The 127319-nt window shown below is 34.7% G+C and overlaps 3 protein-coding genes and 1 long non-coding RNA gene across 6 annotated transcripts; 2 read left to right on the forward strand and 2 right to left on the reverse strand.

Moving 5' to 3' along the window:
* Positions 1-2115: 2115 nt before the first annotated feature.
* LOC147393282 (uncharacterized) lies at positions 2116-6993 on the forward strand. 2 transcript variants are annotated; one of them, XR_015182285.1, is made up of 5 exons: positions 2116-2482; positions 2623-2716; positions 4375-4491; positions 6036-6355; positions 6444-6993. It is a non-coding gene; the product is annotated as an uncharacterized LOC147393282 (long non-coding RNA). The 2 variants fall into 2 exon arrangements; XR_015182284.1 differs by having other exon boundaries at positions 6036-6993.
* An 18441-nt stretch (positions 6994-25434) lies between these two features.
* LOC147393283 (haloacid dehalogenase-like hydrolase domain-containing protein Sgpp) lies at positions 25435-29607 on the forward strand. Its single transcript, XM_086455294.1, has 5 exons — positions 25435-25758; positions 27704-27818; positions 27938-28092; positions 28181-28442; positions 29133-29607. Exons 1-5 carry the CDS (start codon positions 25589-25591, stop codon positions 29322-29324), a joined length of 894 nt encoding a protein of 297 aa, XP_086311420.1. The 5' UTR covers positions 25435-25588; the 3' UTR covers positions 29325-29607.
* A 541-nt stretch (positions 29608-30148) lies between these two features.
* On the reverse strand, positions 30149-36853 carry LOC147393284 (phragmoplastin DRP1E-like). 2 transcript variants are annotated; one of them, XM_086455293.1, is made up of 15 exons: positions 36611-36853; positions 36431-36494; positions 36260-36367; positions 35279-35380; positions 34653-34703; positions 34492-34553; positions 33608-33698; positions 33429-33493; positions 32975-33169; positions 32773-32892; positions 32608-32678; positions 31579-31804; positions 31432-31482; positions 30980-31348; positions 30149-30518 (listed from the first exon to the last, which is right to left on the reverse strand). In XM_086455293.1, the coding sequence occupies exons 1-15, from the start codon at positions 36746-36748 to the stop codon at positions 30390-30392; spliced, it is 1842 nt and encodes a 613-aa protein (XP_086311419.1). In that variant the 5' UTR covers positions 36749-36853; the 3' UTR covers positions 30149-30389. The 2 variants fall into 2 exon arrangements, with proteins under 2 accessions (XP_086311419.1, XP_086311418.1); XM_086455292.1 differs by having other exon boundaries at positions 36260-36494.
* An 11994-nt stretch (positions 36854-48847) lies between these two features.
* On the reverse strand, positions 48848-90075 carry NAD-ME1 (NAD-dependent malic enzyme 1). The gene is made up of 19 exons (XM_086456174.1): positions 89792-90075; positions 89536-89632; positions 87993-88111; positions 87631-87798; positions 85792-85920; positions 85404-85464; positions 84957-85060; positions 84756-84839; positions 76394-76500; positions 75047-75158; positions 67128-67241; positions 64409-64474; positions 61607-61679; positions 61443-61529; positions 51116-51170; positions 50964-51035; positions 50787-50849; positions 50593-50707; positions 48848-49443 (listed from the first exon to the last, which is right to left on the reverse strand). Exons 1-19 carry the CDS (start codon positions 89975-89977, stop codon positions 49369-49371), a joined length of 1887 nt encoding a protein of 628 aa, XP_086312300.1. The 5' UTR covers positions 89978-90075; the 3' UTR covers positions 48848-49368.
* Positions 90076-127319: the final 37244 nt, after the last annotated feature.

The following is a 127319-nucleotide window of genomic DNA, read 5'->3' on the forward strand; positions in this document are numbered from 1 at the left end:
ATATCGAATCAGATTAATACTTATCAAGTCTAGACTTAAAAATCACAGCTCCAATTGGGTCTGGGTCTGATAAATTCCTTATTGAATCGGTACCCATCTGATACCAATCCAAAACCTTTTGGGAAAAATCGAGTTAAAATTTATTTTTAATGGAATAACCAATCTATATGAACCTTTTAATTTGGCTTTCAATATCAACTATTATTCAATCTAATTCTAGAGAATCATAAAAGACATACCTTATATAGAAATGATGGATCTTGATGAATTACCTTTTCTTAGATTGAAACTTATACCCTTCAAACTCTCTAGAGTGTCCCCCATTAATATTTTTTTTATTTATATTTTTGGAGAAAATGTTCTCTCTATGAAAAATGTTGGGAGTAGTTCTCTACCCTTTGAATTATACATATCTTAAAAATTGGAGAAACTTAATTATCAAAATCTATCGATATAGATTTAGGGTTTTTTTGGTCTTAAAAGATAAGGTAAATTCTCAAGTAATTACAAAAGTTTTCGATATTTTTGATAATTTGATAATATTTTGTCAATATTATGCGGTAGTTATGTCAATAATATACCAAACATCTGATTTTAAATAAAACAACCTCAAAAAACTAATCAAAAATAACATATTGAAACACTCAAATTTGATTTTAAACCAAATAATTCAAATACATGATCAAAGACAACAAATTTAACCACTCAAATATGATTTTAAACAAAATAACTAAAAAAACCTGAACAAAAACATCAAATTGAAGAACTCAAAAACCATATCAAAAAAGCAAATTGAAGAATTCTAAAACCTGATTTTAAATAAAATAACTCAAAAACCTGATAAAAGAATAAAAACGTGCAAAAATCCTAAGACGACTCAATTGTGAATATCAAACCCATGAAATCCACAATTTCGCTGAAAATCAGAGCGAATAGTAGAGAGAAAAATAAAATAAAATTTGCATCAAATCATCTATTGTACCTTCAACGTCAATTTTAGCTTCAAGAGAACTCAACGATAGGTTGAAACCCGTCAAATACAATGCGATTTGAGGGAAGTACGATGATGAAGAGAGAGAGAGAGAGAGAGAGAGAGAGACTCAACTATTTCTCTGCGATATCCTTCTCGACTTCTATGCAAAATAGAACAGTGCAGCTTATCAAGTTCATAAGTGAGAGGTGAGCTAGAGAGATTAGGGCTCTTGAGAGGGAGAGATTAGGGTCGTGAGTTCTTATTTTCTTCTCTGTAATAGCTAAGTTGTCTCATGGAAGAAAGGGAGATTTGACGCGCGATGGCACGAGCGAATATTTCCCTCGTTTATTTGTTTTTTTCTCCCTCTTTAAGAATAGATAGTGTTTGGCGAAAACGGCATCTAATACTCTATTGTTTATCTTTAATAGCATTCCCCTCTATGAAACATAAATTATTAATAGCATTTTTCCTGAACGCTATGCATTAAATGTCATGAAAAGTCAATTTTATTCTAGTGATAACTGTATTCATGCATATTTTTTTTTATTTTTTTATGTATTCAAGAGCTTGATCAAATATAGATGGTGTATTCTTTAGATACATTCTTACTCTTTGATTTCATATATATATTTTAAAGAATTTTTTATATATATAGACAAGAGTACTACAACACCTATTTTTAAAACGGTTAAGTTATTTTATTAAAATTAGACAAAACTCCACTTCAAGTGACATTTTTACTGGGTAATATTGTTATTCTAAAGAAACGCTATTTGAAGTGACGTTTTGGATTCATATCCCTAATTTTTGAAAAATGATTACCTTTTTTATAAATATTTATTTAAATTAATTTTTTTATTTATAATTTTCACTAAATATTTTAGGAAATGCCCAAAGTGCCTTTAAGCTTGTGGGCTTAATAAAATCACACACTACGTCATATTCCAATTTTGACGACGTCAAAATTGCGCTTAAAACGACGGCCTTTAACCGTTGTTTTAAGCGACAGTTTTTAACTGTCGTTTCAACCCACTCACTGACTATACTAAGTAAAAGTTGGGGTGCCAATAGCCACTCTAAAAAACTTACAAAAACTCGATTTCAGCGGAGAAAGCTTCTTCTCTCTCGACTTTCTTCTCGATTTACTGTAAAATAAAGGGACGAACGAAGCTGGATTGATCTCAGTTTGGTACTCACTCGATTGCTCTTCTCTCTCGTCTGTTTATCTTCTCGCTCTCTCTCGAATCTTCGTCGCTCTCTCGATCTCCGCCACAGACAAAACTTCTTCTCTGTCGACTGTCTATCGTCTCAACTTACTATAAACTAAAGGGACGAACGCCTAGTACTCACTCGATCTTTAAGTTTCGATCTGTGATTTTGATCATATTTTGATTTGCAATTAGATTTCGATTTGAAAGTTTTAGGGCAGAATCGATCGGAATTTGATCGAAAGTTTTTGTTATTTGTTCGATCTCCCTCCCTTTGCTTTGTTTGTGATCGAATCTTCAGGTATGTTAAAGTTTTTGATTAAATTTCTGATTTTCCTTAATTAATTTAGGATTTCAAATGTTTTCTTCATTGTTATAGCAAATTTTAGGGTTTTGTTTGATCCTCCATTCCTAATTATTTTAAATTACTTTCTATCGCAGAGGAAATCCATATAAGATAGCATTTCAGCAACTAAGTTTCGATCTCTCTCGGATTTGACGCGAGTTTTGGCTAGGTTTCTTATCTAATCTTAAGGTATGTTAAGGCTTTTGATCGGAACTCAGATTGTTCTCAATTATTTTAGAGTTTCAGATTCTAATTTTAATGTTATTTGTCAAAATGCTATATATTCTCGGATGTTAGTTGTTTAATTGATATAATTATAAAAAATAAAAATAAAAAAGATTAGATTTCAATTTTTAGGTTTATGATTTTATATGAGACTAATCCTACTTGTGGACAACTGCTGAAATTGTTTGAATGAGTGTTACAATGTTTAGTAACGTTGAGATAATAATTTGAGCAAAAACTTTGTAATGCTTTAATAGTGTGTTTTAATCTTTAATTGGCGTATTAAATAATTTTAGAAATTGGGGTTTCAATGTCTACAATGTTGAGATAATAATTTTTACTAAGCAAAAAATTTGGCGATAAGCCAACCGATAAACATTTGATTATCAAATTTGTGGTTTGCATAAGAGAAAGTGTCATTCCTAGGTCTATACTGACCACTGATACTCAATATAAGGTGCAGAGTCTAATCCATGACAGCTTTAACAGACGATCCAGCCTTCATATTAAATGTCATGGATGGCCCTTAATTTCAAGTTGTTTGATCTGTAAATGATAACATGCACCCTATGACACTGTTGAGAATTGAGGCCTCAAGTCATTACGTAGAGCTATAGAATAATTTCAGTTCTTTCTATAGATATCTTAGACAAAAGAAATAAAGAAAGCTAATCAACTAGAATTCAATGGAGTGCCAACTATACAAATCAAAATTATAACAACCATAAAGAAAGCTAATCAACTTCCTCATAATTAATCTCCTGAATTTTAATAACACCTCTATATCTCTTAGGTAAGGTTTGTGCTAGAAATATTCAGATTTCACGTAAAAACCAGTTCTCTTATTCCATTAAATGTTTTAATCGAGATCTTCGTTATATATTCTCTCTTCTTTAATTTATCAATCAAATTAGCTTTTTTATTTTTTATTTTTATTGTTTATTGTATTTGTTTGTTGTGATCACTCTTGCAAATATACAAATCAGATAATGCTTTCAAAGTGTAGTAGTAGTATGGAGTCTAAAACAGGAAGTTTAATTCAACCTATTTACCTATTTTAAACGCGACCACACTTCGCGTTGGATTCATTGATCAAGTCATTCACAATATAACCTGAGTGGACTTCAATGCATTGACATTTCAGAATTACTTGGACTCTTACCATATTTAAATAGGAAATAGTTTAGGAGAATCGGACCGCTAACCCAAGCTTTCTTAAGACCAATCTTTGATGCCCTGTATATTTCTTTGAAAATTTAAAATTATATTGGCACGTGACACATCATTACAAAATTTAATACGATCTTTGTGAGGATGCATTGTCCCATTTGCATCCCAGAAAGGTCTGTGATTTCATATGTCAACTATAAAAATGGATTAAGAAAATGAATAATCGGTGCTCCACATAATATTTCAAATTTCCATTCCTACATAAATTTCAAATTTCCTTGCAAACATTCATATTAAAGCATTTTTGCTCTGCGTGTGACATTAATGTAAACATATAACCATTACACGTAATATACAAAATTCATAGGGATGACAACATGTTTTTTGTGGAATATAGCATCTTTTATCAGATCTTTTATCTGTTCTTACGGTTGGTTTTTTATCTTTTACAGTTTCAGCTAGAAGATGCAATTGAGAAGGAGGACTTTCAGGAAGCCGTGAAACTGAAAACAGCTATTGCAGAAGCAACATCAAAGGATACTGTATCTGAAATTATGTGTCAATTGAAGGTCAGTTCATTTGTTGAGTAAATAACAATATGCTTGCTTGCATGAATTATGGATGATATTTACCAATGCTTTGGTCACATCCTTGACTAGAAAACCAAAATGATCATTGTTTAATTATTTCAGTTTATTTTTACTTTTATCTTTTGTTCATTCTTCTTCCCCAACGAGGTTTGCCAACTGTTACATGATGTTTATCTAATTAGTTGAGTAAAATGCTTGGTTTGTTGTTTCATTTGCTGTATAGGTTGCAAATGCATGCCTGAGGGGGTTGAAGTTATTTCAATTGGACCACCAAAACCAATGTGTTTTGTTTGGACTTGTTGGTATGTGAATACAAACCAATGTGTTTTAAAGGATTGGGATTAAAACACATGAATTATCCTTGTCCTGTTGTTCCAGCTCTAATCACAAGCTCTATCCTCAGGACTACCCATCAGCGTGAGCCATAAATCATATAAAGACTTAAACCAACCATCCTTGGGTTACTAAACAAGAAAGTAGGACAATTTCATCCAAAATCTGAAATATGGACTATCTAGTAATGTTTTTTTTTTTTTTTTCACATATGCATGTAAGTTTAACTTTCACATCACATTAAAATGCTACTTGAATATTTGAACTTTTTACCTTATATGGATAAGATACCTAGGAAATATTGTATTGACTGTACAGTATGCGAAGTTTGTAAAGCCTACTTTTGATGATTTTGTTCTTCCATCAAAGAAATATGCGGATGTGATCATACCCCGGGGAGGTGATAATCATGTTGCAATTAATTTAATACCATTTATTGACTCCTAATTGAACAAATATGAAGAATAAGTTCCTTCTCATGAATATGTCTTATTTCGTAATCATACAATAAGCTCCCACGGGTCTTCGATGTCTCCACACAAGCTCTATAAAGCCTCTCTAACTATCCTTATTTTAGTGTTAATTTTGCTTTGGCATTAGCAAGCAAGGCTGCAGATGTTTGGTAACATTTCTTCCAGAATTGATTCTGCATTAATGGTTTTTGGAAAAACCAATTCTAGAAATATAATCAGTTCTATTTCTATCTACGTTGTTACTTTTTTTTCCTTTCGTTTGATTCAATTCTGAAGAAGGTGCAGTAGGAAAAAGATACAACGTTAATTTGCCAATTAGAAAATAAAGAAATATTTTCTTCCTTTGATAATATTTCTTTATTCTTTTTAGATCTGACAAGTTTCTCTTAGTTTGTTGGCCAATTATATTTGAATTTAATAGACCTCTTTTACCATTTAATTTTACTCGATTCATAAGGCAGATCGATACACATGTAGTATGATGTTGACTATTGGAAGTTTGAAACTTCAAATCATATTGGAGGGAAGGAATTAAAAATGTTGAGCTCAACAAAGTCAGTTTTAATGCTTTAGTGCCTATCAGTTGGTTGGAATTTGGATAGTATTGTCAATCACATTTGAAATTTTATTTTTTGGGTTTGGAGAGCTGGTTTGTCATACTTTAGTTGATGTTAGGGTATCTGTAGTAATCTGATGGACAACCCTCAAACTTTGCAGGTAATGGAAAAGTGGGGCGCATTGTGATGGCTGCCGCCACAAAGCACATTATGCCTGTAGTTTTAGAGCTTGGAGGAAAATCTCCTGTTGTTGTTGACTCAAACATCAACTTGTTGTCCTCTAAACTTTACCTACTCTGGATTTTTTATATCTTTGTTTCCAATTACATTACCTATAGTGATCTGAAGAAGTATATTTATTTTTGTTGGTTGAAGGTTGCTGCAAGGAGGATTGTTTCAGGTAAATGGGGATGCAACAATGGACAAGCCTGCATTGCTCCTGATTACATCATAACCACAAAAGCTTATGCTCCAAAATTGGTAAGACTGTTTAATGGATGGAATGCAAACATATGAAAATGCTGTATTTCTCTCTTGGGTTCATCCATTGATGTCATCTTTCTACCAGATAGATGCTTTGAAATGTATATTGGAGGAATTCTTCGGAGAAAATCCACTAGAATCTAAAGACCTGTCTCGTATTGTGAATCACAATCATTTCAAATGCTTGTCAAAGCTCTTGGATGATGACAAGGTTTCGGGTAAGATTGTCCTTGGAAGCCAACGAGATAAAAACCGCCCGTGAGTTCTAGCTGTCCATTCGCCACTCAATTTCTTGGTTTTAAGCTTAAGGTAAACAGGACAAACCCCTTAAACCAATTGGGGCTGGGCTGGCCTCATACCCTATTGATACAGTGCGTCGAAGGATGATGATAACATTTGGAGATGCGGTCAAGTAGAAGAGTTCATTGGATGCATTCTCTCAGATTCTCAAGAATGAAGGGGCCAAGTCCCTCTTTATGGGTGCTGGCGCAAACATCTTGCGTGCAATCGCAGGTGCTGGTGTGCTATTTCAGAATTATTCTTTGTGATTTTTAGTTTGAACTGAATGTGGGTGTTAATTTGAAACATGAGTGGGAGATCATTAATGATTTTTAGTTAGATTTATGAAAGTTGAATACGACGGGTATTTAGGTCTTTTTATATTGTTAGTTGGGATCTAGGTCATCAATGTCAAAACATAGGGGTATCTTTAATATTCAGTAACATGTGAAGGGGGGCAGGTGTAAAAATTTATAATAAAAAAAAAAAAAACCCTATAGCGACGTTCGCCGACCGTCGCTATATCCCTATTTTACCGTCGCTATATCCCTACTTACTGTCATTTTTCCCTACTGTCTTTGACAGTCATTTTTAAAAAACCACTCATTTTAAAACGACTCTTTTTGCGACTGTAAATATCTTATTCCAAATTAACTTCTATCAATTAATGATCCTCAATTGATTAAGTAGAAGAATTATAAGTAATCAGTAATATGTATATTATAATTGATTATTTAGAATTAGAAATTTAACTAAAAGGTCCCTCTCACAAACCTACTTATTAGATAATTCATTCTAAATTAAACAATATCCTATAGAGAGATCTTGGAGAATTTTATCTACTATTTAATCATTACTCTTTGCATATGTGATTAGGACTCTTGGATGATCAATGGATAAAAAGAAAAACTCTTTTTTCAAATAAAATATACCTTTAAAAAAAAAATTATTCAATGATTAAAATTCACTTAATCATGATTTTATATCTCATGAACATCTATTCCGAATATTGGATATTCTTTAAATTAGTGGTTGAAAATTCCTTGTTGAAGAATTATCATCTTCTAAGTAATTCACTGGTTCCATAATTAATCTCATTTGTAATTCATCATTATTAATTATTGTTAGCAAAATCAAACTAAAGAGTAGGGGTGTCAATGGGTTGGTTCTTAAACAACTTAGAACTATAACCATTATATTTATTTTAGTTCTGATTCTTGTCGGTTTCAGGTCCGATTCTGATTCTCAACAATTGAATGCTAAAAAAAATATTTAGATTTGTTTGAGTCATCATTTTTTCCCTTTTATCATTGCCACATCATCATAAATTAAAACCCTTGGATCTGAAAAGATCATTGATTGAAAAAACGAGTTTACGCATGAGTCCCTTTTGATGAGTCTACAGATCCAAACCTTTAACAAAAGCCAGTTCACATACAATTAGTTAGTCAGTATACTAATGAGCACCCATATGTCGTGTGTGTGATCAACATGATGATATCTTGAGAATATGATACTATATTTCAAATGGATACATTCTAATACTATAGCAGTCATGTGAATAAAGTGTCTAACTTCATTCATGACTGTGTCAATTTCAAACAAAAGAACTATATAACTAATTCTCCCGCATCAATCCCAAGTTGATCACTAAGTTATATTACAATTTTATCTAAGGGCCTTACGGTATCTCATACCGCATCAACCATTTCATGATTAATGAAACTTGGTCATATATTTTAAATAAAACTTAAAATCCTTTATTGAAAATCTAATTTATAAAATGGCTTTTCCATGGCATTATTCCAACAAATTGGGCTAATTCACAACCCTGTTAACTTGTTTGACTTGACTCAAGATGATTGAATTTCCATGTCACTTGTCCTTAAACTCTTATGAACCACCAACACCCCAATTACAATCAGAAATTTAGTAAGCCAACTTAGAAATATGTGGAGTTGGATTAAAATTTCACTTACAATAATATTTTTGGAATTTTGAAATAAATATGTTTAATTGGCTTTGTGAATAGAAAATTAAGTTGAGAAGACCTACTCCATGAAAGAAGAAACAAAAATAATTGAGTTATGAAACAATTGAGCAAAGACCAGCAATCCTAAAGTTATAATATCTAATTACAAAGAAGCTCTCAATTAAAAAGAAAATCTTTTGAAATACCTTTTTAATATCCTCAAATTGCTTGCAACAAAAGAACATGAAATCCTGAAAATGTCGATAATCTCATGAAATACATGCTCCTTCCCCTCAAAGACCCAATTATTTTGTCGCTATCGTGAGGCTCAACAATTGTCGATTGACATACCTGCACAAATTTCATGCTGATAGGGAATACCTGATTTCTTTATTTTAATTCAATCTGATGTGTTTTCTCTTATGTAAAGAACTTCCACAACATTAACCAAGCATCAAGAAATGATTTTGATCATATTCTAATCATGCTAAATCAAATTTCATTTAATCAATATTTAATATACAAATTTAATTATGTGGTTAATTGATAGATTAATTTTTCAATATGAAATTATTGGGTAATAGTAGATAAGAAGTTGCTTGGTTGGAACCATAACTATATCCTAGACCCTGGCATGAGTTTAGTTAAGGCAATATTTCAAAAAAAATTGTGATAAAAAAAACTTGATTAAAATGATTTTAATCAGAAATCATGGAATATCGGTTACTTCTTTCACACATTGATATGAATGGGGGTTGTTCCCTATAGAATCAATATTATGAACACCAACATTTGCTTTCTAATTTAGTTAGAACTCTAAGGGTATGTTTGGTAACACTTCTGAAGTCTAGTTTCTGTTTTCTAAAATCTGAAATCTGATTTTGGAAAAATTGTTTGTTTGTCATTTTTAAAAGGTTTTGGTTACAAACATAATTTAAAAACATAATGGTCATTTTGACAATATTACCCTTTTGTAATTTTAATAAATTGTTAATTGAAAAAAAAAATATGTTATGCATAATGAAACCATTTATATATTTAATTTTGATTTTTAATAGATCAAACACCCCAAAAGTATTGTTTTCAAATTGAATTCATAATTGAGAAATTATATTCCAACAAGATAATATTCAAACAATAAACAATCATGCATTTTCTAGTTGATTTGCAATCTGATCACGTAAAGTGATCATATTAGCTTGTGCTTGTGGTGAGAATATTTTATTATAACATGGTGGATCTTTTGACAGTTCACAGTTTACTAAAGGATTGCTTGCTTCATCAACATCAACTTTATATTGTAGAAACAATTCATCATGGAGAGAAACAAGATGTAAAAAGTTGTGTATTATCATGCATGTAATAACAATATCCCATTGGGTGTAATAATGATATGAAGGTATTTTGATCAAAATCTGAAATCTTTTTTTCCATACACCAAAGGTCCTCCTAATCTGAAATTTTTCCTTTCTATATATTGCACGTGTTCCTCGATATGTCCTTAGCCAATACCGTGTGTTACGATATAGAGTAATAAAACCCCTAATGTGTGTGTATACAACGTCGTACAAATAATACATATTTACAACAAATATAAAAAATATGTAAAACTTATCCTATTAATTGTAAGATTAATTTTAAAAACATAATTTGAAAACACATACTTGGGGGAGGCATTGGAAAATTGTTAGACGAATTATGAAATATCTTATTTAACATCCTTGAGTCATGTGCAATTCCTTCCCATCCTGCCATCACATATATGAACTTTATGTCGAAATCATACACTGCCATTACGTTTTGAAAATATTTTCCCTGTCCCTTTTCTCTGAATAAAACTTGTTGATCAAGCGGAATGTAAGCATCAATTAGTGTTCTATCCAATGCACCGACAACACCTTTAAATGACCTTTCTCTTAAATGTACATGAGATTGAATATCTCCCATTGACTTGCCAAATGTCGAGGGGACTATTATTTTTCGTGCAAACTGTATCATTACATCCAACACTTCATGAAAATACCTGTAGACATTCTATTTTTCACTCGTCTGATTAATCAAGTCGTCAACTCGATTGTTACGGTTCCCAATGATGAATGAATATTCCAATATTTTTTATTTGTTACTAGATATGTTTCAAAAATTTAGATGAGGTATCTCAAGTAAGTAAAACTTTAGAAACTACGCTACGCTAGGAAAATATATCCCAAAAACATAGAAATTATCATTTTTAGACAAAAAGAAGCTTTACAAAAAAAAATACTAAAAATTACCAAATTACCAAAATACCCCTAATGTCAAAACATCCCTAGAACCTTTATTACACTTAGGAAAATCTTTTTGAACATATAAAAAAACAAATTAAAATCAAATAAACTACTTCGCCAATTTTCACAAAATTCAACAAAATTATAAAAACGCCCTCATAATGTCCACGACCACTTTATGCCAAAAACCCTTAAATGACACAAACTGATACTCTCATTGAATTTCTTACGAAAAAATGATTTCAAAACATCAAACGACTTCGAAATGCAAAAGCCCTCTTTGAGGGCAAAACGATAATTTTTCAATTTTTAAAATTTAAATTTCAAAATTAATAATTAAAATATTAATGAATTTAAAGTGAAACCTTAATAAATTAAATTTAAAATTTTAAATAAATAAAATCAATTAATTAAGCCCACGGGCCAAATTTGAAGTAGTGGCCCATTTAAGTGGGGCTTACTTGATATTTATTAAAAGACCCCTCCATTTGAGGGCCCAAAGAATTAAATATATAATAAAGGGGGTTCTCCTAAAAAGCTTAGAAAATATTCTTTCATTACAAGTAAGAATGAAAACGTTAATTCCAAACCCTAATTCACCTTATCTAAAAGAGACTTAGTCAAACTAAAAAGTTTTCAAAAAATTTTATAAATAAGAGCCTCCACAACCCAATCTCGCAGGTCAAGAGAAACCTTAAGAAAGAGAGGTTAGAAACACCCCCAACCTTCCCAAAATCCTAAATCTGAAGGCCCAACTCCCTACCTAACATCCAAATCCTGATTTTTGCTCAAAAAATACCCAGAAACTCTCTAAAAATACCTAAAAACCCTCCAAAAAATAAAAAAACTCAAATCTAGGAGGAGGATACCTCGTCTTAGAGATTAGAAGTGGATCCAATAACGAATAAAAAGTAGGAAAACTCATACGATGACGCTTTCCGCTAGCTCTGAGGGAGTCAGTTGTCGCAATCAACCATGTCATTTTATTTTTAGGTATGTTTAGCAATGTAATTTTTTTTGGGAAAAAGTAGAGACTGGCGTTTGTCGGGCAAGGTTGGTATCTAACACCTTCCAACCCCGTAATGTGATCTTCAGACCTGTTCTTTTTGTAGATCAATGTTTTTATCTATTTAGAGTCAATATTTGATTCCCAGACCATAATAGTTAGGTGGCGACTCCTAAATCCAAAAAAAAAAATGGATTCACAACCTACGGATCGAGGGCGCTTTCAATACCTACTTACTGAAATCACCTCGACCATTTTTTATTGAATTTAAAAAAAAAATCTGATTGGTAAACGAGGATTTTCTGAGTATTGGGAGTCGCCACCTAATCTAGGAATAGGAACAAAAAATAACTCCAAAATAGAGTCGAATCGATCCACAGATAAGAGAAATGGGTAAGGGGCCAGATTACAGGTTTCAGAAGGTGTTAGGCATTGAACCCGTCCGATCAAGATGATTGATCTCTACTACGATCTAAAACTATCCTATGATCAACGTGCAAAGGCTAGACTTAAACTAGAGTCCAATCATCATCAATTTATGTTGGGTTTGCTAAATAAATCTTACGGGTAAAATTCTCTTGAATATTTAAATGATTTCTTGAATTTCGCACAAAAGGGCAAAACATGAAAAAGCCCTAATAATATCCCATGATCAAAAGTCAATTACAAATCAACATATGTAAATATTTTCCAAATCAACAAAAAATGAGAATTATGAAAATTTTCATGAATGTAAAAACTACTAAATTGACAACTTATGAAGTTTCTAAATTTGAAATTTCCTAAATTTGAAATTTATGAATATATGATGAATTCCCAAATTCGAAATTTATAAAAATAAAATTTTCAAAATAAAAAATTACAAGTATCTGACGAGTTTCCAAATTAGAAATTTGCAAACCAATTTTTCAAAATAGAAAGTTTTAAAAAAATATGAAAATTCTGAATTAGAAAGTAAAAAATTTTCATGAACATGAAATTTCAAAATAGAAGAATGCAAACTCATAAATTAGAAAATTACCAAAAATGTGAAATTTCTAAATTAGAAATTGATGAATATGAATTTTCTCAAGATAAAAAATTATGAAATTCCCATATTAGAAAGCTCTTAAATACAAATTTTCCAACATAGAAACTTTTTATCATGAACTTTCCAAAATACAAATGTGAAATTTTAGTAATTTTCAAATATGAAATTTTCGAAAATAGATATTTATGAATATGAATTTTTTCATTGAAGAAAATCAATACTACATAAACTTACCGAATTAATAAAATATAGATATATCTGAATCTCAAAATTAGCAAAAATCAATATCATGTAAAATTATCAAATCAGAAAAATATGGGTGTGTGTACACATATGATAATCATCAAAGTCAACAAAATATAAATATGAACGAAAAATTCGAACTACGATGCTTGCTAAAAAAATTCTAAAATTAACAATCCTAATACAAGCAATGATTCGACCATAATATCCATGGATTTGAAAAATAAAACATGTATTCACTAATTTTGCTAAGGTGAGATATGAAAAATAAAAGAAATAAAAAAAATAAAATAAAAAAATCTTAACCAAACTACGTGGTAATTCTAAATAAAACGGTCATTGAAGAAACAAAACTAGAGATGATGAAAACAAAAGAAGAAAAGGAAAAAAAAAAAAAACAAATAACTAACTTACCTTTACGACAAAGAAATGGTTGGGTATTTCTTCAGGCTTGATCCAACGAAAGCTTATAAGGGCAACATGTATGGCTGACCAAAAGAGAGAATGATGGGTACTAGTGCACTATTGACATAACAAAGCTGAAAGGCCAAAAGATAGAGAGTCGTGGCTACTCTACGTGGTTGTGAAGGAATACGAAAGCAAGAGGAAACTTTATGTGTTGGATTGAAAGAGAGGGAAAGAGGTGAGAATGCTTGTGACCAAGTTTTTGTTAAAGGATTTAAATAAAAAGTAAAGAAGAGTATTGAGTGTTCTGCTGGGTTAGAAGGAGAAAAGGGGAATGAGGTGAAGAAGGTTCGGTTGGTTGAGGTGTCAAAAAATAAGAAAAAAATAGTGGGGGGTACAAGTTCGTGAGGTTGAGAGAGGAGGAAAAGGGAAACAGGTGCTTCTGGTTGGACTACATAGAAATAAAAGAAAAGAAAAAATAAGAAAAGAAAGGGTGGTGTCACTGCTGGGGTGTTTAAGAAAAGATAAAAAAAAATATGGTGGTTGTGTTGGTTTAAGACTTGGTGAAGAGATAATGGAGCAGAGAGGGGCTGTTGTGGAGAGGAATGAGGGGCTCCACGTGTGGTTAATGGAGAAGAGAGTGTGGTGGTGACGCTAATGCAAGAGAAGACGCGCCTATCAATGAAGGAGAATGAAGGCGTTGTACATCTTGTTCTTGGTTGATTCTTCTCTTTCTTCTTCGAATCTTCTTTCTCTTATTCTTCTAGTGTTTTTTCTTTTTCTTATGTTTTGCCTTTTTTTTTTCTTTTTGTTATGTATTTTTTGCTGCAGTTATGTTGTCAAAAAAAATGAGAGAGAAGAGTTTGAGAGAAAAGGGATGTGGGAGAGAGGGAAAGTTTGAGAGAAAGAAAGAGGTCGGAGAGAGGGATGGCAGTGAGAACATGTAGAAAGTGAGAGAGGGAGACTCTAGCCAAACGAGAGAGCGAGGGACTTTTTTTTTATAAAAGAAAATTGTTTTAAATTTTTTATTTCTATTATTTATTTTATTTTATTTTTGCTTCTTTTAACAATTTTTAATTTTCTTTCTTTTTCTCACATTTTTTATCATTTTTTTCTTGCCACATTTCTTATAGAGTTAAATGGGTAACGATCCCACATTATTTGCAACTCGGTAATCCTCTAACGATTGAAGATTGGTCGATTTAGTTTGCATTTTGATTGGTTGATTGAATCTTAATTTTTATTTTGATTAGTTGATTGAATTTTAATTTTTGTTTGATTAGTCCATTGAATTTTAATTTAATTTTTTATTCGATTGGTCGATTGAATTTTAATTTGATTTGATTGGTCAATTGAACTTTAATTTAATTTTTGGTTCGATTAATTTTTCATTCGAATTTAAATTTGATTTTGATGAAATTTTAATTTGAATCTTTAACTTGGTTTTACATTTTAATTGGTCGATTAATTTTTAATTCAAATTTAAATTTGATTTTGATAAAATTTTAGTTTAAATTTTTAACTTGGTTGAAAATTTTTCAATTTTTTAGATTTCTGATGCGTGTAATCCTATTGATAATTTTCTATTCTATTTTCCTAAGAATCATGGTCTATAGGTCAAAGTTGGATATTGAGGGGTGTTTCAATCATTTTTATGATTTCTCGTAAATTTATCTGTTTTCATCGATTTGGGTTTTATTAAACTCGAAATCATATTCTGAATGCAATGAAAGTACTTTCAAGATTTATATGGGGTATTTTCGTCATTTTATTGATTTTTATAATTTTTTATGAATTTTGGCGTGAGGTTTCTTTTAGTTCCAACGTGATTATTTCTAAAGTTTCGAGGTCATATTTTCCTAGCGTCATAATGTCTCTAAGTTATCAAAATGCGTAGTGAACTTAAGTGTATGTATTTGCTAAATCGGGTGTAGGGTGTAGGGTGTAGCGATCCTAAGATTGCATAAATTTCTATGTCGATTCTTAATAATTGAAAGAGATGAAAGGACTAGAAACGGTTGGAAAATGTACTCTCTAGTTTTCGAGTTCTTTGCGCTCGTCATTAAGAATCCACTAAAATCGGGTGACGAATTATCAAATTGGACATATGCAAAAATGGGGTGTCTACACTTACGATTTCTCTAGAATATTAGAATCGATATTTTACTAATCGATTCTAACAATTATGACATATTGTCATCAAGAATATTGCTATTTTCCCTTCTACGTCTATATATCTATTATCACTTAGCCAATTTTTATGTCGAAAACATTCACATAATTGTACGAAAACACTTTTATCCATCCTAAAGATCTTATACATTTGTGTTGAGGATCTTTCCAAAAGTTCTCGTACATATGCCTTGTTAGAAAGTGATGAGGTGCACAACTTTTGTCAAACATTCATACAATTCTTTAGTTTAAACATAAAAAGTAATGTTATCAATCTCATTAACAATCATTGCTTTGATGTTATTAGCACTAAAACACAATGAAAAATTATAAAAGTTAGTACTAATTGAAGTAATAAAAAGAGATTTTTCAAACATGCAATTCCTATAGTAAGTTATAACATGCCTATTTGATTAAGTAATAAGATAATAATTCCAATTAAACAATCAAAATTTTCGTAGTATCATCCATGATAATAATCCCAAAATCATCCATAATAATTATCCAAAAATATCAAAATAACCAATACATTATTAATTTTCATAGAAAAGAGAGATGTTCGACTTCAACTAATTGTTTACAATAAACTCAAAAAATTGAGCCTTCTTTGCTTCATTATCCAAGTCCATAAATGATTGTTTCAATTCTGGTAGTTTTGTAAATTTCAATTTAAAAACATGGTAAATATGAATGCTTATCACCCCTAAGTTCTTCAAATCCTTCATAACTTTATTCACATCTTTGAAATAAAGTCCCTTATTAGCATTTTTTTTATTAATCAATTCTTCGATGATATTAATAAGTTTCTCCAATTTTTTCTCAATGGTGTCACCACAATTCGAATTCCTACGCCTCTTCTTCATCGGATCTTATGATATGTTCACTTCAAATGGGATGACACCGATGTCACTATTCATTATTAGGGATACTTTTCCCACTTACACCTTAGAAGTATGTATCCCTTTCTTCTGAAAATGGACCACCATAAGTGTCTTTATCATCCAAATTTGTGTACTCTACAGATTTATGACCATTCGCATCTTTATCAACAATGGAACACGAAATCAAGTAGAATGAGCTTCATGATTTATCTCCATTTGAAATAGTGCTTTCAAAAATACTCATCATCATTTCAACATCTACGAGAGGCTTGTTTCTAAATTTCTTAGCTTTGAAAATTCTCTATTTTAAACAATAATATAAAAATAATTAAACTAAGACTAGTTAATCAAGTTAAAAATATAAAGTCAAAGGTAGAGACTTTCCTCTGGGACATCATCCCACTTTTATGAATGCTAGTTTATATTATTTATATCCGCACTCAGCCCATGTCCGGATAATCCAAGAAGTTTTCGCCATATGTTGTAATCAAACCTTAAGTAATCATATTGATTTTTGAACATCTTATGCTTATAATTCACCCCCATACTTTATTGAATTCAGATTATAGTCTTTTCCATGAAGTAGTGGTAAGGGATACTCCTCTATACTTTTTCTTGTTCACCTCACTCAAGCACAACTCAAGGAAGTGCTTCATTTTCGAGTGGTCCGTAGAAAAATCCGTTTTATCAACACTATTTTCTTGTTAAGAGTTTTGGTTACTCTTTTCTTTACCCTTATTCTTGTAAGTCATACCTATGAATAACAACGAAACATGATCAACTTTTGATGAAGTTGGAAAATCTTTTTAATTTCAAAGTATGTATGGTCAATCTTCATTTTTTTCAATTTGCCATGTGGAATTCGTTTATGTCGTATATTACAAATCTTAAATTTAACAACTTTTGGTGTGGCGTCCCGCCAAACGCTAACACAAATCCTCATGTCAGATCTCGAGGTACTAGGTGGCACCTCAAAATTTCAGCATGGTCTCCTCTGTTTATGTTAGCATTCCAAGGCATTCAACCTGCACCTGATAAATGACATACAATCCTACATATAACAAATAAAATATAATACTAGCGGAAGCCTATATACGTCTAATCATGTATGATAGATCAGAGTGCGGAAGAAGAAAAATTATATACAGGATTATACAGGAATTCCTCACTCTAATAAAATTCCTATCACTCAGAACAAAATTTATATTACTCTCAGATAAATCGACACCAGTAGGGGTAATAACCCCAATACTCACCAAGTGACGAACTCTGGCTGTCTATCTGACCCACCAGATGATTCTCACTCGTGCCCTATATCTGCCTCGCCAAGCTTAAGATCTGAAACTAAAAAAATGGAGAAGGAAAGGGTGAGTAACAATGGTTACCCAGTAAGGAAGAAAACAATTTCTGCCAATAACCTCTCCTAACATGAACGAATAAACATACTGAATCATTTAAAAATATATAAAATTTTACATAAGAAACTACGAATAACTGGTACATATAGCCAGGGATGAGCAACTAACCATTTTAAAACTCACATTACATCGATCATCATTACTCACTATAACATTCTCTTTTTATACAAATCTAATTGATCAAATGGAAATAGTAAACATGGATTTCATTTTATATATCAAAATAAGCAACAGATACATAATACACAATGGTGGAGTATTGGAATTAGAAAGTTGGGATTCACGACTGGATCGCTTCCAGTCGGGACATGATGTTACAATTCTTCTCTGGCTTTTAGTTCATAATTTTGTAACTGGTCGCTGTTTACCACACTTGGTTGACCATTTATCCTGCTCAGACTAGCCGTTTGACGTGATCGTAAGCAATGGGTCTCTTTTCGATGTGTCAGAACATTCGACTACTATAAATTGTTAGTGATCACTGACTAATCATCTTCGTCTATGCCTATCAGGCGTGCATGTGATTCCCAAATATACAAACCATTCGTATACGACCACCTTTACATTACAAGTTCACTGATAAATATAGAGAGGAATATCTCGGATTCCAGTTGTGACTCCACTCTCATACGCGTCCCATACTACGTATGAGCTTGGTGGTTCCTACCGTACATCCCAAGATAGTACACCACTCCGGATGATATGATGCACTATCCCTTCAGGCATTCACAAACTCTTTAACAACTCACAAAATAGTTACATATATATATATATATATATATATATATATATATATTATATATATATATATATATTATTTTCATTTGAAAACAAAAGAGAAATTAACAATACCAGGTTGAGAATAGATATCCAGTTTCCTACCATGCAAGTGTGGCCACCCGGCCTAAAATAAATAACATAACGGAAACGTAAACAGCGCCTCACGCTAACAGAAAGTAAATAAACATGCAACCAGTAATATTATCCCTGGATATTTGTTTACCAACCTACACACAACACAACAACGTAAAATGCAGACATCACCCTCGGGTGTGACTCTAACATTTTACCGTTTCATACCCTTTTTCCCTTTTTTCGATTTTTACAATTTTCAATCTCTTCAATAAAATATCCATTTTCTAATATTCATCAATTCAATATGAGTTCATTGAATATTAAATCACATTTTCCAGCTAAAGAATTTATTTTTATCAATAATATTAAAAAAAATACAAATTATTTTTCAAAACGGGGTCCGAGCAGTGCACAAGACCCAATTGATGGAAATAACCCGTTAAAATACCCTACCAACGTATAATTTGTTAAAAATACAATTAAGCATATCAAACATGCAATTTCTGGCGTGAATTTTTTAAAATAACAAAAGAATTCTATATTTTGGAAATACATCCAAATTTTTTTTCGATAAAATCCTAAATGCAATTTTCACAATCTACGATTACTAATAGAAATTGAAAGTTCCTTACAATCTCTAGGCGAAATGATAGAAGTACGTGTGCGGAAATTGAGACGATTGGCATGGAAATCGAGACGGACCGAATTTCGAAGTGGCTGATTTTTGAATCTGGCCTGGTGGTTTTGAAGATCTTGACACCTTCGTCCTTTTTCCCTTCTGCGACGGAGGACGGTTTGACCCCGAAACTGATGAAATTCGAGGTCGAAATTTTCAAAATTCCCGTATATAAATATGGCTGATTTTTAACGATATCGGGTGAAATAGAAAGTGAAATGAAAAAAGGTTGGATAAGTTTTGTAGATGTTGAGGCTGCGAACGTTTCTCCCTTCTACGTCAGAAGACGGTTTGACCTAGAAACTGACGAAATCCGAGGTCAAACTTTCGAAATTTCCGTATCTAAATATGACTGATTTTTGATGATACCGAGTGAAAGAGAAGATGAAATGAAGAGTTCTTGGGTGGTTTTTATAGATGTCGAAGCTGCGGATCTTTTTCCCTTCTGTGGCGGTCGTCGACGACTAGCCGTTTGCGAGAAATCTAAGGTAGAAGATCGAAGAAAAAATGAATTTTTCGTTTATATATGTCGCGGCTGTTTGGGTGGGTTGGAGGAGACGAAGTTAAAAAAGAAATTAAATTTTTTTATTTATATAAAATTTGGGACGAATTCGGTATTTTGTCAATTGTTTTGATCGACGATAACTTGACCATCCGGACTCCAAAACTGACAAATGAATACTCTATTTCGCCTAATTTTTCGTTCCGGATCTAATGGTATAGTCAATTTCTACAAATTATGTCTCCATAAAAAATTTACATTTTTGGTCTGAGGTGACCCTTAAACTTGATGTCGTTTTCATTTTTGACGATAATTCGACTTCCTGATCTCCAAAAATGACAAATAAATCGTCTATATGCAATAATTTTTCGTTACGAACCCAATGGTATAATCAAATCTTACTAATTCTTGCTCTAGAAAAAAGTTACTATTTTAGTCTGGTCCGACTCGGTAATCGAGGATTTTGCAACTTTTATATTCGGACTCGCATTTGAGCATGCTTACAGGTTAAAGTATGTTTTTCAATCATTTTGAATTCAATGGTGAGGTCAGATTCCATTAAAAATGATCAGAAACATCCTAAAGTTTTACCCCTAAGTCCCACTTTCAAGATTTTCTCAAAATTTCACTATTTATTTTTTCTCGAGATACGAATCAGAAATTCGGGGTTTTACATTTGGCCTAATTATCAAAAGTACATGGAACATGGATGATGAACATCATCCAATTATTCATTTGATGATCAAGACTTGTCTATCTATTCAGATTCTTGTTTTGTTCATATACCCATGGATTAAATTGGCTCTTATACATGTGAGGGGTCTCTTCATCCATAAAAGAAAAATGTTTGCCGACACAGAATACAATCAAATAGAGACTAAGAAAAAGAATAGAAATAAGGGAGTCCTACAAGTAACCCCACCATAAGCTATGTAAATCTGAAAAGGAACTGTTAACCAACAGATCAAACCACCATGGACTAATAGTTTAGAATTTCATCACCAAACCAAAAAATTTACACAATTTGAAAGAATATCCAACAAAACATAATCTCAACTAGCATAAACCCAAAAAATAATGCCCAAGAGCAAAATCAGAACATGGATTAATATACTTCATAAATGTAATTATTTACAACCCACCCATAAGACAAAAAAAAAAAAAGTGAAACCTTTCAGGTTCCTAAGTTTTAACTCAAAGTTATAAAGAAGTCTATAAAGTCTATAAAGAAGCATATCAAGCAAAGCTCATCATTTCCACAGCTCATAATCTTTTTTTGGCAAATTTTGATGTTGAGTTCTGTTTTAAAAGCGTAATTGATTAGATTTTCAACATAATGTTTCAAATCATGATGATATAAACTTGCAACCTATCTCACCTCATCAAAATCAAAATTCAAATCTATCAACATATATAACCAATCTAATCAATTACAATCTTTATAGCTTTATTTGACGAGCCTTACTTGATAGGCTTTACCTTCTAAAATATGGTTTTCAAGTCCTATAGAAGAATCCCCACAAACATCACAGACAACTCTGCCATGGATTATCTAGCTTATTAACTTCCTTAGATAGATTCTCAATTCCATTAAACAAATCATGAAGTCCCATAATAGAAAAACCTTAAATTTGGTAGATAAGATATAGAATAGCAGATCTATATTTTTTTTAATTGAAACAAATCAATAGGAGGACCCCATCAGAAACAAAAATGCATGATTTCAAGCTCACCAAATTCAAAGATAGAAAGAGATCTTACAGTGTTAGGAGAGAGACCTTGCCATCATAGTTATAGAAGAATGAGATGTAAAAGAGAAATGAGGGGTAGAAAAATTAAAAATAAGGGTTTTATGGTTCTTATAAAGAAGGGATAAGTGATAAAAATTAAAGGTTTTGGGGAGGTTATTTTAGGAATAATATATATATATATATATATATACCAGATTTCAGAAGTTTCATCCAGCGACTTTCCATCGCCGATTTTATTTGTCTGAAATCTATTTTTTGTTCTGAAGTCTGAACCTAAACAAGTATGTTTCAAACCTCTGAAGTCTGAATTTTAATGGTGGACCACCTCCATTCAGACTTCGGAAGTGTTACCAAACACACACTAAATTGGTTTCAGTTTTGGAAATCAATATGGAATTCCTAAATCAAAGAAAATCAGTTTTCCATCTCTTCGGGACCATGGTCTTTTGGGGTAAAATGGAGATTGATGACTTCTTAAGGAGGAAAGAAGAAATGATGTATTCCTAGACACAAAGAGACTCATTCTCCGAACAACCAATTGGATTTCTTGTTTATAGAGGACCTTAATGAAATAGAAATCATATAGAAAGTGTGCTCCAAAGCTATTGCACTGAGAGTTTTGTTTTAAGAACACTTTACCTGACTTCTACAGCTAAGACGGATCAGAACGGTAGTGACTTGATCCTTTTGGTTTCCATCAATTATAGCTTTGATCCCTCTCCCCCTATTCTCTTTCTTAAGCTTACGAAGATGCCAACTTAGCAAGTTGGTAAGATGTATGGAAAGTGTTCCCACATCTTATGTTCGACTCTCTTAGAACCCAACTTCATGATTACCTTCCCAAAAAAAAGTCTTTCTTAATCTTACAGATTGATCCCTATCTATGGTTAACTTGAATAGCCTGACTTTTGTTACGGTTTGTGGAGCCTAATAGTACTGATCAACAAGGAGGTATTGTAAATCAAGCCATGCCTTCATGTCAGTTGAGCTCGACATTGAGCTCACTGGGGGGTTTGAGGGCGAAACCCTCGAAGGAAAATTTTCCAAGAATATTTTCATAATTTCACTAATATTATGTAAAATCCTAGTTAGGTTTCTTAAGATATTTATATTTCTCGTTTTTGGTGAAAGGTGTAATTTGTAATTGTGACTTTTCTCTTCATAGTGGAATCGATGTGATATGTCGATGTACCTCAATCTTGAGGGAACCACATAAAATCTCTTATGTTTCTTTGTGTGATTGCATCTTGTTTTATTTTATTTTTTCGATTTGTTTTCTTGCTTCTATTGCACCTGTTTTCTTAACAACTTCTTCATCCATTAATTCTGAATTAATGAAGCTCTCCCCAAGAATAGAATTGGGATGGGAGAAGAATCATTTTGGCTCTTATTGGTAAGTTGATGCGCACCCCTCATGTTTCTCTCAAAGGGGGTGTGTGTGTGTGTTTGTTGTGCGTGGCATTTTCAATTTGTTAACATGGTTCTTAGTTCAAAACTTATTTATATGGTGTGGAAGAATGAAAAAAAGATCATTATCCCGTAAAGGATAAAAAAGAACATAAAGATTGGGGCTATGTAAGTATTACTACTTCGGACAAAAAATGGAGTTTGGTTTAAGAATTAAAAGCCGCATTATAGATGTTGATTTCATGTTGCTAAGGAAGCCTGGTCTTTCTTGTAAGTTTAGATGCAAAAGCCATGCCTTTGAATTGGTTTAAGGGATTTACTACTCCAAGTCGGCATATGAAAATAATTCCTTTTCCTAAGGATTGCAAACTATCAAAAACCAAAAATCCATCATCTTCTACTTCCCAAAATTCCTGTCTTGTTCATGATGTCCTACGATTGAAGGAGATAGAATCTTAAAAATGAAGATGATGGAAAAAAATTGATTTTGGAAACGAAAAAATTGATTTTGGCTAAAGGTTGTAGCATGGGAATTTAGGTCATTTTATATTCATCTTCCAGAGTATAACAACATCAAAGGATGTGTCAATAGTTTGAAAGGAAATGGCGTGTATCTTATGTCATTCCATTTTGAAAGAAAAAGAGAGATTCTATTGGCACCCCAACTTTTACTTATCATATCCCAATTAAAAATAAAGAAAATAAGGGAATGGTTGAGAATAAGTAAAAGTTGGGGTGACAATGGAAGCTTTTTTTATTTTTTGGGGATTGATTTCTATTTTTGGGCATAATTGTAAACAACTACTGAAATGTTTGAATGAGTGTTCTAATGTTTTGTATTGTTGAGATTACTATTTGCCAAGCCTTTGTAATGTTTGAAGACTGTGTTTTAATCTTTAAGAGAACTGCTACTGCCAGACAAACTTTTGCTAATGCCACCCCAAGATGTGTGTTAACTTTAGTGATTTACATATGAATTCGGGTGGCATTAGCAAAAATTGGTGTGGCAATATAATTCATCATCTTCAATTGGACTGTGATCAAGGTATTAAATTTCGATTTTGGTGTCCACTTCGATTAGTCTGGAAATGGAATCATTTTGATCAATGTGGAAATGAACACAAATTATGGAAATGATCGAAATATTGAAGAAATTTTCATTGAACTCGTAGGAAATGATAAAGTAGGCATTAAAACACCTTCACCAAGTCATCAAAATGCAATAAACTATCATATGGAGCGTGAAATTGAATATTAACAACATTTTGTTACACATATGCACATGTATTGAGAGGCTGACAGTGGAAATAAGAATAATAATGTTGCATAACCTACATACAGTTGTAAGACATTAAAATGAAGAAATTATGAAGTATTGCATTCACGGATTATTATATTTCTCTTATTTTTTGAATAAGTATATGAATAAATTGTTAATGTATCTAACTAATTGAAATATGGTTGATTGTATGCGTGCTTAATCATAATAAATTTATATTAACGAATGAATATTATATGTAATTTTTTATTAGTAAATACTATATGTAATTTATTAGTTCTTTTTAAAAGCAATTATAGATTTTTTTCAAAAAGAATATTTCTAATGAAATTTACTATTCATTGAAATATTTTCATCGAAATATTGTATTTTTATACTTAAGATTAGATAATTTCAGTCAAAATTCACTATTCATCGAAATATTTCATGAAATGAATAGTGATTTCCACCGAAACATATAAAAAAAGAAACTATTGGTTAAATTTCGTGTCGGAACTTGTGGAAATGAAAATATTTCGTGGAAATATGTCGAAATTAAATACTTTAACTGATAAATAAATGAGATATTTCCCAAAACGTGCACAACTTATGATAAAATTCCAATTCTGGTACGCTGTTCATTTTAATTCCCAAAACATGTTTTTACACTAAATTCGTCACTTTTATAATCAACGAATTCACTGATAAATTACCAACGAGATCGTAGATATGGAAAAATCACCGATTTTTTATCAACGAATAAAAATGACGAATTCACTAGAAAAACTTGTTTGGGAAAATAAAATGAACAGTGTACAAGACTTGGAATTTCGTCATATTTCAGCGCACGAAATAGAGATTCACTCTAAAACAATTTAAGAAATTGGTATGTAATAAGTAAAACTTGGGGTGCCAATAGCTTCTCTCAAGAAAAACTGCGACCAAACAAATGGTTGGTTGGTTGGTCGAGGTAAGAAAGAGAGTGGAGGAGGAGCTCTGAGCCTATGAGGAGAAAACTTCCCAAATTCAAACAAACAGATATCTCTTTTGGAACGAGAGAGAGAGAGAGTATCTCTCTCTGCTTTACTAATTCCCATTTTCCCTCCATATGATGTTGTCTCTCAGTTCTCTTCATCTTTATCATCACCAGCACATTCTCCCGTATCTACCCTCAAAAACCCATCTTCAAAGAAGAGAAAATTTCAGAGAATTTCACAGTAGAATTATACTTACCCCTCCAAAGATGTCGATTTCATCGAATTCTAACTCTGTTGAGAGGTAATTTTTTTTGCTAGTCAGTACTATTTTGATTTAGATTTTATTTGTGTACTTCATTGTTTATCGTACCCATTGACTGGAAAATAGTTCTCAGTGCTGTATTGGAGGCAATGGATGTAACCCAAGATGATTTTGTTTAGAAGCTGAAGTGTTTCTGTCTTTCCGGACAAATCCATTTGAGTTTTGATCTGTCGAATTTGGGTTTTCTGAAAGTTGTAGATGTTTATGTTCATTCACAGTTATTAAAAAATGGAGTATTGGGCTGGTAATACTGAATTGGTGCTAATCTATGTAACAAAATAGGATTTGTTCTCTAGATGCTAAATTTTTATGTTTTAGGACAACCCCATTGGAGATTTGATCAGGAGAAATATGTTTTCTGAAAAAAAAAAAAAAATGTTTTTATTCATAGGCATGCTACCTAGAGATACGTTCGACTGGATCTGTATACTTGAGAAGTTTGGCAGACTGGAAATTCGATTTCTCAAGCAAAGTACATTTGAAGTCGGCTTGGAAGAGTGTTGGCAAGAGAAGTCGGACACGTGAAGTCTGCTGACACACATCCTGGCCATCTCAGACAAGTTTCATGCGGCATCTTTCAATGACGCCACAAGATGCAGTAAGATAAGGAAAAAAATTTAAAATCAACTTTTTTTTTCATTTGATGAAAGGTATTTTATTGAAGAAAGATTATGAAGGAGCTCCAAAGCGAAGAAAGAAACTATAGAACAACTTCTATACTGAGGAAGTATTTAAGGGCCCCTAGGAATTTTGATGTCAAAGACCCAACTCAGAAAAGTCTTCCGTTCCCAAATGCCTAGGAAATCATAGTAAGAAATTACAATACCATCAACATATACAACCGGATTAACAAGTAAAATTCATTGAAATGGATAATCTGCATCATATAACACCTTGCACATTAATTTATCAGCTCGGGTTGCTTATGTGTGTTCTATTCTACCTTGCCTTTTGGTAGTTCTGTGGATGGTATTGAAAATTCTATTCTCAATTGTTGCTTTTCCATTTTCAAAACCAAGTATTTTTCCATCCTAGCTTAATATACCATTATCATTGCTTGTCTAAGACAGTTCTTTTCATTAATAGAAAAAAAAAAAAAGGAAATCACGTGTCCCTATGTAACCCCTTGGGATTGGCCTAGTGGCAAGCCAAGCCTTGATAAGCTCCTCAGGAAGGGTAGGTCAAGTGTTCGAAACTCTACAAATTAATGAATTCCTTGGGGCCGCCCTCCAGGGTCTGGTGGACCCTCGACTCAACCAGTTACATGTAGGACTTTCCAAAGGGGGAGGTGCGTGTGACCATGGGATTAGTCTCACCTGAAGGATGGGGATAGCCACGGTAAGCAAAAAAGAAGAGAGTATTAAATACCTAGGTGCCCAATTTGTGAAAAATCCTAGTTTCCAAGGAAATGTTTTTCTTGGATTCCCTGTATGAATCATTATCACTGATGGGTCAACTGCTCTAATCTCAAAATGTGCTTTTGCAGTTTTTCTTTTTGTGGAATTATAAATTGGGTTTCTCACTCTTCACTATTGATATAGTATTTTAGAGTAAAGAGCTACTAGTTGATTTTTGGAGTTTCTTTGTTTCTGCATATCATCCCATCTTGGCTGGTGTAGACATGTAGAGTCCAGTTGGATAGAAAGTAGAAAGTAGAAAGTAACTAGGAAGAAAGTAGAAGGTAGTTTCCTTTTACTTTTTAAAAAGGAAGGATTTTTTACCTTTTACAAGTAATTTTCTAAAATTCATCCAAACAGACTTTTATAACTTTTTAAATTTCAGAAGTCAAGAAGTTACTTTTTTGTGTGTATCCAAATGGGCTCGTAGTATATAATATGATCCGCATAAACTTATTCTGGATTGACATTGGATGTTATTTTTGTATGGGTAGCATTAACTGTTAATATTTGTTTCTTGGAAGCAGCATATGTTCTCTTTCTCACATAGCACCTCTTGAAGCCATATTGTTTGATATCGATGGGACGCTATGTGATTCAGATCCTATCCATTTCTTTGCTTTCCGTGAAATGCTTCAAGAGGTATTTACTTGGACAACTCTTTCTAAACACACCAAACTTGTAAACCAAGGTTTCCAAGCGTGTTAGAAACTTGTTTTGCCATTGTTTGTGAGACCAATCGATGTAAAAGTGTTTCACAGGTGGGTTTTAATGGCGGGGTCCCCATCACCGAAGAGTTCTTTATCAAAAATATTAGTGGCAGACATAATGAAGAGATTTGTGGCATCCTCTTCCCCGATTGGGATCTCCAAAAGGGCCTACAATTTACGGATGATAAGGAAGCCATGTTTCGGAAGTACCCTCAACTACCCATATACATATTAGTTTTATCCCAACTACATTTATAGTATGTATTGATTTGTTCATAATTAATGGGTATACAGGTTGGCATCAGAACAATTGAAGCCTATGAGTGGCCTACGCGACTTGTGCAAATGGATTGAAGGTTGTGGCTTGAAGAGGGCTGCTGTGACTAACGCTCCAAGACCAAATGCTGAGCTCATTATTTCAATCTTAGGCCTGTCTGATTTCTTTCAGATTATTGTGATTGGTGATGAATGTGATCGAGCGAAACCATTCCCTGATCCTTACTTGAAGGCTCTCCAAGCTCTCAGGGCATCCCCAGACCACACTTTTGTCTTTGAGGTTTGCCTCCCCCCCCCCCCCCCCCCCTACTTTATGGGTGATTTTGAGGTATCCCCCAGGTTTTCATGAAAATTTGAGATACCCCTGGGTTTCCAAATTGGATGATATATCCCCTTGACTTTGGTCTTCCATGAGACCAACATATAATGACTGAAATGCCCTCCTTTCAACATCTTGCCAAAAAACCCTTGTTTTTTTCACCCACAAACAAATTGTCTTCTCCTCTTCGACTTTTTTTGTTTTGTCAATTTCTCTAACCTATTCAACCTCTTGACAAAAAACCTTAATTTTTCTTCCCACAATTCATTTTCTTCAATTTTTAGGTTGATGATGAGGCCAACTTTAAAAAAAAAAACTTAGATGGTGAGGAAGGTGTGTTTTTTGGGGAAACAAATCTAGGGTTTTTGACAAGAAATTGAAGATGAGGGTAACATATATATTTTTAACTTAGGGTGAAAAAGATGTGTTACTGGAAACAAATCAGGGTTTTTTGGCATTTTGATCATTTTATATAAAGTCTTGTGGAAGACCGAAGTCAAGGAGCTCTGTCATCAGTTTGAAAACCTGAGAGATATCTCTAATTTTCGCCCAAAACCTGGAGGGGTACCTCAAAATCACCCTAATTTAATTAGTTTTCAGATGTTTCAACTTATTCCTATACCCAACTGTTGTGTTTTTTTGCTTGTTAAGGATTCTGTTTCAGGAATAAAAGCTGGGGTGGCAGCTGGGATGCCAGTTTTGGGTATAAGTAAGAGGAATCCTGAAAAGATATTGATGGAAGCTGGGGCTACATTCATTATTAAGGATTTCTCTGAACCAAAATTGTGGAGCGCATTGGAAGAGCTGGAGAAAGAAGCTGTCAGAACAACGGTTTCTACTTGAAATGGTAATATGGTCGGTGCAAAACTATTAGAAGATGCCGAGTAGAGTTTTATGTAGATAATTAAGTTAAAGAATGAACTCTTAAAGAGTCCTTTAACTCCAGCTGATATGAACAGATCTACTTATACACAAAAAAATTATTAAGATATGGGAATAAATTGGTTATTCTATTGGACAGTACAATGAGACACTTATGGTGGTTTTTGTACTCTTTACTCGAATATTGTTAGCGAGCATGAGTTGTAAAACCATCTCCTTTTTCTCAATTTTGAAGTTTCAATGCTTCATAGAATGTGTCGTTCGATGGGTGACTGGCATTGCAAGACTAGGGATGGAAAATTGACAAGATTCGTGTACAAGTTGAAGCCTCTCAAGAGCAAATGAAAGGCCGAATAGTTTGCTTGTAATTGAATTATATTCACCTAGGGCTAAGGTTGATTGAATGCATTTGCTTTCAGTTTCACTTTAGCTTGCTTTGATAGACTAAGGTTCTGCTATTTCCTGTGTAGACTGAAACTGCAGATTCATGCCTATTATTGTTTGTTTCAGATCTTCTGATTTTCTGTTTAGATAGGTAGATCAGGAATCGATAGTAGTAAGATTTTCAGCTCTTCCATCTCTAGACCCACCACCCTTGGATTGTGACTCTTCCTATTCCCATAGCAATTGTAGATGACCAAAAACTAAAGCTAACAGGTTTGTTTCACACAAACGTTCTTCGATGAAGACAAGTTCATCCTTCTGTAAGAAAAAAACTCCAGCTAAGCCCACCAACTTTGAACACTAACCATCATTATTGTATATCATATCTAAGGCAAGCTGTATAGGTAAAAAAGAAAATTTTATTTGGAGTCCAGTAAATTTCAAAGATGTACAAAGCATGACAGAACTGCAAACTGCGTCCTTGACCGACCCAGAATAACACACATAAATATTCACAACAAACAAAGAGAAATTTGTATTAATCACTTTCTAACAAAATCAACAAGGCTGGAAAATCATGTAGCATAGCATGCCTCGTGATGTTTAACTATGATACACGGTATCATTAAGCATCCATTGATTTCATCGTGCCCACGACACAGAATCAATCTCATCCCTTGCAGATTTGTACAATTCAAGCCTCTTAGCACATTGCTGCCTACGCTCCATTAATGCTGGGTCTTCATCCAACAATTGTGCAAGCTGTTTGCCCTGTGGAACAGGTTTTTTTGTATAAAAGTGTAAGATTCATTAAAATATGGAAAAAAATGAAAAATAATAAAAAGATGTAGAGAAGACCCAAAGAAATCAACCAAAGAAAGAACACGAAACCAAGAACAAGAAATCAAACAAATGTCCTCCCTACAAAAAAGCTCCCTCCCATCTAAAAGTAAAATCCTCAAAAATTGAAACCCCGAGTCTTTGGATATTGCAACAAAAGAAAATGAGAGCTAATTTTTTTTTAGGACTACTTGTGCTTTATGGTCGTAAAAAACTCGATCATTACACTCTTTCCAAAGCCCCTAACAAATCCCCAAATAGGTCACATTCACAATATCATATTTTAAGAAAAGCAAGAAGAAGAGATCACCAAACTGATTACTATCAATCGCCAAAAGATACGCTCAAAACTTGTACTGGTCAACATTTGGGAGAGAGTAATATTGGATTACCTCTTTCTTCCCTATTTGTGTATAAAAGTGATCAAGTAGAGACCGCTTTGCCTCCCGAACTTGACAATACACAACTGCTTTTGGGATGGAGTTCTTAAGCGTCTCAGACACCATACCCACATAAGAGGAAACATTTGACCCTATCCTCCTGAAGTGTGCCTCTGCATATCGGTCCACAGTAGAAACAGCTGGATTCCCTCCCTTCTCAGCTTCCTGAGGGAGCTTTCGGAAGAAATCCACCGTCAGATATGAAGACTCCATGTCCACCAATCTCAAAGTTGTCTTGCGACTGTCTTCGCGGAACCTTTCCAGTGCTTCATTTGCAGCAGCTGCTAATTCAGCTTGAAGTGTTGGAAAACGTCTCAACTCCTGCTCCGCTTTCGAAAAAATTCAATCAATATTTTCCTCATTAGTATAAAAAACCAATAAAGAGGAGTTACCATATATCTCACCTGAGTTTCCCCTATTGATTTCCTCACAAGTTCTTTCAATACAAAGTGGACCTGCAAGACATGACCTTAACAGGTAAATTACATACAGAAGTGACAAATTTGATAACCTTAAGAAACAAAAATGTGAGTTAAAGAGGAACTACTTACTGCATCCACTGAAGCTTCAGCAGGGCCTCTGAAATAATTTAGACCACTCTCGATAAGGCGACGATAACCTTGCTCAGGAGCAATTAAATGTGGTTGGTAACCATCGGCTTCTGAAATCACTTTCCTTACATTCTGCAGAGAGAGATGCCGATCAAATGGAAGTTTCCTCAAAGCAGCTGGGAGCTGGTTGTCAAATACTCCATATATCCGATCACCACCAGTGCGCCTAGGCATAGAGGATATTTGTTAAGGAATTTAAGTTGATGAGTATATCAAAACCCAACATACTAGCTACCCAATTACTGTTTCAGATGTAAACAGATACAGTTTTTGTTGAGAGTATATTTTCCTCCACTCTCAGGTGTGTCATACCCCCAAGTTCAGCCCCATGACCCCCTTTTATATTCATAGTTCTCCCTCTCTCCAATCAATCAGTATTTTGGAGAAGTTGGTTGGTTAACATGGTATCAGAGCACTAGGTTTGTGTATAGGCCACAGGGTCGATTCTTTCCACCCTTATGGGTGAGGGGGAGTATTGATTTTCCTCTACTCTCGGGTGTGTCACACCCCAGTTCAGCCCCGTGGCCCTCTTATATTCATAGTTCTCCCTCTCTTCAGCAGATCGGTCTTTTGGAGTAGTTGGTTGATTAACATTTTTTTAAACGGGCAGGTTAGTGGTAATAATTAGAGGGTGAAGGAGGGATTTGAACCCAGCTGCTAACAAATGTTAATCAACCAAATGCATGTGAGTCCGGGTAAAGCCAGTATCCACTCTTCAATACAATTCAAGAAAAGGACCATATTATTGGATTGAAAGAGCACCCATCATGGACTTTAATTGTTGGATACTAGAATCTCAATATCAAAGAACAATTTCATCAAGAAGATCTATGGTATTCATATATTTGGAAATCCAGATTATATTTTCAAACTGATAAGAGTCCAAATGAACACAAAATGCATATTATTTATTTTTTTCATTTACTAGAAACTGAGAGAGAAACCCATTGAAACTAAGTCAAGTCTTACCCTCCATCAAGATGCTCCTTGAAAATCCGGTCAAATGCACGGCAAAGTTCTAAGATAGTGTATAACTGAGCCTGACATATATAAATATAGCAATTTAAAGTTCTGAGCTTAAACTAGGTTATGTCCTATTTATGAATATAAATGGAAAAAATGTAAACTCCTCACCCCTGCATCAACAGCAATTGGCCTACCAAGGTGGTCCATCTCTGATTCAAGTTCATCAATGCTTTTGTTTATCAAAGATGTGATACTTGGTATGCGTGCCCTAATCACAGACTCCAAGTGCTGAAACCATATTGTCACTCATTACAATGATCAAAAGACAATCCGCACGTTTAAATGGAAAATAAATTGAAAGAAATTTTACCTTGGAGAGAAGTTTTGCAAGATATTCCGAACCCATGGTATTTGCCAAGTGACCATAGTCAGGACTAGTAGCAAAGTATTCACGCTCCTTACGCCGGGCAACAATCATGTCAATATTTTTATTGATATCAGCTTGGGAACGGTTCACAATTCCAACCCAGGGATGTTGCAGCCTATAAGATCTTCCTTCAAGAACCTTTAATAATAAAAAAAAAAATGCGAACTTAGATACAGTCAAAAAACAAATTAGGAGAAAGCATGGCGCAAGTTTTTGAAGAAATCTAATTGTTTAAACTGCTTCATGTAATGCGAATTCCACATGAATGACAAAAATACATGGGGCTCACATTACAGAAATTTACGAAAAATAGCATGCAATTATAAACTGGTCATGCAAGTAGTTCATGACAAAACACGGTTAAAAAAAGTACAAAAAAATAGGTATGAAAACTTACATCCCGTGCATTTGTTCCCTTATCCATTAAATCTAGTTTTGTTAACACACCAAATGTCCTTTCACCTAGGCAAAGTTTCACAGAAGCTCTTCAGTTATAGAAAAATTAACATCAGTGTATATTATAAAATGCACAATTTGGTCATATATGTATATATATATATGTTTAGCAGAGAGTACCTGTGGGATCAACTTCTCTAGCAAGTTTGATAGCATCAGATGTTGCTATATCTTGGTTGGCTGGAGATATTGCCAGAATGATGCAGTTAGGCTGTAAAAAACATACGATCACCAATTAGAATTAAAATAAATAAATAAAGTACAATATAAGATTTTTCAGCAGAAGGGGAAATGTATCTTAAAAACTTGAGTGAATGGCAAATAACTTTATAAATGCAAATATTTTAAAAGAAAAAAGATAGCATACAAAGGAAACCTGCCTAAGGAGAAATGAAAGAGTTAAAAAGAAAGAGAGGTAGAAAAAGAAAAAGAAAAAAAAAAACAGAAAAAAGAAAAAGAAAAGAAGCAACAAACTAATATCCTCCATGATCACAACAACCCACCTATGAACAAAGTCTACAAAGAAAAAGGCTCTAAATTTTTGGAAAATCTTACACCAGAGTAAGATAAAACCTAATACATCGATCACTTCATAGGCTATCTACTCCTTTCAGTAAAAAAATGCTCATGGCCCATTCCTTCCAAGGACTAGCAAAGCAACGGACCTGGGGAAGAGTTCAGTAAATACCTAGGGGGGGGGGGGGGGGGAGGTTAAGTTAATGGATTCGTTACTAGCTTTGCAAAGAGGTCAGGAATTGACAATAATCATAACCAGCAAGATAAGGTGGTCGATAGTCGAGAAATCATCCAAGATACCGCAAAAAATAAATAAAATAAACAAGAGGGTACATTTTCCAACATCTTCCTAGAAAATAGTACAAACTTATTATCATTTGTTGCTCTAGATCATATTCACTAATTTAAACATTAAAGTGCTGTATATCTCAACAAAGTAAAAAAGGCAGCCCCATCACTGCCTGTCACAGAAGATATTTTGCCCATACCTTCTCAACATAGGATCGAACCATGTTCTCAATGTCTTGAACAATACTATCAGGCTGTCCCTCTGCGAAGAACAACCATATTTGGATTACAAATAAGAAGTATGACACTCAGTAGAATGGAAAAGGTCAATGAAAGAAAGTAACAATTGGAAAAAATTTACCTACAGCGACCTTTGTCAGACCAGGCAGATCTATCAATGTTAAGTTGACAACTGCCAAAGGAAGTAAACCCCAACATTATGTCAACAAAAAGCTTCGGGCACTAATTAAGATAAGGTCGAAGAAGTGTTTTGGAAAGATGGTTGGCACTACAGGGTTAGGATGTCACAGATGCAGAGATAATGTAATATAAACAGAGAGAAGAAAATGAAAATTTTTGAGGTTAAACATGTTCGTTTATTTGACAGATTTATCTAGAAATCACAATATCCCGGTTTGGTCAATAGTTACAGAATTGTTCCTCTGTTTTGAATTGAACAGATGAATTGGAAATCTTTCTCATTTACTCCTACGGTAAGCGAATTATTCAAGAATGTACTGCTACGGTTAAACCATGTTTGCCTTTTAAATCACGGGACAACTTATGCTGTTTCTGTTATTTCTTACACACACAAAAAATCCCAAATGGATATTTGTTTCTTTTTTCCCATTCATGAGTATCTGTAGAACATTAATATATTATGCTCTCTGACTCATTGATGTAAGCATAAACAATAATAAAAACATAAATCTGAAAGCATAAGTCACAGCACCTCTTCAAGAAAGCAAGGCTATTAAACATACACACCATTTGGGGAGTAAATACTGAGATGAATAGGAACTGGAGAAATCTGTTTTGATCTCCCAGTAATTCTATCAGTTTCATCCTGAATTTCTTTGCGCACCGTAGCTGCATAAACAAATGAGATTGTCAAACGGTCAATTCCAACTTCCGCCGCACATAATTTAGAAATAAAACGAAATGTGCAAAAAGGTACAATAAACAGATCTTTGAACTTTTGACAACAATTGATGAGTGAATTACCATTTCCTGAGCTGAATTTGACGAATTTAAAATTCTGGCTTAATGCTCATTTTAATTACCAAAACATTAACAGTAACAAATTCAGAGGTTTTAAAGTGACTATTTCGCAGGTTTATCTTGCAGGTTTTGCTATTTTTAGCGAGATATTCACTTTAAACCTGCGAAATTGTCACTTTAAGCCTGAGAAATAATCACTTTAAACCTCTGAATTCTTTACCATTCATGTTTTGGTAATTAAAATGAACAGTGAGCCGGAATCATAAATTCGTCTAAAGTTGATCATGTTTTCGTAAATATCTCAAAAATGTTTGCAGTACACTACTGGTAAAAGATACTGGCTATTTCCATGCAATAAAGAAAACCCATAAATCATAAAGTGGTCCACATTGAATAATTGCCGAATTAACCAAATTGATCCTCATTGAATAATATTCTAAAGCATATTTTATTGCTTTAAGTACATCATTTTTATAATCTCTAAATTTTCCTGAAACTTTTTAGAATCAACCAAATTGATCGCCATTAAATAATTCCCAGATCAAAACTTGGTTACTATGCTTTGTTCCCATGTTGACTGTGATTTTGCCACCTCACTTATGATCAATCAACGTGGCATACATGTTAAACAATTCATTTTATACAACCTACAAATCTTAATAGCAACTATGAAACAAATCATCAAGCACAAGTTCTCAACAATAACAGTATTAAAGTTAATGGAACCCAAAAAAAAAACTAGCATACCAAAATCAGAAAATCTCCTTTCGGGCAAGTGAAGAAACTCTGCATACTCCGTCTGTCCCGCATCTGTCTTATGAAGCTGAAGCACTAATGGCCGCCTAGTAACGATCCCTACAAACACCAAAAAACCAATCAAAACCCAATAACAAATAAAAAAGATTTCAGAAACCCTACCTGATCCTCTGGGAAGAAAATCTCGCCCAACAATGCTCTCTAATACTGAAGATTTCCCAGAACTCTGTTCTCCCAAACCAAATCAAGAACAAACCAGATTCAAAATCGACGAAGGAGACAGTAATAAAGACGAAAACCTAATAAATTTGAAGAGTAACTGAAGGAAGAGCTCGAAGGAACCTGTCCTCCAACGACAGCAACTGAAGGAAGAGCTTCCCAAAGAGTAGGTAACGCGTTATCGCCACCATAGTCTCCAAGAACCGTACAGGCCCTCTGGATTCTGTTAACGAGGCCAATTAAGCTCTCCATTGTCGTCATCACTTCGAAACCCTAGATTCTTGCCTACAAACCCTAATCACTGTGAGTGAGTGAGAGAGAGAGAGAGAGAGAGAGAGAGAGAGATGAGCTTTTCAGAAGAGCAGTAGAAACTCTGCAACAAATTTTTTTTATTTTTTTTCTTATTTAAGAGGCACATATATGTCCGTTGGATTGTCTCTTTATAATAAATGCGCCACGTGTCCAACGTTATTATTCTCCACTCTCTCCAAATAAGTTAGAATTTGAAAGTTAAATTTTGTTTGAGAGATTTACCTGGCAGACCCAAATATTGCACTTTTATTACAAAAACTCTGTTAAAGTTCTGACAATTCAAAAAAAACCTTACTTTATCAAGCTTTTTACTCACCAAACCTCACTTTACCAAGTTTGTTACGGAGCAACGGCGATCCACGTCATAAAAGTCAAATTTATGATACTAATTTGTTACTTCACATACATTGCAGTGGATTCTAATCGCATCAATTAGTGGAATCCAAAAATATGATTTGATATTACTGGCTTATACAGGACAAAATTATAAGAACTTTGAAAAAAAAATCAAAAAATATATTTATTTTCACCATCTAATTTTAGTTTTAAGTTTGGGAGTTTGGTAGTCATTCATTTTAATTACCTAAGATCAAGCTCAAAAAGATTTTATTTTTAAAAATTTTTCTTTTGAATATGGGATTTTTCATGAAGACTAGAAGGGTGTATTGTTGGATTGATAATTTAATCATTCATGTGGTTTCAATCACCCTTAGTAAGGTTTGAAATCTTACCAGCTAAGTCATGGTAGCATGATTCATAAAGTAAATCTGGTTAAGTAACGAACTTGATAAAGTAAGGGTGTTTTTGTAATAAAATTGTAACAGATAGGTCTCTCTGGTAATTATCTTTTATTATTATTATTTATTCCTTCGACGCTCTCTTTTCTGTCTTTCACTGTCACTTGAGAGCCTCCCAACCGTCGCTTTATAATCTTATCGTTTTTTTATTTTGAATTTTTTTTGTTATTTTAGTATTCATCCCTGTAAAGTCTTAAGATTTTCTAATACCTCTTTTCAAATTCAATTATTAGATTTGGGTCCATTGGCTAAGGAATGTTTGCAAACTTTTGTGTTTTTAAAAATGGCAATACGGTGTCTTTGAGGCATTCGTTGTTAACAAATTTTTGTGCTAAGCTGACGAGCCAATGACATGTGACGCCATGTGTATTTAAAAAGCAAGCATGATTGGTTTGGTGGGGGAGAGAATTTAGGGAGAAAATTTTCAAACAGTTAGGAGTTCGAATTTTAAGGGTACTTTGATTGTATGGAAAGTGACTTTTTAAGAAATTTGAAATCTATAAAAAATTAATGGTGAAAAATAAGTAAAGTTGAAAAATCAAATTTCATTATTTGATTTTACTTGAATAAAATCATGAGAAAAATATCCAAGTAAGATGAAGAAGAAGAAAGAAAGGAGGAAGAGGAGAAAGAAGATGAGAGGAGAGGGAGAGACTTGGGGCAGAGCGAAGATGAGCAGGAAGAAGAAAAAGAGGAAGAGAGAGTGAGAGAGAGAGAGAGGGAGATGACGATGATGCGATGACAACGACGATGGACAGAGTGAATGTGACGGTGGTTATGGAGGTGATAGTGATGGAGAAGAAGAAGATCTGGAGTTAGGATTTAAATTTATGATGGAAAATGAAATCTAGGATTTGTGGGACTTTTAAAAGAGGGTAGAAAATTATTTTTCATACAAAATTGAAATCAAACATATGAAAAATGTCATTTTTCATGGAAAACGATTTTCCACCCTATTTTCCTTGTGCAATCAAACATACCCTAAGTGTTTGTTTAGTAAATGTGATGTCATGTCATTAGTTCATCAGTTTAGCATAAAAACTTGTTAACAACAAATGCGTATTTCGTCTCTTACTACAAGTCGTCTAATTTCATCTAAAGCCAGTCTTAGCCACTAATCCTTTTGGACATAGTCACAAAGTTGGAGTACAAGTTTAAAACGGCAAGGGAAAATTTAAATTAAAAAAAAAAATCATAAAAAATTGATAAAATATAAAAGATAAAAAATATATTAAAAATTAAAAAAAGAAATGTATATATACTAGTGAATGCTTGTGCCTACAACACGAGTTGCTCTTGCATGTGTTACTTATGCGTTGAATATCTCTTACTCATTGAAAATTTAAATAAATCAATAAAATATCAAATTTAATTAAGTCGAACAATTGTCAATTGAAAATCAAATCCCTCTAGATGTATTGTAATGTGTCCCTAACGCGTTAAAAATTGATCATAAGGCAAGTGATTTTAGAGAAAATATTTTCTTCAAAAAATCAATTTAATAAATAATATTTTTGATAAAATAAATTTTCTCAAGATATATTTGTTGGTGCTTGATTGCACCTAATCTAGATCTACAGGTCCAACAACAATTATCACTATAGCATTTTCTTAGGTACAATTAAGAAATATTTTTGAAATTGGGAGGCTTAGTCGGCCACATGCGACAAAATGCATTGGTGTACATTTCCACATATATATATGTGGAAATGTATATGGGAAATGTTCAACACCAAACATTTTTCTACAGCTAGGAGATCATCATCACCAAAAATCAGCCCATTCCAAAACTTCTAACCCTATCAAAAATGGTTTACAAAAAATTGACGGTCCACGATTTTTCAACTTGTAAACATGGGGCTAGAAGTTTTGGAATGGGCTGGTTTTTGGTGAGGATGATCTCCTCACCATAGAGATCATCCTCACCAAAAATCAGTTCATTCCAAAACTTCTAACTCATGTAAGACAAAAATGGTTGGCTAAAATGTATACATATGTGGGAGCGGTTCAACAACCCTAAAATTTGCCAAACATTGTGTCAAATATTTTTCAAAACATGGGTTAGAAGCTTTGGAATGAACTGATTTTTTGTGAAGATGATCTCTATGGTGAAGAGATCATCTCTCCAAAAATCAGCTCATTTTGAAATTTCTAACCCTAGTTTACAAATTTTTATAAATCACTTTTGATGGGGTTAGAAGTTTTGGAATAGACTGATTTTTGGTGTATAGAGATCATCCTCACAAAAAATCAGCTCATTCCAAAACTTCTAACCCATGTTTTGAAAAATGTTTGACACAATGTTTGGCAAACTTTTGTGCTTATGTTCATTACACATAGTAAATGTAAGAGTCGTGATAAATGCACGCAGTCTTAGTACACGGTTGAGTACGTGGCAAGGGCACAAAACCATAAATTGTTTACATCGGGATACACAAGAAAAAGATGTGCGGTTCATCATTATTCTAAATGTAATCGTGTACTCTAATACTCAAAAATAAAATTAATAATAATAATAATAATCAGTGGCCCATTCATATTCTAAAGAAACATTGAAGGTGTAATTAAATTCGTAAAAAAATTGTGAAAAAATTAAATAACAAATATTTCAAACCTGACTAACTAATTAAAGAAATTAAAAAGTTCAAAATTGTCAAAGGATATAGAGTCGTCAAGTTGATGGCTCACGATTCAACTCGGATGAGTTAGATAAATATAGTAATGTTTAACTCATTAAATACTTCAAGATATTTTTAAATCTTAAGTATTAATAGGCATATTTGTATTTTAGAAAACAACAATAAAAATATATATACTTTTAAACTCGGTTAAGATTTTAATTTGACTTAACAAATTTTTAATTGACTCAATTGAATGTCTGAGTTGGTGCAAGATCACACATACAAGAGTGGATCTTTAGAGTGAATCATGAAAAAACCACATAATCAAAATCCGATTCATCACCCATTATCACATATCAAACTCGTGACCAACCATCGTATACACCATTGTAATTGTTCATTAAGCCCACCACACTCCTCTTTTTTATATTCCTAAAATAATAAACTTCATATATAGGTAGCCTTATGTTGTGAATTTCTTCACACATGCAAATACCAGAAACAGACACTCCAGAAACAAAACTTGTAAAAGCCCTCTAAACAAAAAAAATTGGCTTATACATTTTGGCTCTTGTGTAAATAATTTCAAAAATAAAAAATAAAAAATAAAAGAAAAGTCATACCATTACAAACACTTAGTTAAACCATAAAGATGTTGATAGAAATTATAGAATCACTTGATATCAAATATATCAAATAATAATAAGAAAATGAATAACCAAGCTAAGAATAAATTCCTCATAGATCTCCAAAACTTTACGACTTGGTCTCGTGATGGAAATCTTGCAGGTCGGGATTTTTAGATCTAAAAATCCAATGATTATGTAACACACCGATAAAATATGGAGCCATCACAATCGACAAAAGCTAATAACGGGATCTTCTAATTTGGATATTATTTGAGTACCCATTGCTTTACCTTCTTTTGTTTTTTTTTTTTTTTTCTTCTTTGGATTTTTTGGTTCACTTTAATTATTAATTTGTCATCTAACATTTAAATATTAGTGTGATTTGGTGTGCTTATAGATAGAGAGGGAGATATTGGGTGGCTATGAGTGGTTACCTTTGGAACCAACATGATCTTGAGAAAGAGAGAGGGTTCTAGTTAGTTAGGTTAGTTTATGAAGGAAATGATCTAGACCATTAGATATTTCCAAATTCATCTCATACCGTAGATTGTGTTTATGTCTGGAATAAAAACCTTGTTTTGTATGATAGATAATAGGAAAAATTATAAGTAAAAAAACTTAAAATAAAAAGTATTTATAAAAAAAAATAACATATTTTGTTAATCACCAAAAGAAATCTAAATCGACACTTCAAGTCTCGAAGTTTGTTTTTTTTTTTTTTTAATAAAATTTCGGTACTTTAAGCACTGAAATTCAATTTTATTAAAAAAATAAAATTTTGACACTTAAATTGCTTAAATATTTTGTACCTTCTGATCGAATTCTCTTTTTCTTCTTTTTCTTCTTCTTCTTCTTCACTTCTCCTGGTTTCCCTCCTTTCTTCTTTTTCAGTTTCTTTTCCTTCCTCCTTCTTCTTCTTGCTCCTCCTCCACCTCCTCCAGCGAAGCAAAACTTCAAAAGGTGTGTGTTACATACATATTTTTTAGACAAAATGTGATTAAGATCTAGATCATCAAGGTCAAGATATTGATCATCAAAATCTTAATCATCAAGATCTAGATCATGATCTTGATTAAAATTATTAATCATGAAATAAATTAATTGATGTTCATGATAATCACCTTGATTATCAAGATCTATATCACGATCTTGATCATAATCTAGATCATGATCAAAATTATTAATCATGAACTAAACTAATTGATGATCATGATCATGATCTTGAACATCAAGTTTTAGATCATGATCAAAATCTTGATGGTTCATTATCATAATTTAGATTATCATGATCTTGATCCGAGATTTAGATAAAGATATTTATTAATAATTTAATAAGTAAAATAAATGTTTAATTGTTTATTTATATAATTATTTTTATTGAAATAGATGATAACTAATGACGTACACATTCATAAAGGTTTGATTATAGACAATATTATAAACGATCATCAGGGTTATATATCGAGTGATATTTGTATGAGACATGTTAGAATTTTACATTTAAAAATTAATAATGAAAATTTATTAGAGTTATATAATTTTTTAATAATTAATTTTATATTAATGCAGATTGATTACGATTATCCTTTATAACTGCAATATCATTCGTAAATTTTTAAAGATTGGGACATTAGTGGTCTGCAAGAGGTCATTGTTGTTACTACTGATTTTGAACATTATCAGCGCATCAAGTGGCAACATCACGATTCTTGTCTGTGTTATGCTTTAGCTAAGAGATTTTGACCACAAACTTGTTGTTCCACCTTCCATTTGGAGAGAGGACAATCACATTTAAGGACACTCTTCATTGTCTAGAACCTAGGATTGACAGGTATCCTGTTATTGTGTTGCGTACGGTGATAGACGATTATCCCGATCTCATTTATAAGTGTCTTGGAATTTTACTTTTTTTTTTTTTATAGAAGTTCTTAATTTGGTACTATTATCATTACATGGTTACATGATACATTTGAGAGATGGTCAAATAGAAAAATATTTAAGCATGAGGTAAAATTTAATTATTTATTATTATAAAAATATTAATATATATATATAAATTTGATATTATCTATTAATATTTTACATTTATATCATGTACATCATTATAGTCGTGCCTATCCATTGGCATTGTGTGGAGCCACATTATTTCCTTATGCATATGGTAAGAGTATTGATAATAGCTTACTACATTTATTTAGAAATTTATCTATTACATCTTGTTATGCTTGGGATGCCGTTATTCTTGCTTATTTGTATTATGCTCTTAGTAAATTTGCAAGCAATGAGCAAAAACGGTCATCAAGACTTATGGGATATACACCATTATTACAAGTATGAACACACAAGTGATTGCCAATTGGCAAACCCATACTTAAGAACCAGGATGTTATATTCCCTCAATCATGTAGATGAATACAGCCTAATAGGACATATATTGGAGATCCGCGTCATAACGACTTACCATATCGAACGTAGTTAGATTTTCTTCTTCCTTTTATGATAAAAACAAATACTTTTTATTTATATGTTTAATTGAAAATTTTATATATTATTATTATTATTAGTTTTTACATTTAATCCTTTTAATAATTTGTTTATTTTTTTTTAAGTTTTCTAAACCCTATATATGCATACTGATCATGAGTAATTTTTTTTTACATACTATCTTATACCATCCCGTGGATCGATGCATGAAACAATTCGATTGACAATAGATTATCTCGAGTCCTGTTGTAATATGGGCTACATGAGGAAGGAGAAGTGCAGTATCACCTAAGGTGATGTGAGATTAGGATGAAAAATTTGATAGATTTCGCATATATGATCACTTATGTTAAAACTTAAAAGATAATCTTAAATATTAAATTTTAATTATGTAAATTATGCAAGATTTGCGAGGTGATTTTTAATTTTTAATTCGCAGTCTGTCAGTCATGTTAAGAATATAATCATGAATTCCCCGTGCCCTATCGTGCTCCATAGTCTTCAACTCAGCCATCAAAGTGCCTACAAGTAATTTGTCATCAAATTTAAAATTTTCTTCCATACTCTTCAGATGCTTATATGCACTATCAGTTGGGGGTAGAGATATGTTGATATTTTTAGCGATCGTTATCCTCATAAAAACATTAAATTGAGCCTATTTGATCTTTTCTAATCATGAAGGAAATTCTTTTACTCTACCTTACTGTTCTCAGTAAGATCTGTAGGTTTTTCAAAAATAAATGTTAGGTCAAGATCTTGAACACCTAGAGTGAATTGGATGTGCTCATACTATTCTAAAAAAATTAATTCGATAAAGATCAAGATGCTAAAAGCATAAGAGTGCAACAAATCAGAAATTAAAATTAAACAAGGACAATACTTTAATAAGTACCTTGAATTTTATTTGATAATGATGAATTTATTAATATCACTTAAATTTATCTTTTGGGTTAAATTATGTATATTTATTATTTACTCATTTTTAAGGTAATAGTGTAATTAGGTTATCCCATAAGATTAATATAATTTACATAATTTATTGAGTCAGTTTTGCTACCTTTGGGTACCCTATCCTAATTCTGTTAAATTCATATAGATTATATTATCTTAACCTGATTTTATTTAGTTAAATCAAATTTTCCTTTAGGTTAATCTCATTTAACTAATTGATTATGTCATTGTAAATATTATTATTCTTTAATGACACTTCAATGACCAAAGTTTGATATAATTAAATATTTTATAAATTTTACTAATTTAGGCTATTTTGACAACTACAAAATTAATAAAATTTATGTAATCTGAATTGACCAATAATAATTATTAAACTTTTATGTTATTTTTAAAATATTCCAATAATAATATTGCATATAACTATTGTATGGTCACAATTATGAAAACTTAATGAGCAAGAAATATTAAAACAATGGTAATAAGAAAATTAACAATACTCAAGAAACAAATTATTAATGATTTGAATAAAGTTATTGATTATTCCAAATATAATATTTACATATTTTGTCAATTGTTAATCATAAATATAAAATTATACGTCTATAAGATCCAAACTAAAATCGAAATATGTGATTTATAGGCTTATAAAACCCAAATTAGAATATGAAATTTATGAGTTTAATATGCAAAACAAAATCTGAAATTTATGAGTTTAGAACCCAAAATAAAATTTGAAATATATGGGGTATGATACCCAAAACGAAATATTAAATTTATGATTTTAGTACCCAAAATGAAATCTAAATTTATAGATTTGATACCCAAAACAAAATCTAAAATTTGTGGGTTTAATAACCATAGAGTTTCTACAAGATTTCAAAAGGAATCCAGACAATATAATAATAATCACGCATGAATAGACTTTGATCCAAAATATAGACATTCAACAATCTACGCTCTGATACCACATATGAGATTCAAATCATTCTAAATATTTATCTACATAACTATTAATCTATAATTTTTCAAGATCAAGAATCATTCATATATCTTAAAAAACCTATTCATGTTCCTAAAGATCAAAGATTAGAGTACTTACCTTATGCCATAAGTTAAATCGATGATCCAAGATTATGTTGGGGGTGTACCTTTCGTAATCCACGTGCCAATGATCCGATGTGCATAAATCCCCAAGTCGTGAACCTTTTTCCACGTGTTCTCTAATTTCCAAACTCACCTTCTCTTTCTTTGTTATGTTGGATTAGCGAAGACTCTAGTGATTGATGGAGATCACCACAATTCAAAATCCTATCTCTTCACACATTTTGTGTCTATCTATTATAGGATGCTGATTCATTTAAATAAATGGAAATAAAGGGTCTAAATATCCTCTTTTAGTAGGATTCCTATCCATAAAGGTTTCCTCCTAAGACTTAAAGAGTATTTCTAATTCTAATCAAATTGGGATTTCAGTTAGTATTGACATCTCTTCTTTATATAGAATCCTTGTACAAGTTAAAAAACTAAAAATCGTGTAGGTCAATTGGACTACATGTTATTGATTTCTATCACTATATTCAGATACAATTGAAGAAGATTACGTCATGGAGTAGATTGAATTAAGTAGTGAAGGATTAGTCTTAGATCATTCCTTACAATCATCGTCCTAGAAGTAGAAAAAATGTTAACATCACCAAACATATTGAAGACAAGATGGTTCTACTATGAATAAAGGCAACATTGATGCAATTGATATTTTTGAAGAACATTAAATAGTGAATTTTGTGTTTTCAATCATATTTAAGGTGTATATTCAAGTCAACTATTTTAGAAATGTCAAGATGTGAAGATTCAATATACTATTTGTGAGGATGTCATCAACTTCAAGAGCCAAGTAACTTACAAGAAAAGTGTTAAGATGGATGTAATTCCTTCCTTTGCGATTTGGGGTCCAAGAGGGCTCGACCTTGATGACAATGTCGATTTCAAGAGGGGTGAAAATTACGTACCTAGATATTAATGGTAGAGTGTACAGTAATACAATAGGTCATGTTACATAATAGTATTGTTAGTTGAGATTAGGATTACGATTGGAAAATAATTAATTTGAATTTAAATAGGATCAGGATTAGTTGATTTTTATCTATAAACACATGTATTTTGGTTTTACATATAAAAAAGAAAACTAATCAAAATCCTTTTGGGTTTAGGAGATTGACCATATCGAATCGGTTGATGTCCAATCTGCCTCTAATTAGATTAATCTCTCATCTCTTTTGTTCTTTGTTATGATTTGATCTTCAAAGTCCCCGATCCCCCCGTGCCGTAGTCCCATTGAACCACCCGTCTTGTTGCAACTTTTCGTCCGTCCAACATAGCAAACTCACCTTTATTTTCTCTTCGCATCGTCAGAGCACCCCGCCTCAAGATGTTGGCTACTGTGTACATGGTGGAATTTGGCATATCTTATCCAAACCCTTTTGGCTGGGCTCATTGTGCACTTGTATGGTATGGAAAGGCTTACTTGTCTTATAGTTTAGGTGCTTTATCAAGAGATTTCTTGGTGACACATGATTTGTCATAATCTCTTCGATCCCTGAATATAGAGAGATTTGGTAGGGAAGTGGAAGAGACTCTTTTGTATATGATAATCAAAGACTACAATCTAAGGTTGTAACAATGGATGCCATCCTAGTTGGAATGTACTCATACTATTGTCATGCAATTCCTCACCATAATCTCAATTCTCATATATGTAATAATCTATCAAATTTGTAATGTCAATAATGTACATTGAATAATTGAAATTAATAAAAATGCATATTGAGATTTGTTACAATATAATTAATTTTTTTTTTCTAATATTTTTTACGTTATAATAGTTTTGTTAAAAAAATAAATAAACTATACTTCTAAATTAAAAGAGTATAAATATTTTGAATTTTAAACTATATATTTTCCTACATTTTTCTAATGTAAAATTTATATATTTATACAGTTTTAAACTTTACTTTAGAAACTAAACTATTTATGTAATTAAAAAAGCTACGAATTTTTTTTGAACTAAAGTATTTTTAAATATAAGTATATAATCATTTAAAAATCTAGTGTATTTAAATATACCCAAATCTATGAGTATGGGTACGGTCTTTATAAAATAACTCGAACCGGAACCAAAGCTTATAGGTTCGGTTAGGGGTGCACATTGGATTGGGTAAATCCGAGAATCGAATCAATCCGAAGCCTTTTGGATTGGATTGGTTCAGATTGCGCATGGTTTGGTTCGGGTGCGGATTGTATATAAAAAAATTCGATTGATTTGGTTCGATTCCAGATTAAGGGTATAATAGAACCAAATCAATCCAAGAACCAAACTAATCCGAAGTATCGGATTGAGCATGGTTTGGTTCGAGTGTGGATTGTATATAAAAAAATCCGATTGATTTTGTTCAAATCCGAATTAGGGGTATAATAGAACCGAACCAATCCGAGAATATATATATGTTTATTTATTTAAAAATAGAACCTTTTCTTTGTTTCGTTCTTCTATTATCTATTTGTCTCTTCTTCAACTTCTATTATCTAGTTTCGTTATGGTTTCTTATGAACCCGATCCAAGCCTGAAAATATGTGTCGGACGGGTTTGATTATGGGTGCCTAAATGTGGGCTTCATGAATGATTGATCACTGGTGACAGAGACAATTGATGTTATCGTACGTGATCAATATTTTTTCAATATGATAAATTGAAAACAAACATGAATGCATGTTAAATTGAGTTCAGTGACTTTGATTTCCATCTAAAATAAAATATTTATCATTCAATCACACTATCACATTAAATACAAATAAATAACAAGAGTGGTGCAAGGGCATGGAAGATGGCTTAAAGGAAAGATCAACCATAACATAAGAAAAAATTTCTACAAAGCTATGATTATCCACGTAGTGTCTCCCTTTCCATATTACCTTCAAATCCTACTTTTATAGTAGCGTAAGGTAACGTGAATTGATACAAATTAAATGTTAACGACATACGATCAGTGCCTCAATGCACTTGTCCAAGTTTGACATGTTATTAATTCATTTCCTACAAGTAACCTCACAGATTTTTTTTTTTTCGTTGCTTGTAGTTGACATTGCAGGATAGCCAGACAGCGAACTTCCCCAAACCATCATACCATACATTTTTTTTATTTTTGACGTCCAGGTGAATAGATCAGGCCTACCAAATTAAGTATGTTGCTGTGGTACATCTTATTCACTGGATTATTGTATTTGGCTCCAAATATATTGTATTGCATCACCCTGGTATATATGGTGAACCCAAAGCATAGAGATGACCTAACTATTCAGACATTTAGAAATTCACACCATGTAGCACACAACTCAAAATGTGATTTCGACAAATTTCACTTCAAGAAAGGTGAAATCTTGACCATTGGATGATTCAGTACCATTCAACTAATACAGTTTAATAAACCATAGAGGCATATGAGTCATAGAAGTAGCCATTTTCTCTATCCAATAGAAGCAAGAGAAATTGTAGGAGAACTCACAATGTACACGCCAAAGTCATTTTGATTTATCAGACAATCATTTAATAGATTTTGATCAGTAAAAAGCACAAAAGTTCTCAATTAAACAAGTCAAAACCAGCAAACAAGCTTTTGGATGTGCAAGCTGATTCATGGGACCTGTTGGCCCAAGGACTGCCAATTGAAATTTTGAAGGGGCCCAAGATTTTGAAACAGCCTTCTCGTAGAGATAGTTTCCCTTAATCTAGATCCGTGAACTAAAACTGTGTTGAACCATGAAAACTGTAAGTTAAATCAACTCACTTGGCCTAACTTTGTGTTAAGTCTTCAATAATACAATGGGGACCCCCACAATCCATGATTAGCATGGAACAGACACTGCAAGGCATACATACATGGCTGCTACATCACTTGCCAAACGGTTAATGATCCAGCTTATGAATCAAAATATAATGATACAACGGAATTTAACAGCAATGCTCATGACTGAATCTTTCTCGCTTCTCCCGTGAACAGATGGCTTAGGAATGGATGCAAGAGAGGAGTTCAATCCTCCTTAAATACCAACGTTGGATAGGCGGGGCTCCACATGTTGTTTTTCACATAGGTTGCAATTTCCTCCTGCAATTTGTCGACATTAAAGTGAGACAAATAATACAATTGGAGAAATACCATCAAGCCTTTATGTCTGCTCAGATCCTAGTTTGGGACTTCTCAATCCAACTTTTTTACAGGTGTGAGGCAAGGTGCTTCAATAGCCAAAGCCTTGACATGCAAGCATTGGCGCGCACACACACACACACACGAAAAAGAAATCAACGAGATAATCAAAACCATCTACATCACATTCAATAATCTCAGATGGTTATGGCCATCTAACTTGGTTGAGTAGAATAAGAGGTATGGTGCTTTAATCTACACTAAATCACTACAATGATATATATTGATATAATTATGGTAATAAGACCCAAACCATATATCATTGATGCAAACACATTTCAGAAAACTACTAAATTTAATAAGGTGAAGAAAAAGGTGACAGCTTAACTGATTTTTAGAAAGCAAGAGTCTTATTTAGAAATAAGATCAATATCTGACCATTGGGTTAGGCTGATTTGTCAATATGTGCAAGCTTGGAGAATCTACTTGTACTGTTTAAGAAGCCAGTTTAATCAGATCAACATAAGGCCATCATCGAGAAGCTCAAAGGTTTCTGGTCAAACAACATTGTTCTTTGTGCTTCAACTAGTTATTTCCAGAGCTTGTTATGATTCCTAATTTGGTAATTTCAAAGTGTACTAAATTCTTTTCTGGAAAACTTTAGTTAGTTAAATAAGGAAAGAAATTGTTCGAGCAATTGAGTCTTCTATGTTGATAATTAATGATATGAATTAGTTGAACTAGGGAAGTACTTTGTGGTCTTCTAGTCTGACTAGAGTAGACTTTATAGATCCTTCTAGTTTTTGCTAAGAGGTCTATAAAAAATGTACAAGAGTTATTAAATGTAGCATCAAGAACAAAATATTTTACATATTTTCTTGAGTAAATCTAGTTCCTTCTACAAGTTTAAGTTGCTCGGATTAGCAACTTGTAAGAACTTTCACTTGGTTACCCTCTAAGAAACCTTGGCTCCAATGGTGATTGTTTCTCCAATTTTCGTTAATTATGTTTAGATAAATAAATGTATCGACATGTCAAAGAGAAGAAAATTAACAAGTAGATAAATGAATCTGTAAATGTTTGAGGTATTGCATGCAAAAACACAAAAACCTGGTTTAGTTTCCTGAGCTCCCGAGCATCCATGTCACGATACCCTTCTGCTAGATCCTCTTTTATAGCTTCTTGCACCACTGCTGCAGCTACCTCCTTTGTTATGTCACGGATGCTACACATATCAAACACATCAACACGCAAGCATTTGGTTTGTACAGTTGAACTACAAAAGGAGTTTCCATGTCACAAACCTGGATATTGAAGGATAAATGACCCCGTTAAGAACCTCGTCTTCTTTCATATATGCCGCCAAGCTATGATTTTCAAAAGGAAAGGCGGCAACGATGAAAATATCAATTAAGAAAAAAAGTGTTCTCAAGCCTAGGTTTCAGTAGCTTAGGCAGAATGGAGTTATATTGGAAAGTTACCATTCAGCTGCGGCCTGTAGCATACCATCAGAAATGATTCGAGAGCCAGATAAAAGAGTACCGAGCCCTATCCTGCATGATCAAGTAGATTAGTTCAAAGATGAAGCAAAGAACTAGATAGGATAGCCTGACTACAAATAAGAAAAACTGACCCTGGAAAGAGGTACATGTTGTTTCCCTGGTTGCAGTGACCAGTCTGACCATTTCCTAAAATGTTAAACAGGTTCTAATGATGAGCTTGAGAGAATAAACAATATATACGATCTAATCAACCAAGAACTATATGTTATGCATGGTCTTGTAGTAAACCCCTTCATCGGATTCCAAATGCATCACGCATCTGAAGAAAATATGAGAATATATACTCCAAAATTAAATTAAATACCTCACTTTCCAACACATTACAGTGAAAACATAGTTGCAACAAAAAGCATGGTAGAGCACAGTTGGAAAAGCCAGAGCCAAGATACGACTTGGCCAAGTCAATCAATTTCTAGGATTACCAAGTCTGAATTCAGGTGATGAGCCCTGATTCAGACAAATTTCAAGAGTTTTGGCATGTCTCAATGACTCACCCAACTCAATTATGATTCAATGTGGCCATAGTTTAAAACCTCAGCATCGCTAGGTTGTTAATAGGCTGATAGAATAAGAAATGCCACTACAGAAGGTACAATACACTAAGAAAATTAAGATACAAGTTGACACTTTTTCTTTCTTCGCTAGGCAAGCAAGGGATTAGTGATTAGCATGCAAGTGGGTTCCACGGGTTACCCAGGTCGTGGGATCAACACTCCTAAGTCCTAAGTTGGCACCTACACTCAAGGACAAGATACATTAGACTAAACTTTGATTAATGCTCAATAAGATAACAATGTGATGTTTAGATAAAAAATATCACCATTCACCAATGAATTGTTTTGGTACATAACCCTCTGTATCATATTGGTACTGGGATGGAACAATGGGAATAGTTAGTCATGACAATTTTTATATAAGGTATTACATCTATAGGCTGTTATATAGGTTACAAACAAATAATTAATTTCTCATCTTTTACATTTTCAGTAATCAGTTTAACAAAATCATTAAATTAATTCATCTATGTCAAGTTTCCATGTTCTTACAAGTTTATTATGTCCCAAGTTTTCCCTACCTGTAGAGAGAGCTCCACAAGTCCAAGGCATTCTACAACGTGGAAAACTATCTGAGTCTTATAAAATTAACAATGGAGGAATAAAGATTATACCATGTAAGTTAAAGCAATTTAAATATTTATACACCTTCAATTAAGAAGGAATGAGAGAATATACACTGATCAATCGAGAAATGACCACAATTTGATACATAGATAAAAAATTAATGAGCAAATCAATAAGCTTATTGAAATCCCAGTTAGCTTAAATAAGATTAGGCATATAGTTGAAATAAATAGTCGTTTGAGAAAGCTTACTAACATAAATGCTTTCCTAGTGTAATGGCAATTAAAACATCATTAGAATAGTCAAGGTGATAGAAATAATAAGTGATTACTTCATCTCAACATGACAACTTAGCTAAAGTCATTAGACGTGTGATATCTATAACAAATTTTCCACACACATTATTCATCCAGAAACATAGTGAACAATGAAATGAAGTGGAAAGTGGCAGTCAAAGAAGTCATCTAATGAAAAGTGGCAAATCAACCATTCCTTTCTCGAGGTATTTTCTTACCTAAAATCCATAATGTTATAGACATTAAGTGGAGAGAGGAAGGGTCAAAACTTTTATGTGGAATCATGAAAGAGAATGCTCCTTTGTTCCTTGAATAATCATGAATGAAGCTACCAATGAGCAACAAACCCATTTAAACAAAGAATGTGATCTAATGTCAACATAACCATCCAGAAAGGGTCCTAGAGTTGTACCAAACCCTCAAGAGTGCATCAGGGTTCAGGCTTTTGGTCTCATGGATGTCTCAAACTTCAGTCAGCTGAAAAGTGAGCAAGATGTTACAAGACAAACCAAAGCAAACCAGATAATAGTCCCAATGTTTTCATTTTGATCACCCCTAAGATTTGTTGACAAACCATTCACCCCAAAAGACCAATCTGATGGGGAAGGTGCAACTATGAATATAGAGGGTCACAAGTTGAATTGGGGTACGATACATGAGCAAGTGACACCCGGGAGTGGAGGCGGATAACATAACACTCAACAAGATTGAGACGTCTGAAACATTTTGAGGCAAAATGGAACTTTATATCATTCAAGTTCTATTCCATAAAATTTCATTAAGTATCATTTAAACTTTTGGTCCCTTGATATGTGAGACATGATCCTTTTTTAGAAATATTGATGTAATTTATTCTAAAGGAAAATTTAACCAAGGATGCTGTTCGAAAAGGCAAAGTATCCCGATTTCAAGTCAATAATCTTTATAAAGAGTCTTATATTGTGTTATATAGAGACATAACAGTTGTACAATGCTTTTGGCCCACAATGTTGTGTCTAAAATAAGACATTTTTGGTCATTGATAGATGTACAAGCAAATTAGAATGGTCCCAAAAAAAAAAAAAAAAATTGAAGAAATTCTAAGGGAAATTGTAAAAAACAAAGTGCAAAGCAATTTCTAATCGCTCTGACTAAAGTGATCGCTCCACATTAAGAGCAAACGACATAAGTTATTTTTTGATTTTTGAAGCCTATTTTTGTAATTTTTTGTAACTAATTCCCCCTTAGTGACCTTATAAATAGGGGGACTAGAAAGAAAAATTACAAAAATAGGCTTTAAAATTCAAGAAATAGCTTCTATCAATTGCTCTTAACGTGGAGCAATTGCTCTAGTAAAATACAATTGCTTTTAACTAGAGCAAGCAAAATCACTCTTTAAGCGATCATAATTGCTTTTAAAGAGCGATCGCACACGCTTTGTGGGGTATTTCATCAAACATATTTTGTGCACTCGCTTTTTTCACATTCTCCATTCGCTCTCTCCCACTTCTCCGCTCGCTCTGATTCGTCTTCTCCAAAATAACCATTTTTCGGTTTCACCTACTTTTCACAATTTCAACCCTGATTTTCTTTATTTTTTCATCGTTTTCACATCTCCAACCCTTTACGACCCCCCTAACACCATATAATGGCCCCTAATGATTCAACCCATGAACCTTATATTCTCATTTTTTTTTTCTTCTTTTTCATGTTCCCAATTACTCATCACACAACAAAAACCGAGTTCCACCAATTTTTACCGTAAACTACATGTTAAGAACTAAGGTTTGAGGCAAAGCAATGAAAGATTTTGAACGACTTAAGGCAAGCGTGTTGATGAAGACAAAGGGCAAGTTTTCGACAATAGAGAAGATGGAAACAGAAAACGATTTGGACAGTGAAATCAAATACAATGGACTCTATTGGATAATGGAAATAAGATTTGAAGGTGCATGATATTAGAAGGGCTTAGCATTTGAAGTAAAAAAGATGACCAAACAAGATATTTTACCCCTTCTAAACAAAATTTTAAAATATCCTCAAGATGTGCATAGTGTGATCATGAGCTCTTTTGGACTTTTTTAAACTGTGTTGTGGGCTTCGACCTAGTCACACTTACTATAGTATTGACTCGCACGATATGGCCAATAGACTACTTGTATTGGGCTTTCCTTACCTTTGGGCCTGCATCTTCATTGGACTAATTCAAATGGGGTAGCTTCTGATGGGCCTAAAATTCTTGCCCATTGCTCTTGGTTCTTTGGATCTCTTTTGCTTCACCAATCTTGATTTCAATGGGAATAATAATATACATTTTGGTCTGATGCTTACCCTTGAGCTTCTCTCTGGCAGGTAAGTATCAATGGGACTTTATGTCGTACAATGCTTTTGGCCCACAATGTTGTGTCTAAAATAAGGCACATTTTTGGTCATTAATAAATGCACAAGAAAATTAGAATGGTCCTAGAACAAAATTGAAGAAATTCCAGGGGAAATTGTAAAAAGCAAATTGCAAAGCAATTTTTGATTGCTCCATCAAGAGCAGTCAACAAAAGCAGTTTGTTGATTTTAAAGCCTATTTTTGTAATTTTTTTGTAACTAATTCCCTCTACGAGTCTAAAAGGGGGGGGGGGGAAGGAAAAAAAAAGAAGATGAGAAACTGTGAAGGGAAAACTCTGTCAAATTCACACCACGGAATTATTGGATCTCTCTCTTTCCTTCTAATCCTTCTATCTTTAGTAAGAAGTTACTTAGACTTTTCTTTGTAATTTCATTTTCTAGAAAATTAATGTAGTTAAAGCCATTAGAATTAGGGATTTAAACCAAAAAGTTCATTTTTTATGCTTTGCAAGAAAATCCAAGGAATTACTCCATTCCTTGTGAGGTTGGATCTTTGATCAATTATCCTTGTAATGGGAACAAGGGGAAAAGAACTCGGCCACTGTCTACCTCTTAATGTCTCTTGAATTGGTTGCCTTGAAGGTCCTGAAGAACAAGAGGAAGTAATACCCCACATCTCAAACTCTAAAGGATTCAAACATGGATCCAAAAGAGGGTGAACAGTTACACAACTTTAGTAGCTATGTTTCTTAAATTAGTTCTTTGACTTAAGATTTACATGCATTGGCCTTTTTCTCATGAGTAAAAATGACATTGTCATTGTTAAGAAAAGAGGAACGTAATAAAGTATTTCTAATGTCTAGTGACTCAAATAATGGTTCTGAATGATTGCACCACCCAAGCATTTACTACTATACGTAAATTGAAAATGACTATTATGTCTATTATGGTGACATGTAACCACCCAATTCCAACTTCTCCAACATCCAAGAACACATTCTTGAATACTCAAGAAAAGACAATTTGGGTGAAATGCTCACTTTGGACCAACAACATGGCGCTACCCCAGACATAGGCTCAGGTACAAACCCAACTCGGTAACTATCCAAAACTCATGTAATCAAATTATGTTCAACCACCAGATACCCCTTAAAAAATAAAAACCCAACCTCAAACCTAACATTTGAGAAAATCGTTCTTTTGAAAGAAGATAGTAGACATAAAATTCTAGGGAAGGAAGTTACATCGAGCTTGCCAAAAGTATTTAGTAGAGTTAGAAGATATCATGTAGAACTAGTATGAGAACTCGAATAGAGGTCAATCTACATCCGAAATATTTGCCAATACTAACAACTCCAATGATTTTTATAGTGAAGGTGCCTTCAAAAGAGAGGACAAATTCTTGGGCTTGTGAGTACAACAGTTCATGAGTGAGATCCGAAGTTTTAGTAATTGTGGGCAAAATTAAGATGGAAATTACATTTACCATATTAATTGGGGCTTTCTTGATTATCAAATTGGGAGTTTGGAATTCAGTCTAAAGGAAGAAGATAGATTTAGAGGTGCATTTTGGGTCTCTTGCAAGTTACTTTTAGAAGTTTACAGGTGGTTGAGGCAAGGGGATCCCATATCTCCATTTCTGTTTATAGTAGTGGTGGAGGCAATTAGTAAAATGATGGTGAGAGTGGTTGATACCAGCGATTTGGAAGGAATTAGTTTCAAGGAAGAGGCTATTCAATTTCCAATTGCAATTTGCATATGACAACTTGATTTTCACAAGTGCTTCACATTCTTGGCTTAGAATCCATCTTCTATTGTTTTAAGGTGATTGTTTGCTTGTGTATTGAATTTAGCCAAAAGTAAAGTATTTGGAAGTGGGGCAGGTGGCAAAAAGGTTTTCGTAGGTAAGCTGGGTTGTGTTGGCCTCTTCCCAGAGACATATCTTAGCCTTCCTTTGGGGTTACGCCATTGTTCCAAGCTATACGGGGTTATGGAGAAACTTGGGAAAAGATTAGCTTTGTGGAAGTTTAGGCCATGTTCTTTTGGGATTCAGGAGTCAGCTTTTTTTGCTTTTCCTGCACTTAAGCCAAAAAAGCCAGATAAATGATGTTCGTTTGGGCTTTTTTAGCTCCTATGGATTTCAATTGAAACCCAAAAGTAGTTCCTAAAAGAAGTCGCTCAAGAAGGGCTTCTTGAAATAGCTTTTGCAGGAAGCCAAAAACGTAAAATGGCTCTAGTGTAGTTACCAAAATACCCTTCATCTTTAATCAAATTTAACCTTAAAAAATGAAATGAGATTACTAAAATACCCTTCTTCCAAAATACCCTTAATTTTTACAAAAATACCCTTCATCTTTAATCAACTTTTCAACCAAACTTAATCATAAAAAACAAAAGGGAATTACCAAAATACCATTCATCTTTAATCAAATTTCCAACCAAACTTAACCTTAAAAAATAAAAAGAAATTACCAAAATACCATTCATCTTTACTAAAATACCCTTCATCTTTACCAATTATCAAAATATCCTTCATTTTTAATCAAATTTTCAACCAAACTTAACCTTAAAAAATAAAAGGGAATTACTAAAATACCCTTCATCTTTACCAAAATACCCTTCATCTTTAATCAAATTTTCAACCAAACTTAACCTTAAAAAATAAAAAATAATTACCAAAATACCCTTCATCTTTACTACCAAGATCAAAAGTAATTCATCATCCTACTTTATTATCAAAACACACTTCATCTGTATGTGGATGTAGGATTGTGTATTATGCAAATATTTTCTTTATCATATGTTCATTTTTAAGAGGAGATGTTGCCGAAATTTCAATAGAATTATAAAATTTATAAATTTATTTAAATTGAAAATAATTATTTTTATAATTTTTTAATATAAATTTATTATATTTATATATATTTAGTGTAATTATATATTTATTAAGGTATTCTACTAATTTCTTGTGCATTTTAGGTGCATTATCAACATTAAGGGTATTCTGATCATTTTATTAGAATCCAGCAATAAAAAGCTATAAAACGAACATCAATTTCCGACTCATGTGCTTTTGTAATGAACAAGTTTCTACTAGATGTGGCTTTTCAGGCTTTGGGCTTCTGCTTCTTCCAGAAACCAGCTTCTAGAGCTAGAGCTGGCATCTGTAAAGAACAGACCCTTAGTTTCTAGTCCAAAGGGGGAAAATGACCTCGGTTATTTAGCTTTTCTATGCATTTCATGTTTTCACTGCATTGTGAAAAGGTTGGAGAAGATGATTAGTGACTTCCTCTGGAATCGTAGTGGAAACTCTTTCAAGTACTACTTAGTGGATTGGAGAATGGTTTGCATGCCCAAGGAGTGAAGTTTGGGGATTAGGAAGCTCAAAGTCATGAATACAACTCTCTTTGGGTAAACAACTTTAGAAGTTTGGTAGTTTGGAACCTGGATTTGGGTGGGATTTATAATGGTATGTTCTTGATTTTAGTAAGGCTTTTGGTACAAGGTGGTCAAATGGGATATGATTTGATTCTTGGGGGACACTTGGAGCAAGAAGGTTCCTTTGAAATAGGCTTACCTGGGCTTGTTCTCTGTATTGGACCATACAATCCATTTTTTGGAGGGAGTTCAATTATTAATATGGCAACTTGTCATGGAGGCTTGGCTTTAGAAAAAATATCCACGCAATTGGGAAGTGGATTCCATGTCTAGTCTGCTTCCTAGTGTTGAAGGGGGTCTCTATTTCCTCAACATGGAGGAAAAGAAATGGTGGAAATGGAATTGTGATAGCAGCTTCCCAATTATCTTCTTATGCTGCCTTGGATAGAACTTCTAGATTAGTGTTTCTAGCTTCTATAATGTGGGGCTCAAAGATAATGTCTATGTTTTAAACTTCTGCTTTGAATAAGATCTAAATGTTGATGACCTAATTAAACAAACAAAAAGATTATTGTGAACTTTTGCAACCTGTGCAACATGAGTGATTAGTAACTGCACATTTTCTCCTCCATTTTCATTGGGAAATGCAAGTTTGGAGGTTTTGTTTCTCCATTTTCAGCACACATTGGAATGTGACGATATCTGTTTCAAAGGTTCCTAAGGGTTGGTTTCTCTGTCTTCTTTCTCAGAGGTCACGTCTTATCGAAAATGTCCCCATTTGCTATTTGGTATGGCCTATGGAAACAGAGAAACCACATAACATTTGCAAAGAGGAGATAAACCTATTGTTCTAATTATCAACACTTCATTGTTCAAGTGATCATCAAAGATCAAAGAATGTAGTGGGTTCTTTGATGATTTAGTATTTATATAAGACTTTCCTCGTACGAGAAGGGGAGTGGTGTTTGTATTTCTGTCCTAAGAAGGTTTTATCAAAATCTGAAGACTGTTGAACAATTTTTTTGGGGATTCCTCCATTTCAATACAATCATCCTTCTGAAAAAAGAAAAAAGGTTTAGATTGATTAGTAGGTGGGTAACTGGGTTCACATTGTACACCAATTTCATCATCCCTTACCAATTCTTCAGTAGTGCATCTAGTAGTACAATTACTATGACGCTAAGGGCCTGTTTGGATACCAGGAGCAGAACTACTCTTCCAAAGAACAGGAGCTGAAGTACTCTATGGAGGAGCTGGAAAAGTAATTCTGTGTAGAAAGGGCGTTTGGCAATCAACTCTGTGAAGTACTGGCAGAAGTACTTTTGTGCTGGAAGTCTGTTGGGAACCATACTGACTTCTCATGACTTCTAGAAAAAAGACCAGAATACCCTTATATTATACCAGTTACTGTTTTTTATCTTTTAGTGTCATAATATGCCTTCAAACTATACTGTTTTTGACATTTTAACTATAAATATTAATATATATAATATAATATAATAAATATAATATAATATAATATTTTAATTATTAAATATTAATATAATATGTGTTAAATCCATTATACTCAAAATTTAAAAAAAATTGACAGATTGTTTTTGACATAGTATGACATAATATTAAAAAAAAAATTGACACACTGTCTTTTAGTGTCATAATATGCCTTCAAACTATACTGTTTTTGACATTTTAACTATAGATATTAATATAATATAATATAATATTTTAAATATTAAATATTAATATAATGTGTTTAAATCCATTATACTCAAAAAAAAAAAAAAAAAAAAATTGACAGACTGTCTTTTAATGTCATAATATGCCTTCAAACTATATTGTTTTTGACATTTTAACTATAAATATTAATATAATATAATATAATAAATATTAATAAATATAATATAATATAATATAATAAATATTAATATAATATAATATAATATTTTAATTATTAAATATTAATATAATATGTTAAATCCATTATACTCAAAATTTTAAAAAAAATTGACAGATTGTTTTTGACATAGTATGACATAATATTAAAAAAAAAATTGACACACTGTCTTTTAGTGTCATAATATGCCTTCAAACTATACTATTTTTGACATTTTAACTATAGATATTAATATAATATAATATAATATTTTAAATATTAAATATTAATATAATGTGTTTAAATCCATTATACTCAAAATTAAAAAAAAAAAAAAATTGACAGACTGTCTTTTAATGTCATAATATGCCTTCAAACTATATTGTTTTTGACATTTTAACTATAAATATTAATATAATATAATATAATAATATTAATATAATATATATAATATTTTAAATATTAAATATTAATATAATGTGTTTAAATCCATTATACTCAAAATTAAAAAAAAAATTGACAGACTGTCTTTTAGTGTCATAATATGCCTTCAAACTATATTGTTTTTGACATTTTAACTATAAATATTAATATAATATAATATAATATTTTAAATATTAAATATTAATATAATGTGCTTAAATCCATTATACTCAAAATTAAAATTTTTTTTTAATATTAATAAATGTTTCTTTCATTTGATTTAAGGGCAAATGAATTAGGAATATTTTCATAGAAAATTAATAAAGTTAAGGGTATTTTGGTAAAACGAACCGTTAGATTTTGACTCCCCGCAAGATGAGTTTTGAGAAATAGGTTTTCTCGACTTCTTCACAAAGAGTAATTTCTTGCTCTTGCGCGGAGTAACTCTTCGAAGGAGTTGTTCATCAAAACGCATCCAAACGACTTCTAACTCCCCGCAAGAGTCAGAAGTAGCCAAGGAGTCCTATCCAAACGCCTACTAAGTTTCTATCTTGTCACAAAACTCTTCCATGTTCCTTTTAGATGCTTACTAAATGCTTGATCAATTTTGTTGTTTTGATTATGAGCATTAATCCCATTTCTATATACCACTTTCTAGTTCTCATACATAAGAATTCTCACTGGTCATTCCATCTCACTAAGTTGGTAAAGTGTATAGGTGTCAATACCACGTAAAACTTGTCTTCAGCCACTAACCAGGGACCTGTTTGTCTACCAAACCCCCAACCTACACACCCCCATAACAACAATAGAACTAACAATTGGCTTTTATGGTAACGATACTAATATACAAAATAAAATCATGCATCTCATGCCTTACTTTCCAATTGCAAAAATTTAGGAGAAATGTTTGAAAACGGACAACAAAAAACATAATAATGGTGCATAATTTTTTTTCATTATTTCTTAAACACATAATGATACGTACCAAGACTCGCGTCTTTGAAGGGGCTTCCACTTGCAAATACAATATGGTCACCCACAATGGAAAAAGCTTCTTCAGGGGTGCATTCAGCTGTTAAGAAAGATTTCACAACGAAAATACATCAACAACTACGCATCAAAATTTATGAACTTGTTGAGTTTACATACCATTTTTGGTAGGGTTTGACATTGCAAAAATAGCTGGTCTGGTGGATGTTGAGCCTTTGAGGGCCTCTAAAACCTAAAGCAATACAATATACAACATCAATTGACAATAATAAGGCCAATAAACTTTTGTTCTTCTCTTATTTTCCTGTGTAATTAATGGAAAAACTATTCAAAAAGTTGAACAACAAATAGTGGTATTACTTATTGTCATAAATGAAATATTTTTTGATAAGTAATTATGAATGAAATATTGGAAAATAACAAGCAATATTTTGTTACTTTCGGGAATTCCAAGAAATGTGTTTGCATATCTCAAGATGGAAACTTTGATCTATGGGGATGACAATCTTCTAGGGACCTTCCCCACTTGATGTTAAACTAGATGGTTTGAGTTTGGCAGTTTAGGAGTGTTGGGTATTACAAAAGCAGATTTCTAAAATGGACTTCATAATTCCACACGAAGGCATACAAAACAAACTTTTACTTCCACCCTTATGTATCTTTGTGCAAAGAAGGAACAAAAGGGCTTTAAGACTTCAAACCATCTCTTCTTTGACATATAAGAGGTCATTGGATTTGTAGGGAAGGTATATAATAAATGAGAGTCCTCATAACAAACAAACACAAATGATCAACCATCTAGTGGTCATGCTATGCTATGCAACATCAATATGGAAAAGTATTACAACTATTTTAACAAGTGAACAAACTTAAAAAAAATTGTAGTAACATTCTAAAAAATGTTTTAAAAAAACTACTTTCTAAGAGAGTAAGAATATTGGAGAGATGTGGTTGGCTGCAATGAAGTGGAATCATGTTAATAAGACATGCAAGGAGCCATTACATATGATATTCAGCAATTCCATGTAGGATCTAACTTGCACAATCAAATTAGAATACTCCCATAAGTCACAGGTCTACATGGTTATGATGCCCATAGTCGTATGGTAGTTTTTTTCATTTTTTTTTTTTTTTTTTGGCTTTTAAATATTTAAATAACATATTATCTATAAACATTTAAATGTCTCGACTCTCAAGTACCTATGTTAGAATGTACAATGTACAATATACAATATACAATTGATCTTTGGTTTTCTTACTCATTACCACTGTTTGTTATATTATAATGTGTTACTTTTTCTATCCATCTTCTTCTATCATTTCTGATGGGGACATCAAATATTGAAGAGCAGATTTTAAATTTTATTTAGTTTTTTATTTTAGAACTTTGATTTTATGTTTTTTGGACTTGTTTTGATGTTTTATTGGCCCATGGTCTTAGTATAATATTTAAGAGCAGGTTAGTAACTTTAGTTTGTCTTTTATTTACGTTTATCAGGATTTGAAAATTAGCAGAGAGAATTACGAAAATAAGGTTAATTTATTTGGTATTTTAGTTTGATTAAGATTCTTGAATTTATTTTCTTTATATAGATTGTATTAGATTTAAAAAAAAAAAAAATTAACAATGAAGAAGAATAATGAATAAAACGAAAGCTTGAGCTTGATCTTCCCAACAATGGATGTGTGAGGTCATTTTGGAGTGAGTCCAATATAACATTCTTTTTTTCTAATCTTTATTTTTCTTTTATGTTCTTTTATTTTTTCTTGATTCTCTCTTAGTTCATTATTCTTGATTTTCTTGATTCTTGATTCTTGAAACTTACGAACCTCAACCCTTAATCATTTCCCCATTTTCTTTAACCCTTATTTCATTAATCTCTTTTCCAAATATTTTCCCCTTAATCTTTTCCTTACCCTACAAACCTTGGACCATTTCATTGGGATTATAGTCATACCTACAATCATTGATCTCATTCTACCTTTCGGGTTTACCCAATCCTAACCCAAATTCCCTAAACCCCCATATTTTCTTATCTCCCCTCATCATCTTGCATCAATTTCTAAATTACTAATACATGTTTCTAGTGTTTTATCACTATTTCCATAATGCTTACATAATTCCACCAAACAATCGATCTTTCTTTTTTACAAAACTATCATTGTTTGTTAAATTATACTACATTATTTTTTGTATCATCTTCTTCTATCATTTCTAATTCTCACTGCATGTTTCTTGTGTTTTTTCAATATTTCGATACAGCTTCCATAATTCCACTAAAAATTTACAATATTTCTGCCTGGGAGGAAGTATTGACATTCCGAGAAGACACAAATATACACTAGTATTGAAATTTACAACTATCATGATAATAATGACTTGAGCATGGTAATGAAAAACCATTTATGATACTAACTAGGAAAATTACCCTTTCAAGCATGAGACCAGCAGTTCTGGTTAAGGAAATTTTAAGGCATTCTTTAAATTTTACAAAATAATTATATAGACAAGAACACCATTCTAAAAAGGTAAATTTTCCTAAACTTCTTGTTAACAAATGACTTGTGCTCTATGTTGCAATCCTCAGAGGTTCAACCAAGTGTATGCAACAACTAAAAAATGTCCATTGGACAGCTTGGGCCTATGCACAAGATTAGTTATTTACCACAGCTTATATATAAGAAAATCATAATCATAAAACACTGTGTAGATAATAGAAACAATGATCATAAATTCAACAAAGGATCATTCATTTTTATTTTGATAGGTGTGGAAAATTTTATTTGAAACGTGGTCAAGATGACCAATGAAAGGGATACAAGCAAAAAGAGAGAAAAACACCAACTACCCAAAAGCAATTCTACAAACCCGATCCCATCTACCAACAAAATCCTCAAAGAAAACACCACCTCTAAGTAATTCTACCAAGGATCATTCATTCTATTTGTGTTATTCTTTACCTCTTTAGAGAACAAGCCTCCGACTGCAGACAATCCAAGAAGTACATCAGGCTTTATTTGTCGAACCTGAATAAATTGGCAATGATGTGATCAGTACAACAGAAGTGATCAACAACAACGAGGATTTTCTTTCAAGCGGTGTCTGCGTAAAAGGCCTCATTAGCTAAGAATTTCAGCCAATGTTGTATGATCAAAGACATAATTGCCTTCCTAAAAATGCACACAAACTTATCATGAAAATTATCAATAAATTCGTAAGACACTAACAGCACAAATAAGAATGAGCAGCTGGGCAGCTCTGAATAGCCAAGGGAACTTAGTCAGATATGAAGTAACAACAACCTTATACAACTAAGAAAATCAAATACATTGACCAAGCAATAGACACTTCGATGAACTGTGTAATTTCTCAAGCCAATATGCCATAACACTTTGGGTGTGAAAGAGCTAGATCTGCAAGATTGCATGAAATCATAGCTAGATCCTTATAAAAGAGAAGCATTTGATAGAATTTCGAAGTAACTTGCTTTATTATTTATTCATAAATAATAAAAATAGCACTTCAAATTAACTAGCAGATTTCTAGCAAAATGAGCCAAATTTTGTAGATTTATAACTATTCAAAAGTGGAGTTTACTCATAATATTCAAGGACTGAAACTTTAAAATAAATAAGAAGTGTTTAAAAGCATTTTTCCCCCTATCACTTCCTCATCTGTCTGCTTTTGGGTGGTTGTTAAGTTAAAATGATCACTCCATTAATGCCTCTCTACTCAAAAACTTGTACGGTTTGAAATCAAGATGAAGCTCTCCTTAGGTACACTCATTCGACATTGTTCTTAGATAAAGATCTTTTTTCTCAATAATTTCATGTTTCTTTTTATGTATTAAGCTACATTATATTGCAAGTGCAAGTACAACAATTCTAGAGAACTATAATGTATTTATACATTAATCTTTTGGATTTTTAAGGCAATAAAAATCATCTTCTCTAAAATGACTTTCCCCAACAAAGTCTATGTCTTCTCAACAAATCTCCATAATCACTTACCAAGAAGGACCCAATTCATTTTCCTAAACCAGAAATAAAAGATAAAATAAATAAATATATAAAAACTGGGGAAAACCACAATTTTCTTTCTTTCATTCTAAACAAGCACATTAGTGCCCTAAGTCAATTTGGCTAAACTAATGATATAATTGAATTTTCATTACTTAAATGGAATTAATTGTAACAAATTAATTCCAAATTTTGCATATATTCTCCACTTTCAGATAATTATGTCTACATGTATAAAGCTATTCACATTGCATGTGTTTCTCCATACCAAGGTTATTTAATTGTTCAATATTTCAGTTTGTTTTGGTTTATCTCTGTTAAGAGATCTTGGAATTTGGCACCTCCAAAACGAAATGGGTCAAAAACTTTGTTTCTCTCTATAGTGTTATTTGTCTCAAAATGTTTCACTTTGTACTGGTGAGACAAACTAAAACATACAAATCCAATGAATAAATTTATTTATTTTTTGATAAATATAGATTTTATTAGAGAGAAGAAAGTCTTGGTTGAGCCGACCAAACCAAAATAACACACACTACAACCACCGACCCAACAAAAAAGTGGTATGGAGATGCTACAGACCCAGTCCCATCTCCCCATGATATCATCACAAAAGATCCTTTTGGATTCCCCAAAAATGGATGTAACAATTTCTTGTGCCGAGCACTCCTTCTTAGGAAATGATCCAACTTTTATCTGGTATCCAATACAATAAGAATAAATCGGGTTTGGATCGACAAATTTTTGGATCGGGTTCAGATCAACCCCGAACTATCCACTAAAAATCCATTCCGATCATAATGTTTTTCTTAATAATAATAAAAAAACTCTTTCGTCTCCTCATTGTAATATATATAGTTAGAAGCTTCCCCAAAATCCGTCGTCTTCCCCAAGCCAAACCCTTTCCAAGTACGCCGTCTCTCTCTTTCTTCTTATCTTCCTAGAAACAATTCAAATTCTCATAAGAAAACCTCTCATTAGTATTTCTATGTTGGAGAACTCTCTGTGTTAAATTCTATGAACCCATTGGACTTCATGGGCTTCTATAACAAGATGAACCCAAACAAAAATGATCAAATGGCATTATCATTCTTCAGAGCTCTTCATCTAATTAGAGGGTGGTCTCTACACGTCAATGGTAGATGAAGCTCCCCGTGATGTTCATCTCCTCTCACAAGAGGTTGAGAATCACAAAGGATCATAAATCAAACCCTAAATTTCTCCCCAATCTTTGGACAGATAAGATCGGTTTCCGATTGGTTGAAACCTTATTCGGATCGGATTGGTTTTGGATCATAGTGTAAAGATTTCGGATCGGTAGTGTTCAATACTGATCCGGTACAAACTGATCCATTGCCAGCCCTGATTCTTGTGTTCAAAGACCCTACCATTCCATTCATCTCAGATTTCTTAGGAATGTGAATGGGCACAAAAGTTGAATATTTATTATTCTTAGTATGCTAGATAAACTTGATAGTGCTTTTGACATATACCTGTTAAAATTCAGAATATGTATAATAAAATTCTTCACCTATACCTTGTGAAACTAGATGTCCACAACAAAATCAAAGAGATACAAAAGCATAGTTTCCATTTAATATTTGCCATCCATCAGTATGAACTATGAATTGTTAAATATTCATGCCCAGAGCCCACATACCACTTCTACTAAGCTTGCCCCTTCACTTAATCCTTGATGACCGGCTTCTTTGGCCTTTCGTGCAAATGGCAGTGCAGCTGGATCAATATTTGCACGAGCCTCTGTTATCAAACCCTGTGTTTCCAGCAGAAACTGAGCTTTTAGTTGCATGTACCAAGTTAATTGAGGGAGAAAAAGCTTCAGTAAATCAAAATAATGATATGAAAATCAATGTGAAATAATTGGAAGGTCACATCACGTTTTAACATTATGCAGGTCATTAATGAGGATATGGCATCTTATAGATCAATACCAAGCATGTTAAAAGGTTCTTAAAGCAGCAACCTTGACAACAGTAAGAAAGTTGGAACAAAGCATTGTCAAAAATCAGCTTTCATGGCATGTTTTTAATCTGTGTTAGAGGATTTGCTCCAATTATGAACCACAGACTGTCACTATTTGCAGGTAACTGTGAACCTGCTATACCCCTGTTTTGATCCATATTAGATGCCCCCACATTTTGACATACACTAGTGATACACCCACATTTTGGTCAATATTAAAGACACCCCTGTTTTGGATTTGGTCAATATTAGAGATACTCCTTTCTTTTCAAATTGATGACATGTTCCTTGACCTAGGTTTTCATATATGAGGCTAATATAAATGACCCAAATGCCCTCTACGAAACTACCTCTACAAACAGGGTTCTTTCTAGAGTGCAAACCAACATAGATATTAACTTTTAGCCTCAACCAAGACCTAAATATAACACCTTGGATGTTATGGTCTCGACAGAGATCAAGACGGTATACATATGTTACATAATAAATGTTTTAAGTATAAAAAAAATCATATGTTCAACATTCCAGTGGAATGTCTTGGTGGACAGTGAATCTATTGAAATCAAAATTTTCAACAGAGTCAAACTATGTCAACATTTAAAACTGTGGGTGGAAGCCAACAAACTATTTTACACAAATACTTCAAAATAGATGCCGTATACATGATGGATACTTCAGTTTTTAAGTGTGATTTTCACACCCTGGTCATGTCTCTGCTATACCCTAGTAATATAGCCAATACACTATGGGGATTTGGAGAAAAATAAGCGTCTAAAGTAGTTCAAAATTGAGAGAAGAGAATTAAACTTAATTATTATTAATTTAGCCCTAATTAGGCTTTAAAGCTATTACATAATCTAAGTAGATAAAAAGACTAAAAAGGACATCTAGACTTCTTTTAACACTCCCCCTCAAGTTTGTGCGTGGATATCAATAACGCCCAACTTGGACAGGACGCATTCAAAGGTGGTTTTGCTAACACCTTTGGTAAGAACATCAGCGAGTTGTTGAGATGTAGGAACAAAAGGAGTACAAATTTGTCCCGAAACAATTTTTTCTCTAATGAAATGACGATCAACTTCGATATGCTTCGTTCTGTCATGCTGAACCGGATTTGCCGCTATGTTAATAGCTGATTTATTATCGCAAAATAGTAAGAATGGGACTGGCACAGGAAGACACAAGTCAACTAGTAAGATCTTTAGCCACAACAACTCACACATTTCAAGTGCCATAGCTCTATATTCTGACTCAGCACTCGACCGAGAAACCACATTCTGCTTCTTACTGCTCCACGTTACCAAGTTGCCACCAACTTTAGTACAATACCCAGAAGTAGACCGTCTATCATTCACTGAACCAGCATAATCTGCATCTGTCCATACCTCAACACAAAGATGACTATGATTACTGAATAAAATACCTCGACCAGGACATCCCTTAAGATATCTAAGAATACGATAAACTGCAGTAAGATGAGATGTTCGAGGCAAGTGCATAAACTGACTTACAACACTAACAGCATAGGCAATGTCAGGGCGAGTCATAAACAAATAGATCAATTTTCCCACAAGACGCTGATACTGACCAATATCTGACACACACTCCCCCTCAGAATCAGCCAACCTGTGATTCTGCTCAATAGGAGTATCAGCGGGACGAGAACCAAGCTGACCAGAGTCACGCAGTAAATCCAAGACGTACTTGCGTTGAGAAATAAATATACCGGACTGGGACCGTGTAACCTCAATACCCAGAAAATAGCGAAGATTTTCAAAGTCCTTAATCTCAAATTGACGGCCTAAGTAAGTTTTTACCTTGGTAATACCATCATCATCATCGCCAATAAGAACAATATCATCCACATAAACAATCAGACCAACAGTTTTACCCTGGGAGTGACACAGAAACAGAGTGTGATCAGCGGAACTCTGATGGAATCCAAACTGATGCATGACCATAGTAAAGCGCTTAGACCATGCGCGAGGGGACTGCTTCAAGCCATAAAGCGAACGGCGAAGACGACAAACATGGGTAGGAGAAGCAGATGAAAGAAACCCAGGAGGTTGGACCATATCTACTTCTTCCTGAAGATCTTTATTGAGAAATGCATTCTTAACTTCTAACTGATAGAGAGGCTAGCCCCTAATAGCGGCAACAGAAAGGAGAACACGAATGGTGGTCATCTTGGCAACTGGAGCAAATGTCTCCTGATAATCAATCCCATAAATCTAAGCATAACCCTTGGCCACCAGACGGGCCTTATAACGAGCAATAGAACCATCCAGATTATGCTTAAGGATGAAAACCCAACGACATCCCACAGCTTTCCTTCCAGGGGGAAGAGGAATAATTTCCCAAGTCTGAGTCTTTTCAAGAGCAGTCAACTCATCAACCATAGCCGCTCGCCACTCAGGATGGGTAATAGCATCTGCAACAGTAGTAGGAAGAGAAATAACAGAAACAGAAGTAAGAAAACTCCGATAGGAGGGTGAGAATGCAAAATCAGATACATAATTAGAAATGAGATAAGTACAAATGCGCTTACCCTTACGAGTGGCAATAGGACGATCATCACATGGAACAGAAGGAGGCGGAGCTGGAGGCGAGGAGGCGAGCTGGTCTGGCATAGGAGTGATGGTAGTATCACGTTGACATCGAGAGTAAACCTGCAGGGGAAGAGGTGACATACGGACAAGGGGTGGAGAGGGTAGAACAGGTAAGGGAAGAGGAAAGGGGACAGGTAGGGGATCATCAAGAGATTCTAGGGGAAACCACTCAGAATAAATTCCAACGGACCCATTGTAGTAGGGGGTATGTTCAAAAAATGAAACATCCCGAGAACTGAAATGCCGTCGAGAAGGAGGATGATAACAACGATAACCTTTCTTGGTAGAGGAATAACCCAAAAAGATACATTTTATGGCCTTAGGATCAAGTTTAGTACGAGTTTGGTCAAGAATTTGAACAAAACAAACACATCCAAACACACGCGGAGACAGGAGAAACACGGGACGATCTGAACAGAGCTGAGAGAGAGGCGTGGCAAACTGAAGAACCCGAGAGGGGGTTCGATTAATAAGGTATACAGCAGTAAGAACTGCATCGGCCCAATAGGATTGTAGCACATTCATACCAATAGAGATGGCACGGGCTAACTCTAGAATATGACTATTTTTTCGTTCTGAACGACCATTCTGCTGAGGGGTCTTAACATTAGACATTTGATGCTCAATGCCAAACTCTAAAATTTTTTTTAAGACCTCACTATAGGTGTACTCAGTTCCATGATTAGAACGGAAAGTCTTGACTGTACGACCAAACTGGGTATGGACCATAGCAAGAAATTGCTTGAAGATCCCACAAACTTCACTTTTGTATTTCATAAGATAGACCCAAGTAGTGCGACTGTGGTCATCGATGAATAAGACAAAATAGCGAAAACCAAAAAGGGATGCAACTGGGGAAGGTCCCCACACATCTGAAATTAGGTCAAACAAAGCAGGTGTAGTAGTATTCATACTAACAGGATAAGAAGAACGTACATGTTTAGCTAATTGGCAAGTTTCACAAGAAAAATCAAGCAACTTATTATTATTAAATAAAACAGGGAACATGTGTTGCAAATAACCAAAGAAAATATGGCCTAAGCGTAAGTGCCAACGCATTACAAGAGCCTTATTAGACTGACTATTACTACTAGTACTAATAAGTTGAAAAGCAGAATGGGTGCTAGATGAATTGGGTACGTCCAAGAGATACAATCCATTCACTTCACGTCCAGTTCCAATCGTTCTCTTCGACCCCAGATCCTAAAAGACACAATGAGAGGGATAAAAGGTTACACTGCAGTTCGAATTTTTGGTAAGACTATTAACAGAGATAAGATTAGTACTAAGTTGAGGAACATGTAGTGTGTTATTTAGGGATAACGAAGATGTAACAGGAAAATGACCTTGACCAGCTATATAAGACAAAGACCCATCGGCCAGGCGAACCTTGCAATGACCAGAACAAACGCTATAGGTTTTAAAAAAGAAAGACGTACTGGTCATGTTATCTGAGGCACCAGAATCAATGATCCATGGTGAGGAAGTGGTGGAAACACTGTGTGCAGATGCAAAGGTACCTAAGTGAGCGAAGGTAGAAACCGGCTGAGATAAGGTCTCCATCTGATTGAAGAATTTTCTAAACTTGTCAAGCTCGGCTTGGGATAGAGATACCGAATCCGATAAGGAAGTAGTAACTGAAAGATGTGCTAAATCAGTTGTCTGCTGAGAGACTACATGAGCTGAAGATCGTTGAGATTGTTGACAGTTCTGATTAAGACAACCATGAAGTGCATAACAACAAGCCTTCACATGACCCAACTTTCCACAATGATCACACTTATGTAGTTGACGGGTAGGCAGAGATCCACTAGGAGGCTATGGAGAAGGTAGGCGAGCAAGTATAGCAGAATGATCTCCTGAAGAAAGAGGTAAGATAGCTGTGCGACGACTCTCATCAGCCAAGACATAAGAATATACAGTCTATAAAGACGGAAAAGGATCCATACCCAATAAATGAACTCTCACAAACTCAAACTCATCCCGGAGACCCGCTAGAAATTGAAAAACCCGATTCTTATCCAGAATTGACGCATACAATGTCTCATCAAGAGGGTCCTTCCAGGTGTAATACGAAGAGTAAAATGTCAACTCTTCCCACCGAGCACGTAATTGTGATATATAGGTAGTAACAGAAGAGTCACCCTGCAAGAGACGAGAAATCTCACGCTCTAGGTTAAAAATCCGGACATTGTTTTGATGTTGCGAGTAAATGCTCTTTGCGGAATCCCATATCTGTTTTGCTATCGAGGAGAACATAAAACCGCTGCAATGTGTGGTTGAATAGATGTAACCAGCCAAGAACGGACTATTGAATCATTAGCAAACCAATGTGAGTAAGAACTGTCAGTCTGTGCAGGTTGTTTGTCTGCCCCTGTGAGGTAACCGATCTTCCCTTTTCCACCAATGAACATTTCAACCGATCGTGCCTAAAGGAGATAGTTAGGACCATCTAATTTCACGGTAGTGATTTGAATGCCTGGAAAGTCAGTTGAATGAGAAGGAAGACCACTCGATCCATTACTAATACCAGTGACCGAGGAAGAGGATGACTTCTGCCATCAAATAATCTAAGTACTTTGGTTTGAAGAGAGTTCAAGAAGATGAGAGTATGACTCCCTAGGATAAAGTGATCGCAGCACCCTAAAGGTGACAATGCACGATCAAAGAAGCTGTAAAGGTTGATTAAATGCTGTTGTGGTTGCCCCAAGAAATCATTACCGCAAGTATAAGGAACCAATGAGCAAGATAAGCGTGAGAATAGCCTCAAACACCACCCTGTTGTGATCGAAAAATTCCGTAGGTGTTCAAAAACACTGCCGGCACCCTCATATAACCACTACGGGAATCGAAAAAATAAAACACAGGTACCTGCTATGTCGCACAAGACAGAGCAGCCACCTACAGTCACCTGGTATGTCGCACAGGTCAGAGCAACCACTTATTGGTGTCGCCTGCTCACGATCAAACTATCTGTTGTGGTTGTAGAGCTCAGACAGCCACCTGCTGTGTTGAAAAAACTCAAAAAAATCCACCTCCTGTGATCGTAGATGTCCAGGCTGTTACCGTTGGTGTCGCAGGACTTCACTATAGGCACCTTGGGTGTCGCAAGGCTGAGAGACAGCCACCTTGGGTGTCGCAGGCCCTAAACAGCATCGTTGCTGTAAGTACAGCCTGATCACAGGCTTTGAACCTTGTTTAACTTCCTATCGCATGATGTGATTAGGGTTTTCAACAATAGAAAACCCCCGTAGGGGTGATATGGGTTGAAGACGAGTGGTGTAGAGGTTTGTTTTAAGGACGAATAGGTCGATTGAGTTTGTAACAGATGAAGAAGAAGAGTTCGATAGAGATACAGAGAGCAGGCTCTGATACCAAGTTCGAAATTGAGAGAAGAGAATTAAACTTAATTATTATTAATTTAGCTCTAATTAGGCTTTAAAGCTATTACATAATCTAAGTAGATAAAAAGACTAAAAAGAACATCTAGACTTCTTTTAACAAAAGTAATAGAACAGAAAGGTTCAATGACTTTGATCAACTTAGGATTTGGAAAATCTGAGAAAGAAACTATTATCACAGTCCTAATATTATGTTAACGCAAGAGGAAAAAAGTATAATAATCAATTGATGATAAACAACCATAGTTTTAAAACTCGACTCAACTGTCCATCAAGTGAGTCAAGTAAAAAAATTCACGAGTCAATTTGGACGAGTCAAATAAAAATATTAAAAAGATAATTTAGACAACCTTGGTTAATATTTGAGATGCCTCCTATGTTTTCAAACTGGTGATATAGCTCTTGACCTCATTCTTCACTGAGCGACTAACAGAAAATGACATAAAATACCCTCATTGTCAGCCTCTAGACAAAGGCCCTTGGTTTTTCTCCCCCAAATATGTCATCTGCAGCTTTTAGATAAACTTTGTACCCTCCTCTTCAACCTAAAGATCTATATCCTCCAGCCTTCATACCTAACAAAAAAACATAAGAGTTCTAGGGAAGTAGAAGACAATGAATCTTGGTTTTTTCTCCCCAAAACCGATATCACAAAATTCTACAAATTTTCTAAAATTTCAAAGAAAAAAATGCCGAAAAGGATATAGGTCAATTAATCTGATGACTCATTTAATTGCCCCATTCCCTATTTAAGCGTTCTCCTCTGTGTTTGATGATATAGACCGCTTAATTCGATGACGCATTTAATTTCCACCTTCCCTACTTAAGGGTTCGATGACTCTGGCTACCTCTAACGAATCTCCAACGAGTGGCAACCTTCCCATAAGCGGGAAATTGAGTTTTTTTTCTTTCCGTTTCTTTTTTTTCGTTTCCTGTTTTTGGTTCTTGATTTATTCCTAAAAACCCTTTGGCCTAATTCCTCTTCCAAAATTATTAAACATTCTTTTATTCTTTATTTCTAAAACAAGAACCTTGATTAATTATTGAATTTGTTTTTTTCGAAACTTTCCAATATTTAAAACTATGGTAACGACAGGAAATGTCATCAATAAAAAAAGTGGTAACAACAGGAATACTATAAGTTTACTAGCAACGAGCAATGAATTAGTGAAATAAAATATAAAATGGACAACTTTAGACTCATCAGCTGAACAAAAGGAAAAAAGGGGCAATAAAACACATGCAAGATGCATAATCCATGCGTGGAGGCTTGAGCTTGTGTGAGAGTCGGAGATATACAATTTCTATTCAGTGTATTTTAGATCCAGATTATGTGACAAATATATATAATTAAATAACCTTGCAATTTTGATGTTAAAACATCGATAGGCATTTCAATTTTTTTTTTTTTTTTTTGCTTTGTTCAGTGTGAAAATGAATTAAGCAATCTTTAGATTTATGTCCCATGATAATTAACTTCATCAACTTTCACTCTTGAGAGACTGATACCTAGTTTCTTTAGATCATAAATAAAAGTTGCTCGGAAGTTCTGCTATATCTGGAAAAGCTAGAAAGTGAATACTCACATTGGCATCCACCACCCAAAATTGACTCCTCGCACTGTCAAAAGCAGCAGCATTATTGCCTAACATCCTTGCCATGGTTTTCCTTGCAGCATTGACAACACCTAGTCCAGCACTGCAATAGCACAAATTCAACAAGTTTCAAAATCTAGTAAGACTGGAAGGATGTTATCACATAATGCAAATTCTTTCAAGCTTGTACAATAAACTGCCTGAGATATTATGACAACTGGAGTTTCAATGATTCTAGCATTCATGCATGTTCATAGCAACAGAAAACAGAAGCCAGCAACAAAAGACGTTCAGATTTGATGCAAATTACTCCTTACAAGTTACAACCAATAATTCATGCAAATCTATCATCACATAGCAAAATACAGGACCAAATTTTCCAATTTTTATAGAAGTAGTAAGGATTTTTTAATCCAACATGTGGCATGTATCGATCAAATTTCCATGATTGCCCCAATAAGAGGAGACAAACGTCCATTGGAATACACTGCAGCACTGCACCAACACCACCCACATATTCTTTTATTGAAACAAAAAAACAAAGCAATGGTGAGAAACAGTAACCTCAATCTATCTTTTGAACGAGGAAACCTAGTACGGCTTTGAATTTCAGGAAAAGTTCCTAAGCATTGGAATTTCAAAATCATTCACTCACCTGGGACAAAACAACCGACATCACAGAAAAGGTTGCCTTCATGTCTATTCAAAGCTACGAAAACGAATGCTCTAAGATGCTCAATTTACCCATGTCCACATGTACAATACTGATACATATAGATGGATATTAGTCATATTAATGAACTACAAATTTCTCATTTCCTTGTGCATTTTTTTAAATTATTTTCTTAACGCCCAATAATTTGCTTGTTTGTCTCAGTATATTAAAAAAAAAGTATTTAAATAGCATATTATAAGAGGCCTAAAGAGCCAACTCCAAATACTTGTGTGGTTTTGATGAAGATGACAATTGATAATAATAAGGGCTGTAATGAAAAGAAAATTTTAGCAATATTAGAAGTTTCATTGCATTTGACATGAGTGAATACAAAAAATTGATACACAATATAAAAAACGATCTCAATTTTAGACAGTACAAAAATGTTTGTATTAGTTTTCCTAGTTTTGGGAAATGAAGAACAATGTCCCCATTTCTTATACCTATCTTCAGATTTAAACAGGGTTGAGGACATACTTGGATATAAAAAAAATATAGTCCAACTAACAAAAATGATAAATAGAAAATTTTAGAAAATCAAGATTTCCCAAACAACTTCCTTTTATTTGCAGACAAAAGATGCCCAACAAGTCTCAATTCAAAATGTAGGGAACATATCAAACCTTCCAGCACCAGCAACAACAATCTTCTGCTTTGGGAAGTCTATCATAGGTCTTCCTTGTGCTCTTACAGCCCCTAAAAGGCCAGCTATTGCAACTCCTGCAGTTCCCTACGGGGTATATTGACATATAATCATGTAAGCAATTAGAGATGAGTATTTCTCTAGATGTTAAAAATTAAATTGTTACAAATATTCTCTTTTTGGGTTGGTGATAAATCTTTGATGATTATATATAGTTTAGATGCTAGTTCAGATAATTTCCACAACACAGAAATCTAGAAAGCCCATGTTTGCTATCCATAAATAATAGAAGTGAAGTGTACGCAAAAGCATCAACTGCAAAGTTTAAACCCACTTTAATCATAATGACATACAACCTTGAGAAGCAAATGTGATAGCCCCATGACTCCAGCATTTATTTATGGATCGAATGATAAGGTTTTACATTATTTTGGTTGCTGTGAAAGCAAAGCGATTCTGTGAGAGTGACTTAATGAATCTTAATGACATAAAACCTTGGGAAGCAATGTGATAGCCCCAGGTTGTTAGACTATCATGAGCCCAAATTTTATTTTTATAGTTTTTGATATGTAAATGCAACTTGTATTAAAATGTGGTCGAGATGACCAACAAAGAGAACAAACGAGACAGAACAAAAGAAAAGAGTACAAAACAAAATACCCAGGCTACAATCAAGACAGCCTACAAACCCACTCTTCATATTTTACTGATTTACTTCATATCTTCCTCTTGCTTTTCTGTTGATCCCTTTTCTGTATTCTTTTGCTAGTGTCAGACATTCAGCTCCTTATTTTCAGTGCTAAGCAGCCCTAGTTCCAGCCTGTTGAACCCTAGAATTAACTTCAAGTTGATGAAGCCCATACTTAGATCAGCCATTTTAAAACCTCATATAAATTCCCTTTTAAGCTGAAAATCCTAACCAGACCCAGTGCCCAGAAACCTTACCTTAAGCCATCCCATTCCCATCCAAATCCTAGCCCTAATTTCCTTAAATCAAGGAGACAAAGAGGAAAAATCTTCTAGCCCTATTGTCCACCATCAGTTTTTGGTAGAGGAATGAATTATTGTGCTAAATGGAAGCTAGTATATCAACCAACAGAAATGTTGTGTAGCCAGACAAGTCAGTTTAGATCGCACCCTATAGCAGGCCATGCGTCAGTCAAATTTTCTCCTCTTTTCTCTCTATTTTGTCTAGAGCAAACAGTGGTTTACATTAAGAGTCTCCTGTGGAATAGCATTGCAGTCTTTCCAAGTTGGTCGCTTATTTCTCCCCAAATAGCAAACATTTAATCGTGCTTTTATTGGTTCAACTCTTGAAAGTAACTAATGTTCACCCTCTTTTTGGAATATTTGTTCGCTATCACAATGTCAAAATGCCATTGCAAATTCAAATATCACATTTCCCATTTTAGTTCTTTCTCCAAGTCTTCCTCCATGCAGGTCAGATCTTTTATTTTCCTTCCTTACATGACAATTTAAGTCTCTTCCTAACCACCTGAGTGGTAGAGTAGTGGTTCAATGACCTGGGAGTGCTCCCTAGGGTCATGCAATTGAGTCTCCCCACCTGTGATTTAACCTAATACTCATGTTTGTGGTGGCTGGGTGTATCCGGAGGGATTAGTACCACTTCCAAAAGGGGTGGAGACACCTTGTTGTATCCAAAAAAAAAAAAAATTATGTCTCTTATAAATATCCACTCCATAGGGAACTCGATTTTTATGACCAAATACTCCATAGGAAACTCTTAAATAAGTTCTGTTTTTTTTTTTTTTGCTAGGCAAATGAGATTACTAGTCAGAAATTAGTTGGTGAAGGCAGGTTTTGAACCCACCTTCCTCATCAAGGTTTAAAATCTTGTTTAAAAACAATGTTTTGTAGGAGAAAATTGGAGACAGCTTCGACCAAAATATTTTGAGAAAATAAAAAACATTCAATGTTTCAAGGCCAATGCTCCATTTTGGTCTCAATCAAAAGTGGAATATTTTGCGAAAATATTCCAAAAAGGCATGAAATTTTGAAACATGATTATAATCATCATCATCAAATGTCCACTTTGTAGTAGGCAAAGGGGATGGGAATTAGTTTTGGGAGGAAAGATGGTGTGAGGAATCAACATCTGCAACCTAAATACAGATTCCTCAAAAGGCACTCTAAAATTTCTGTGAACTCTGAGGCACAGTGAAGCATAAGACCTTTGACATAGCAGATAATGTCTGGAAGCTGAACTTCCTTTCCGTTGCATACCCTACTATTTCTCTACTTCCATACACCCCAATTCCCAAAGAACAGGGAAGGGAATAAGCCAAATTTTTAGATTTAATAAATCAAGTTTACTTTATTTAGATTCTTAGCTGCAAGAGCCATAGGTTTCAGAAATAAGTTCAGGAAACTCTTTTATTTTCGATAGTTGCTTTGTATTAGTGTGCTTATTTTTTTGGAAAGAGAATGTGACTAGAATTATAAAAGTGAATCTAATCATAGTTAACAGTCTAGGGCAGATTCTAATTCTGTTCTAATTAAAATTGAAACAGAAGGAGAGCACAAGACTGTTGTTCAGCCAGCCATCTACTTTTTCAAATTTAGACTAATTCAATGATATATTTTGAAGTTATTCTGGCTGTAGTCCAAATCTACTGCATTAGAAATAATTTTGTGCTTGTAATTATTATTTATAATATTCCATGCAGCATTCTAGTCTTATGAGCTTGACAAATAAATAATATCAAAAATTGAAAAGCACTTGCCAGGATTATTATAAATGCAGGTCCCTTAACATCTATTAACCCTCTTGTCGTCATGGAAAATTTCATGAAGTGATGCTGATAAGTTCTACAAAGGGGAAAAAAAAAAGTAGAAAGAAACTACATGGCTATTGTTGAATAACTCTTATTTTATTAGTTTTACAGATTTTTTGTCCTTTTTAGTCTTTTCACTTATTAGACCATGTAATTCTCTTAAAGCCTAATTAGGGCTTAGTAATAAACACTTTTTACAATTCTCTTATTTTAACTTGGTATCAGAGCCATCTCCTCTCCTTCCTCCTTGCTACAACCCCTCCTAAATCTACGTCACAACCTCTCGGTTCAGTGTAAATAATCACTCCCACGGGGGTTGTTTTACTCCATCCCTAATTGCAACATGCGATAGGGTCGTTAAAACTCATTGAAACTTTACAGCAGCAGCGGGGTTGCTGTTCTTAGGCCAACTAATGGCTCTAGAGACTTGCGACAATAGGTTCTAGATAGTTTTGGAACTCACGATCACAGTAGGGCTGCTGTTTGGAGTAGTTTGGGACCTACGAAGACAGCAGGGTTGCTGTTTGGAACCTATGAAACCAGTTTTTTGAACTCACGATCACAGCAGGGCTGCTGTTTGGAGTCGTTTGGGACCTACGAAGACAGCAGGATTGCTGTTTGGAACCTACGAACACAGTAGGGTTGCTGTTTTGAACCCACGCCATAGTAGATCATCGTCTAGGGTCTGCGATCACGAAAGATTGGTGTTTGTAATCATCGACCACAGCAGGGCCATCGTTTGAGGCCTGCGATCACTATAGGAGACCTGGTTTGAACCTGCGACCACTACAGGGACCCTGTTTGAAGCCTACGAATACTGTAGGGACATCATTTGAAGCCTACGATTAGCACAGAGGCCGTTTGAAGACTCATCTGAGGTCGGTGATCAGCACAGAGGCTGTTTTTGGAGTTGTAACCACTGTAGGGTCATCGTCTAAGGCATACGATCAGCACAGAGGTTGTTTTTTGGAGTCTGTACTCACAGCAAGGGTGCTGTTTGGACCTGTTTGGAGACTTGTCTAAGGCCTGCGATCAGCACAAAGTGTTTTTTTTTATCTGTTTGGAGGGCTGCGATCAACACAAGGGCTGTTTGGAGCTTGTACTCACAGCAAAGTTGTTGTTAAGAGTCATCCTCTCATCCTCTTGAACTCTCTTCAAACCAAAGTACATAGATTATTTTATTTTATTTTTTTTTGACTTCTGAGATGTCCTCCTCCTCGATCACCAGTAATAGTAATGGCACAAGTGGTCTTTCTTCTCAATCACTTGACTTTCCAGGAATTCAGATTACCACCGTGAAATTAGATGGTCCTAATTATCTTCTTTGGGCACGATCGGTTGAAATGTTCATTGGTGGAAAATGAAAGATCAGTTACCTCACGAGAGCGGACAAACAACCTGCACAAACCGACACTTCTTACTCCCCCTGGTTTGCTAATGATTCTATGGTCCGATCTTAGCTGGTTACATCTATGCAACCACACATTGCGGCTGGGTTTATGTTTTCCTCGACCACAAAACAGATATGGGACTCTGCAAAGAGTATTTACTCGCAACGTCAAAACAACGTCCGGATCTTTAACTTAGAGCGTGAGATTTCCCGTCTTTCGCAAGGTGATTTTTCAGTTGTCATCTATATATCACAACTACGGGCTCGGTGGGAAGAGTTGACCTTCTATTCCTTGTCCTACGCCTGGAAGAATTCGCTTGATGAGACATTATATGCGTCGATTCTAGATAAGAATCGAGTTTTTCAGTTTTTAGCCGGTCTACGAGAGGAGTTTAAGTATGCGAGAGTTCACTTATTGGGTATGAATCCATTTCCGTCTCTACAGACTGCGTATTCTTATGTCTTGGCTGATGAAAGTCGTCGTGCATCTGTCCTACCTCATTCTTCAGGAGACCACTCTGCTATGCTTGCTCGCCTACCTCCTCCACAGCCTCCAAGTGGGTCTCTACCTACCCGCCAACGACATAAGTGTGATCATTGTGGGAAGTTGGGTCATGTGAAGGCTCGTTGTTATGCACTTCATGGTCGTCCTAATCAGCAACGTCTACAGTCTCAACGATCTTCAGCTCATGTAGTCTCTCAGCCGACTCCTGATTCAGCACCTCCTTCAGCTATTACATCCTCATCAGATTCGGTATCTCTATCTCAGGTTGAGCTTGACAAGTTCAGAAAATTCTTTAATCAGATGGAGACTTCATCTCAGCCGGTCTCTACTTTCGCTCACTCAGGTACTTTTACATCTGCACACAGTGTTTACACCACTTCCTCACCATGGATCATTAATTTTGGTGCCTCCGATAACATAACCGGTATGTCCTCTTTTTTCAAAACCTATAGTGTTTGTTCTGGTTATCGCAAGGTTCGCCTGGCCGATGGTTCTTTGTCTTATATAGTTGGTCAAGGTTATTTTCCTGTTACATCTTCTTTATCCTTAACTAACACACTGCATGTTTCTCAACTCACTACTAATCTTATATCTGTTAGTAGCATTACAAAAATTTGAATTGCAGTGTAATTTTTTATCCTTCTCATTGTGTTTTTCAGGATCTGGAGTCGAATAGGACGATTGGCACTGGACATGAAGTGAATGGCTTGTATCTTTTGGACATCCCCAGTTTATCTAGTACCCATTCTGCTTCCCAGATTAGTAGTAGTAGTTAGTCTAATAAGGCTCTTGTAATGCATTGGCACTTACGCTTAGGCCATATTTCTTTTGGATATTTGAAACACATGTTCCTATTAGTATAAATACTACTGCACCTGTTATGTTTGACCTTATCCATTCTGATGTGTGGGGTCCTTCCCCTATCACATCAATTCTTGATTTTCGTTATTTTATCTTGTTCATCGATGACCACAGTCGTACTACTTGGGTCTATCTTATGAAACACAAGAATAAAGTTTTTGGGATTTTTAAGCAATTTCTTGTTATGGTTCGTACCCAGTTTAGTCGTACCGTCAAGACATTCCGTTTTGATCATGGTACTGAGTACACCTACAGTGAGGTCTTGAAACTTTGTTTAGAGTCTGGCATTGAGTATCAAATGTCCAATGTTAAGACCCCTCAGCAGAATGGTCGATTAGAAAGAAAAAATCGTCATATTCTAGAGTTAGCCCGTGCCCTCTGTATTGGCATAAACGTGCCTCAATCCTATTGGGCCGATGCAGTTCTTACTACAGTTTACCTTATTAATCGGACCCCCTCTCGGGTTCTTCAGTTTTCCACGCCACTCTTTCAACTTTACCCAAATCGTCCATTGTTCCCCCTTCCTCCACGTATATTTGGGTGCGTCTGTTTTGTTCAAATTCTTGACCAAACTCGTACAAAACTTGATCCTAAGGTAGTCAAATGTTTTTTTTTTGTTATTCATCTACCCAAAAAGGATACCGTGGTTACCACCCTTCTTCTCGCCGACGTTTTATTTCTCAGGATGTTTCTTTTTTTAAGCATACGCCATATTATAATGGGTCCGTTGGCATTCAATCTGAGTGGTTTCCTCTAGATTCACCTGATGATACTTCCCCTATTTTATTTCCTCTCCCCCTGCCTGTTCCTCCTTCTCCATCCCTATCAGTTCATCCCCTGCTCCACTGCAGGTTTACTCTCGACGTCCTCATAATACTGCCATCACTTCTATGCCAGACCAGCTCACCTCCAGCTCCTCCTCCTGTATCCTGTAATGATCATCCTATTGCCAGTCGTAAGGGTAAGCGCACTTGTACTTATCCCATTTCTAATTATATATCTGATTCTGCCCTCTCACCCTCCTATCGGAGTTTTCTTGTGTCTGTTTCCACTGTTTCTCCTCCTACTACTGTTACAGAAGCTATTACCCATCCTGAGTGGCGAGAAGCGATGATTGATGAGTTGAATGCACTTAAAAAAACTTAGACTTAGGAACTTGTACATCTTCCCCCTGGTAGGAAGGCTGTGGGATGTCGCTGGATTTTCACTCTGAAGCACAATCCGGATGGCTCTATTGCTCGTTATAAGGTCCGTTTGGTAGCCAAGGGTTATGCTCGGACATATGGGATTGATTATCAAGAGACATTTGCCCCCGTTGCCAAGATGACCACCATTCATGTTCTCTTTTCTGTTGCCGCTATCAGAAGATGGCCTCTTTTTCAGTTAGATGTCAAGAATGCATTTCTCAATGGTGATCTTCAGGAAGAAGTTTATATGGTCCAACCTCTTGGTTTTCTCACATCTGCTTCTCCTACCTATGTCTGTCGTCTTCGTCGTTCTCTTTATAAATTGAAGCAGTCTCCTCGTGCATGGTCTAAACGTTTTACTAAGGCCATGCATCAGTTTGGTTTCCACCAGAGTTCTACTGATCATACTCTTTTCTTACGTCACTCCCAAGGCAAAACTGTCGCTCTGATTGTTTATGTAGATGATATTGTTCTTACTGCAGATGATGATGCTGGCATTGCCGAGGTCAAAACTTACTTAGGACGTCAATTTGAGATTAAAAATCTTAGGCATCTTCGTTATTTTCTGGGTATTGAGGTTGCGCGGTCTCAAGTCGGTATATTTATTTATCAGAAAAAGTATGTTCTTAATTTACTCAGTAACTCTGGTTAGCTTGGTTCTCGTCCTGCTGATACTCCTATTGAGCAAAATCACAGGTTGGCTGATTCTGAGGGGGAGTGTTTGGAAGATATTGGTCAGTATCCGTATCTTGTGGGAAAATTGATCTATTTGTCTATGACTCGCCCTGACATTGCCTATGCCGTTAGTGTTGTAAGTCAGTTTATGCATTCGCTTCGAACATCTCATCTTACTGTTGTCTATAGTATTCTTAGATACCTTAAGAGATGTCCTGGTCGAGGTATCAAGTTTAGTAATCATGATCATCTTCGCATTGAGGCATGGACAAATGCAGATTATGTTGGTTCAGTGACTGATAGACTATCTACTTCTAGGTATTGTAGTAAGATTGGTGGTAACTTGGTCACTTGGCACAGTAAGAAGTAGGATGTGGTTTCTTGCTCTAGTGCTGAGTCAGAATACCGAGCTATGGCACTTGGAGTGTGTGAGTTGTTGTGGCTCAAGATCTTACTAGCTGATTTGTGTATTCCAGTGACATCCCCCTTTTCACTATATTGTGACAATAAGTCAACTATTAACATATCGGCAAATCCGGTTCAGCATGACAGAACGAAACATATTGAAGTTGATCGACATTTCATTAAAGAGAAGATTGTTTCGGGACAGATTTGTACCCCCTTTGTTCCTACATCTCAGCAACTTGCTGATATTCTTACTAAAGGTGTCAGCAAAGCTGCCTTTGAAGGTGTCTTATCCAAGTTGAGCGTTGCCGACATCCACGCACCAACTTGAGGGGGAGTGTTGAATAACTCTTATTTTATTAGTTTTACAGATCTTTTGTCCTTTTTAGTCTTTTCACTTATTAAACCATGTAATTCTCTTAAAGCCTAATCAGGGCTTAGTAATAAACACTTTTTACAGTTCTCTTATTTTAACTACTATTATATTGTAATAGGTATATAATACGATGCATTGTGTTATTTACCTGAACATCGTCATTAAACATCCGGTAGGTATTTCTATATCGCTGCAATAACTTGAAGGCCCACTTGCTCTGGAAATCTTCAAACTGCAAAAATACTAAACCTGTTAGTATTTCCTCAACAAGATCATAAAAAAGTACACTAAATTATTGTAACCATTAAATGATATTGATAAACGTGATGTAATTCTAAATTCAAACTACCTGTACAATCACATGAGGCCAACGAGTAAACACAGCCTCCATAAATTCATCAACAACAGAAAGGTAATCTTCACCATCAAGGCGGTGTTCCTGCAATCCGAGGTCTACATACAAGCAATAATTAAATAATGCTTAAAAAATCTCAAGCCACCGAACATAGACCATTAATTTACATAGTTTTAAGCCAACAAAAACCACTAGAAAATTTTCTCCATGCCCCACAAGTCCCACCATAATTTAAGCCAGTGCTTGATGAAATTTTTAAGGAAAGAAAAGCATAGGTTGAGGGAAAATATGCAGGAAATAACTGGTAAAAAATTTCAATTCAAAATAGGATATATCACCCCACAAACATGACAAAATCAAGCATGGTATCTAGCAAATGACAAATTTAATGAACTGAAAACCAAAATTATAAATCACATTAATACATTGAGAAATACTTACATAAGGGGTCTTTGAGAAGCTTCTCATTGTTAGTTCCAACATCAATCATCACAGGAAGTACCTATTGTCAGGGGGGAAAAGTCAATCTTCATGCTAGAACCCCACTTTGTAAGAAGAATAGGAAGTAAGAAAATATTATAAATTCTTTATGGGAAAGAATGATTATGCCTCATTTTCATTCTTTATCCAAACCAAGATTCCAAACTAGTTAAAGGACCATGTAAGATAGAGAAGAAAAATTAATAAAGCATGCCTATCCAAAATCTAATAATAAGAATTTTCCACGAGATAAGAACTAATGAAGAATAATAGGGGAATCGTTTGTCAAAAAATGTGCCAACCTATCCCAACCCATACACACACAAACAGAGTGACAGCAAGAACTTACCCTTTGAGGATTTATTCCAGCAGCAGCAACATATAAATCCAGTTTCCCAATCGCTATTCCAATGCCTTGAACCCCAAGATCTCCAAGACCCAATATCCTGCTTCCATCTGTCACCACAATCATATCAACCTACAATAAAAAGTGATTCTTTTCAATGGCTTAAACTGACGAATCATATAAGGTGATATAAAATCCTTTTCTTTTTTTTTTACAATAAACAATGTTAGAAAATTCAATATTCAAATCTGAGGAATTCAAGCAATAGTCTGGCAATTGCAAAAATAAAGGACCTCACTCTCTTTACTAGACACATTTTCCATATATAGGTTTTTTGACAATTTCAGAAACGCTCTTGCATGGACAAGGGTCAAACAAGTAAGGTGGGCACCATCTTTTATTTTATTATATTTTCCTTTTCTTCATTTTTCAACTGCACATCTGTCACTAGGATTCTTCTTCAGTTGAAGTATGAAGTAGGGGATGAAAATCCAAAAAGATTAAAAAAAATGATATATAAACAGATATCTGAGAAGTGAGAATGAGTTAGGCATATTAAGCTCCTTTCCAATTATAATTTCTTTTTAAAATTATTTTGAAAGAGACTATTTAGTGCTATAATTTTGTACGAAGTAGATCAACACATTTACGTACTGATGCAAGTGGTGGATATGAATTATTTTGCAAGGTTTATTTTTAACTTTCATGTAGTTTGTTGGGTGCTTAAGGGTAATTTCGTAATTTTACTTTCTTAAGTCAAGTCTCTACAAAATGGTCAGTTGCAGGGAATGAAAGCAACTTTTGGCTTTTTTGTTTTGAAAGAACACTTCTTGCTAGAGAGAATTTAGGCTTGTATACCTCTACCCTAGTGGTTTCCTACTACTCACCTCCTCCAATACCCTAACCTACTACAAAAGTATCCCATAACAGAGAAGAAAGAAATGTTGCTGCATCTTCAACATGCATTAATGATTCGGTGGTTAAAAAATTTGAGTCATTCTGACAATCTTTTAGCCACCTAGAAGCGGTTGATTTTTGCCACTAGCAAATTCCTTCCATCCTAGCCAACCTTTGATACAGCCTCTTGAAGTCCGCCATCTTTCTCCACATCTCACTGATCTTACCTCAATGTTAGAAATTATTGCAATTTCATAATAAATAGCTTTCATCGTTTGATCTACCATAACAAACACATATTTGCTAAACTGAATGATCTTTTCCTCATACCAAGTACATATCCCGCCTTTCCCTTAAGTCAGAAAAAGAACCCTTCCACTCTACTACTTTATCTTTCAAGTCCGAGGCTTGTAAGTTGTAACCACCTACTTTCAAATCTCAAAGGAGTTGGAGACCAGGACATACCCCCACAATCCAAAAGCTAAAAAAAAGACATGGTCTGATGTGAGTGTAGGGAGGTGGAGCGAGAAGTACTAGGGAAGTCTTCCCCTGACTACTAGAGACGAAAAACCAATATAATTAGAAACATGCCTTGAACAAATATATGGCTCATGATAAATTGAATTGCAAAATACAATTCACATTGACGACCCATGCTTTCAAAGAAATAAGACTATCCAACTATATTATTTTCATTACCAAAAAAGTCTGACCCACCACCAAACAAGGTAGGACAAGGATAATCTCATTCATAAAAGCAGGAATAAACAATATTATGGGGTCAAAATTTGCATTCGTATGGAAATGTCTATTTTGAATCATAAACAAGCATATGGGCATCAGATGGTAACAAATTAGCAAAGACAGCTATTCTCCTACTCACATCAAACCCAGATTAAATTAAAACATAATACTCAGGTTTTTGCAACTAAAAGTGCCAAGTACCTGGTCAGCTGGCCAATTGTACACCATTGACATCATTTCTCCACGATCTTCTGCACTGAAATACATTCCTCTTGGCCTTCTAAACAGGCCACTATAGTTCTGGCAAACAAGCCCAACAGTGGGTGTATATACTATAGGTGCATATTCCTCGATATTGTCAATTAAAACCTGAAAAAAATCAATCAGACCAATAAGCTTCAGTAAATAATCTATAATCCACAACAAGGGAAAATTGTTGGATGCACATAATACGTTTTTAATGCCTCTACCTGCATAAAATACCTCGTCCATGATAGACTAATAGTTTACAACTTCATCTTTCAAATATATTAGAAAATGAACAAACTAAAGAAAGTATATACCTTGTAGTACATTGTCTCATTTCTGTCATGTAATCGGTTAAGTATCCGCCACTTGGCCAAAGCATATGGATCAGATGGTCCATCTCTTGCATGTACTTCAAGCCTTTTCAAGTCAACCACTGTCAAGAAATAAATTTCAACTATGATTCTCACGAAACATAAGAACAACAATTTAATAAGATTGAAAGAAACAAAATCTCTTTTGTAACTTGTTTTGTTGGTCATCTCGACCACAATTGATAAAATTTGCATTTACTTATTAAAAAAAATTAGATGAACCTTCAAAAACTCTAGAAAGGGAGTCTGTAATGTAGATGTTGATCTTACATATGCTTCTGACTCTAGTACAACCTAACTAACTATCTAAATATAAATATTGTCCAATTAACATGCTCATACATAATCATATCAAGAGAAACTAAATGTTGGATGATCAAGAAGAACTATGCTAATAGATTGAGTGTAGCAAAAGATGATCAATGCTAAGATGGATGAGCGGGAAAGAACAAAAAAATTACAAATGAATGCATCTGTAGAAATGCATAGTTTTGTCACATCTAGTGATGACTGATTACAACCCTAGATAGAATGAGCATGAAAATTGAAGGTTCTAAAAAGTGAGATTACCACCCAAATGAGTGTGGATTAAGGTATTGAAAGTGAATAGGAACACACTTATAATAATATAAAACATGGCAATATATAATTAAATGCTTTTTCGTTTGTTTAGTAGCTTTCAATAACATTTGACTAGAAATGATATCATTTCGAAGGGAATTCCTTCTGTTATCTCTACAAAGCAAGTTTAGAGTCAATCGACCACTTGGTAACTCTCTGCAATTTTATTCATGAAATTTATGTGGATTTCCTATCTCTCTGCAATATGTCATGTTATTTTCATAGCTCTTTGATTTACTTGCTATCCAATTGGACGATCAACGTCTTTGGTACTAAATTAAAGACTTTGTAGTAGCTAATCCACTTTGTTGTGTGTTGGGGCATATGGAAAGAGAAAAATAACAAACTATTCCAAGGAAAAGATGTTCCATTTAGGAAGCTATTACCAGCATTCTTGGTTTGTGGTTATTTTGTTCTCTTTTTTTTGGGGGGGGAAATTGCAAATGGATTTTTAAAGGGATATTTTTCGAGGATGTTTTAGTTAGGTGGGATTCGTTTTGTATGTAGAGTTATCATATCTGATGACATGGAGGTTAGGTAAGTTGTTTTCTCTTGTATAGAATTGGGAGGTCCCTGCATACTCCTATTTCCATTATAAACTCCCCTTATCTATCAAAAAAAAAAAAAAAAAAATGTAATGCCTTTATACACAAACCAATAGTTGTAAGCTACACTCAACTCAAATATAGTAAGCCATTATATACCAATTCATGTCATAATTCACCATAAAATCATATCACTTTCATGGAAACGTGACATACAATATATTAAATAAATTATTTAATAAGATTATTACATGATACACACAACGATAACGATATCTAATTGACAACAGCAAGAAAAAATTAAAAAGAATAAAACTTACTGAAACGCTCAATTTGCTGTTGAGAACTCATAACATTTGGAGGAAGAAGACCACGAAGATCGAGCCGATCTCGTTCCGTCATGGAAAACGCAGTTCCCTGATTTTCAACAGTAACAATTAAGGATCAAAAAGTGTTTCACTCTCCAAATTCGAATTTACTGTGATCTTGAAGTGTTTTTTTTATTGAATTTGAAATCAAGTTGTTGTAAAAGTGAGATCTGGATCAAGAGAAACACTAGAACTGAAGAATTATTACCTTATTGAACCAAGGATCATGAAGGATGTCGATGCTTCTCTTGTGGACGATAGTGGGGCGAGATCCTTCAGTCGTCGTAAACGATCTTCTCTCGATCATTTCTGCTGCTGTTGTTGTTTTCATTTTGTGCTTAAGGCGTTTGATTACAGATGAAGAAAGGCGAAGCTGAGAAGAGAAATTCGACATTTTTGGAGCTTAAGGGTTTCTGCACAAGTTACAGAGGGAAATTGAGAGAAGCAGAGGAGCTATACAGTCTCTAGAGAGTAGAGAGAGATGTTTTAAAACTCGACTCGAAGACTCGGGAGTCGGGAGTGGACTCGACAAGTCAAATGAATAGATATTAATTTTAAGGTGGCCCTCGTCATTTTAGTGAATATTAGAGATACCCCTGAATTTTTAAACTGATGACATACCCCTTGACCTTGGTCTCCTCTGAAATATTATTATATAATTATTTAAATACCCTCGACTTCAACCTCTGGCTAATGTCCCTTGATAATCTTCCTTTAAAAACCAGTTATCTTTAAGCTCTTCAATCTAGGTAAATCATTTTAACTTATTCAAACTATCAACGTGAACTTCTCTTTTTTGGAACTGATGTAGTCGAACCTCTTAGGGCACCCGACTAAACCTCGAGGCACCTAAAATCCCCTCCCCCACATGCACCAAGTAATTTCTTGGATATCTTTGATGGTAGTCCCCTAAGAGGGGAGTAGAACTCAAGACATCCGCTTCCTTGAGCACAATTTTGCCCATCTCACCTACCTTTGGGATTATCAACGTGAACTTTATTTTCACTTTGTTATAAATCGATCTTGACTAGCCCTCAACTACTCTTTTTCATGGGTGAAGAGGATGCTTTGGAGTATCACTCACTCCACAATTTGTTGGGGCATATGGAAGGAGCATAATACTAGGATCTTTGAAGAAAAGAGTTCGACATCCCTTGACCTTATTCTGCTAGTCTTAGGTTTCTTGTTTCTATGAATTGAAACTTATAAAGAGCTTAGAGAGGTTTTCTTTGAGGATATTTTAAGGAGATAGTATGGGGTATGTGGTATTGCGAGAGATTAATTCCTTGTATTTTTTATCAATAAAATTTTTGCATTAAAAAAAAAAAAAAAAAAAGGCCCCTTTATAGAAAATCCTTGATTTTTCTACCTAAATTTTTGTTGTCTTTTACTTCCCCAAAATTCTATCTTAGTCTTGGAGTTTGAAGAATGAAGGAGATAAAATATTGACAATCAAGATTAAAAAAATTATACCATAGATGACTTGTTTTCCAAAAATCTTATCTTATCGTCGTGCAGAACTTAACTTTAACGGTGTTTGAGTACAAAACAAATACAAAAGATAGAGAAAATGATTTGCCACACTCATGAGATTTGTTCCATGAGGTGGTGAATCTTTTTTCTACCCCCTCCCCCAGGCCAAGAAAATGATTTGCCACGTGGCACCGAATCTTAATTTCATAAATGCCCTTATTTTTACATTTAAACTTGATGTAAGAAATGTCATATATAAATTGCAACCAATGGCACTATTATTTTCAATTTTTTATTATATAATCTTTAAAACTTTAATCAATATTTTAAATTACAAATAAATCAGTTTGATACATGTCCATTTGCTCATACCCACCAAGCATTTCCAAATATATTACTCAAAAGAATCGACACCCCTTCTAATTTATTTAGGGAAAAAAAGACAATACTTCCTCACTAACTTAATAAGATTTCAAATATTACTAACTTTACTAATCGATGAGCTCAAATGGATTGCCAAATTCACAATCAAACACTACAACCTTGTAGATTTCATGGAAAAACTCAGATCAACCCCAACCCCCCCCCCCCCCCTAAAAAAATGATTTGATTTAAGATTTTTAAAATGGACGGCTATTAAACTTTCAAATTTAAAATTAAAATTTAATGGTGAAAAATAATACTTTAAAAATGTTTATTTTAAAGTTAATATAATTTTATCCTTTATATCCCTATGGCATCAAATCATGTTTTTTGATGCCACAAGGTGATTAAGATTTGAAATCTAAGCAAGTTAGTAAGGCTAGACTTACTCAAAATATATATGGGTCATGTTCAAGAGCCAACTATTTGGCTAATGTGTGTTTGCCCTACATGGGTTAGAAGTTTTGAAATGAGCTGTTTTTTTTTTGGCGAGGATGATCTCCATGGTAACAAGATAATCATCACCAAAAAATCAACCCAATTTGAAACTTATAACCCCATCAAAAGTGGTTTAAAAAAAAAAAAAAGACAGTCTACGAATCTTCATCTCATAAACATGGGGTTATAAGTTTCAGAATGAACTGATTTTGATAAGGATGATTTCCTTACCATATAAATCATCATCATTAAAAATCGACGATCATCCTCACCAAAAATCAGTCAATTCTAAAACTTATAATCCATGTAAGGCAAAATTCATTGGGCATGGAGCATTACCTATGTATATATAGGGGAATGTTAATGTTCAAAACCTTATGGGGACATTAGTATTATCCATCATATTTTTTTTTTAAATAAAAACCCTATATATTTTATCTTTTAGTAAAAAAGACAAGGGTATTTTTATTTATTTTTACATAATAAATGTTTGTCTTTTACATATTAAATGTTAAAGGCATTTATTCTTTAGATTTAAATTTCTTACTTGTAATAAATGTTTTGACAACCAATACATATAAGCATTTATTATATAAAAGACCAACATACCCTTATATTTTTTTTTACTAAAAGCCAAATAGGATAGCGGTATTATTAATACTAACGTCCCCATGAGATTTTGGATGTTAGCATTTCCCATATATATATATATATATAAGAGAAAGAAAACCTATACCCGAGGTAATGTAAAGAAAAGGGTAAAAGGAGATTTTCTACATGATGATTTTTCGTAATGTACTCAAACAATAAAAAATGATTTTCCAGGTAAATATTTTTTTTCTATAATCAAGTACGTCCTTAAAGTTGAAAATGAAGATAACAAAATTGTACCTACATGAATGATTCTGGGTGAAACTCAAGGAGTTTTGGCTAGGGTTGATACGAGGTCATTTAGTTATTTTTTATGAGTATTCAAGAGTAAACTGAGGTAAAGTAGGGTAAGTCATCATTTTGAAAACATAGGAGTGGGGCTTTATGCCCAAACCAACCCCTTTTTTCTATATCTTAAAAAAGTTATCTTTGAAATTATTGTCTTTTTCTTCCAAAAATGACATTAAACGCATGTGATATTGGATATTTGAGAGGCTCTCTTATGTTCTCAAATTGATGACATACCCCTTGACTTTGATCATCTATAATAAATTGACCTAAATGCTATAATTTCATTATGCAATAAATAAAAAATCTTTGTTTTTTCTTCGCGAAATCAATTATCTATTTATTTTCAATATATTGGATATTTTCCCCCTCTAGGATAAAGCGAGGTTGGAAGTCATCGATTGAAGAGAAGGATGAATAGATGACTTAAGTCATTTTATATTAGTCTACAAAAAAGACCAAGGTCAAGAGCCATGTCACCAAAACATGTTATCTCAAGGATTTACCAAAATCTTTGATAGTCTATTCAGTAAAAAAATTTCCTTTTAATGGCCCGCACATGCACCCTCTTTAATTGGCAACATCGACAATTCAAATTTTCCAAATAGACAATTCAAATTGTTGAGATGAACCTTTGATCCAATCATCAAGATTAACCTCTTACAACCGTTGAGATCAACCACTCAAATCGTCGATTTCAGTGTTTGAAAGTGAATTACTGAGATAAATGATTCGAATTTTTTGAGATTCATGATTTGAATAGTAAATCTCAACAATTTGAATCATGGGATGATTTGAATTTTATCTTTTATAGGGTGAGGGGCATTAAAAAAGAAAGATTTAACTGACTGAATTTTTAAGATTATCACCCTAAAAGTCAGGGTGTATTTAGAAAGATGTCTCTCCGGAAGGGTCTATAACATAATTTTCTCTTAAATGTGCCACACAACCGGGTCGAGTTTCTAATATTATCCGATGCGCTTTTTAGTTGACTCGGAAAACTTCTGAACAACATATGGTTTTATCGAGTTGCGTGGCTCCTTTAATTGGGGATGACGAAGGATTCTGACTAGCCTTACAAACTTAGTAAGATTTCAACTCTTGCTAAGGGTCGTTGACTTCATCTCTTGGCATCCAAAAGCAAATTTTTTTTTCATTTGCCAATAGAAAATTACCACGTGTAAAATTAAAAAGCTGGATCAAAATGTGTCTTCATGTGTCATTCGTATATTGGTGATGAGTTATGCTGGGGTGATACAGGATTTACTGTGATTCTCACAATTCTGACATGAACCTGCATACATAACCGTAGATGATTTTTACACGTATGACGATGAAATAAATCTATGGTTATGCGCACATCTCACGTCAGACTTGTAAGAATCGTTGTCATTTCAGCATTTTCCAATTGGTGATAAGGGAAGGAAAGAGGAGCAAAACTTTTCTCATTGGGAAATTTTGGACCCCACGCTTTCTTTTTCACGCCTATCCATTCAATTATTTCGGTCGTGTGGGTCACGGAGTAATTAAGCCATAACGATACACTATATTTGAAAGAAACTGGTAGTTGGATATTTTTGAATTTTTAAGAGTTTGGAACCTATACACCAAGGGTGGACGATTGAAACCTTCCTCTCACACCTCAATACATGCCACTTAAGACACAATCCAACTCTCGTGTACACGATCTGGATTCCTTTTTCAATCAGATCCAATGGGGCTGTCAATGGGTGGATTCAGGTCGAGCTTAGTTGAATCTAAATCGATCCTAGAGAGGCGGGTTGTACATTAGATCAGTCTTTTATTTTTATTGGCTTTAACTGGGCAAAGATAGAATTTGGCTCTAAGAGGTTTAAAGTTTGGACTGAATTTATAGTGATTTTTAGATTTACAATAATAAATCAAGAGAGTTGCCATTGTCACACCAATTCTTTTACTAATACCATACTAATTGTGTGCAAACTTTTGGTGATTTATATAGGAATTGGAGTGGCACTAATAGCTCTTCAAATAAATAAATCATACTCTTTTCAAAATCATTTGGAGCTATTTCATATTGACCTTTTAATCAAAATGGGTCTAATCTCTATCCTACTTGTAAAATGATTAGAGATGAGAATAAATTTGTTATTTTATAATATATTTTAATTATTTTTTATTTTAAAATTATTCATCTTTTCACATAATGTATATAATAAAACACAATGATGGATCCCATGATCTTTATTTACCATCAAAGGAATTACTATTTAATCTCATTGCCAATCTCGATAATTTTTTATTTTTCTTCCTTTCTTAAAGAGTAATCTTTCAACTTTAATACCTTTTCACTTCTTGTCCTTTTCAAAAACACTTTTACAACTTTACCATCTTCCTTCAATCATCCGTTTTTCAATTTTCTTGTTGACTTACCCTTTGTAGGTTCAAGATCGAGATCCTAACCCTTGTTTTTTTGGGACGAGCATGATTGGACTGGTCAACCAACATTTCCCAACTAACACCCCTACAAAGGAAGCTGTAAAGTTTAGATAAATTTTTTATCGTATATTATTATTGTATTTATCCTTATTAATACGTGGCATGTGCTTTTGCACATGAATTAGAAAGTTAAAACTAATATAAGGTTGGAATTATTTTATTATTAATTAAATAAATTATTTATAAATTTTAAATAGATAATCTAACTTTTTTTTGTACATTGTCATTGATATAATGCAATGAAAATTTTATAATTTCATAAAAAATAGGAATTTGCACCAGAAGACTAACCTAAATAATGCAATGCAAGGCTATTTTTTGTTAATTATAAATTAATTAATATGAATTGCATCAACAATTCTAACTCTACTTTTATAATTATGGTAAATATTTTAAACTTTTTGAAGAGATATTATAACTTACTAGAAGGTGGCGTGCACAAAGGCACATCTATCATTTAAAATAAAGAGTTTTTGAATATTACATATTAAAAAGGATATTTTTGTCATTTTGAAAATAATCCAACATGATTCTAGGGTCATGTGCTGCAATTTATTTGATTTTTTTACCAAAATGACCTTGATCATATAAAGTTTAAATGTAAATATGGGGGCATTTGTGAGATCCAAAATTTGGTGTTGAATCACTTTTACTCCACCTATGCTCATTATAATAGGCTCGATTCTCACACTAAACCAAACTAAAATATTTAACCATTTTTATCCTTACTCAACCATAAGAGTACAACTTCATTCTCACATGAATAGAGTTGAAAGATAATCTATTTCTTTAACTTAACCAAAAGTTTAAGGCTCAATTTCATATTAAATCAAGCTAAAAGACTTAATCTTTCCTAATCTCATTCAACATAAGTAAGAGGGCTCAATTTGCTCATTGAATTGAGTTGCCTTATTTAGCTATTTTATTTTTGTTCTTTCATCAGAATAGGACTATGTTTCCTCACTGGACCGAGCCACATTACTTAAACACTTCAGCCATGTTCAACCAATCGAGCAAGGTTCGATTCTCTCGATGAATCGAATTTAAACCTTCCTAAACCTACTCAACCTCAAGAATATGACTCAATTCTCTTAATGAATTAAGTCTTAACCTTTTTGAACTTACATAACCTTAAGAATAGGGCTCGATTATTAAAATGAACCGAGACTTAACATTTTTGAACCTACTCAAGCTCAAGAGTAGAGCCCGATTTCCTCAATAAATTAAGACTTTGCTTTCTTGAACCTTCTCAACCTCAAGTATGGGACTCAGTTCCCAAAATGAATTGAGACTTCACATTCTTAAACGTACTTAACCTCAAGAGTATGGCTCGATTCCCAAAATGAATTGAGTCTTAACCTTCTTGAAACCTACTTATGCTCAAGAGTAGACCTTGGTTCCTAAGAGGAATATAGACTTATCCTTTTTGAACCTACTCAACCTAAAGAGTAAGACTCGATTCTCTCAATGAAACGAGTCAACTTATTTAATTACTTTAATCAAATAGAAGTAAACAAAAAGAGAACTGTATTTTATTGATAAATCTTTTGAATAACATGGGTTTAATAATGCTAACCATAACAACTTCTATTTACGTTATTAAAAATATAAATAATAAGGATCTATTTACCTTATTGAAAACTTAACAACTTTACTGATAGGTAACACCCAGTCCAAGTCCTCACTAATTGTACTCAGATTAAGCCCCAAGTAATAATTAACAATTTTTCTTGATGGGCTGAACTTAAACTAAGCCCCAAAATAGAATTTAATAATTTTACCTCACAAACGGGCTTACATTGAGTCCCCCAAGTACACCATTTAACTCGATGGATCAAATTTCCACCTTGTGCACTGATCTACCAATAATGAGGCCATAGTTCTTTTTTGTGCAATTGACTAATAATGAGGTCGGATTCACTTTTTTATACCCCTAAAGACCCTAAAATTATATTTGCATCATGTCCCAAGTAGAAATTAACAGTTTTACCTTACTGACCAGGCTTACACTAAGCTCCCACATCACTTTTATGCTAAGTTGACTCAAGTAATAAATTGGGTCATCTGGTACCCTTATTATGGGCATGACCTAAGCCCTCGAACAATATAATTGCTCAGAACCATAGTTGGTCCCCTATCATTTTTACATTTATCTATGTTCAAAGATATGGATTTGGTGCACATCAAAATATGGGTTATGAATCCAAACCAATCCTTTACTTTTTCACTTCAATAGTATGGGTTTCAAATATACATAAGAAATATTGTTATGCATACCTAACACCCCAATACATTTTTAATACCTTTTACACACTATAATAGTCCATGTTTACGTTTTTTAAATTTAAAGAAGAGATTTCTATACACAAAAAATGATGTATAATATACACTAAATCTAGCCAAATTCTCACTCAACCCTTTTTATCTATTTCTTTACTTATGATTTTGATGAATAAGAAATTCTCATACATCTAAATTGAAGTATAATACATGTACTGAATTTTACCCAACCTTTTCATGTTTTGTTTACCAATAGATGGGTCTATGTACATCATTCTTGATGTTCATAGACACAGACATCAACTCCCACCGTTACATATCCATTACAATTTATGCATATAGGATGCATTCAACTTTATCCAATTCCTACAAGTTGTTAGATGTTACTGTTTGATTTTACCAAAAGAAGATTTCAAGGAATATGATAAAATGGGGGTGAAGATCTAGTATTGAAGTCGATCCAAACCTCAATTAACCCTTTCATGCTCCTGCTTAGATTTTTCAATAGGAGTTTCATTGCACACCCCAAAGATGGATGGACATGTGATGCACCTAATAATGCCTTTTAATTATTATCCCACTTTAAGTAGGTGTGAGCGTAAACAATACCTTACCTTACTTTTGGACCTTAGTGTCATTGTCTAGCATGACAACCTTTTGCATGTTCGAACGTCTCCAACATAAACCTGAATGTAAATACCCAAGTCTTGGCGATATCATTCTTCAAATAAAATCCCATATACTGGAAGCTTTTTCCACATGTTCGCTATACTGCACACGCACAAGTTGTTGCCAACTTTTTCGATACCACATACGTGCACAACAAACTTCCTCCACACGCTACATGTATCACACATGGCTGCCACTAACCATCATACATGACTTTTCATCTCCAATTCTTTTGCAGACGAAGAAATTAGAGCTCTAATGTGGAGAAGACCCAATCATTATCTCTCTTGATCCCCTCATTTCTTAACCATTGAACACATGGTTCTATAGCCATTGTGGAGGAATAAATCCTTCAACCACAGGAGAAAGCAAATTGGGTTGGAAGAATGTCCAATGGTTCGCATGGTTCGGTTGTTCCCGCTTCCAAACCAACATAGGTCGGGTATGATCTGAAAGAATAATAACCCCAGAAGATAAGACGCATAGATCCCTGGATTCTCAAGATTCAAGCGCAATATCTTAGGAAAACTTCTAACTTCAAGGGGTTGAACATTTACCTTTTCAAAGGAAGAAAGAAGATAAGAAGGAAACAATAAAAGAGGAAAGAGGGCACTCTATAAATAGAAGAATGAATACATAACAAAGGTATGCGATCTTAATAGAAAAAAATATGTGAAATTTTGTAAAACTTCCTAAAAATCTAACTTTGGCATCAGAGGTTCTGTTTTTCAGGAAAAAAATGCCAATTCGGGAGAACAATTGTGAATGTGCGCTTTTAAAGACTTGGGAAATTGTCGAGGTGCAGCTTTCGTTATCAATTCATCACAAAAGTGGCCTCCACAATTGGAGCCGTCCGTGGGAATGACAAGAAGAAACATGACGTAAATTTGGCCAATAATAGGAATATCGGTAGAAGAATGGTGGCAAGGGTGGGTGCTTTGGGAGCTGTAGAAACTGCTAACTTGGCAGTAGTAGTTGGGGTAATAAAGGAAGTACATGCCCAAGGTGAGCAAGACAATCTACCTACATTGGGCATTTAGAAGTTGTTAATACAAATCAAAGGAGATTTGCAACAAAATTTGGACCGCCAGTCAGAGGAAATACGGGAACTCAGGAGGGAGAACGAGTACTTGAGACAGCAAAGGGGAGAAGAATCGGGGAACCATGGGAGAATTGAGAGAGGAGGTTAACATTCCGGGGACCACAATCCCGAGGTAAGGAATGAAGGAAATCGAGTCGCCACGGAGCAATGCGCACCACCAAATCCCCTCACTATAGGGGAAGTAGAAGATCTGCTCAAACATAGAGAAGAAGACGCTGCAAAATGAGGAAAGGTCTGGAGACTTTCCCAATTGATCGTCAGAGACTTGAGAACCTCCCAATTCTCTATTACGATTAGAAATGCAGTACAACCGAAGAAGTTCCACATGCCGAAATTTGACTCTTTCGACGGGACAAGGGATCTCGTGGAGTATGTAAGGCATTACAGAAACATGATGATTTTGCATTAGGGAGACAATGCACTGATATGCAAGTTGTTTCCCTCTACCATTCAGTCATGAGCACTTTCTTGGTTTCAGATCTCCAATCTAGGTTGATCAAAAATTTTCAACAACTAGAGGAAACCTTCATGGCCCAATATATCCATAACAAAAAGAGGAAGGTTAGGGTCAATGTTCTATTCTATTTGCGACAAGAAGAGAAAGAGAGTGTCTGAGATTTCATGGCCCGGTTCAGAAGCCAACTTCTTTCGATCAAAAACCCAGATGATGGTATAGTAGTTTAGGCATACGTAAACGCAATCATATTGGGAACCAAGTTGCACGAGGAGCTAATAACGAACCCTCCAAAGAGGATGGAGGACCTTTATGTAGTGGCCGAAAAAATCATTACTTTAGAGAAAACTTTGAAGAGCAGATCTTGAAAAGTTGTAGTAATGGTAAGCACGGTACCTCTGGTTAGCCTGGATTAGGGGAAAAAGAGAAATGAGGTAGCCACGGGGTAGGAGAAGAAGAAAACAAGGAAGACAATGAGTCGAAGTTTATAGAACTCGAAGTGAGTCCTGGCGCCACTGACAATGAGGCATTTTGAGATATTGAGGCACATCCATGATGATCCGAGCTTTCAGCCAATCCCTCCGAAGTATAGGGGGCAGCCGAGAATGCCTTATTGTGAGTACCATATGACGAAAGATCATCCAACCGACAGTTGTTGAAAGTTGAAACATGTCATTCAGGATATGATCCATAAAAAAAGTTCCAAAGGTACGTAGCAACAGCAATAGAGGAACCGAGGAAATGAGAGTTGTTGTCCTCGCTTCCACGAAAATTTCCAACTCAAGAGGATAAAGGTCGGAGAATGGTGAATACAGTAATTGTTGAACTAACAATCGACAGAGCATTAGGGGGTTCCATATCACTCAAAGGTCAAGAAGTCACAGCATGATCGGAAAATCTATCAAGTTATGGAAGGAGTTATAGTGGCTCGGGTACTAGAATCGATTTGGGGGAGCAAGGCAACGGTCTTCAAACCTGAAGATTTGGAAGGGGTGTCCATCCCTCACAACGACGTTCTAGTCATTACCCTATAAGTAGGTCTGGTAGATTTGAGGAGGATACTCTCGATGTAGGGAGCGCAGTTGATATTCTATTCTTATCAGCTGTCGATCGTATGGGGTGCTCGAGGGGGGGGGGGGAAGGGGGGTAGAGTGATCTGCGATCAGCATCTACGGATTTAGTGGAAGCTCAGTAACGCCCGCAAGAGAAATCACCTTGCCTGTATCAGCCGACCCAATGTTATCATGACCAAATTCGTCGTAGTTGAAAGCGCCCTCCATCCGCGGGGTGCGCGGATCCACTTTTGAATCTTGAGGTTTGGGAGTTGCCACCTAGTTGTTGTGGTCTAGGAACTAAACTGACTCTAACATAGATAAAAAGAATTAATCTACCACAAAAAATCCGAATTCGGGGATCATGTTACGGGGTTGGAAGGTGTTAGGCACCAACCCCGCCCGGTCAAAGTCGGTCTCTACTAACTTCCCAAGTAAATTACATTGCTAAAACCTAGATAAAAATAAATATAAAAAAATACATACCTTTCAGATAGCAAGGATTTTGCTCCCTCAGATCTGACAAAAAAAATTCCTTGTACTGTACTCCCTTGCTTCGTTCTGTCTCCGGATTTGACTTCGGATCTCCTAGATCAAGGTATCTCTCTTTGTTTCTGAATCTGAACTCTTCAAGTTTGTTACGGATTTATGGTGTTTTTGAAGGGATTTTAGGGGTTTTCTAGACTAAAATTGAAGGGGGGATGTTAGGTAAGGGGTTGGGGCTCCAAAACTAGGGTTTATGGGGGGCTAGGGGAGCTTCTAGACCTACTTCTCTTAGGGTTTATGATTTGATACGAAAATAGGGTGTGAGCACCTCTATTTATAGATATTTTTTTTTAGGGTTGATTTGGATAGAGTTAGTGTTTAATTAGAGATCTTTTAATTAGAGTTGTGTTTTAGTTAAAATTGTTTTAGGTAGAATTGTGTTTTAATTAGAATTGTTTTAGGTAGAATTGTTTTTAAGTTAGAACTCTATTAGATAGAGTTATTATTTAATTAGAATTCTATTATGACTTTTGGTCTTATTTGATTGACTTTTAATGTTTTGACTTTAGTCTTAATTGATTGACTTTTAATATCTGACTTCAGTCTTGCTTAATTGACTTTAATTTTGACTTCAGTCTCACTTGATTGACTTTACTACCTTGACTTTAGTCTTGCTTGATTTACTTTTAATTTTTGGAGAACCCCCTTCCATTATTCTTTAATTCTTTGGACCCCCAAATGGAGGGGTCCTTAAAGAAATATCTCACGAACCCTCAACAATTTTGCCTGAGAGTCCGATTAATCGATTTTTTATGTTCAAAATTTTAAATTAATTTCATTAATGTTTCACTTTAATTATTTAATGTTTTATTTATTAATTTCGAATTTTTTAATTATGAAAATTGTGAAATTACCGTTTTGCCCCTGGAGAGGACTTTTCACGTTTTAAGTCGGTTTTTAATGTTCTAGGATGTTTTAGAATCGATTTTTCGTAAGGAATTCAATGGAAATATTATTTTGTGTTATTTATGAAATTTTTTGTGTGAAATGTCGTGAACTTTATGAGGGGCATTTTCGTAATTTTGTCGAATTCTGTGAAAATTGGCGAAATGATTTATTTGGTTTCGATTTGTTGTTTATGTGTTGAATGAGTTTTCCTAAGCGTAACGTAGGCTCTAGGGTTGTTTTGAGGTTAGGGGTATTTTGGTAATTTGATAGTTTTTAGTGATTTTTATCGTGAAGCTTCTTTTTGGTTTGCAAGATGATGATTTCTATGTTTCTGGGGTCGTATTTACCTAGCGTAGCGTGGTTTCTAAGTTTTGTCAGTTCGAGATACCTCATCCGGATTTCTGAAACATATCTGGTAACAAAATAAAGCAATGGAATACACATCCATCATTGGGAATCATTGCAATCGGGTTGACGAGTTGATTAATCAGGCGGATGCAAAAATGGGGTGTCTACAGATGCCCCTCTTGGCAGAGGGTTGAAGCAAACTAGATAGCAAATCTATTTTGGTAGATAGTGCGATATCTGAATGCCAAAGCTAATGACAGTTCATTTTTCAGCCTGATTTAGCAATTCGTCAGGGCGTTCGGATCCTTGAGCGTAAAACTCTCCCCGAACAAAAATGTTGTCAGGTCCTCAAGCGTGAGCTTTCACTGACAGTGTCAGATCCTTGAATTTTAAAGAATTCTCCTTGACTAAAAAGTGCAAGTGTGAGTGTGTGTACTGTGTGAAACTGAGTAAAAATGTGTCAGGTCCCAGAGATCTTCTCTCACTGACAATAATGATTCAAAATTGAAATGCACTTATGCAATGAAAACAATTATGGCAAGGTTTAACAATGTGGTAATTAGAGTCATAACATTGTAGGAACTTCATTAAATCCTATTTGAAATTCTTTTTTAGGGTTCAAAAAAATGAGTTTCATTTATCGAATTCGAACCTATTGTAACCACGCTTCTCGGGCTAAAGGACTTAAATAATCTTGTTAATTCAATATGATTCAAACAAAGCTGGAGTCTCGTTTCTCGGACTCCGACTAAGGTTTAGAGGCACTTCAAAAAGCCCATTCATTCTATGATTCGAAAAGTTGGAGTCTCGTTTCTTGGACTCGAACTTAGGTTTATAGGCACTTCAAAAAGCCTACTCATTCTATGATTCAAAAAGTTGGAGTCTCGTTTCTCGGACTCGAACTTAGGTTTATAGGCACTTCAAAAAGCCTATTCATTCTATGATTCAAAAAGTTGGAGTCTCGTTTCTCAGACTCGAACTTAGGTTTATAGGCACTTCAAAAAAGTCTATTCATTCTATGGTTCAAAAAGTTGGAGTCTCGTTTCTCGGACTCGAACTTAGGTTTGTAGGCACTTCAAAAAGCCTATTCATTCTATGATTCAAAAAGTTGGATCTCGTTTCTCGGACTCGAACTTAGGTTTGTAGGCACTTCAAAAAGCCTATTCATTCTATGATTCAACAAGTTGGAGTCTCGTTTCTCGGACTCGAACTTAGGTTTGTAGGCACTTCAAAAAGTCTATTCATTCTATGATTCAAAAAGTTGGAGTTCGTTTCTCAGACTCGAATTTACTAAGTCACGTTTCTTGAGCTTAGATTTATAGGAACTTAAACAATCCTATTAATTGATTATATGATTCAAAATCGAGCTCAAATTTGAAAGATCAGGCCTTTATTGGCTTATCATGCATCTGGATTCATAATTATCATTGGGCTTCGCCGGACTTTTAAGCTTTTGTATGATTTTCTTTATCATGTGATTAAGAACAAAAACTTTGGAATTAAATGACCTTCAAAAATGCCCCTAGTTTCAAGGTTGGCTTTAATTGGGACTTGACTACGAGACTGATGGAATGGATTACGCTTGAAAAATATGGACTCTGATGTATGATAGATAGAAGAACTGACATTCTCTTAAATTTAAGACTCTTAAGATTATCATATGTGCAATAAAGAATTGATCATTTCTTTCGAATTTCTTTTGAAAAATGCTTGAGCTGGACTTAAAAATCATATTAGAATAAAAGATCTTCCTCTTCAAAGTGGTTGATGATTCTACATCTTCCATTAGCGAACACTTGAACAAGTAAACATACTTTTGAAGATCCTACAATGTTCAAGATGACTTCTGATTTTTTCGACTTCAATATTGTCTTTGTCGGATGTGAGCTCTTGGCTGAAAAATGAATATTGTGGCTTGAATGGTTCTGCATTTTCTAGCTTCACACAACAGCTTCCTTCTGAATTTTTCTTCTTGATGGGACCTTTCCTCCCATTGATGATGCCCTAATTTTTGCCTAGATCGCCTCTTCAGGTTTTCAATCTAGCGGGCTTTATTTTTCTTTTTCTGATGATGCCTTGATTTTTGCCTAGGTCGCCTTTTCAGGTTTTCAACCTAGCAGGCTTTCTTTTTTATGGTTATGCCCTAAATTTTGCCTAAGTCGCCTTTTCAGGTTTTCGACTTAGCGGGCTCTCTGTTTTTTTCTTGATGATTTGAATAACCAACTCGACAACTTCTTGTTTCCCTGCACCTTACCGAGTCAATTAGCATTTAGGAGGACTTAATAGGTGGGCTTAGGATATGGTTTAGAAAGAAAAGATATAAGGCTCAATTTTCCAAAATGCCCCTAGTTTGATATTCTCTCTTTTCTGTAATTATTTTGATTTTTTCTAAATTCCCCTAGTTTGGCATTCTTTTTATCAATTCTTTGATCTTTTTTTCTTTAATGCCCCTAGTTTGGCATTCTTTTCTTTTGAACATTTCAATAGGGGATTTTCCTTTTGGATAATACTTTCCTTAAGAGAATACATTTTTTTTCATGACCGGGCCTGAAGTAACTTCTCAGGTTGCCTACGTACCCCAAATATTTTTTTTTTCTTTGGGATCAGGTCAAAACGTAGTTCATATAAGATTCCCTCCCAAGGTTGGTTGGTGTGGTTTAGAAAGAAATAGGCTATTTGATTTTTTTAGAGGCTGCAAGGGCTAAAGAAGGTTTTCTTTTTTTTGGTAAGACAGGAAAATGGTTCGACCAAAAAAGGCCTCATTTAATGAATGCAGCTTAACTTGGTCAAAGTTTCAAGAATTCGATATCTGGATTGCTCTGTCGAGTAAGGTCTTCTTTTAGAATGAATATTCTTAAGTCTTCTTTTGAGAATGAATATTCTTCAGTCTTCTTTTGTGAAATCGAGTATGATCGAGTTTTCTAACTATTCAACTCTGCTAAAACTTCGAGATAATCTTTTATTCTCTTATGAATGAAAGCTCTCCTCTTTTGAGTGAAAAACATGGTAGATCCACTTGTAGGTCTTAGCGTCTTTGTCGATGCTTTCAGCTATATCATTTTTCACCAATAATTTTTTACTTTGAAATCACTCTCGACTTTATGCCTTGATCTATTTTGATACAATCTATCCAGAGACCATGTAAGAACGTTGTTGAATTTTTCAAGTAAGTTTACTATTCTCTCATGTTCTCCTGAGGATAATGTATCACCAATTTGCACTTCTTGAGTGTACTCTTTAATTCAAATATTTATCGAGCTTGATTAGTGAGCTTTAAGTCAATCCTCATGTTAGATATTATGCTCAAATCATTATTACACGCATGATAATCAAAAGCTTCTATATTTTATTGGAATTGAAAAACATAGACTGACAAACTCAACTAAAACTTGAAAGTTGATAAAGACTAACGTAATTGAAACAACTAACTGGATTTAAAGTTGACAAAAACTGGATTGAAACTCAAAGAAAACTCAGGGACAATTATCTACAAAGGAGAAGGTTCTTCTGGGTGGATGGACTACTTGAACTTAACATTGGTACTTTGACTAAATGACTCTTTTTTAAAGGACCCAAAATGACACAGATGAGGGTTTAGAACGTTTAGGACCAATTATCACCTGATTGGAAGTAAATCAAGTTAACCATTGACTCTAAAAGTTTGACTCTTAACCACATGATTAAATTTTCGATATAGAATAGCCCAAGTCCAGTGGAAAATATTGAATCCAATACACTATAAGTTATAGTGACCAAGAAAGTGAGAAAGATTAAACGCGGGTCTACCCCTAATTGGGATTGAACCTTTTATCAGACAAACTAATTTGATCCTAAGATCGAATCTTTCTATACAAAGTAGTCTGGATCTTTAAAAGTGAAACCAATTAGTCCACCTGATTTGGTATTGATCAGTTTGATCCATTTGTCAATTGGGCCAACTGGTTTAATTAGTTCAAATTAATCAGTACATTTCACCGATTGGGTAGGACCGATATTGTGGGTTTTGTTTGATTATTCTGGATCGGTCTGCCCACCTACCTGTTGGTTGGATTGAATAAAACAACCCGGGAACACCCATAGTCAATTCGGGTCGTGACCTATAGGAAGGCTTCTAGACTCTAGGTTTACTACGTGCAATGCATTTTTATCTGGCCACCCTTGCCCAAGCACACCTATATACCTCTCGATACGTGGTGACTTGGTTTGATATACCGTATAGGTGATAATCTAAAACCTCAACTCACTTCTCTGAAGCCAAAAACAGCCAGTTTGATCTCCAGTTGAAAGGTGGCGCACAATGTTGAGCAAGGGCCCACTTAAATACCTCTCATCTAGAATAGACGTAGTCTATCCCCCTCATACAGTAGGGTACATCGGGGCAAGATCTTGCTTAGGCACCGGTTTTGACCAAGAAGTGCAATTGATATACTTAGACTATCTTTTATACCTACGGGTACGAGTCAAGAGTTGTAGTTTTCATAAATGGTTTGGCATCCCACGAGGGGACCGACCACGTACTAGTACTAAGTTGGCAATCGGGACATGTGACTGTGTGGCTTACAATAGGTCAAAGGCTCAGGTCGCTCCAGCCTGGGTGCATCAACATACTTCTCAGAATCACCTGATCAGATGGTATTGATGCCCCCAGTTTGATATACCCTAAGGTACGTGACTGGAGTTGTGGATTTCATGAATGACGTCGCATCTCCGAAGAGACCGGGCCACGCACTAGTGCCATGTTGGCTAAATGGGACGTGTGAGTGAGTAAAACAGTAAACGTGCATGTGGTGTGTGCAAAACAGGGTGGGATGTGCCCGGGACCTTTTTCAAACAAATGGGCCCATGGATCCAATCAAACCAATCATACATTTAATCAAAATCAAAATCATTTAAATTATATGAATATTCAATTAAGATCACATTATTCCCATCACATAAGCACATTAACATTACGATCAACATCAATCATGTATTTCAAGCAAGATCATGGTAAATTAATCAATAAATATGGCATATGATAATGATCAAACAAACATTGCAATAGGCATAATTTTTATAATTTTTAAGGTCCAATCAATGATCACTTTTGGGTGATCCAAAATAAATCGAGATTCCAATAGGTGTTACATTGATGATAGAATGACAATGGTTGAGATGAGCTCACTCTCAAGAACATTAATTGTGCCAACATTAGATAAATTCAGATTTTCTGTAAATTAGGAAAATATAATCTGAACTTGCATCGATGATATCTAAGGCTCCCGATAACGAAATCAGTGAACTCAAGTTCTAAATTAATCTACTAGATGAGATCTACATTTTATTAATAGGTGCCTAGACTTAATTCTCACCAGAATGTTCTGTAAAAAGTTTTAACGTTGCTGTCCCAACTTTCATTCAAAATAATTTCAGATTTACAGATTGAACTTGCATCGATGATATCTAAGGCTTCCGATAACGAAATTGAGTGAACTCAGATTCTAAATTAATCTAATCGATGAGATCTACATTTTATTAACAGGTTCCCAGACTTAATTCTTACTAGAATATTCTGTAAAAAGTTTTAACGTTGCTGTCCCAACTTTCATCAGAAATAATTCCAGATTTACAGATTGAACTTGCATCGATGATATCTAAGGCTTCCGATAACGAAATTGAGTGAATCAGATTCTAAATTAATCTAGTCGACGAGATCTACGTTTTATTAAGAGGTTCCCAGACTTAGTTCTCACTAGAATATTCTGTAAAAAGTTTTAACGTTGCTGTACCAACTTTATTCAGAAATAATTTCAGATTTACAGATTGATCTTGCATCGATGATATCTAAGGCTTCCGATAACGAAATTGAGTGAACTTAGATTCTAAATTAATCTACTCGACGAGATCTATATTTTATTAACAGGCTCCCAGACTTAATTCTCGCTAGAATATTCTCTAAAAACGTTTTAATATTTCTGTCCAACCTCCATCATTCCATCATTTTCATAGGTTAATTTGAATTTCATTATTTAGGAGTCATCAAAAAGTGATCCTTAATTGGAAAAAAAAATGCAATACCCAAAATCATCTACAATTAAGATAAAAAAATAAATAAAAGAAAAAATAAATAAAATAAATCCAACTAAATAAAAAAAAACTAGGTCATCTTGGCAATGCTCCCATACTTGGGGTTTTTCAAGTTTGATCCTCAATAGTCCCCAGTGGAGTCGCCACTGAAAGCGCCCTCTATCCGCGGGGTGCGCGGATCCACTTTTGAATCTTGAGGTTTGGGAGTTGCCACCTAGTTGTTGTGGTCTAGGAACTAAACTGACTCTAACATAGATAAAAAGAACTAATCTACCACAAAAAATCCGAATTCGGGGATCATGTTACGGGGTTGGAAGGTGTTAGGCACAACCCCGCCCGGCCAAAGTCGGTCTCTACTAACTTCCCAGTAAATTACATTGCTAAAACCTAGATAAAAATAAAATATAAAAAAATACATACCTTTCAGATAGCAAGGATTTTGCTCCCTCAGATCTGACAAAAAAAAATTCCTTGTACTGTACTCCCTTGCTTCGTTCTGTCTCCGGATTTGACTTCGGATCTCCTAGATCAAGGTATCTCTTTGTTTCTGAATCTGAACTCTTCAAGTTTGTTACGGATTTATGAGTGTTTTTGAAGGGATTTTAGGGGTTTTCTAGACTAAAATTGAAGGGGGGATGTTAGGTAAGGGGTTGGGGCTCCAAAACTAGGGTTTATGGGGGGCTAGGGGAGCTTCTAGACCTACTTCTCTTAGGGTTTATGATTTGATACGAAAATAGGGTGTGAGCACCTCTATTTATAGATATTTTTTTTTAGGGTGATTTGGATAGAGTTAGTGTTTAATTAGAGATCTTTTAATTAGAGTTGTTTTTTAGTTAAAATTGTTTTAGGTAGAATTGTGTTTTAATTAGAATTGTTTTAGGTAGAATTGTTTTTAAGTTAGAACTCTATTAGATAGAGTTATTATTTAATTAGAATTCTATTATGACTTTTGGTCTTATTTGATTGACTTTTAATGTTTTGACTTTAGTCTTAATTGATTGACTTTTAATATCTTGACTTCAGTCTTGCTTAATTGACTTTAATTTTGACTTCAGTCTCACTTAATTGACTTTACTACCTTGACTTTAGTCTTGCTTGATTTACTTTTAATTTTTGGAGAACCCCCTTCCATTATTTATTTAATTCTTTGGACCCCCAAATGGAGGGGTCCTTAAAGAAATATCTCACGAACCCTCAACAATTTTGCCTGAGAGTCCGATTAATCGATTTTTTATGTTCAAAATTTTAAATTAATTTCATTAATGTTTCACTTTAATTATTTAATGTTTATTTATTAATTTCGAATTTTTTAATTATGAAAATTGTGAAATTACCGTTTTGCCCCTGGAGAGGACTTTTCACGTTTTAAGTCGGTTTTTAATGTTCTAGGATGTTTTAGAATCGATTTTTCGTAAGGAATTCAATGGAAATATTATTTTGTGTTATTTATGAAATTTTTTGTGTGAAATGGTCGTGAACTTTATGAGGGGCATTTTCGTAATTTTGTCGAATTCTGTGAAAATTGGCGAAATGATTTATTTGGTTTCGATTTGTTGTTTATGTGTTTGAATGAGTTTTCCTAAGCGTAACGTATGCTCTAGGGTTGTTTTGAGGTTAGGGGTATTTTGATAATTTGATAGTTTTTAGTGATTTTTATCGTGAAGCTTCTTTTTGGTTTGCAAGATGATGATTTCTATGTTTCTGGGGTCGTATTTACCTAGCGTAGCGTGGTTTCTAAGTTTTGTCAGTTCGAGATACCTCATCCGGATTTCTGAAACATATCTGATAACAAAATAAAGCAATGGAATACACATCCATCATTGGGAATCATTGCAATCGGGTTGACGAGTTGATTAATCAGGCGGATGCAAAAATGGGGTGTCTACAGTAGTCAATTATGACTCAGTGTATAATGCCATCCTCAAAAGGAGGTGGATCAATGTGATGCAGGCTGTACCCTCTACATTCCATCAAATTTTGCATTTCCCAACCCTGTAGGGACCCATGAAAATTTGAGGAGATCAGTCTATGGCTTGACAATGTTTTTCCTACGCGATAAAAGATGGAAGGAAGAAATAACATCGGGAAAAGATTGAGAAGGTGAAAATTAACTTCGCCGGCTCTGATGAGCAATAACAATTACATAATACCCAACAACCAGGTCGGGTGATAGCAGTAAAACAGGTAGTAGAGGTTGATTTGGGAAAGGATGGTTGCACCAAACCTTCATTGGGTTGAAAATGAAGAAGGATGAGTCAAACAGTATGGTTAAATTCTTAAAAAAGAATAAGGATGTTTTGCCTGGTCATTTGAGGATATGCCTAGTATCGACCCATAAATACTAAGCCACCAGTTGCATGTGGACCCAAACGTCCAACCCGTCTAGCAGAAACCTCGGAGGTTAGCGCCAAGGTTAAAACAAGTTGTAAATGAGGAGACGACAAAGCTTTTGAAGGCTGGGTTTATAAGAGAAGTACAGTTCCCAACATGGATCGCAAACATAGTTACGGTACCAAAGAAGGATGGTCAGGTAAGAGTCTATATCGATTTTACTGATCTAAATCAGGCATGTCTAAAGGACAGATTTCTACTTATGAGGATCGATCATACGATAGGACATGGGAGGCTCTCATTTATGGATGGGTACTCGGGTTATAATTAGATCTTGTTGGTTTCCGAGGATCATGATAAAATTGCCTTTATCATTGAGCAAGGACTATTCTACGACACTATAATGTCGTTCGGATTCAAAAATGTTGGGGCTACATACCAAAGCTAGTCACGAAGATGTTTGAAGATAAACTAGGGGACACAATGAAGGTTTACATCGATGATATGCTGGTAAAAGAGTTCAAGATGCGCCTTAACTCGAAGAAGTGTGCGTTCGCAGTATCTTCTAAAAAGTTTCTAGGTACATGGTCACAAGAAGGGGAATAGAAGCGAACCCAGATCAGATAAGGGCGCTGACATAAATGACTTCATCGACCAATATAAAGTAAGTATAGAAATTGGTAGGGCGAATAACCACATTCAGTAGGTTCGTGTCAAGATTGTTAGATAAATGTAGACCCCTATTTTCATTGTTGAAAAAAGGAAATAGTTCGTATGGTCAAAAGAATACGAGAAGGCATTCCAGAACATGAAGACATACCTTGGATCTCCTCCCGTTCTGTGCAAACCAGAGGATGGTGAAATTTTAGAAATTTATTTGGTTGCAACTCCTACGGCAATTAGTTCTATCATGTTTAGAACGAAAGGGAAGAAGAACCTACCTATCTATTTCGTGAGTAAGACGTTGGGAGCCTTAGATAAAAAATACAGCCCAACGAAGAAAATCGATCTCGCATTAGTGTATTCAACCCAGAAGCTCAGACCCTACTTTCCAGCTCATAAGGTCAGGATTATTATGGACTATCCACTACGCGAGATATTACGTAGAGCCAAAAAGTCTAAGAGGATAGCTAAGTGGGCTGTCGCACTAGGAGAGTTTGACCTCATCTTCGAACCAAGAAACGCGCAAAATAGTCAAGTAGTTATCGAGCTTCTTGTTGATTTTCCTGTAAAAGACCCTTATTGGGGAGAAGAAGAAGAGACAACCCCACTTGAAGAAAATGTAATTGACCCGATGAGCCCCGAGATAGGCTGGAGGCTATTCATGGATGGGTTAGCAAACTTTCATGGATCGAAAGCAGGTATGGTGTTAGTCACCCCTAGCAACGATCGACTAGAGAAAATAGTAAAACTTGGGTTTGGGGCATCAAATGATGAGGCGGAGTACGAGGTAGTGCTTGGTAAGTTGAAGACGGCTCAAAAATTAAAGATCAAGGAATTACAAGTTTACTCAGACTCCCAACTTATAGTTAGACAATGCGGAGGAACCTTTCAAGTAAAAGATGACATAATGACAAAATATGTGGAACTTGTCCAAAAAGAGATGATCGATTTTGAAAAAATGAAGATTTCCAGAATATTTCGAGATAGCAATCACCATGTAGATTCGCTAGTGTGGACATGGGATTTTCATCATTTTGAAGCATCCCTCCACTTTGGGGTGTTTTGGAGTCGCCACCATTCATTTTCGGAAATGAGTGTGAATGGTCACCCGAATTTATATTTTTGAAAAAACATGTCATTTTGACATTTTTTGATGACTCTCGTAGGATAAGGTGCATAGTCCAACCTTTGATTCAAAGGTAAGGGGGTCCATTTATGGAGTAGGGAAGGTGTTAAGCACCCTACTCCATCCACGTAATGTGGTAACCTCGAATTCGATCTTTTAAAATGAAAAAAAAAATGAAATCGAAAAAAAATTCGATGTGTGCCCTCAAGTGTGAGGGACTTTCGATATTGGTTCAAATCATTGAGGGCACCCTTATGAAGAAGGGGCCCTTTGGTGATTTAAATCATCGTGGTGTGTGTAAATGTGTGGAGAAAGGGAGAGTAGAAGAGGGGAGTTGGGGGGTGTTCTTTTGTCCAAACCCACCTTGTTCCTTCCTTGACTTCCTTTGACTTTCCTTGACTTCTTTTTCTTTACTTGATTTGTTTGAGAGAAGGTTGAGAGTTGAGAGTTGTGAGATGAGTTGAGAGTAGAGTAAGAGTAGAGAGTTGAGAGAGTTTTTAGGAGGTGTTTTTCTTAATTTTTCATTAGGTATTGAGAGTTGAGAATGAGTGGGTATTTATAGAATTTTGGGAGTTATTTTGAGGGGTAAAGTTGGGTGAAATGATGAGAAGTGGTAGAATGGTGTAGGGTTTAAGAGAGGGGTATGTGTAAATTGATAAGGTTTGAAGGGTATTTGTGTAAGAAGGTTAAATGGGTGAGTTTTGACCCAAATGGTTTGGATCCTACCCAACCCATTTGGGTGGAGTGTTTGGTGAGGTGAGTTTAAGATGGTGGTTGTGATTAAATGGTACTTGGTTTAAGAGAATGGAGGATTTAAAGGGGTGGTTGATGATATTTTGGGAGGGTGAGGGAGATGATACCATGTGTCAAAGTGGGTGGAAATGAAGGTTTGAGATGAGTTGATATGAAAGGATGAGTGTTTGATTTGAGAGGATGGGTGTAGGTTTAGGTTGTAGAGATGGGTTTTGTAGGAAACGATGGGGGTAGATTAGGGGAAGGTGTAGGTTATAAGCGTTTGATTTGAGAGAATGAATAGGATAGGTTATGGAGGGTGTAGGTTGTAAGTGTTTGATTTGAATGAATGGATATGATAGGTTAGGGGGGTGTAGGTTGTAAGTGTGGGTAGATGATATTTAGACGAAGTTAATGGAATATTTAATTGTTTAGAGAAAGGTGATGGGAGTTGGTGGTTGGATGGGAGAGGTGAGATGGGGTGATGACATGTGTCATACCTTGATGATATTGGGTGATTGGTTGTGATGTTGGGCTTGGGTAGAGAATTGGGCTTGGGTAATGTGTTGGGTTGAGTTGAATGGGCTTGGGTAATGTGTAGAATAAGAATGGGTTGAATTGAATGGGCTTGGGTAGTGGGTAGGATAAGGATAGGTTTGGGCTTGCATTGGGTTGAGTTTAAGAATGTAGGAGGGTGATGAGATGTTTTTGGTCTGTGGGCCACGTGGGAAGCCTCGGGCCATTTATTGAAAAATGATGATAAAATAAATTGGATTTTTGTAGGTTTGGGCTTCGGAGCCCATTCCAATTTTTTCGATTTTTGGGGCATTTTGCGTCGAGGGCCCGGTCAAATTTGGGTGTCTACAGCTAGTATACGTAGTTTCGATGCTAGAAGACTCAGAGGTCCGAACCATTCTTGTGGAATTCTAAGCTAGGGCAAGCATCGATTCGGAAAGAAAAGAAGATTGCATAGTGATAGACCCAGGTCTGAGCTGGATGGATGAGATAGTAAACTTCCTCAAGATAAGAAAAGAAAGTAGCATGAAAACTAAAAAAGAAAGCAGGACGGTATGTATTAATTAAAGGGGAGCTTTTTCGGATGTCTTATGGAGGACCACACCTAAAGTATGTAAATTCGGAAGAAGCGCAATTAATTTTAGGTGAGATATATGAAGAGATCTGCAGGAATCATTTGGGGGGTAGGTCGCTAGCACACAAAACACTCACGCAGGGATACTACTGGCTCTTCATGCAAGAGGATGCCAAAAATACGCACAGAAATGTGATAAGTGCCAAAGACATGCTTCTATGATACGACAACCCTCGAAAGAACTCTACCAGATTAGCAGTCCTTGGCCCTTTATCGTATGGGGGCTGGATATCATGAGACCATTCCCTCGTGCAATAGGAAAAAAGGAATTTTTACTTGTTGGGACAGATTATTTCACTAAATGGATAAAAGTCATCCTGCTAGCTAGAATTCGGGAAGAAGAAGTGGTAAAATTCCTCTGGAAACAAATAATCACCAGGTTCGAGATACCTTATGCTATCATAAGGGACAATGGAAAGCAATTCAAGGGCAAGTGGGCCCTCGCTTACTACTAGGAGTACGGAATTCACACTTAAATTCATCTCCAAGATATCCTCAAGAGAACGATCAGGCGGAATTATCCAACAAAGTAATATTGTAGAATTTTAGAAAAAGGTTGGATGAGAAGAAAAGGCTATGGGCTGACGAGTTACACAGCATTATATGGGCATATCAAACTACTACGCGAAAAGGAACATGAGCCTCTGCTTTTGCCCTAACTTATGGGATAGAAGCAGTGATCCCAACTGAAGTTCAGGTACCAACAAGAAGGACCAGAATAGCTGGCGATTTATTGAATGAATAACCACTGGCCCGAAACTTAAACTAGATGGATGAGACACGAGAAAATGGTACTGGAAACACTTGGGAGGTATCACCAGGAATTAAAAAGGTTTTACGATCGGAAGATGCGCATAAGAGTATTTAAACCAGGAGATCTTATATTAAGGAAAGTCTTCCAGAACACATAGTCACCCAACAACAGGAAGCTCGATGAGAACTGGGAATGACTGTACGCGATTGACAAGATAGGGCAAGCATGGGCGTATTACTTAAAGATAATGGCTGGGGAATCAATCAACTCACCGTGGAACGCTTTCAACCTTAAAAAGTATTTTCAATAAGAATGAACATAGTATGGTAGGTAGAACCTATGTTTTTATTTTATCTTTTGAAATAACATAATGTCTATGTTTGTTAGGATTTTTTATTATATATAAGTTTCGAAAGATTTCTTATTACTTGTCTAGTTTCTTTGTGGAAAAATGCATGTTGATCTCGCTACCTGAGTGTTACTCTATGAGGTGAGTGGCACGAAATCCTAATAAGGTCGATTCTCCAACGGACCCGAGTATATCTCTATGAGGTTAGTGACATGAAATTCTAAGAAGGTCAGTTCTCCAATGGACCCGAGTGTCGCTCTATGAGGTGAGGGGCACAAAATCCTAAGAAAGTCGGTTCCCCAATGGACCTTAGTGTCGTTCTATGACGTGAGTGGCATGGAATCCTAAGAAGGTCAGTTCCCCAATAGACCCGAGTACCGTTCTATGTGGTGAGTGGCACGGAATCCTAATAAGGTCGGTTCCCCAAATGGACTCAAGTGTCGCTTTATGAGGTGAGTGGCAGAAATCCTAATAAGGTTGGTTACCTAGTGGACCCGAGTATCACTCTATGAGGTGAGTGGCACAAAGTCCTAAGAATGTCGATTCCCTTAGTGGACCAGAGTATTAGTCTATGAGGTAAGTGGCACGAAATCTTAATAAGGTCCCTAGTGGACCAAGTGTCGTTCTATGAGGTGAGTGGCATGAAATCCTAGAAAGGTCGATTCCTAGTGGACCCGAGTATCGCTCTATATGAGGTGAGTGGCACGAAATTCTAATAAGGTCGGTTCCCTAGTGGACCCAAGTGTTACTTTATGAGATGAGTGACACGAAATCCTAAGAAGGTCGGTTCAGGTGAGTAGTACGAAATCCTAATAAGGTCGGTTCTCTAGTGGACCCAGGTGTCGCTCTATGAGGTGAGTGGCACGAAATTCTAATAAGGTCGATTCCTAAGTGGATCTGAGTATCACTCTATGAGGTGAGTGATACGAAATCCTAAGAAGGTCGGTTCCCCCAGTGGACCCGAGTGTCACTCTATGAGGTGAGTGGCACAAAATCCTAATAAGGTCGATTCCCCTGTGGATTTGAGTGCCACTCTATGAGGTAAATGATGTGAATCAAGACATATCCAGACATACAAGATAGATAGAACATGAACTTTCATTGATATATGGACCTTTCATTTATAGAGAAATATCCAGACATACAGAACAGGAATTTTCATTGATATATAGAAAATCACATAAAAAAAGGAGGGAAAATGTTTGCAAAGTAAAGCTATTTCTCTACAAGATCAGAATTATTAGATGAAGAAACAAGGTCAGTAGTGGAAGGCAGCAGAGGTGGAGGAGAAGCAGACGGAAGATGGGAAGACGATTGGAGTTCACGAAGATCAACTTCTAATTTAGTGGTTAGCTTCTTCTCTTCCTCTAACGTGTCCTCCCACTCATTCACATTTTCATTCAACTACTTCTAGAAGTCGGCCCTCTGCTCATCAAGAAAGGCCACTGGGTCCTTCTTTAGAAGGTCAGTAGTCGCCTTTTTGTCGAAAGGAATGAGGCTCCCTTCAATATCCCCTGAGCAACTTTGGTGTCAGTCAGGGTTGAGGCCTCAAGAGGGACCTTCACCAACATAACCTTCTCCTTAGGAGGAGCGCCTGTGGGACGGAAACCTTCAGTAGGGGTATCCCGACTAGTTGAAGTTGTTGTTTTTTTTTTTTTGCTTCTTTCCTTGTTGGTTAGGGTTGGGACTGGGCAGTTGGCCTGATTGTTCCTTGCTTCCCGGCTAAATAATAGGCAAGGAGTCAAGAGCAAGAACAGAGGGGTCGGTTGGAGGAATAATGGAAATAGGGGTAGGCAAAACATCGGGGGCAGGGCGCTTGCATGCATATTGTTTTCGGGTAATCAATTGGGACGCCACTCATCCTCAGATTCAGAGTTGGAGCTTCCAAGGGAGAAGGATGAGGAAGTAGTGGAAGAAAGGATAGTTGTTTAGGGGCGAAGGTTAGAAGACCGTTCCCCTAATCTTTGAAGGGTTGTGAGAGGGAGGTGCGTTTCTCCTTGAATTCCTTATATGAAAGGATGGATTCAATAACGGGAGTAGGAAGATGGTTTTTGTCCTTAACACCTGCAGATAAAGAGTGAATTAGTTCGGGAGTTAAAAATGCCAGTAAAGAAGAGAAAAATACGGTAAATATCCCTACCCGTCAAATTAAAGTAATAATTCTTAAGGACAAGAGTGGACTATCCATCGGCATACTCCTAGGAGCCTGTAAGCTTGACGGGGTACGAGAACCGCACCTTATTTGTCTCAGGAAGTTGGAGAAGAACTTCCCGACCTTTTCTCTTCATCAGGTAGAAAAATCTGGGCTTCTTGGGGGCGTTAGAGAGTTTATGTTGGACCCATATGTCAATTAAACCAAGCTTTTGACCTTTAGGGAGTCGGAAGTTCATTAGCTCGATCATAAAAATCAAATGGAAGAAATTCCCCGTCATCTGACCGGGAGCCTTATGGTAGAATTTCAGGACTTCACGGGTTAGTGGGGATAGGGGTACCCTGAGACCTGCCTTGAATTGGCCCCAGAATCCTTCTCCCAAGTTTCATTGGGGTCAGGGAAATCACACTATTTTGTAGCCACAAACTCCGGAATGGAATATGTGGCTCGAAATTCATCCATGGATGGCTTAGTAGGAGTATATGGTTTGTTACCCATTAAAGTCTAGTGGTTTCTTAGTAGGAAAAAGAAAAGAAAAGAATGAAAAAAAAACCACAAGATAGAGGGTGCAAAGAAGGTACCTTGAGCAAAAAGGAAGGGAAAAAGAAACTTGGACTAGGAAAGTCAAGAGAAGAAAATCTTGGAAGGAAACTGGCAACACTTCGACAAAGAAAACTAGAGAAAAGTAGAAACAAAGGGAAAGAAAGGTCTTTTTATAAGAAAAGTATCCCCAAGATTCACGTTCAATCCTAGGGCCAGGATTGTTTACAGAAGAGAGCACATTATGAGCTGTAATGACCATTATTGCTACCCAAGAACGAGGGGACTAAATGCCATGTGCCTCGTGCCTAACCTATAAAGGAGCGCCACGTGAAAAAAAACAATCGCCTGCAATGTCAGACAATTGCATTTAATGGTTGACATAATGAGGTGACGACGCAAGACCGCAGTCTTATCAGTAAACGACACGTGAAGTAGTCATTAAATGTGCACCTTGGGACCATGCAATCCATTTAATGCATAAACTTTCGTGCATCAGAGGACCGATTTCATAGAGCTCGTACGACAGATATCAAGTACCGTGGAGCTCGAAGCATATTCGAAGTAACTCGGTGAAGGTTTTCGAAAACTCATGATACTTATAACCTTTCGAGAAGAGGCATTGTGGAGGAATAAATCCCTCAACCACAAGAGAAAGTAAATTGGGTCGGAAAAATGTCCAATGGTTCGCATGGTCCGGTTGCTCCTGCTTCCGGACCAACATAGGTCGGCTACTATTTAAAAAAATAATAACCCGGGAGGATAAGGCACTTAAATCCCTGGATTCTTGGGATTCAAATGCAATATCTTAGGCAAACTCCTAACTTCAAGGGATTGAGCTTTTACCTTTTCAAAGGAGGAAAGAAGATAAGAAGGAAACAATAAAAGAAGAAAGATAGCACTCTATAAATAGAAAAAAGGAATAGATAACAAAGTTATGCGATCTTGATAAAAAAATGAGATATTCTGTAAAACTTCCTAAAAATCTAACTTTGGCATCGGAGGCTCTATTTTTCAGGGAAAAAGGCCAATCCGGGAGAACAATTGTGAGTATGCACTTTTAAAGACTTGGGAAATTGTCGAGGTGCAACTTTTATTATCAATTCATCATAAAAACGGCTTCCACAGCCATTACCACCATTGTGATATGATAATTCAACTTCCTTCTCCATCTTGCACGTCTTGCAAAATTTTCTGGAGGAGTTTTTCCAGTCAATCTGAATCAAATGGTTTAATAACCCAATCGAAAATCATTGATGTGATCCTCAATTTTTCCAAACCATCTAGTGGTTCAGACCACAAGTTGATTTCTTCAACAGTTGGAGCAAGCGTAGTAGCCCCAACCCTCATCGTAGAAGAACTCGTGTTTTCTTTCCGCTCAATTAAGAAGAGCTCTTGTTTAATGATGTTCATCCTTTGCATAATACCCTTTCGCAAATAAATAAAAAAACCAAAGAAAATAGAACCCACAAGTCACCAAACTCAAATTCGTCCTTGTGATCTCTTTTAGTTTTTATTTATTTTTCTTTTTTCTTATTTTTTGCCCTTTTTTTTAAACCCCTTTCTCTATACATTTATCTACACACATGCACCCATATGCATGTTAAACCTTCCCTTTTGTACATGTTTCCTGTTTATAGCACCTAACTACACGTTTACTTTTTCTTTCACCTTTTGACGCTACTTTTCATTTAAACAGTCGACATCTAAAACTACCATCAATGACTTCCTTCATGGTTGGAACTCACCACCACATGATGAAAAACAACCTGGCATCAACAAAGCTAGGTGGTACGATTGTTGCAAACCTTCCTCAATGAGTTTCTATACGTTACAATCGAAGATCGGTCTTACACACACCTTGTGATCAAGTAATCTTATTCAGTCAACCTTGATCTCCCTTTGCACAGCGAGATCGAAATCCCACCAAGATCAATCTTGGTGTAGCTCCCATTCTTGAATGAGATCTAACCTTTTGTCCCACCATGTGGTTTCTCGTGGTTCTATTCGGATTCCCACGGATGGTGCCAATTGTAGAGGTCTATTTTGTAATACACCTTAAGATCATGAGTGAAATCAATATCACAACATTAAACTCTTAAAATAATCGAAAAACATGTTTAAAAAAAAGAACACGAGGGTTTTTTACGTTGTTCGACAAATGTGTTTTCGTTCATGGGCTTGTGGAGCCATTCTACTATAATGAATTTCTGTTACATGACCTCTTCTCCTCTGTCTCTCTCATTTATCCTCTTTTACAATGATCTTATCCTCCTGTAAATAGGAAAAAGTCCTAAGCCCTAAAAAGAAATTCTAATTCTAATTAGATTACAATTGCCACATTTATTCTCAAATTGGGATTCTTCCCTAATTACATAGAATTCCACCAAAATCTTGTCATGTATTTGCCTTAAGATGTGTGTTAATAGTGTGAATGAATGATCCATATGGGAGTAAATTTTTATCCCTTCACAATTACTATTATTATTTTAAAGTTAGACAAATGGAGGCAATTCTAACATTATGAGTTCATGACTTCTTATCAAATTTACTCCTCTAATGTACCAACTTGTTCTTGCCTCAATTCTTGATAATATTTTCTTATTATAACTTTTAGAGAGCTGCTATTGGCAGCCCAACTTATTACACCTTAATTTAAAAATAAAGAGGATAAGTGACTAGTGTGCAATAAGTAAAAGTTGGGGGTGCCAATAGAAGCTTGCTTGTTTTTATGGTAGATTTATATTTTTTTTGGTTTAAAATTTTATATGAGCCTAAATATAATTGTAAACAACTACTAAAATTAGGCAACCTGGTAATTATAGATTTTTTATTTAACTTTTTAATTCCATATTACTATTATGACTTTTGAAAAATTAGCGAATATTAATATGAACTTTGGTTTAGTATGGTTTGTCTAAATATTCTCTCAATGATGAATTTGAAGGTTGCATGTAATTTTATTTACTAGTAGTTTTTATTTATTTATTTTGTATATCTTTTTATTTGCTAATCAAAATGAAATTATGGTTATTCAACGAGCTCAACTGCCAACCCGATCAAACTACCCAAATTTATCCAAACTTGGGTTAACCCGAATTCAACCCGATTTTAGATTATCAAGCTCAAGTTGAGCTTAGGCGCAATTGTCAAGATAAGTTGAGCTTGGGTTGAGGGTTTTGCTACTTGGATTTGCTAGTACTTCATTTTGTCAATCCTGAGCCAATCGTATGTTGTCAATATGTCAAACATGTCGTGATACATGAAGACATATGCTTGACACATCGTGACACATGAAGACATATGCCATACACATGGAAGACACATCGCGACACACAATGACACATGCAAACACAACTTAGACAAATTGACATGCACGCACTTCATCGATCTGTCTTTCGAGTGACAAACCCAATCAAGTATATGGACCTCCCTATGACCCATTAGACATACCCGTGGGATGTTGAACATATTCGTACATGTTCATTCTTGAATGTTCATGTCCTCACCCTTTTGAGTCAAATTTTTGATGAAATTATGACTTTCGGTATGCGTGGAAGTGCCCCCAAAGCCAACGAATCATTTCGAGTGACTCATTGTCTGGAGGTAAATAAACCATAGTTTTTGCGGTGCCATCGCCAGTGCTGCCTCCAATGTCCAACAGTCATATTTTTTATTGTTATGACACAAACGATGCCACCACCAAGATGATGGTACAACCGCCAAGAAGCCATTGGAGTGCTCATTTCTATAAATGAGAATCACTTGGCTTCATTCTCTTTGATCATCAAGTCTATTTTGAAGCTCATACTCATAGGCAAACCTCATGAGGCTCGCCAACAATAGAAGAGATTCTTGGGTGAATTCGAGACAACGTCCATCACGCCGAAACGTTATAAGTGATCAACCTTCGCTTCCCTCATCTTCCTTGCAACCAAATAGTCATATCAAACCAAGCAAGGAGTGAAAAACTCGGAAGAAGGATAGAACCAAGGACCAAAGAACTCAAAGTATCGATAGGCAAATATTTCATTTTTGAGTAAGTCCTTGTTTGTTTTCATTTTCAAACATTGTAAAAGTTTCCTCGATTTTTCTTTCCAAAAATCAAGTGCTTGTTTGAGTCGTAGACTCAAGTCAAGTATCAAGGGTTGTTGAATTTTCAAAATACAAAACTCAATGAAATAACCTTGATCATTTTCGCTAAATAGTGAAGAAGAATCCGATTGATAAATTGGAGATTTTCTAAAAATTGGGAGTCACCACCTACTTTAGGTCTAGGAACCAAAAATAATTCCAAAATGGATAAGATTGGTTCACGAGCAAAACAAATAGGTAAGGGATCAGACTATAGGTTTCAAAAGGGGTTAGACACCGAGCCCGTCCGATCGAGGTGACTAGTCTCTATTACGATCCAAAACCATCCTATGGTCAACATGTAAAGAATAGAGTCAAACTAGGGTCCAATCATCATCAATTTATATCAGATTTGCTAAACGAATATTATGGCTAAAATTCTCCCAAATATTTACATGATTCATCAAATTTGTGGTAATATTTCAATTAAAAATCGATATACGTAAAATCAGTCATTTTTTATTTCCTGATGGTTTTGGGGTAGAATTTTTCATTAATTTTTAGGATATTGGTGATTATGTGTGTGAAGCGGTGATGGATTTCTTTAAAAAAATGGAAGTTGTTAAAGGAAATTAATGCAACGTTAATTTGTTTGATCCCTAAGGGAGAGAATGCTAATTGTCTTGAAAAATACAGGCCTATTGCCATTTGCAATTTTATTTATAAAACCATTTCCAAGTTGTTAGCAAATAGATTAGCTATCTATTTGCCTCATAAAATTTCTCCTAACCAATCGGCTTTTGTTAAGGGTAGAAAAATCTAGGATAACATTTTGCTTGCCTATAAAATGATTCATAATTATCATAGTCCAAATTCTCCGTAGTCTTTTTATGCAAAATAGATATTAGAAAAGCCTATGATTGTGTCAATTGGTAATTTTTGAAGTTGATTCTCTATCAACTGCGGTGTCCTTATGTTTGGATAGAGAGAGTTATGGAATGTGTATCAACGCCAATCTTTTCAATTCTTATCAATGGCTCTTCCCATGGGTTTTTTAGGAGTGAAAGAGGGTTGCGTCAAGGAGATTCACTCTCTTCTTATTTGTTTACAATAGTTATGGAAGTCTTTTCTTCTAACTTAGAAAATTTCTTCAAATCAATTGCGTATTCCTAATATTTCAGGAATTATGGGAGTATCCCATTTGATTTTTGTCGATGATATTCTAATCTTTACATATAATGATATATCTTCAGCTTCATCTATTCGAGATGTCTTGAATCTTTTCTACAATGTTTCTGGTCTTCAAGTAAATGAAGCAAAGAGTCAAGTTTTTTTCAGTGAATCATGTAAAAATCAAAATCAGATTCTGTCAATTCTTGGATTTTTGAAGTAAAATTTTCGTATTAAATATTTGAGTTTTCCTTTATTCTCTTCTAGATTATCGCTTTGTCAATCTTTAATTCATAAAATTTACAAAAGGGTGGAGGGGTGGAAATCAAAATTATTATCTTATACGGGGAGATTAGAGCTAATTAAATCAGTCCTATCTAGTTTCCAAATTGGTTGACGTCTTTCAATATCCTAGTGACTATCTTGAAAAAAAATTGAGAATACCTTTAACAATTTCTTATGCAATGGCCTTTCCCTTGCTCGTTCTAATCATCCTATTAGTTGGGGAAAATTTACAAATCCTTTGATAAGGGAGGCATTGACATTCGATGGCTTAGGGATATAAATAAAATTGGCAGGGCTAAATTATTTTGGCGCTTATGGAAAATAACTCTCTTTGAACAGAATGGATGAGAGCTAGATATGTGAGAGAGGAGGGTATTTGGGGATGTCAAGCTCCAAATAATGATTCTTGGGCATGGAGAGGCATCTTGAAGGAAAAAGAATTTGTAAGGAAGCATGTTAGATTCTTGATTGGAGATGAAGAAAACATTAAAATATGGAGAGACCCTTGGCTACATGAAGGGAGTATTATTTTCAGATTCGAAAATCAAATTATTAATCAATTCGATAGTCATAAGAATGCAATGATTCGAGATTTCATCGTTGAGAATAGATGGGTGTTTCCTAGATCATATAATGATCGTATGGAAGAAATTATTGACATTATCTCATCTACTCGAGTTCTAAATATGTTAAAGGATAGAGTAATCTGGAGATTAACACCAAATAGTCTATTTTCTATGAAATCAACTTATGAAGTTTTAGATGAAGATCAGGAGTCAGTGGGATGGAGAAATATTATTTGGAGTAAGAAGGGTATTCCACGATTTTCCTTTATTGCTTGGTTAGCGATTCAAAGGAAATTATCGACTATGGAAAACCTTAATAAGAGGGATTTTAAATGGATTTCTAGGTGTGCCTTGTGTTGTAATAATCAAGAGACGAATGATCACATATTCTTTCAATGTTCATACACCAGATGGATCTGGAAACATTGTTTGCAAAAGTTTAGAATTATAAGAGTTGGTATGGAAACAATTGAGGAAGAGTGCAGTACTCAAAAATATTTTATTTCAGGAAAAATAGATTCAACAGATGTTGTTTACAACGTTTTGTGTTGTGATTTATCTATGTTGGAAAGAAAGAAATCAACGGGTGTTTGCTGACTTTTCTGATCAAAAGGAATTGATCCTAAAACAGGTGGAAGAGGTAGTGAGGCATCAATTTGATGGGATGATCATTGTGAATAAAAATACAGAGATAACGTCGTAGGTTTTGAAGAACTGGGCTTGTGGTTTCTCGTTGGTACCAAATGTGATTCAACGGCTATCGTAGGTACCTCCAATGGACAATGTGTTGAAGATTAATACCAATAGATCTTTATCAATGCAAGGGATAGGTTTTGGGTTCATTGGGAGAGATAAAGATGGGGTAATTTAGTTTGCTGGTTAAACTAATAACGAGCAAGAAGACATCATTTAGATCGAAATCCAATCAATTTTGGAAGCAATACGTTTTTCAAGATTGAAAGAATTCAAACGAATTCTGATTTCATCAGATTCGTGGTATGCTATCAAGTGTTTAAAGAAAGATTTTATACCTTCATAGAAGTATGAAGAAACGCTAAAGGAGATTGTACACCAAGCTCGCGATTTTGATGAATGTGAATTTGAATTCCAATGGAGACAAGTAAGTAGGACCGCGGATTTTTTAACAAAATTGAGGGCTGTTTTGGATGGTTTTTTTAATATTTTAGGATAGTTAAAATGTACCTCAAGATCTTTTAAGAATTGTAGAAGAGAATTTATCTTGTATCTACACTCGTTAGAAGTGTTTTTAGGGAGGGGTCCCTTTAACCCCAGCTTATAAATAATATAAAAAAATAAATTCCAAATCAACTAAAATAGGAATTTGTGAAAATTTTCCAACTTAGAAAATCATGAACGCGAAGCTACTAAATTGACAGTTTATAGAGTTTCTAAATGGGGAACTTGAAATCTCCTAAATTAGGAGTTTTTGAATACATGATGAACTCTCAAATTAGAAACTTGAAAAAATAAAATTTTCAAAATAGAAAATTTCAAATATATGACGAGTCCCAAATTATAAATTTGTAAAAATGATTTTTCAAATAGAAAATTACACATATATGCCAAATTCCTAAATTAGAAATTTATAAAAATAAATTTTCCCAAATAGAAGATGATGAATATGAAATTTCCCAAATTAGCAATTTGCAAACATGAATTTTCCAAAATTGAAAATTATGAATATGGATTTTACATATTATAAATGTGGATTTTCCATAAATCGATAAATTATATGATAGACACAATTCCAAAAATCAACATGGGAAATGTATGCCAATTTCTGAATTTTCAAAACTTTCACTTCGAATATTCATCGACAAGTAAATTATGGTATTGCTTAAAAGCATTGAACAAGTATTACCGTCTATCAATTGTGAATCATTACTTTTACCTAAACATGAAAGTTGCCAATATAATCAGTATTGCACTAATCGAAAATAAATTTTGAAAAAAATGAAATCGGTTTAAACGTAACGAACATAGCAAAAGAGAAAAAAAATGTACTTTCTAATGATGAAAATAATGAGAAAATATAACGAATCGACTCTTTCTTTTACTGTAAACTACATCATGGACATACTTTAAGAATAAGAGAAGAGATTAAGGAAAGTGGACATGACAAAAAAAATTCAAGGAAAGGAAATGGATGGAAAAAAAAAACAAAAAAACTAATAATAATAATAAATAAATAAATCTAACATACATTTGTAACAAGATGGTGGCTGAACATGATCCCTTTAGGCACAACTTCGAAAGCAATGGTGGGTTTTCCGATGAGAAAAACTCCAGTCGGGGTGCGTCATTGTTGTAATGGAATTGATGAAGTAGGAAAAGGTTGAAGAGAATGACGATGTGATGAGGGAAGTTGATTGAGGCTATTGTGAGGACTGAGAAGAACGGAGAAAGGTCGTTTAGGACGAATGGATGGTTGCTGGTTTGTAGGTTGTTCCAAAAGAAGAAAGGATGAGATTAAAGTCACTGCTCAATCGATCAGAAGATTGTTGGCCTGTGTTCCTTCAAAAAATCCAAGCCAAAGTCGTGAGGGCTTGGTACGACCGAGAATGAGGAGATCATTTGGCGTTGCTAACGGAGGTGCTGGGTTGTTGTTAATGGCAGAAATCATGAGTTACAAGTAGTTTTAATGGAGTAGCGTTTGGAGGGCCGTAA

This window comes from Akebia trifoliata, chromosome 10 (assembly GCF_017979445.1).
Source record: "Akebia trifoliata isolate Shusen 1 chromosome 10, ASM1797944v1, whole genome shotgun sequence".
NCBI classification, from domain to species: domain Eukaryota; kingdom Viridiplantae; phylum Streptophyta; class Magnoliopsida; order Ranunculales; family Lardizabalaceae; genus Akebia; species Akebia trifoliata.

What these genes read in the sequence shown, in the direction of transcription:
- LOC147393284 (XM_086455292.1), bottom strand. Translation starts at nt 36,748, where the DNA reads ATGACGACAATGGAGAGCTTAATTGGCCTCGTTAACAGAATCCAGAGG. An exon ending in CAATTGCTGTTGATGCAGGG is followed by an intron (nt 32,679 to 32,772) that starts GTGAGGAGTTTA and finishes TATATATGTCAG; the next exon opens with GCTCAGTTATACACTATCTT. An exon ending in CTGAAGCTTCAGTGGATGCA is followed by an intron (nt 31,483 to 31,578) that starts GTAAGTAGTTCC and finishes CATGTCTTGCAG; the next exon opens with GTCCACTTTGTATTGAAAGA.
- NAD-ME1 (XM_086456174.1), bottom strand. Translation starts at nt 89,977, where the DNA reads ATGTCGAATTTCTCTTCTCAGCTTCGCCTTTCTTCATCTGTAATCAAA. An exon ending in ACAATTGGCCAGCTGACCAG is followed by an intron (nt 85,921 to 87,630) that starts GTACTTGGCACT and finishes TTTTTATTGTAG; the next exon opens with GTTGATATGATTGTGGTGAC. An exon ending in GCTTCTCAAAGACCCCTTAT is followed by an intron (nt 85,061 to 85,403) that starts GTAAGTATTTCT and finishes GCTTGTATGTAG; the next exon opens with ACCTCGGATTGCAGGAACAC.
- LOC147393283 (XM_086455294.1), top strand. Translation starts at nt 25,589, where the DNA reads ATGATGTTGTCTCTCAGTTCTCTTCATCTTTATCATCACCAGCACATT. An exon ending in TCCGTGAAATGCTTCAAGAG is followed by an intron (nt 27,819 to 27,937) that starts GTATTTACTTGG and finishes AGTGTTTCACAG; the next exon opens with GTGGGTTTTAATGGCGGGGT. An exon ending in AAGGAAGCCATGTTTCGGAA is followed by an intron (nt 28,093 to 28,180) that starts GTACCCTCAACT and finishes ATGGGTATACAG; the next exon opens with GTTGGCATCAGAACAATTGA.